The following is a 144,179-nucleotide window of genomic DNA, read 5'->3' as shown; positions in this document are numbered from 1 at the left end:
AGGCAGCAACGATCTCTACTGTCCGTCCTTCATCCTTTTTGCTGTTGGTTGCATAGTGTTATGGTGACATTATGTGAAAAGTCAATAAAAGCAGAATACACAAAGGCTGGAGTGAAGTGCTGAAGGCCATATCGGTGGTGCCATCCTGCATGGGCTGACTCCACGCCGTTAGCCCAGCCTTGTCTCCCTTTGCCTGGAACAAACTTGAATCAAGTGTGGAGCTGAGCGAAAAAGATCAAGCCAGGGGCTTTTGTAGGCAGAAATATGAAGAATCTGTCTAAGAACAGTGAACTAACTTCAGCAAAAATGCATTTGGCGGATATAGCCTTTCTGTTTACAAATATTATGTAAACATTCTTTGATTTTATTTTTTTTTTAACCAACTTTTCATCTTGCTCAGTGAATGGTTAGAGGGAGCATAGCTGAGTCTGGAGGGTACTTGTACATGATTTGAATACTTGTTATTTGCTTTAGCTCCATTGGTTGCTTGCAGTGGTGCTGTATTTTTTTTTTGTACTTTTTTATGTATTTTAATTATATTTTTTGATACCTGCCTTGGGAATTCCCAAACCACAAGAAGCTTTTGCATTAGCTCTGCAAATGCTCTCAATGCAAATAGTTGTGCCAGTCTTTTAGCATATCTTCATTAATGGATATATGTTTGCACAAGAACCTGCAGTGTTATCCATGTTTGTGAACCTTCTTGACGATGGAACTAAATTGCTATGAATGTTTGCAGTAAGCTCATGAAAAGGAACCTTGAACACTGTGAATCTTCAGGGTTTTCTTGAACAAATACCTGTAAATACTTTTCCTTTCCCCTGCTGTACTATTTTCTCCAATATGCTGGGAAAAGCAGTAGCTATACGTTTTAAAAAATGAGCTGCTTCACCTATAATTGGAAGATATGTTTTTGTGAGCTGAGTATAAAATAATTCCTTGAACCCTTGCTGCGGAGTAGAGGGAAATGTGGACCATTAAGCTCAGACACTTGTGGAGAGATGAAGGGTAAAAAGCAGGGTGGATTCTGCCTGTTCCACACCATTGCTTACTGGAAATAAAACCTCTCTGTACTGGTAAAACGGGAGTCTGGAGCATGTGTGATTATCCCGAAGCAGAGTGCGGAGTCGGCGCTGGTCTGGCAGTGAGTCTCCCACCTGTTTGGTTAATGATGGAGACCGCTTGTGAGAGTCATTTGGTTGGGCTGTAGGGGTGGTAGCACTCTCCTGGTAACTGCTTCATGCTTCTGAACAGAGACAGTTCACCCAGGAAGGCCCCCATCCTTATCAGGCATTTTCTGAAATGAGAGCGCTCCAAGTTCCTACGTGCAGCCCTGTTTGTTCATAAAGCCCTTCTGTAAGGATGGCTGGTACAGCGCCCCTTTTGTCTCCATCAAGATAGGAAAATTCAGCATAATCAGTGAAGCTTGTTTGTGTATTAAATATGGTAGTCCCTGAAAATTTGTCTCATCACATATACGACACGCTCTGTCTCTGCTTGAATTATTTGTTTGTTTTGACTAACTCTCATTTACCTGAAAAAAAAAAAATAAATCTTTTTCTAGTTTGGGGAGGGCTATATGTTGGGATTTCTATTTTCTTTTTCACGCCTAGGTATTTTAGAAATTCTTGGGTAGTCTTTGAAGGTGGTTTCATGTTGGAGCAAGTGTAATCCCTTTTTGCAAGAGGGGAGACAGCTTTGACTCCTTTTTTTTTCAGAGGTGTAGAGTTTTCAGAGAGTATATGCATATCTATCAGTCAGTTGCTTTTTAGCTTTTTTTTTTTCTTTGTGTCTTGCTGTTCAAGTCTCGGCAGAAAGGATGTTGTGTTGTCTGCTGTCTCTGTGGTTTTGCCCTGTGTTTGTATAGAGTGTATGTATTTACTATTTTGGTGAAATATATGCCTATCCATTATTATGTTATACAAATGGGCTTTATCTCTTCAGCCCATGTTGTTTGATTCCGAATGCATGATTTGTCCTGAGGAAATAATTTAATTCTGGCAGTGCCTCCTGGTTTTCGTTCTGACAGGCCTTATCAGATAGCATAGACTTTGAACTTTGAATGTCTCTTCCTTTTTGTCTGTTACTTCTACTAGCACAGGTAGAAGTAATATTAAACCCATGTATGGTATGTATGCAACTCTTGTAATACGCTCAAAAAGTTTTTGGGTTGCTATCAATAACTCTTACAATATGTTCTCTTGTGGTTTATGGTCATTTTTACTCAAATGGTTTCACTTCCTTATCTACTCAAGGCAGATAAACAGATCTGCCGTTAGATTAATTGGAACAGGAATATAGAAATACATACTGCGGTTGTGAGGATGGCTCCTTGATGATGCTATTGGTCTTTCCAGAGCAGGTTCAGGATATTTGTGCACAGCTAGCTGCCCCTCACACATGGTCCTATGCATGCAACAACTAAAATAGCATTTTACGGCAAGACTATAGCCTTTACGTATAAAACCGCCAAGTTTCCCAAGGCAGAGAAGACACATCCTGTGTTACTACTGAAAGGACCTATTTAAAATTTGACTACAGGGGGTTATATCTTTTGCTCTTCCTCATCTTTGTTATTCCTATATGGGTTGTTACAGTAAGAGACTATACCAAAAGACTTGTCAAAGCAGAAATTTTGAAATTCTATCATGAATATTTAGCAGTCCTAGTGTTAAAGTGACTTCTTCAACAGCCCACCTCTGAAGTGTACTGGGGTAGGTAGCTTGGTGTTTGAAGAACTGCTACGGTAGCTTTCTGTTGTCTGTGTGACCACTTGGACCACTGAATTATAGGGTAATGTCTAGAGATTTAGAGAATGCTGCTTTCAGGAAAGGTCTGATGACAAAAGACAGTTCCTGCAGAGGAAGTAATAAATGCTGGATGGCTTTGGCTTTTTGCCTATCTCTTGATGCTTAAATGTTGAAATTGCTGTCAGAAATAAGTGGCCTCCTGTGAGTACGTGCAATCAGAAACCTAAGAATACTTACAATACGTACGAGCAAAGAACCCATATTCCAGCAATACACAATAAGAAGGCTGTGATATTGCTCTAAGGATACAAAAAAAAATAGAAAGGGGCAGATGCTGTTGAACTCTTGCTGAGCAATAAATGCCATAGGCTCCAGAAGCATCAGGAGTGGCAGCTTGAAGGAACTCATGTAAACGTTTAGCAACAGTCCAAAAACATTTTCAAACTGCAGAAAATGCAGACAGTATCACATGCAAAAAGTTTTCATCTGCTGTCACTGAAAAGTGCTTGGTTAGTACCAGTGGTACAAAATGGATGATTTGTGTGAACATCAAACCTCAAAAGTCAAACTACGTCTTAGAAATGAGGGCAAAAACGATGTCATTTTGAACAGGGCTGCTCAGAAAGCTAGAAATAAGCCTGTCAAATATGACAGCTATGTTCCAAGATAAGCAAGGTAGCTCACCTCAAACACAGCGTAAGCAGAAAATAACTTTGGTGTGGAAACTCACGCGTAGAAGAAAGCAGGAAAAGAATAACAAATAAGAAAGTTCTGGGGAGAAGAAAATCCTGCTGTATTGAAAAATGCCTCAAGTACAGTGCCACCTGCATCGTTTGTGGCAGACAATATCATTATTGAAAAGTTTGTAAGCATATGTAGACCAAAAAAACCCCCAAAAGAAACACGCTAATGCCTGTACAAGACAGTGCTCCAACTCTAGAATAACAATAATGTGAAATAGTTGCAAACCTCAATCTAACACCAGCACGGGGCAGCTGCATGTAGGCAGGAAACTGTATGCTATGTAGTGGATGTGTTGTCAGTAAAGGCATTGCACTATTAAAGGGAAGAATGTGAAAATGTAATCAAGCACTGCAAATATTAAAATCTTCATAATGGATCATCCTCGTTCTACTATGACAATGTAAAACACAGGGAACACACCAAGAGGAGCTTTACAAGATGAGGGTGCATTTGGTACTGATAATGCCAAAGTTGCTGTTAGTCACCAATACTAGTAAATTCGTAATGCTTGTGACATGCAGAATGGGACAGACAAGGGATTCATATAGTAGAGACACAAGGAACTCTAGAAATCTAGTCTGAGCAGACATATGTTGTGGTATCCCTAGAGCAAAGCTACTGAAAGATTATCAAAATGTTTTTGAAGGTCTGAGATTTCTTCCAGGCACTCTGCACCTGGAAAAAGATTAAAGAATTCAGCTGCTATAGCACTTGCCCCACACCGTAATTGCTGTATGAGGAGGGAAAAATGTAAGCTATAGAGAAATTGAGGCGGGGGGGGAAATAAGGTTGCTGGTTGCAAAGTCTACGCAGGAAATCAGCATATGGTCATTGTGGAAATGCCAGCCAAGCTGTGATTTTGCAAAGCTGAGCACCTTGGAGCTCACTACAAAAGTGAGGAACCATGGCAAAAATGAAAAGCAGCCATCTTTGGCGCTGAGTATTGAGGGTACTGGCAAGTGGATACGGAAAACACCTACCTTACCACATTCTGCGCATCAGCAAGTAAATGGAGATGGTTGAGGATGGCATTTAAGATCAAAGCTAAAATGAAGATTATCAGTTCTGCCAATAGGATATATTAACATATGGGGTCTGTTACTGATAACACTTTTATGGACTGACACGGGCAGAGGAGTGGAAGCTGTGTCAAAACAAAACCTCAAACTCATTAACCTGTTGGAAACAGTCAGGGAAGTAACTCCATAGCAGAATGGAGGTAAGATAAAACTGTGGTTCTCTGCAATACTGTATTTAGGGTGCAGTTTCTGGGTTGCAATGTCCTGACCCCAGTAGTGCCCATTCTGCTGTAGTTATTCACAGTGAATTGGTATTTACCTCCTTGATAAATTTAAGCTCTTGCCGGTTCTTAAATTCTCACTAAGAGTATTTATTCCCAGCTTCTCAGCAGCCACTTGGAGATCTGGATACAAATACGTAGTATAGGATATTTTTCCAGCCGTGTTGCACCTGATACACTTGCCTGTGCCACTCACAGACAGTGGCAGAGTTGTCACTTCTATAAATGTGTTGGTGACCCAGATGTTCTGTCTGGAAATTATAGCAAACATAGCGTCAGTGAGATACTTTTTTTGAGTTATTCTTTAAAAAGGGCAGTTAGTGGCTTTTATGTCACACCATTCTGATTAATGGAGCTAAGAGTCAATCACATTGAGAAGGGATTTTGGTAATTTTTTGGTGAAAGATGTGAGTTATTGGGTTCAGGGATGTCAAACCAGTTGCATTCTGCGGCTTTTAAATCTTCATATGTTTCTATTTGGACAGCTGTCTCTCCGCGCTATAGTACTACATTGGTCTATATTGAGAAGGTCTACGGTAACATGAACGTAATGACTACCAGAAACGTAAGTGCCTGAAGAAATTTTGAAATTAAGCCCTGTGAACTTGAATGATGGAAATGCCCGCTCTGAACTGGGCCGCTTTGTAATTTCTATAAAGAGCTGCTGCAGTGTCTTTACCGGGAAGTATCTGTTTCCTGCCTCCGCCTGGCACTTCCTTGTGAGTGGGAACGTGCTTGAGAAACAGCCCCGTGAGCCCATCTCAACCCTCGGCTGCAGTGTAAGAACGACTCTGGAGACCGTGAGCCTAGCTGCAGATCTGGTTATCTGCCCAGCTGTAGAAAAGGATTGAAGGCATTTGAGAAAAAATAACCATCCGCCACAAGAAAAACGCGTCACTAAAACTTCTGGCAGTAACCCCACAAGTCTTTTAGGGCAGCGTTTCAAATGAAGTGTACAGTACTATAAAAGAGACCGATGAGTATATGATTAACAACCGTATGTAAAAAGAGATTGTAGCAAGAAATTGTGCAACTGAGTAAGATTGCGAGATCCTTGGCCTGATAGAGAAAATAAGCCAAGCCAGATACCGGCCAGTGTGTGGGCAGTGGCTGGGAGGAACTGTGGAACAAGCTGCTAAACGCAGACAGAAGTAAAAGAAGGGACGGACACAGGGGAGATGTTGCACTTATCTCCCAGAGTTGTTGAAATGAGCAAAAAGTCCAAGATAACATCATCTGAAAGCAGCTGGATCAGTGTGTTGAAGGCAGAAAATATTTAAGAAAGATACAGTGAAGCAATGGGTTAAAATGCTAGCGATATCATATTCTTGTCATAACAACCCCGGTTAGCCAATACCTGATGAGCAGTTGTAAAACATGATGCAATGAAGCCAAGGGAAAAAAGATAAAGAAATACACAGCGTTTCTGAACGGCCTTGGGGACCTTTTCACCCGAAGCCATACAAATTGCCTGGTTGTAAATTACTGTTTGGATTTTGAGAAATCAGTTGAATTATTATATGTTGTTATTGGGACCATCGTGGACACAGCAATGATGCTTCCAGGTAACATGGTGTTCCTGACTCTGCAGTTTCCACTGGTGAACTCCACTGGGCTTGTGTTGAGTCTGGGTGATTTACTTGGCAAAGATAAATCCAGTCGTGTTATTGTCATTCCACAACCATTCAAGTGGAGGGACTAAATCGTCATTTTAGGTTCCTAATGTTCCCTTAGGCAAAGCTGCAGCAAGGAAAGAAAATGGATGGAAAGCTGTTCTTGCCTGAAGAAAGCACTCAGAGAAAACATAAGAATGTCCTGCTACAAATTTTGGTGTCAAGTTGTGCTTGGACTTTGGTGCCTATTGCTTCAGCCTGCAACAACTGTCTAAGAATCATGTTTTGGTGCTCTGTAGCGTCTGTTTAGACTTATCTTTCCAGGTTCTTGTATGGGTGGTTCCCTATGAAAAATCATTATTTATTTAGCCTCTGACTCTTGGAAGACTAGCATTTAAGGCCCAAGTTAGCGTTTCGTCCCTTGGGATGCAATATGTACTGGCTTCCAGATGATGAAGTGTAGGGCAGAAACACTTCCCTACCATTCTGCTGATTTCCATTATAAGGCAAGGGATAAAAGAAACTTGAAAAGCGTGATGTGGATTCAGCAGTGAAAGAGAAACAGGCATTTCAGAGGAGACTTTCAAGAACTCTGGGCTTCACAGAGGCATGCGTTTAATGAGCAACCAAAAACCATGGGAGCTTGTCCCTCCATCCTTCAAACTGGAGTGTTGCAGGATTTCTCTTTATACGCTTTTCATACTGCTTTGCTCCCCTAGAGAAGGGGAGTTTTCATCCACTTGCTTATTAAGAGCACACAATGCTCACGTAAGGGCCAGTACTTGCAAGTCTCCCTCCAAGCTGAAATAAGCAGTGCATGAGGCTGAGTTGCCCCAAGTTATTTGTCACTTTCCTCATAAAGCTATTTTGGCCTTTTCTTTCCTTCCCCCCACCCCCTTTCCTATTGTGAATAGAGAGCTGCTTATCTGGTGTTTGCAATTTATTAAAGACCGTGTACTGAAGAGTTGCTGTAAAATTACGTGAGCATGGAAGAAAGGCACACTTGCCACAGTGACAAGTGATGAGGTGCAGATGAGCTACAGTAGTAGACTGGGTTTAGGACAGGGAGGCAGCAAGTCCTGACAACTTTCTCACACTCCTTCCCTCTGAGGCACTGAATAAGTTACTTCCCTACCTCAGTATCTCTATCTGAAAAAAACGTAAGAACAACGTGATGATGATAGTTTGCTTCCCCCAAAGGAGTTTGAGTGGATAAATTAGTTAATATCTTTAAAATGCTTTGAAGATGAAAAGTATAGTGTAGATACAGTCTAGGACCAAACATTCATATTAATGAGAATACTATTCTGGAAGTTCAGCACAACATGCAATATCAAAAAGTGCATTTCTAGTGGTGCAGTTAGTTAATATTCATGGCTTTGTTCTCAGCTCATAAGTTTGCAGTGAGAATGCAAAGATGGGAAAGAGAATAAGGGATTATTGTAGAACAGGGCAGAATGCGTGTTGTGGACTAATATAACAAGTCATTTTGCCACTATAAAACCATCTTCAGACAGCTGCAAGGATTTTCATTTACTGGAGCTGGAACAGGAGAAAAGGAACAGATCTTGGTAGATTTGCTGCTATAATAATAATAATAATCCGTTTTCCCTCCCAGGCAAAGCCACGGGGCTAGACCTTGCTTGTTGTGGTGTTTAGTCACCTTTGCACTTTATCTCACCTGCAAATCTGAGGCTGGGAATCAAATTGCAGCCCTCCTCAGCAGGTTAAATCACTGTGATCCACCTTCTATTGTTAAGGAGTCATTGCTAAACCAAATGCAGGAGGAAAATTACCTGTCCTGGGGTGAAAAGCAGAGAGGTAATGCCATCCCAGGGAACCTGAAGGCCATGAGGCAGGAGAACTCTGAATTTCTAGCTTTGGGAACCAACCTCCTTGCTGCCTTTTTTTTTTTTTTTTTTTTGCTTTCGCAGCAATATTTCTCTGTGTGTCTGATGTATAGTCTGAAACCATTACGACTTCTGTGCTTTCCCTTGAGTTAATATTTAATTCCTTCTTAAATGTTAACCTTGGCTAGAGTTGCTTTTGTAAAAAAGGACTGCTGTGCTAATAACACTAATCATTTCCTTTGAAAAGCATGGGAACAATGTGGAGCACTGTACATGTCTGAAAAGTAAACTGTCTTTTTAATGACATGTTACTGTTTCACAACACAAATATTTATTTATTATTTTTTTTTGCTGTTTCTTCTGATGTTTACAAACTGTTCCTGCCCAAACTGCAATCCGTGAATATTCTGTGGTGAACCCACCTCTTGTGCCTACACCTTTGTTGTGAAGCAAAGCAGTAAGGTGGAGATCAATGTCCTTTTACTCTCACCAGTTCATGTGGTGTTAAGTCAAGTGCAAGTCAAATATAAATATATATATGTAGCTATAACTACCAGATGAATGGCACTTGGCACAAATGTTTCTCAACCACAGACATCAGGAAGAGAATTTTTTTTTTTATTTTTAAAGTTATCAAGCACTAAATACTGCACGGTCAAAAGCATATTAGCCACTTCTGCAGAGGTGCATGCATAGGTATGGTATCCTTGAGGTGGGAGTCCAGCTGGATTAATCTCCCCCAGGGGAAATGGGCATTCAGGGCTGGGACTGTGGGCAGCAGAGGCTAGAAGAAGAGGAGGAGAAGCTGTTTCCAGACACTCAGGACAGGCACAGCTCTGCAGGTGGAAGCAGGTTGCTAGAAGAGGTTTTGGCTGGACTGTGCCCAGTGCCTCCATCGGGACTTGGAAACCCCCAGCTGAGGGGTGTGAGGCAGCCAGTGGTGCAGACCCGAATGTGGAGCATTGCCCCACAGCCGGAAAAGCCCTTCCCCTTTATCTCACATTCAGACTTTATCTAACCTGCTTATCCAAAATATGAGATAAGGCAAATTTTTATCCCTTTTTTTTCCCTCCTTACAGAGGAACGAGGCTCCTCTATAAAAGCAGCATTTTAGCTAATTAATGGACATTAAAAGAATGAAAATCTTCTTCCCTTCAAAAAACGATCTGCATATCAGCACGCTAACTCCTGTGCTATTTTAGGGATCAGTTCTGAAACGGATACCACGAAAGCAAAACCTAGGCAGGGAAGACATTTTATGCTGGTTGTGTTAGGGAGGGATGCAGTGTTGGGGAGGCAAGTGCAGCATGGGGGAACCAGGCTTGGTGCCTGCCCTGTGAAAGTCAAAGTCATCTGAGGAGCTTCAGGACAAAGGAGGAGAGTGGCCGATTTAATGACATTTTGGGTTTATGCTGCTATGAACAGGAGTGGAGGGATTTGAAGCAGCGTCCTTAGGCCCCAGACCCAGTAATGATGGCAGTGTTGAGTGCTGATGGAGCTGGAGGATTGAAATCATCTGTGCTAACATAACCTCCTGCACCATCCTGGGCACCAGTGCTTTGGGCCATGATGGCAGAGCTATGAGAGGTGCCAGAACCAGTGCTTGGTGCTGTCATCTCATCTCCTGTGCACGCTGCTGCCATCAACGCACCTGGCTGAGCAAGGGTGGCAACAGCACGGGACCAGAGAAGACACTGAGGACTGAAGGAGGTGCTGCTAGGGTGGGCAAGGAGAAAGATGAATGTGTGGCGGTGCGACAAAATTTTTTGGTGTAACTGCTCTGTGGGAATTTTTTGTCAAGGAAGGGCTACATGCTGCAGTAACATGTTCCTTGCTGGATGTTGACAAGGGATGCTAAGACTCCAACAGGGCCTCCCATGGGAAGCTATTAAACCCATGTATTCTGGGTTATTTCTTCTCTACTTCTTCTAGTTATTCCTTTTTAACTCTGTGATCGAGAACCTCATCAGTGCTGCAGTCCCAGAGACCTCTTGGCTGCCCATGAATGTGCCTCCCTGCACCTGCACCACCAGGATGGAGAGTGTGTTTCTGGGAGGAAGAGTGGGGCCACTGCCTGGATTTGATCAGGATCTGAGAGAAGAGAGGACCTCTTCTCCTGGAGGAGGCACTGAAGGGGTAGAGGGTGAGGTAGGAAGGGGTATTCTGGGTGGTGGGTAGCAGAAATAGGAGGAGTTCTGCTCTTCTTGCTGACGCTGTGCTGCGTACAGTTAGTGCAGGCTTTCAGCCCTCCGCTGATGCAATTAGCTTCTCCTAGATACATTTTCTGCAGGGCAGGAATTGTCCTAATTATTTTGCGGTTCTGGCAAAATCAATTTTTGTTGCTATTCCCCCTGCATTTGCATAATATGCCACGCTGACCAGTCAGCAGCTCTTCGGAAAGTATCTCAGAAATGCTGCCCCTCCAGTTCTGCCAGCCTGGGTGACTGCCCAGTTTATCTCCTTGGATGTGCTGGCCCCACTGAACTCATGCTCCCCCATGCTCCTCTTCAGCCTTCAGCAGTCCTAGGAACACAAGAGATCTTAGAACAAAGGCCTTATTTTCAGGGGTTTGGTGCATACTGTTTTGCAAGGTAAGTGGGAACAGAAAGCTGGGCCATTATGTATTTCAAAAAAGGAGAAGAAAAGGTTGAAACTTCCTTCTCCAAAAAAGCCCTGAAGCTCAAGCAGTGCTTTGCTCTCTCCTCCTCCTCCTTCTCCCTTGTGAAAATTATACCAGTCCAACAAGCTCCTTTACTCCTCACCCTTTACTTCCTGGAAAACAAAGACACACAGAACTGGAAAGGACCTCCTGGGTTAATGAGTCCAGGCGCTCCTGTCTCAGCCATCACGTTGCACTTGCGCGATCCCTCTCTTAAATTTATGAGGGTTCTTCTTAAAGCCAAGAATGAGGTTTTTTGGGGAGCCAGAACCCTACAGGGAAGCCATCGGACTAGCCTAATGGCTTGCAACTAGTATCTTTCTTACAATTTGTAGCCTAAAAAAAAAAAAAAAAAAAAAAAAAAAACAAAAAAAAACCCCAAAGCGTCTAGTTGACATCAAATGTCAGCTACGTCCTGCAGTTTCTTCCGCCTGGCAGAGGTAACCCTGCTATCTGTCAGGCTCCAGGAGCTGTGTCGCTGCATGCTCAGCCGAACTCGGTGCCCGGGCGCCCCTTGCTCCTTGTGCCAGCCGCCCATCCGGGCTGACTCCCTGCCTGACCCAGTTCCTGTGTCCCTGCCTCTGCTATCGCTGCCTCCGCCGGCTCCCTGCCCCAACAGGCTTCCCCTTGACTCAGCCCTGCCTGGTGCGCAGAGTAACAATGGGTAGGAAGGTGTGGAAAATGTTTTTGATGAGGAGATTGGCATAAGAAAGCGTCACAAAAAGGAGTGGTGCTCGCGGGAGATGGAGGTAGGTAGAAGGTGGGAGGCTGCTTTGCCTATTAGATGGGGCCTCCGCAGGATGCGCACAGCTAAAAAGAGACAAAAATGGTAAAGAAATAGGAAAGCAGGGTGGAAATAAGCAGATGGACCCAAACCTGAGCCTCAGGGAGGAGAGGGCAGGCTGCCGTTTATCAGGAAAGGACAAGCAGAAGGGTGGCACAGTCCAAATCAGTAAGGCAAGGAGAACGATTTTGACAGTTAAACCGATGTGTTCTTGCGTTGACAGATACATGGCTGTCATACAGCAAGCTGTGTTTGTGTTAGGCGGCAGGTATGAGATGACTGTGCGCTGTGCAATGCTAAAATATAAACTTCTCTCTTTCTTTGTATAAAAGCTCCAAGGATATCCCAAACACAAGATCCTGCATTTCAGATTTCTCTGTTTAGTCTGTGTGCTATAATTTAATCTAATATGACAAAATATTTGTAAGCACACATTTGTTTTGTCATGTGTGTGTTTTACTTCTGATCCGCAGCAGAATTAGCATCTCGCTTGTGATGCTCTTTCCTTTAAAAAGAAAGAAAAAAGGCCTCCTCTCCAGCGCCGGCCTGATCTTTTGCTAATCTACCGCGATCAAGTTTTATGACCCGGGGTCACGCTAATCCCCAGTGGTCATGTAGTTACTATAGTTTCACTGATAGAACAAGGTTTGCGCGCTGCAGAGCGATGCAGCCTCTGTTTCTGGCCGGGGTAATTCTGGCCGGCTGCGCGGGCCCCGCTCCGACCTCTCGGCCTCCTTTGTAAATAGATTGGGTGACTCTTTGAACCAAGCAACGCCCCTTTTCCGCTCATTCAGCTCTTTCTTCTTCGCTTGCACACTTCTCGGGGGGGCGGAGGGGTTAGTGGGGTTCTGGACTTCATGCGACTTTGGAGTTTGTAGTTGCATGTTAAAAAAAAAAAAAGAGGGAAAGAAAAAAAAGTTTGCTAAGATTTTTGTCTCCTGCTTCATAAAAATTTGCTATTGACTTGCAGATAAGTAATCTTCTGAGGACAAAGGTTACAGTAAAACTGCAAAACCATGTAACTAGCAAACTTTATGGATTCTGTAGTTGGACTATGGGTGCAGATATCAGTAGTTCAGTACTGTCTTAAAAGCTAAGCTTCTGGGTTTTTTTTTCTTTGCAGTTAAACCTCCACATACCTCAGTTTCGCCATGTGTCAGATAGGGATAATGATAATTTTTACTTACTTTATAAATCACAGGTGATTCCTAGAAGACAGGATAATACCCCATTAATTAGTTTGGGGTAAGGCAAGATAAAGCCTCAGAGATTCCTATCTGCTGAGCTTATCTTCTAACAGATATGCTGTGAGTATGTTTGTTCTATGCTTGTGAAAAGAAAAACTCCATCAAAAAGTGTGATATTGCTTACATAAATGCTGCCGTGACCCTGCTGGTGGCAGACTGTCATTTATTAGAAACCCTTAGAACTCCTAGAGTTGTGTTGATTTCTTGATCAGAACCTTAAATTTAGGTTCACTGATTCACATTCCACCAAGGAAATAAGTATTCTCAATTGGTGGGTAATTTCCTCGCGTACCTCTTGCCCTGACTGGAGGAAAACACAAGCACACGCTTGCTTGGTGTGGAGCAAGGCGGGAGTGATGTGATGCACGACTACTTCACACTAGGGCCCCGCTCAGTGCTGGACAGGATTTTGGCACGTGCACGTTCCCACCTTCCACTTCCACCCTGGAACCTGTGGAGGGGAAAGCTGGTTGATGCCGCCTCCTGTTTTGCCTAGCCTGCAACTGGAGGATGTCGGTCTCCAGAAATGTCAGCCCATGTCAAGCTGCTTTCAGCAGCTCTGAATTTGCTAATGGTGTTAATTTGCTTTAAATGCTTTTCCCCTTTCAGAGTCTCTGCCCTTTGTCAATAGGATGGGCCCGGCCTCCTTTGGAGTTTGAAATGTGGAAACCTTTCTGCTCACTTGCCAGACGAGCTCTACCTTGGATGTAGTAAATGCAGTTTGATATCTCTAGTAGACTGTCTCCTCTCTGTGTATCTTATCCTGTAAACCTTTCTCAACCTGGAGGCAAAAGCTGAAATGTCACAAAGTAGGCAGCTGCTTCTTCCTAAAACACCTGTGAGTCATTTCCCAGTGGGCATGAAGATGAAGATAACCTGGAAGGCTTGCAGGGACAGGCTCCATTCATCACCTTGCAGTTCCTTGCTAGTCTGTTTTAACCCTCCCAGACGCTTTTATCACCAGTCTTACAAAACATTTCAAACTTCGTGTCAGCCAGGAGGGCTGTGTTGACCACTGGGTATAGAAGGAACCTGGGGTCCAGGAACATCTGACCTGAACCTTAAACAAGCATGCATCTAAGGCGTTTGTGAGCTTTGATTTCAGTGAATAATGACAGCTATTCTTATTTCCATTATTGTGAAAGCAGCTACTGACACTGCACGTTGGACACCTGACAGTCCACAAACTGCTATTGTTGTATGTTGTCACTCGGTGATGCAGAGTTACGTTTTGGTAATAATTACACAACACTAACTATGATATAGAGATAATTGCTGAGTGATTTTTTCATATCTTGGGAAAAGCTCCATAATTGTCCTAGATGCAACAGAAGTATGCTGTTTGTCTAAAAGAAGAAAAGACCTTATTCAAAAAGATTCTGCCATCTCTTTGGTTTTTGTTTGTTTGTTTTGTTTGTTTTTTTTTTTAAGAAAAAAAAAGGCATTTTCTATACTCCAGGTAGATGAAGGTGTTGTACTAGTTGGTGGAGAAGAAACTATTGCAAGTTGTAATGTTATATGTTCAACATGAGCTCGTGTGTATCTTTAGAGACAAAAGCCTATTTGCTGAGGATTAATGTAATAATCCCTGCTCTTTTGTTTTAGTGTCTTGTAGCTGAGCCGTCTGCTGGAGAGAGTGAAAAGAATTTAGGCAAAAGAATGAAAAAGGCTGGAGTGCTTAACCATGAAGCGGGGCCAGGCTGATATAGGATGCCACTGCCTGTTGTATCTCCAGGCTGCAGCATCAGGCTGAGGGTGAGGTAAGCTACGCTTTGCTTCGCTTCATGGGGCTTGAGGGGTTCTGGTTTGTAGCTGTGTCCTACTCACAGAAAATTCTCTCCTCTTGCTCTTGTTTCTCATACTTCTTTTCCCTATGCCCTCGTATTGTCAAACTCACCCATATAATTAAATAGCAGAAATAACTCATTTTTTTAATTTGTTTTTGTATATTTGAGGTTGTAGGGATGCACTCTTGCTCATGCTTTTCAATTACTTGCCACAACCACAAAGGCTAGAGATGCATTTGTTTAGAAACAATCCATCCACATGCCCCCTCCTGATTTCTCCAAGCAAAAGCTGAGTTGCTCACCTCATCATCTGGATGGAAGGTTTGAAGAAACTCCTGGAATAACATGGGAATTACTAAAACTGGGTAGTGAATATGAGATTTGCACTCAAGTTCATGACAAAACACCTGTTGTGTGGTGTGAAGGCCCTGACAAGCAATAATGCTAATGGCTTGTAAAGCCTGCAAAATGGTTTAAAAATGGTCTTGCATGAAGTCAGGTAGAAGCAGGAATATTTTTCAAATTTATTTTTCTTTTTTAATCTTGCATTGCATTATTACTCTCTCTGAATAACTACTGTGCACAAAAATTGAACTAAGAGCTTTGTGGTTTGTTGAAATGTTTTCACTTAACTCTTTGTTAAATAGTTATTTGGTATTTAGTTCCACTTGTATTTTGGTATCCTTCGCTAATGCACTCAGGAGGATATGTATCAACAGCACATTGTAAGCCTTTTAATTGTCTCTTTCTAAAGAGGCCTAATCTTTTCTTGATGTGTACTTCTTAAGTAAGAATTACTGTGCTAAACAGAGTAATTGTGAGTAAAAGAAAAATATCCTCAAGAACAAGTAAAATGACAAAAAGTGGACATCATTCCTCTTTAGCTCCTCTGCTTTAGTCATAAACCCAAAGATACATTTAATTTTTAACTTTTCTTAATAGTTTGTTTGTTTAGGGAATGTGTATAGTAAATTGGTTATTCAAATGAATTAGTTAAATGACAGTGGATTTGAGCTCTGCATTCCCTAAAGTTTTTTTCTGTTTAAAAGCTCAATTTCATTTCCTTCAATACTAGTGTCTTTGGAATGCATTGCAATGTGGCCTTAAATATTTTGTGAAATAAGCCATGATTTTAGCTCCTAACATATATAAGCATGCCATTCCATAACTAAATGTACTTATTTGCCACAGGAAGAGTTGCGTTAAAGATTAATATGATCAACATTTTGTGCTAAAGTAAATTACAGATGTTTACTATTTATTTAGATCTGTCTATTTAGTTGCATTATTACTTCAGAAGGGAACATAATAGGATTGTGCCAAAGCTAAGCCATATGTGTCCAGACAGGGAAAAAAGGCATGTTTGTTTGTTTTGTGGGGTGTTCTGTTTTGTTTTGTTCTTAAAGATGGAAGATTTATCGACAAAATAGTAAGTATCGCTCCCCACTACGGAAAGATTTGATATTTCCACCGAGTGGTTTCTGGATTGAAAGACTTGGCAGATATGTTGACTAAAAATATAATTTTAAAATCCAGAAATTATTTGCTGTAGCTAATGTAGCCTCTTTCTGTACATGGGAACTTGGGCCACTTTTGTAGCTCCACTAACAAAGGCCTTCAGGTAGGTTGTAGATTACTACATTTTATGTCAGAATAGTTTGTCCAGTTGACAAAACTATGGTCCTAATCTAATTTGCTGTGGATTTTTCTCTGGAAAACACTCTTAATTTTTTTCAATGATGGGGACTGCTAAAAGGAAGAGAGGGAGACATATTTAAACTCTCATGCATTCTTTCAGAATAAACATGGGCTTGCAAAGAATAGTGAATCTGGTGACACGCGTAAATATTGTCTTTTCCTCTCCCTTTCTCTCCTAAATCAGAGAGGGTCTTGGGGAAGGGCAGTGAGAAGCATGAAACACAGGAAGACGCAACCGAACAATGCCTGAATATAAGTAAACTTCTGATACTGCATGTGTTTTGTATTTTTTTTAAAAGTATCAAATCACACATCAACAAGATATCCATCAAAAGGAGTTATAACAAATAAAAGAACTGTGTGATAAAAGGTAATCACAATTTACAGAGCACCTATTGTGTGGGAGGGTGAAGGAAGGGGATAGAATTTCATTGGAGAGGAGGCTTGCAATTTATTTTGCAAGAATTAATATGGAAGAGTCTTAATCAGTTGCGAAACATAATGAAGTTCATTAAATAATAATTATTGTTAATGAAATATAAATAATCACTTATTATTGCTTTTTTAATCTGTATTACTTGTGAGAGTTTTCTACAAGCGTATAAACTGATCTACAAGATACAGGGATATTTTGCTAATGCGTTACTCAAAGCCACCGCTTGTGGCTCCAAACACGTGGAGCAGTTCTAGAGTGCTGTGCAGTAAAGCATTACTATTGTTAGCATTATCACTTATTTTTTTCATATAGTCTGCTATGGAAACCTTCCTTTATGATATATGAGTCATGGTCGGCTGTTAAGATTGTCCTGAAAATTCACTTTTGTCTGCTGAAAGCATACTGTCTGGGAGCAGCACAGAAAATACTCAACCACAGTCATTGGATTAGATCAAGACCTAGTCTCCTAACGGTAAGGTTTTCTGCGAAAGAAGAGCAGATATTCGCAGGTCAGCAGCTAACCGCTTTCTGCCAGCAACACCTTGCTAACGTGCCGACAGCGTGGCAGTGTGTACTGGAGAGGATGCTGGGGGCTTGAGGCAAATTGGAGGATGGTTAAAGGCTCTTGACCATCTCATCCTTTGCTTGGCTGCCCCCGTGGCTTTAAAATGATGTTATGCAGCAATTACCGAGGACAACCCTGTGAGGGGGTTTCATGTGCTACATATGGCTGCGTCAGCCTGCACGTTCGGCAGCTGCATATACAGGGAGTAGGTCCAGAATGTGGCACAATGAAAGTAATAAATTTAAAAGACGAGACTGGCAGTGGTGGACCTTCATTTTAAAATTGTTGGGTAAAAACCTAATCTGTCGACCTCGGGATATCATCACCTATTAATTGCAGGAATCTTCTACTTCTGGAGAATTGTGTGCCCAAGGAGAGAAAGAGGAGAAACTGAGAGTGGTTGGTGGGTGTCTTGCAGCAAATTGTCCATCCCCAGATTATCAGGGCACTCTTTCCATTTCATTCCAAACTTCCCTCCTCTATGCAACCTCCTGCTGATTTCCTCTAATGACATCAGTCACGGTAGGCTTTCTTGTAAACAATTGTGCTTTTGTGTTTCAACCCACTGTTTCATGTTGAAGTATGCAAAAGCTAATGGAACATATGAAAGAATTACGCAAGACCGTGAGGACAGAGGGGAACTTCCCTCTGAAACTCTGTGAGAATCTGTGAAGTACAGCAGATACATTGCAACCAGGGTTAGGTCGTAAGTTTTTCCTCAACAATTCTCCTATAATTAGACGGTTACCACATGAAAAAGTTCAGGCCTTGCTATGCTTTCAGGCTGCAGACGGTCCTAAATGCATGCTTCTGTCCATCATTCTGCTGTGACTCTTGCAGAAAGGTAGTCAGCATGCGGATGCACGTGCGATGTGTGCTGTACTTGGCTTTGCTGTACAAGCTAGGCTCTGCATCTGCAGTCTGTCTTGCTCCATAATTCAAGTCTGCCATGCTTTCTGCTGAGCCCCTTGGCTCGTTCCTCTTGTTTGTGCCTGCTGCAAAACTATCTAAGGAACTTCTGTGAGATGAGGTTCACGGTGTGGGTTTTGCTCTTCTCCACTCCCACCGCCGGGTGCTCCAGAGGTTCTGATCAAATTCCAAGTTTGCTGCAGCACAGAGACTTTTATCAAGGGGAAAGCATGCTGTATGCAAAGCGTGTTGAAGTGCCCTCTTATGAAATGAGGTTTGACTTTCTGTGATATCAAAAAGAACATTAAACCAGAATTTAATATATCCTGGGAAATCATATTTCACAATCTAATGCCTGGAGCCCTTTTCTTTTTAGTATGGGGATCAGAATTCTGATCTCTCTCATGGTTTGCCTAAACATTTTCTGTTAAATGACAGTAAGTTAATAAGTACAAAGTAGTGGGGGGTTAACTACCGTTTAGCAGACTAACACTTTGTCTAAATGGAAAACTTCTTGGTACAAGATAAGGAGCAAATTTAAAACAGCAAAACTAAATCAGTGTAGCCACATCTTGTAGACACTCCTGTTTTGGTATTAAACTAGATGAGGTTATTTTAACTTACTATTTATGAAGGATTTTAAGCTAAATAGTGAGTCTTATCCTGCCTTATCCTGGAACAAAGGTCTATCTGCGTGAGGGAGTTGTGTTAACGCATCTCTAGCCGCTCAGCCATCTTGCTAGGATTGTTTAAAGCCTTTGAGGCAAGGAGAGCTGCTGGAACTGTTGCCAAGTGACTTAGTGAAAAGAAAAAAGTCGACTTGTGCTAAACGTGCAGTGACTCCTCCGATAACACGTGATAGCGTGGAACAATGGAGTGGGCAAGCTCGATAAGAATTTCCAGTAGCTTTGCACTGAGGGAAAGCAGCTACGATAGCTGCGCAGAAAGTAGTTTGTCACAGCCTGATGAAATGGCAACTTTTGTGAAATGAAAGGAGGGGAGCAGATGCCTTCCTCCCAAGCTAGTAATGGGCTGCTGAAGCCAGGGTGGAATTATCACGCTGAGACACTGTTGCGAAAGCTACTGTGAGTGTTGCCTGCTCCTCCCACAAGAGTAATGGGTAACGATGGTAGTAAGATAATGTCAGACAAGGGTGATGTTAGTATAAATGCTAATATGGCTGTTTCTAAGTGTTTTTTGAAATACTAGTAAAAGCACTCTTGTGAAAGAGTTTATACTATAGTTGCCCTCATGAGGAGAATGTAGTATCTCCTGCGGTCATACAGCATGACTATACATCACCTTTTCTCTATTGTCAGATGGTACTGTATGGGACTGATAATAACTTTGCATACTTTGTTTAGATACAAGCCATGCAATCCTGCTTGTCCTAGCAGTTAGCTACAGTTAAGTCTTTTGAGTTGTTTCCTTAAGGAGAAAAAAAGGGTGGTGAAGTTGGGTATGTCTTGTATTCAGACAGTTTACAAACAATCCCTATAAATCCCTGAATATGTTGTCTATCAGTCAGCAGGTGAAAGTTTCTTGGCTGTTCTCCAGAGGTCTCTGTTAGCTTTTTCTCCAAAGTGTTGCCACAAAGTTACTGTGCTTTGCTGGTCTTCTCTCTCATACATGCAAACAGCATGCAGCCTCCAACTTTGCCCTTTTCCACATGACACACATACGTTTGCATTTAAATCCCATGGAAAGCTCCTCAAGCTGTGCCTGGCTTGATTTCTATTTGTGACTTTTTCATGGAATATTTTGCTGGTGGTTCCTACCACTTAAGTTTCCCATTTCATTAGATTGTTTAATTGCTTTCTCTATGTGTATTGGCATTGCAATCGCTGGCTTCAATGGGCATACCAACTGTGCGCTAGCATGGTGTAACTGATCAGGGTGAAAAGAGGTGAAAAATTTTGACCACGGAAACACTTGAAGGCCTTTCCTCGACTACGCAGAGAAATGTCATGCCTTTAAGTAGGGTCAGGGCAATTGTATGGGAGCTGATCTTTGACAAAGACTACATTGCAACAGTATGCAACCATTTTAAAATTTAGCAGAGCATACCCGTACTGCTCATGGGTATGAAAAATGAAGGGGCATTTGGGAAACTTTCAAATTCTCTGCACTGTATTGTGGGATGGAATAAAAAGGTCCAGGGCAGCTTCATATTTGCTCCTGGGAGAAATTTCACTAGTTCAGTGAGAGTCTGCTCCGAAAGAGAAACCCTGATCCTGCTGCTGTGTATGTATAGATGAATTATCGAAAGACTGTGATATCAGAGTGCTGCAAGGATGAATGCCCATGCCATGGTGCTATGTCTTGGCTGACTCTGCAACTTACATCAGCAGATTAAGAAAAAAATAAAATTGCATTATAAAAAGCAAATGAAAACATTTTCCATACTTTTTTTTTCTTTTCAAACTGCCTCAAGAAGGTCTAAATTATATGAAGTTGGCAGGTTCAAGTGTGACTCAACTCATTGTTTTCATTCTCTCCTTTTGGCAGCCTTCAGCAATTCCAGATGTTATTTCTCTAACCACACGGAAAAATTCTTATTAAAAAAAGGGGTGTGGGTGGGGAAGAGAGAGAGAAACTGTTTTCCTGCATTTGGTATGTTTTTAAAGCAATGATGATATTGCGGAGACAGTGCTCATGTGCAGCAGGCGCTAAAGCTAGCTGGAGGCATGCCCAGGAGGAGACAGCCCCAAGATAAAAGGCTCTGTGTTATAGGGCAGAAATGAGAAGAAAGCCAAAAGCAGTTCGTTAGTTCAATAAAATGGTGTTCTGTCATTCTAGGACTCATTTGCTGGAAATTGTAAGGGCAGGCCAAATGGGGAACTTACCCTGAACCCACTACATTGAGGCAGCTTGGAGAACTATAGTATTATGTCAGAGAATGAATGTTTTTCTTGCACTGTGACCATGGGGGAATATATAGTTAACTTATAAATAATGCCTTGCTCTGAATGGCAGAAGGATTCATGTCTGTTTGGACAGTCTGCTTTTAGAGCACGTGAATCCACTTACTTTGCTTGGCTCACCTAGCATTGCTCAGCTTAGGGAGAAATGGATAAAGCACTTCCTAATTTAATATAGAATATAGGCTTGTGCGTGTTGTGATAGTGCTGCTTTGCAAGGCGAGTTCAGCCTCTCCTGCATTTTTAAAGTCTCCTTCAGGATCTGGGAATTCCATAGGTCTGAACCAAACCACTCCTGTGCTAGAGGGGCTAAAGGGCAAACCCTTTCTGCAGCTCCTAGGCAGAGGTGCAAACAAAAAGTGATGGACTCAATCACATAGTGATAGTGCCTCTTGGCAACATGGGGTAATCCTCGGCTGAGCAAAGCTAAACTCACATCCCACCAGGAGAGAGCCCTCATGGCGTGTTTACAGCCCCCCCCTCTGGAGCCAAACTGCACCTTGTCCCATCATTGGTGGCTTGCCTTTCCAACCTAGCAGGACGCTTGAGAGCATAAGCATGTAAGCTTAGGACCCTTCAAATTTATTAAAATAATAAATAGTACATAGAAGATCACCCACTCTCTCTGAGCTATCATGCAGAATACCAAATCTTGTTAATAAAAGCTGGTCCAGTGAATACACATATAGCAGCAGGCTCAGAACAAAGCGCAGAGGAGGAAAAAGCAACGTGCTTTTGAGAACTGTGAGGTTTCCCTCTTAAATGCAGCTTTTACATAAAGGACTTCATTCACATCTCCTTATAAGACTAAGTTTTGGAGTTTTCTTACTCTTAGGGGAAAAAAGTGAACCCTTTCACCGTGAAAAGAAAGGCCACCCTGCATCTAATTGATTGCCTTGCCATGGTTTACTTTTTTGCTGATGCTGCTTTCTGCCCCCCCCTCCCCCTCACAGTGCACAAGACGCAGCAAAATGGCATGGTGCTAGCAAAAAAGAGAAGGGTTTTCTGTCTGTAGGTGGTTCACTACTGAGAGCCCAGAAAGAAAGGAAAAAAAAAAATGCTCTGTTATGTCGTTTTTGGTAAAAGTGAGAACTGTTACTGGAAAATATTTTGTTTTGAGATTAGTTGGTGGTAAGCCATGACTAATGCTCATTGTGCCAATATGTGCTTGCATTTGGGTTACCAGGTCCCCCTCCTGTCCCCTTGCTTGTTTTATGTAGCTGATGAAGCCTGCTAGAACTTCTACTGTAGTGTTCTCGGTGCAGGGACCACTTCCTCAAGACTGTTTGCACATTGCTTAATGCAGTGGAGGCCCTGGCTCAGGACTAAAGACTTTGGGCATTATGATAGCAAAAATAGTAAATTCAGTGGTGGTTCTCGGTTGCACTGACCTTTGCAGCATCTGGGTCACTTCAGTTTTGGGACTCTGGGGACCCAGGGCTCATGTTGGGTTTCATTCAGGGAGTGGAAGCCAAGTCTCCAGCCATGTTCATTGTGAAGTTTTCAAAATGGAAAACAATTGTTGATCTAAGTCCAAGACGTTTTCTGGCTCTGGTAATCTTGTGTTCAGCATGATCACAATTAAATACATTCAGTATTGGTTTTAGGGGCTTAGTGGGACGTATTGTGTTAGAAGCAAGAGAAAACAATGTGTTTGTTACTGGGTTTTGTTTTATTTTAGGTATTTACTTACTTGGGGTTCTCTGGTTTTGTGGATAACCCTGAGGATCATCTTGCAAAGCTAGCACTGATTGCTTTACTTTTCAGTAAAAATAAAAATGAGAAAGGCGGCCACGCGCAGCTCTTCTCTCCTTCAGGTATTCCAGAAAGAACTTGCCCTACTAAGCTCCATCTGGCAAATTAACAAAAATCTCTGTTCCCCAGATGATCAGTGATAAGACGCTATGCTGGGAAGTGACGTGATGATGCAATTGCTAACAGTTAAGAATTGCTTGTTCTAGCATTGACTCCTGGTGACCTATACTGGACCAGATTCAGACAGGACTGCTACAGTCAACAGCTGCTGCAAAGTTATAACAGCATACGTTTCCCAGAGCATATAACAGTCTGCCGGAAGGATTCACCCAAAACAAAAGGAAACATGCTTGGCAACATTGCCTCTGGCTTGGGTTGTTTCCTTCTGCGTATTGTAGGGAGAGGACACAAGAACTGCGCTGCTTGAAAGGAAGATCTGAAGAAGCAAGTGTCCATGTGGAAAGGATTGATTTTGTTCTGTTCCCAGGGCACTGTTTTAAAGAGGTGTTTGTATATCTTGGTGACATAAGTTAAAATAAACCATTAACCATTCTGAGTTTTCAAACCCCTGTGGTATGAGACAAGATAGGGAGTACACTGAGGAAATCAAATGTGTCTACCAAAATATTGAACCAACCATCCAGGCAAAAGCTGACAATATTGTTGCTGACAGTATTTTTTCCCCACAGGTTCAAATACTCGTAATCTTTAAAAATCTCTATGAATATCTTACACCATGAAGTGTTAGACAAAGGTCCAGCCTTACTGAGTTCCCACCATTTAACAAAATCCTTCCTAGAGGGAAGTTTAAGAAAAAAGACTGAGTCCTGTTGGCTGTCTGACTTCTGTTAAAGAATAAGTGTCTAGCATACTCTAATTCATCCTGGTTCTCTGTACTTGTCTTGCAGATAACTGTTTGTTTCAATAGCAATCCAGAGGAACCACCACTCTGTGATTAAAGAGCAATGCTTTTCTAAAGTAGCTGACCATCATTTTTCTGCTTCTTCTCCAAGTATTAGCAAAGTCTGGTGTCTGTTTCTTGTGTACAAAGCAGCTGTAGGCAGCAGCTCCTCAACTAGACAAATGGTTTGACTGGAGAATGATGTTTTGAAATTTAGAGGATATAGCGAACTTTTTTGAGTCTTTCATTCATGGTATAACGATAAAGAGAATGCTAACACACCACTCATGAAGTGTAAGGGTAAACAGGTGATGTGATATTATTAGTCTTGTTATAAAAACCAATATTGTTTTACTTAAAACCACGAAGTTGCCTCCTAACAGCTGTCTAAGATTTTTCTTAAGAAGGAAGAGCTTAGCATGCTTGGTTGTTCATCCACAGGGGAAGTTGCCATGATTTATAGATGAAGAGGTAGGAGGATCAATAGTGCCAAGCACAAAAAAGATATTAAATTGGGTGGTGTGGAGCTTGGAAGGTCCCTGACATCTGTGGCAAATCAATCCACCCAATGTGACAGGACTCTATTTTGATCCTTCAGGTAGCTCTTATTTCTTGCATATGTGGAATGCTGATGCCCCTCACAAAGGGGAAGGACCATAAGGAAGATGGAGTTATTGAGAAAGTAAACCTTAAGTACGTTTTTGAAAGGAATAAGGCAGAATATTTTGAGTTTATACACAAATGTCTTTGAAAGTCTCTTAAAGGTAAAATTGCAACTCATTACCAGTGTTATCAATTACTGATGAGTATGGAGGATAGATGGACTCTTAAAAATTGCTTTAGTTTCTGCATTCAAGGGGTGACTGCCAGAAGTAAGGCTGTCTGAAAGCAGTGAGGCTATTTCTGGCAATAGTTAGTTTTGAAATACTTGATATTTTCAGTAGTTTTCAGTTGACTCAGGCAGAGAAATCTTAATTATGAAAGCGTGTAACGGTAGTAGGGGAAGCTCCACGCAGCAGTGAAAACCACTCCAGCCTGCAGTGAATATAAAGCAGGACATTTTTAAACAGAAGGAGAAAAGAGCAGCACTAGGAAGCGCCCATGACTGCTGTAAGGCTGAAATGTTACTTTTGTCAGCCTGGGGAGCAGATAAGCCTGGTCAGAGGCAAGTGACTTGAGAATGAGAGCAAGAGTGTGTGAAATGGAAGAAGCAGAATAATTCTCACTGGTCAGACTCTGTGGAGCCAACAGAGATGTTGAGCAGGGGCTCAATGCTGAGACTTGCAAGCCCTAGTGTGGCCGGTGTCTGTCAATTCGCTGCTATTTGTTGGCAGTCCTTTGCAGGGGCAGTGTGTCCAAACTGTGGTTATTGCAGTTGTATCTGCTTTAGCAGAGAGAGGAGGCATATGAAGAATGGCGGAAAGCCGAGCTCTACTTGGAAATCTTTGCCTAATAGAGAATCTAATAATAACAATACAAGAACAGCTCCTGTTGTCCTGCCTCTGACAGTGGTCTGTAATGAGCTAAAAGAACAGGACAGACTTAGCGATGGTTTTTTAGTGTTGTCTCTGAGTTTTCAGTAGTGTGTGTTGCATTCTGGAGCCAGAGGTGGTGTCCTCAAGGTTAGTAGCCCTTGATGGATCTCTCTTACATGGCTGTGTGCAATTGCTTTTTGGACCCCTTTCAACCCTGCTATCTACAGTATCCTGTGGCAGTGTGTTCCACAGCTGGATATTAACTAGCGCAAGAGGCAGTCCTTCCTCTCCTTCCTTCAGAGCAATCTTCTCATAGTTTCATTTGCTGTCCCCTCACTTTTGTATTATTTCTCTCTGCGGTAAAAAATAGTTTGTTTTCAGATATATAAATACCCTGGTATGGGTTTGCCATGTGGCCTCCCAAACAGATTCTGGTATTTTGAAGTATTTGTTAAACAACGCTTCTAGAAGGTCAGTGATGTCCATCTATTGTGTTGGTCATATGGTGGGACGTAGCAACGATGATGGGACTTATCGCTGCTGATACCTGCAGGTCCTTATGAGAGAAAAGTTAGTTACTAGGCCCTTCAGGTCTATCTTCAAAGCAGTTAGGCTGACTGCTTAGGTATCGTTATGTGTAACTGGGAGAGGGAGATGTGGACTTCTAAGAGGCTGTGGTATGACTCAGTTATTGTACTGTGCAGTTAGGATCACAAACTAAATTAAACCAGCATCTCTTAGAAAACGTGGATCTGAGTAGTTAGTGACCAACGCAGTTTATCTAAAATCTGCAAGTATGTCTCATTTGAGTATTTGTAAGAGGAAACAATTCAATCTGACTAAGAACTTTCAAGATCAGACCCATATACTAGTGCTACTAGTAGATGATTTAATCTGTGTACCAGACTTTCATTTCTAGAGAACTACACTGGAATAACTACTTCAGTGATCTCTGCCTGCCTAATACTGTTGCTTTTTATGACAGACAATGTAGGTCTTCCTGTTTACTTTCCCAACCAACAAGTCAGTCAAGTAACCTTTTAGGAAATACTGCAGGTCACTTCTGAAGCATGCCTCACCGCATGGAAACCTTTATTGCTGGGATGAATGATATTCTTAGATATTCATGGGAAATAAACAGCAATAATCCTGACAGGAGGTGTTGGCAGAATGAAGTGTGAACAGGAAGCAATTAAAGATAAAAGGCAATCTCAGGAGTTACCTGTAGCTCGCTGTGTGATTATAGGTGTGGCTGGAACAGGTCACAACACAGTGTAGCACCTGCCGACGACAAAGCAAATGGGGATCCAAAGTTCGCTCCTCTCCCAGGCTGGACCCCTGTTACATAAACAGGTTGACCACACCGAATAAAATACCTGGTGCTTAATACACACTTTTTAGCTTTGATTGTGTTTTGGTGTAGATGGAAACATGCTCCGTGTCTTATAAGTGAAGCCATAATGACTCCTAGATTAAGCTTCCAAGACATTTAGCATTAAAACATTTACCTCCTTCTTTTGTTATAATTATGCAGTGAATGAGGCAGGAGTCTAGGCAAAAATGGTGTGTGATCGTGTAATAAGGGCTGCCTTATAATGACAAGGGAGGCAAAGGATGGTTGCACCATCCACCGTCATTAGTGTATTTCCCAACCACTGTGAGTTTTGTGGGTTGTTTGTGTGTGTGTGTGTGTGTTTTTTGGTAGTGTTGTTTTTTTCTTTTTTTTTTTAACTTCTAATCCCATTGGCCACTTTTCTTATAAATTTACTGTAAGTTTTAAATAATACTATATATACTTTCTAATATAGAAGGTCATGCGTATTACCTATGTGATTATTAAAGTATCATTGGCTGGTATCAATTTTTTGTCTATTTTAATTTGCCATGGGTTCTCATTTACGAATGAGGATATGTGTGACAAATGTGGGCCGTGTATTTTGTGCGTGTTATCTTCTTCCATTTCTATGCATACAAAGCCTGAATCCTTGTGCTTTAGGAAAAGAGACAGAAAAGATGAAATAATGAGTAATACTTCATGTTTTAATGGAGCTCTTTGAAGTTACTCTTCCAGTTTACAACCTGGAATTGGTATTCCTCCACACCACTTACGTAGCTCGCCCTCTGCAGCCTTCACCACCCTGACCTGTCTTCAGAGAAATCTTCCAAGTCAATCCAGAAGAGAGATGTTTTCCTGAGGCGAGCAGGATGTGCAAGTCTTGCATGGGACATGCTGTTCCCGCAAATAGGTAGCCTTTATCTGAGACCTGTCATTTACATTTCAAATGATGTGGTCGAGAGGTGAGTGGACTACCTGGTGTAATTAGAACACGCGTACGTAGCAGGTGAGTTCACAGATCCCAATCTGAACATCCCTAAACCAGTGGTGGTGGTGAGAAGAAGAGGTAGAAGGAGGAAATCTTAGGGCTCGTACTAAAACCCCTCCGTAGTCAGTTCTGTCTCTCTTTCCTGCTCTCAGATGGAAAGCGATTACCACTCTCCCTTATTTATTCCTAACCTTTTCTTTCCCCTTTGTGATTCCTTCGTGCTAGTGTTTGCCTTTGTTGCCAGGTCTCGGCTTGCTCGGGCTTTTCAATTGTTTGCCTAGGTTTAATCTTCTTCGAAAGGTCAGTCTTGTGCTAAAGAAGGATGAGCACTGTGTCAAGCAGTGCAGTTTTGGGCATTCTGCAGTCTGGGAAGTTCACCGTGTGGTACTCCTCGTTAGCTAGAGCAACCAAATTTACCAGGAGCAGAATGCATTACTTATGCAAGTCTTATGTAAGATACTCAGCAGAACAACTTAGACATAATGATTGAGGTAAGAGGGTGGTTCCAGGATGTACCCACTGTTCTTAAACTATGAGCTCAACACATCAGCAGTAGTTAAGCAAAAGGAGCAGACTAGTTAGCTAAGCAGTTTTTTTGTTGATGAGTCTCTCTAAGGCACTGCCCTGCCCGTGATGAAAAAAGACCGATCTCCTGTCTTTCGAACTGCTGCAGAGAAATTTGCTTAGACACCAGAAATGTTGCTGCGTTCCCTCACCTGGAGAGGGAGTAATTGTTTGGGACACACATGATTTGCAGTTCAAATTCCAGCTCCTCCCTGGGTAGGTCTGTTTACTCTAAACTGTTGGCTGGGTTTGGGTCTAAGGGCACTCACACACACGAACAGGTTTGACTTGACTGGGGACTTTGCAGTGGGGAGGTTGGAGGCAAATTGCAGAGCCCTGGCAAATGAAAGACATGAAAAATGAAGCAGCCTGGTTATGTTTAAAAAGTCCTAAGTACCCGGCCTTTTGTTTCCTTTACTCATAGCTTTGAGGGGAAACTGGCTTAAGAGGAAAAGAATGGCTAGGCTGCTCCCGGTAGATGAGTTTCTTCGCCGAGGCTGCTTGGTGCAGTGCTTCCCGGTGGCGTTTCACTCCTGTACTGCGCCAGGAGAAGTGACTTTACCCTGGGAGCTGTCAACTCTGGAAAGGCTTGGGACCACCCGAATAGTGACCAAACTATTTTTTCAAAGTTTCTAGGATTAAATGCTAGTTCTTAGTCATTTTATTGTAGATGTGCACATACGTTCTTTGAAAACACAGAACAGAGTAACCACATGAGGTTTTAATTGCTCATAAAGTTAAAACTTCCTTTGCTAGCACCTTTCAAAACAATTTTTCTGTGTTGTTTTTAATGTTAGGGCAGAATAGTCCTTACAGATGTAAGCCAGACATCTGAATAGATATTGCTTTAGAAGACATCTTTCACCAGCAGGCAGATGGAAATATTTCTGACGTGAAGGGAGGGGAAGGAGTCTGCAGAAAGAGGTGAGCTCTGACTCACATCTTCAGAGCCTGTAAAGGTTGTGTTTGCACTAGCCCTCCCAAGTGTGCACTACTGAAGGCTTTATGCCACTTCAGGTATGTGGGGAAAAGCTAAAATTGTAAAAGTGTAAAATTTCAAATGAATTTTCTTCAGGTGTGTTCAGGGCTCTGTACCAGCCTTCAGTGAATGTTCCTGAGTTTGAAATGTGCTACGTAGAAACTCGTGATGCGTGAATCCACATACAAGTTTTGGAAGTCAAATGTAAATTTTCCTTCCACGACAATTAATATTCCGTGAAAAGAGCTGTGCTAGGTCCAGCACTGTTGCTATAGTTTGTATGTTGGTATTTGGAAAAAATAAATGAATGGGAGAACATGTGTGGACAGTAGGACAGGAAAGTCAACAGCTGAAGTGCTTTTTAGAGACGTTGCTTTGAGAAAAGAGTGATCATGGACTAGGGGAGTGGGAGGGTAAAGATATATCTTGGGGCATGGTGTCGTAAGATAGATTGAGCCAAAACAGAATAGTGATGCTACAAAAAGGGGAGGAACCTGCCTCCACATCAGTGTTTATTCCCAGCTGTTGTGGTAGTGACAGCTCCTTTATTTATTTATTTATTTCCCTTGGCTGGTTGGTGGTGTTTTTTCTGGCTATTATTGACTCTGTGAAAGGAAAAGTGAATGTCAGAGACGGTGCCCTTGGGAGGGGACTGGGCCACATGGCTGGGATGGGATGGAGGGAAGCCCTCACTTTCTGCAGCGCTGAGCTGTGGCGTTGGTGCTGGCCCAAGCTAGAAATCACCAAAAGGAGTGACAGCAGCTGGGGGTTCATCTCTCCTATGTCTGGTTCCAGAAATTGACCTAGAAAATAAGCACTGCAAGCTGGTATTGTAGGCAATTCACAGGTCCCTCTGGGGCCTTCCTATGTACCTTTGCTCTCTGCTGTGTACGTGCTGCCCTGTGCTGTCCTCGTGCTCATTTGTGAGGCATCTACTGAAATTTAGTGACATCACTAATGCTTTTCTTTTAACCCCAGGAAACCTGGGCTGATGTTTTCAGATTTGGAAACTAGTGGCAGCACCAACATCTAAGATGCGTGTAATTTTCTCTAGGGGAAAAAGGAGGAAACGATAATTTATAACTTACGTGAGTCACTGCTGATATTCAAAACCGCATACTGTAAATGTTTCTATTAAAGAAAAATTTGTATCTATTCCCCAGGAACACTGCAGGCCATCCAGCAGTAAAACCAGTATTTCCGCTGAGGAGACGGAGGCTCTTCTCCCGGAGAGGCCTTTCTCTTTTTCTCCTGCAGTATGTATAAAAGACATAGAAAGCCAGCTGGTCAGATGGATTAGAAAGCACTGCACCACGTCAATGGGCACCCTTGTTTGTGTTGTTGCGACGAGATTCTTCGTTAAGAAAGAAAGAAATGCCTCCCCTGTAATCGCCACTAACGAGGAGACCCTAGTGAAGTTTTTGTTTTTTAAAAGGCTTTGGCAAAAGAAGTTTTGGACTCTCGGATTAGTTTATGTTCCCTCCCCCTCCCCACTTGATCCTTAAGGATTTGCCTGAGTCATGGATTTTTACTGGGCTTGTTAACTCTGTTGTTATTTTTTTTCAGCCAAGGGGATAAAGAAATCTTTTAGTGAGAGCCACTCACTGGGGATTAGCTGCGAGTGGACCGAACAAGGCGGTGACTCCCCGGAGGGGGTGACCCCTGGCTCCCGGGTCAGGTGGTGACTCATCTTCTGCCTCCTAGCCCAGGCAAGCTGAGGGCTCCCAACAAGTGTTTTCTCCGTCCTCACTGATCTCCCTTTCTCCCTCCGTGCGGTGACAGGCAGTGCAGAAGATGGGCTCTGTGTTATCACAGCTGCTGTTCTGCAAAACTGGGGAAAATGATAAAGTAGATAGAATATCAAAGGATATGGTAACTGTTATTGGAAGGAAACCGTAACCTCTTTTACCACCTAAAGGGACCTGTCTGCTTTCCTCCTCTATAATTTTCAGAGCTGCAGGGGTTTTCCCTGCACAACAGTGGTGCTTCAACTCATTGCGGAGCTGAAAGGTGGCAAGAGTGGCTTTTGGAAAAGTTTCTGTTATAGATGGTAACTCTACCCAGTCCTGATGGTATCATGGATGCTGTGGTTGCGGCAGAGAAAGGTTTCAAGGGAGCTGCTTGCACAAGCTTTAACTGCTACATGAATTGAACCCACTTAGGTTGGCCGGGAAGTTACAAGCAATGCATTTGGGATGCTAAACACAGTAGGAAGAGAAGCCAGAAATTAAACTGAAACCTTACATGTAACGGAGGCCAGGTTGTGTGTGTATGGCTAATATGTAGATGAGTATCACTGAACAAATGAGTTATGCAGATTAACTCTGCTTTTGAGAAAACAGGCTAAATACTATGATATCCACTGTTTTACAGAGTCTTTGAAATCCTGGCTGTTTTACAAAGCAGTCAACTGCATCCTTTTATCAGGTTATCAAGGGCTTGGATCAATTCATGATGAATAAGCGTCCAACCTACTCTATTGAAAGGTCTGTCAGTCATTGTAGTATGCTGGTAGGTTTTCAAGAAACAGCTGTGGAGAACGAACCTTTCCCTCCTAGCTATTGTTAGAGGAAAAGTAACAAATCGCTTTCATTGTTGGAGGGGAGTGTCAGTTCACACAGAGTCGGGTTCAGTGATGTGTGTTATTTTTTGTGTGAATAAACTGGATGGAATTAAACGATCCTCCAGTGTATTAAAGCATTGCACCTTAAAATGAGATTTCCCAACAAGTCATAGGAAGTAAGCTCCAGTGCAATTTAGTTAAATGCCCTGGCATATAACAAATGGGGGAAGAAGGGAAAGAGTGATATTAAATATACTGTACATATTTAAGTGTATATATATATACATTTGATACATATTCATGTGCAGATGCAAACATATAAGTGTTAGATTTTGCTTCCGGGCCATTAATTAACAGCTGATTTCTCATAAACTTGTATGTCAGAGGAATGCTCTTAGGGGCTTTATAAAATGAACAGGCTGTAGCAGCTGTAGAGGTATTTAAGGAGGGTCTCTGTGAATGAGGAGGCAGGCAAATGGGAAGAAGTTGTGTAAAAAGCTGGCAAGGAGCAGCAATAATCAAGGAGGTGTAAGTGTTGTGTAATAAGCATAGAAAGAGAAAAGACCTTCGGATTAAGAGTATAGCAAACTTTGTGCCTTTCCAGTATCTCCTTTGTCACTCATTCTGGGCAGACCTGTTTTTTTTTCGCCCGAGTTGGTTGCAGGTGATGAAATGCCTAGTCAATACAAGAAGTCTTGAAACTGTTAGCCACTGGGAAACACAGAAAGCTGCAGTGTGCATTTCTCTACCAACGCCAGCTGTCATTGAGTGCATCAAACTTACTTTTTGCCCTGCCTTTCCATAGGTATTAGGTTAGGTCCAAAGTCTCCCTCTTGGTTGTCAGGGTCCTTACTGGCCTGGAGTAAGGGTTTGTGGCAGACTGCTGAGAGCTTGAAGAGGAGACCTGCAGCTGGCGGTTTCACTCCCTGTCTGCAAAGAAAACTTCTTCAGTTAGGGTCAGATTGCTGAAGGTAAAGCAACACGTTACAGCTGATCGTGTCTCTTTTTGTACCGGGGACATCCGGTGCCCCGTCCTCATCTTATTGCTCCTCTCCTCTGCCCCTGGCTGCCTACTCCCCCTGGCTGCCTACTCCCCCTGGCCACCAGCAAGTCTAGTTAGTGCTCATCAGACCCTGGAGTGAAACGGATTCAACTCGCTGGCCTGGAAGAAAACTAACGTGACAAAAAAGCGAATTGTTTGCTCCTGGGTTAATGAACTGAATGAGCTCAGTGAAGGCTCTGATGAACGTTGGTTTGATGCAAGAGAAAGGGTGGGTTAGCATGACTGGGATGGAGAGAAGAAAGGGCAGGGCTGGAGTGCAGGATGTGCTACTTTTGCCTATGATGAACTGTGAGAGTGACTCAACTCTGACATGTAACTTCCCCAGGAGGGTCTTAATGCGGGACTGTGAAACAGGAACTGCTTTTAGCAGAAGCTGCGCCATTGCCTGTCACTGTCATAAACAGCCAGTGGTATGTGTGCACATGCAGGACTCCCAAATTCATTCAGAGGGAGGGCAATACACTGAGTACACTGCTTCAAATCACTGTAAAGGTAAAGTTCTTATCAGAACTTATGGGGTGGGGAATAAGTAATCAAGATGAAGGGAGATTTGTTCCCAATCTCCCAATAACCATCATGAAAGTTACCGTCCTCCCAAAGAAGAAACATTGTGTCTGCAGAATATGATTAAAAAGTGTTAATCATAGATTAATTTCCTTAGACTGGACTTTCAGGGTACTCCAGGTTCTCATTTATTTTCGTTCTGAAAAGCGTTTATCACAGCTTTATTAAGGCTCATGTGACAATCATTTTGGAAGATCTGTTTCATATCAGCTAGACAAGTTACTTTTAGTTGTGTTGTGCTAGAGGTCAGGGCTGAGACCTTTGCCTCACAAGGTGACCCAAGAATTTGGGCAGAGAATTATGTTCTAATTTATTGAAAGTATAAAAGAGAAAGTTTGCATTTCATAGTGTGTTCACAGCTTCAGTGAATTTGAACAATCAGGTCTTTAATGAATATCAGTAGTAAGTAGTATGAGTAGAGGAACGTTTTTCATTTCCTTCAGGAAAGGAAGAAGGTTAGAGATTTTACCCCTAAGCTTTTTGCCCTTATGTCTTTTTCTCTTGTGATTTCATCCCCACCTTGCATGCTTTGCTCTCTTTCATTCAAAACATATAGCTAAAGTTACCATAGAATAAACATTGCTTATTTTGAAGGTTTTCTTTGCTCACAATGTAAGATCAAACCATTTTCGAAGTAGTAAAATTCTGTAGACAGTGAATTGTGGAAGTTCAGATGTGTGTGTGACACTGGGATGCCCCCTTCATCCCTTCCCAGCTTGCACCTGGTGTTATCGACATGCTTTCCAACATCTCTGTGCTTCATTTGCAATTCTGTGTGGTCTTTGGCAGAAGAGGCGCAAGTGCTCCTGCTCTGGGTTGGCTGCATAGAGAGGTGCAGGACTCTCTCTACCCTTCCTTGGAAAGTCTCTGGTACAGTGCGGCATGACTATGATGGGGCAGTCTGTGGGCTGAGATTAGCTCTACTTGCATAAAGCAGGCCTGTTGGTACTAACCTGCCATCTAAGACTGTGAAATGGCAGTCGAGGGCATCACACATTGCAGCGTTACCCTTCAAACAGCTAGCAGCTTTCCTGCTGAAACAGAACATCACTCGAAGGTCTCTCAGCCCAGGGTGTATCAGAGAAGGAATGAACCAGGCATTTTTGCATTGGTCATGCTTGAAGGGATAGCCCTTAAACTTCAAAAAATAAACATACACTTTTCTTCATTTTAATAAACCAGTCCATCTTCAACACTCTTTCAACTTAGTAGTAACATTAATTGGTATAACTGAAACGTCTAGGGTAAAGACATTGGAAAGAGCCAGATACCGTGCAGTTGTCCTTGATACACTCATTTGTAACAACTTAAGGACTTAAGTGTCTCCTCAGATACTGCTGTGGCTTTAGGAAACCTTGGGGTTTGCTGCAGTTTAATCACATTTGAAAAATTTGTCAAGTCCTAGCAAGAGTTGCTGGTCAGTTGCTCTGATCTGAGCTGGCTGTTAGCTTTCACACGTTACTGGTATTAGTGTTGCGATTTCTTCTTTCTTCAAAAGAAGCAATAGCCTTTATTCAAAGGCAGAGGACTTTGTGGAAACAAAGACTCTTATTTCAGGTTTTTCTTCTTTTAGTTATAAATGCCCTTTGAAATAAATCTGCGAATGCAACATATAATTCAGATCAGCTGGAGCAATACATTGAGTAGATCATGCACAGAAAGTTGTAAGTGTTCCTCATATGTCATCCAGATATTTTTTTTAAATGTTCTTGGCTAAAACATGATGCTTTTGTGTGGACAGCAGTACTAACATTCTGTTGACCCCCCTCAACCCACCGCTAACCACCTGGAATTAAGTTATTTTTATAATTGGCAGATTTTCTATAAGCAAAACGGCAGATTTAGCATCTGGATGGAAATGCCTGGCGTGCTTTCTGTGGTCATCCTTGATTGCAGACATTACAGGGTAAGGCAAATGTGCCGCAAACATGTGGTATGTTTGCATCTTTGTGAAGGGATTGATGACTGGCCTAGCTGAGTTATCCAGGCATAGGCCACCTAGTCTCCATATTCAACCCTTCCTAAAAGTTCAGTGTATCTTGAAGCTGGAAATTGGATAAATCTGTGTTGAAGTGGAAGTATACACAAAATCCGAACATAGACCCCAATAGGACTGTTGAGTCTGGCATATTAGCTTAACCAAGGTTTGCTATAAAATGCATGATAGATGCTGATATTCTTTTCCAAGTATCCTTAAGTTTTCCTTCAGCGTTGTTAGAGAGGACTTTAGAGTGACAATCTCGATGGGGACCCTTCAGCGTTTCCTTACACCTCTTTACAGATGCTGAAATTATCTGTTCTCCTTTTCTGCCCTAGATATTTCTTTCCATTTTCTGTTTTGTCCGAGCTCAGGCAAACGAAAGAGCACTTTAGAGTCACCTTCCCCTGGGCCTGTGTGGTTTCTATGACACTGTCTAGGCTATCACCCTTGGATTTCTACGGGAGGGAAGCAAATCATGGCTGACTGAAGCACAAGAAAAAGGAGAAAAATCAGATGTTCCCCTCCCACCTCGCCCCGAGTCCACACAGATTAAGAGAATTTTCTCTGCTTTTCCTGATACAGGAAATTAATTCTTGACGTGAGCAGGACCATGGTGGAGTTAACGGTTCAATATTGATTCTGCTGCCTCTGGAGAAGCTGATCCCGGAGCACCAGGGACTCCCACAGGTCCCGTTGGGGTGAGAGTGCCTGAGCCTGCGAGAGGGCGGCAGGTTGCTCCATCCCAGTGGGCTCTAACCTCCCAGTACTCGACATCGCGGGTATGTCAGTTTGACTTTGCTGCAAGGCCCCCAGTCTCTGACATTTTCACACATTTTCAGCAGCCAGACAGGGTTCAGGTGACATTAAAAGAGACAGTGGGAAGTCAACAACTGCATGTCAACAAGGCCTCAGTTGTCAGCCTTTCCCAGAGTCCCACAACTATTCTGGTGGAGGTGCAGGCCCAGTGTGTAGACCTGACTGTCTCAGTCCCCTGATGTTTTGCTCGATATTATTTGCCCATGGTTTAGGCCAGGGACCAGGAATCTGGGGGAGGGGTGGAGCATAGGCTGAAATAAAGTCTTGATTTCTCTGTATAGAAACAAAACTGCCTGCACGGTCCTATATTTGTGCAAAGCTCCAGCGAGCCTTTGAACACGGGTGCTGTTAATGTGACAGGGCCAGGATTTTACCCCAGGCACTTTTACATCTGCATGTATAATTTGCTCTGAGTAGCTTCAGACAGCGCTGCAATTAAAAATGCCTGAGCAGGTCTCCACAAGCGCTGTCCCGGTGCCGCGTTTCACAGCACCGTACTGGTGTTACACACACGAGGTGGCGGCGGGGAAGGGCCACTTTCAGAGCAAATATTGAGCAGATAGGCCTCAGGGCCGCAGGAATGGAAGCTGCCTTCAAATCACCATTTTAAGTGGTAAAACAGGGCGTTGCTTACTGGCCAACACAACAGCCACTCGCCCGAGGCTCCCAGCACCCGCCTTGAGGCACTGCAGTACTTGTACAAACAGTTTTTCCCTCTAGCTCTCAGCCTTCGCTAGTTCTTTACTCTTCTTCCTTCTGTGCCTTCCTGGTTGCCCCGCATCTTGGTGGTCTCCGTTCTGTTTGGGTGCAATTCCTGGGAGTGCTGTGCTCCTGCGCCCTCCTGTTATGTTGGGAAATGCCTAACCCATTACCTTTTAAAAAATGCACGTGGTAGGAAAGACATTGGTTTCCAAAAAAACACAGTGCGGAGATCCAGGGCCGTTCATTCCTTGAGTTTTAGGTTTGGGGCTCTGCTTTGATCCAGCCCCACAAATGTTAAGTCTGAACTTGTGCCAGTGTCTGATCCGACAATGTTTTGATTTGAAGAAACATGCCAGTGTTTCTTTGATTTTTTTTTTTTCTTTTCCTGTGAGAGAAATTAAACTTGAGTGGTTTGAGGGGAGATATTTTAACTATTTGGAACAGTTTCTGTGACATGAAATGGTATGATCGATAGCTGTTGAAATACAAGTGATGGCCAAACCCTGGGCCTCATGTCCCTGTGCTTAGAAAAGGGCCTGAGCTCCAGACAGTTGTGGAATCCTCCCAGGGTTTACAAACCCCTATGGGTAGGTTCATTAGCAAGTAAAACAAATGTAAATCAGTTTAAATAAGAAGCTAGGTTAAGGTTTAATGAGTGGATAGATAGTTTGAGAGGTGCCCTGGAGAAAGAGGCCTCAGCCATTTTGCTGTTGACCTCGGTTAGTTCCCCATCTTCTGCACGTGTCTGCTGAACCTTGCGCTTTCTCCTGTGAATTAACGGAAACTGCTCGGACAGATTACCTGGAGCAAGGAGATGAGCCTTTTGTCCCGAGAGACTTGTTCCCTTTTGTTCTGATCATGGGGATGCTTTACCAACATTCAGGCAGATTTTTCTAACCTCCTGAGGTGTTACTTTGGCCCAGCTCTGTTTGAAGGAAGAATTCCTTGCGCTGGAGCCTTTCCTTAAATAGCTCCAAGTGTTTTGGCAAATGTAAATCGTAGCCTGGTATTACTTACAGCTTTTCATTGCTATCTACTCTTGACAGCTATTTCTGCTAAGAGGAGCATTTTGAGGACCAAATGAATTTATGTACATCTGAAAAATGAAAAGCTTTTCCAAGCAGAGAAGCCTATTAGTAAAATTATATCCAATTTTCTTTTTGGGAGACTGGTGTGCTAAGGCCACAGGAAGGCTTTGCAGACGAGAGTTGTATTTGGAGCCCGGAGTACACTTGGCAGTAATATGAATTGCCAAAGATGTCTGAGAGAAATCGGTTTCCCTCGGTGCCTTGCTGACCAGTTTGGTATGTAAGGTGAACTTCTGACCAGCACAGCAAGTGCTTCCAGCTGGCTCCTGCCCCCAGGCTCCATGGGCACAGTCCCTCCTGTGAGGGAGCAGCACATGAGATGACAGGGTTGTTGGAGAACGCTTGATTTCATCTGATTTTTTAGGGGTCAAATGTAGTCTCCACTGTTTGATGTTTGGAAGGAGGACGCCTGTGTGTAGCAGTTAATTTCTGGCAGTTGTTGTTGTCTTTGTAAATGCCTGGGGTTGCCACAGTCTGCCAATTGTCTGCCCCCCGTGGGGCACCCTGATCTGCCCATCTCTCCATAGCCTTATGGAGGTTTTTCTGAATTTTTGCAGAGAAGTTCAGGATGACAGTTGCTGAGACTGGGACCATGCAATTCTGTGGCTTAGAAAACCCTAAGGGGTTCATGATGGCCACAGCCTTCTTTTTTCAGTCAAGATTCAGGACATGCTCCAGGGTCAGGTTACGTATCTCATCCTTTCCTTGTCTCCCATCTACAGTAACACATTATCACCCCTTCCTTTGCAGCAGCACCAATGTTCATGCAACTCCTCCTGCACTGTTTCAAGGAGCTGATCCAGCCAAAAAGAACCTGAAAAAGAAATGATGAGCTGTGTGAACCTGCTCTGCAGGAGGTCACGTAAGCGTTAGTGCTGGTCCATGGAAGACAGTGGGAACACGTATCCCAGAATGAGGGAAGAGCTCTAGCTGTGTGTTGAAACAGTTTATACTGCATACAACCTCAGTGATTTGGGTAGGGAATTTATAACTGAGAGCCTTATCTGAGTCACTAATTGTTAATATTACCATGTTTGTCCTGCAGTAATATCAGGAGGCTGCAATCATGACAGTAGCACCTCTGTGCCTGGCACTGTGCACACACCAGAGGAAAACTGCACAGTGTTTGTAGTTTCCATAGATGTGACAGACAAACACAACCAACGACAATACAAACATGCTTTGTTCAGAAGAGCCATGCTGTTTCTGAGGAAAAGTCCCTCTCGCCCCTCTTGCCCTGTATTGTGTCCCACAGGGGCGGTAGCTGTGGAGAGGGTGCAGGGAATATGGCACATATAGTGCTGCTATACACGCTACACCCTCACAGACGCAGGGGAGTGGGACTTCTGGGCTGCAGGTTGCTTCCAGATCATAACAGTTACTAAGGGACTTACACTACAGGAGTCTGTCTGAACTGAAAAAGTCCTGTCTTGAATGCCTCTGCAACAACCCATTGCAGTGGGTTTCTGTCTTATCCAATGTTGTTTTAATTGTGTTCACTCTGGCGAGACCCCACCTTGAGTACTGCATCCGGTACTGGGGCTCCCAACATAAGAAGGCCATGGACCTGTTGGAACGAGAACAGAAGAGGGTCACGAAGAAGATCAGAGGGCTGGATCACCTCTTCTATGAAGACAGACTGAGAGAGTTGGGGTTGTTCAGCCTGGAGAAGAGAAGGCTCCAAGGAGACCTTATTGCAGCCTTACAGTACCTAAAGGGGGCCTACAGGAGAGATGGGGAGGGACTCTTTATTAGGGATGGGAGCAATAGGATGTGGGGAGTAATGGTTTTAAACTGAAAGAGGGGAGATTTAGATTAGATACTAGGAAGACATTCTTTACTGCAGGGTGGTGAGGCACTGGAACAGGTTGCCCAGAGAAGCTGTGGATGCCCCATCCCTCAAAGTGTTGGCCAGGTTGGATGGGGCTTTGAGCAGCCTAGTCTAGTGGGAGGTGTCCCTGCCCGTGGCAGGGGGGTTGGAACTAAATGGTATTGAAGGTCCCTTCCAACTCTAACCATTCTATGATTCTATGAAATATTCACTGGATGTTCCTTATTTCTTGTATCCGAGATAAGGTGAACGGTTGCTGCTCATTTATCTTCTCTGTGGTATTCATAACTTTGTTAACCAGTGTGAGTTGAGCTATATTAAATTTTTCAAGTGAGAGGTAACCCAGCCTTTTATGACCTGGTCTGTTAGTTGAGAAAAACTACAGCTATAGGCGTGGGAACTGCACAGTCTCCTTTACAAATGGGCTGAGCCCTCACCACTCCCATGGTATGATCTGCTCTTAGTACTTCTGGGAGTTGAGGTATGTTTGCAGTTGTATGCTGCAAACTGAAGGAAGTATGCATCTACACATTGCTGTGGGTTTAGTTCTGTGTCTTGATTCAGGGATGTGGTGGATTTGGTTTTTTTTATTATTATTATTTAGCTATTATTGGGAATTTCTTGGTGAAACATTGCTCTGTAGTAGAAGTTTGTAATGAGTGCATGTATCAACTTTTCAGTAACTCCTGCCTAGTGCCTAGCATTTTAACTTAGCCGCCACTTATTTAATGTTATTACCCTGGGCTGTGAGCTGCAGTTGAGGAGCATATATATGTAGACCCCATGACTGGGGAGAAACCCCGCGTGAAGATGGGAAGACCAGCAGGGGCTCGTATCTCTTTTTAACTAGTACTGACAATCCTTTATTGTTGAACCTTTTAAAAGTGAAAGGAGTGAACTACAAGCTTTAAAGGACTGTACTGCTGCCCTCTTTTCATGAGGAACATGGTCACGCGTCAGTGTGTGTCATCTGTTGAGGGGCACACTGTATCAGCTACTGCGGGTGCCTTGGTGTCCTTATTGCTGGACAAAGACAGCGTCGTTTGGGAAAAAATGGGAAACATTTCACGAATTGGCAAGTTTGAGAGAATTTAATCAGCCACTACTGGTTGGCTCCTAGGAATCATTTAAGGAACAATCTCCTTAGTTCAATTCAGAACAGAACTAGAAAGTGAATGCAGTATGTGCAAGTCTTGTTTCTTGTATAAATACAAGCAATATAAAATAACTTACATCAGTTCTTTTCTTAAAAACTAATGATCATTTCCTTCCCCCGTTCTTTGGTAGCTCTAAGGCTGTAATTAGATATTAAATAAGTTGGATTGGACACAAGACAAACTCTAAGAAATCCTGCTTCTCGTGACTGTTCCTGTACTGCAGTTCGTCACTGCTCTGGTTGTGCTGATGCAGCCGTTTGTGGGACTGTGCTGAAATGATCTAGGTTAAGCATCTCCACACGCAAAAGTATCCAGCAGCAAAACCATATTTTTTTTTCTTATGAACTCAGATCTGCAGATCAGTCTGTTTTATTTATACACATCCCTCCACAAAGTTGCACTGATGTAAGTGAGGTGGCACTGGACTGTGGTATGGAGTACAGGTGGGTGGCTTTGCACCCAGGGAGAATGGGTGGCAAAATAGGAGGCCGTTTGAACAGAAGTGTGTAAACCAGTGATACTGGTGATTCCTCATGCACCCTGTGGCCTGAGCCAGCTTCTGCTTTCAGGTCATGTGCACACACAGAGGCTCCAGATGGAAGTGGCCTCAGCTGGTGGACTACCTGCCAGTATGGTAATACTCGCCCAACATGACAATTAGGGGGTCTGCCTCATTCTGATATGGTTTTTATACCTGTTTTATATTTAGCAAGAAAGCACCTGTGGGTCTCTCACAGACTGTTTGAATAGGAGCAACTGTATTATATATATAAAAAAAAAAATCCTCAACACAACTCTTTACAGTGACTGGAAGGAAAATATGAAGTTGAAGAACAAGGTTATTGACTTGAGGTCTATCTCTGTGTGTTTAGTTGCCTAAGTTCTCCATTCATGCCACAGTAGAAGACAATAGATAGAGGCAGCTTCTTCTGAAGATCACTTAGCATTTTTCGCCCCCTTTGTTAACTAGTATAGGAAAGATAGGAAAGCTGGAATGATCGTCAAGGTGTAATGCTTTTTATCCCAGCCTAAGTAGTTCCTGCCTCTAGTACAGTAAGGTTTGGCTGAAGGTGCTGCACAGCGGTCCCAGCTTATGCTCATTTGAGTTCTGGACTGACATCTGATGACCAGAATATCAAGATAAGTTTGGTCTTTTAAAAGCAAGGCTATGAAAAGGCATTACGTGTCAGTGCACTGTTGGAGTGTACCCTGGAGCCTGCTTAGGAGAGACTTTTACTTTTCCTCTAACCTCCATAGAATCGGGTAAATCTGGATAACGACAGATTTTGCCTTCTCTGAGCATACCGGATAGAATTGATATGTAAAACCTTAAACAGTCCGGAGCTCAACCGATTAAGAGAGATAATTACGAACTGGGTTGCAGCGAACTCCCATTCACTTGCAGCATTCTCCAGTTTAAAGTTGCTTCAGAGGAGATGCAGGGATAACACTCCAGGGTGGGAACACTTCCTTTTTAAATTACTAAGCAACATTATTGTCTTAAATGTAAATTAGATAATTAGCGAGGTCAAGAGACCACACAAAAGATTTTATTGGTCTGAATAAAATGCAGCTTGGCATCAACTAGTATAGGAACAACCAGATTTTCTGAGTAAGTATGAATCACCATATTTGATGCAATTTCACCTTGTGTCTTGCTCACACATCTACTGTGTTCCCAATTTATTATAGAGCTGTAATTATTCAAATGCAACTTTGTTTGCAATAGATACAGTATTACCTACTTCATTTCTTCATAAGGGCTTGGCTTAATTTCTATTCAGTCTTAGTTCTATGCTTGATTTTTCTTTGACTTTTCTCTCATTAGTGCTTTGTTTCTTCTTTTCTCGTGGGGGTTTGCGTAGAAGTTATGCAGACTATTTTTTTAAAAAAACTTAAAGGCATGGGTTTAACAGATTGTAAATTATAAAGCTTGAGTTTTCTTTTTGGCTATCACCCATGTGTTTTGGCTTTTACTACCTATTTGGCATGCACTACTTTTTAATCCAGATGTAAGTAGTGCTACTAAAGTGAAAAAGCTGCGGCTGTGTTATAGTAATGTTTTTCACTAAGTTCTTCTTGTGCTAAGGACTGTAGATCCTCCCAGCGAAAGAAATTTGTTAACTTCAGATTATGTTCTGAATAGATATAATAGACAAATGATGAGAGAAAAGATGCCATATCATCTGGATCATGTGCAACAGGAACAGGGGTATTGGGAAGATGCAGTGAGAACATATGTGAAGTTTATAGTAAATTGGAAACTGAATCCAAGTCACGTTGCTCATATTTTAGTGCATTACAAGTAAGAATTATCTCCCTTTCCTCCAGATTCTCCCACCCTAAATTTTGGATTGGCTGGTTGTTACACAGTACTTCAAATAATAGTATGTAAATTTTTACCTGAGGAGAACATGGAAATTTTTTTAAATAGATCCTTATTTTCTGTGCAATGTGGTTAAAAAAGCATTGTCTTGCCTTTATTTACATATGAGAGACAGGGTTCCTGCCAGCCAGCCATGGGAGCAGCGTTTCTCGCAAGTGAAATGCACTGGGAGGTGTTTAAAGCAGTAGAGCTGGAAGAGAAGGGAGGACTGGCTCTGCCAGTTAGGGAGACATGGCTAAATAAATTGAGCGCTTTATGCAGTGGCAGGAGCTGAATCATGTGCCAGACAAAGCAGACATCAGGCGTAAAGCCCAGTTAGCATCCACCAGTTATTAAGAAATACCTGACCACAGACACGAGGGTGAGAGAATTGGATTTTATTTAGTTCTTCACAGGTCTGTGAGGTTGCAACCCCATGCTTTTACCTAGACCATGCCTCTTTCAGGCCAGATGTGCAGCACATGGCTGATGTGAAACCTCAGTTTTGTTGTCATGCCTCTTTGAAGCGATACAGCAGCCAGCTTTAGCAGGTATGCTAGGTGTCCTTCTTACAGTGGGTATTCCATGTACTTGGTGAGATAGGGAAATGTTGTTTCGTTTTATGGACAGTTATGGCAGCACAAAGTAAACAAGGCCCAGACCCTCAAAGGTACTTTGCCTGACTCTAAATGATTTCAAGGGCATTCAGGTCCTGCATATTTCTGAGTCTCAAGGCCGACGTGATTTTGTGCGTTGACACCAGCAGCATGTGCTGTCACAGGCAGGGCTGGCAGAGCCAGGATTTCTAGGTCCCAGGCCAGTGGCTTAATCACTGGACCAGGCTGCCTTTCCTAATCTTTTGTTCAGATCTCTGCCTTAAACCTGCGTGATGAAAACCCCTGTGTATTTTATGCCTCTGAGCTTGTGAAGAACTTCTGCTTCTTTGGGTATGGGAGGTCTGTTTTGTTGAACTTTTGCACTGTGGGAACGAAAAGCCAGAGTTACAGTGCTGGGTGAGCGATACTCGGCACACGCTCGCCCCAGACCTCTTCACTGATTAAATCCTGCACTGTGAGGTCACAGTGGAATAATAGCACAAATAGTCAGAAAATTTGGAGTGTTTAGATTGTGTTTAGCAGGAAAATCTTCAGGAAAAAGTCCACACAGTAAACAAATGGTGAAGTAAAGAGAAAAATGTTTCTACAAACTCTTTGATCATGAATACACACATTACGTGTGTCTGCGTGTGTAAAAACAGAGTTTAATAAAAGCACAGATGAATTCCAGGTAACTAGCAGACTGAATTTTGCCTCGGTTAGAGAATTCTGCTGAAGAAGTGTGCTTTTTTAAAATTAAATTTTCTTCTTGATGCCATGCAACTGACTTTAAAAAGTGAGCAAAGCTACCCTTCACTTGCTTTGAATCTGCTTGTGAGTTAGAGAAGACAACCAGTAGGTAATTTTGATGGGGATTTAGGGAAGGGGGGGAAAAAAGGAAAAGGAAAAAAGAAAAAGCCAACTGGACACTGAGTATCTCTGTTCCCTCCCACTGCAGGGTTTATTGGTGGTGTCTGCAGATTTGTGTTTGCTTTACTGCTGGTAGTTAGAACTGGTGATCAAAGGCTAGTATAGCCGTACCCATGAATAATTGGTTGGACTCTTTGAGTCCTCTGTAACAATACTCGGTTTTGTTGTGTTAGGCAGCGCTCCACAAAGTATAAAACATCGTATGATTGCTGGGGCAGTCGGTCAAATGTTTTCTTCTCGTCTCGATTCCTCTTATACAGGAAACCAATATAGCTCAGAGCCCAGGGATGAAAGCTTTAAACCTGGAGGGTGCCTGGTGCTTCCTGAGAATCTCACGGGGGAAGTGTTCAGTCCCGAAACAGCTTTGCTGACAGACATATTTTTATAGCCTATTATTTTCGCTCCTCGTTCTTTGTTTCATTTGAATATAATAGGCTCTTTATTTTTAAATGCTCATCTGTTCCTGCTGTTTATATCCTCACTCAAAAATCATAATTTTCTGGATTATTTTCTTTTTTTTTTTGACATCACATTTGGTTACTGTTGTACATATGTGCTACAATGCCTGTATAGAAGGGACATTTTTTATTTTTTGAGTAATAAATTTTCCATTTTCCTTTCTGTCTTTTGAAAAAGAATCCCATATTCCAATTTGAACCAAAAGGTTATAGACCTATTTATAGTTTTTGAATTTTGGCAGTGATGTAAGTATGTTGTGTGGTTTTATGACTTCATGAGAGAAAAAGCTGGAGTTGCAGATGAATATAGAAAAATGTTATTTTCCTGCTTTGTTCTTTAATACAGGAAGTGGAGAAAATACTTCTGATGCAGCTCCTCCTGGGTGTAGCTTGTATATTCTGAGGACTGCTCCAGGGTCCAAGCAGACCATGCCTTTATGCTGCTGAGGCAAGTTTCCCAGTGGATTCAAACATGATCAAATTCAATGAAATAAAATCGCTTCATTGCTTGGCAATGTTTAAATGTGGAATACGAGCCCCGTGCTACTAGTGAAGTTTGTTTTTTTTTTTCCTGTACATTCCAAAATTCTCTGTTTTGTTTAGTCATTTGAAAAGAATAGATGCACCACTTTCTGGTGTGATAATTTTTGATTTAGACAAATAAACAGCATAGGGTAGAAACATAAGGTTTTAGGAAACATAACATTGCATGCATCCCATCAGCTACAATTTGCCTGGAGGCGTTACAGAAGAGTGGGCCTCTGAAAAGCAGCACTAAGTCCCAGGGATTTAAAGACTGCAGCAGGCAGAAGACTGTCACAGAAGTCACACAGCTACCTAGGCCACGTTTGTAAGGATATCCCCCTGTGTAAAAGTGTTCGGAAGAGATTTAAAAATCTATGTAAGAGGAAGGCAGCATGCCTGATACTTGCATTCTTCTTATAAAATCCGTTTCATGGCGCTGTCTGTGAGAGCCAGCCTCCCTCTGCCACTGTTCCCATGCAAACCTGCACCCTCCAGCCCCGGGGGCCGAAGCGGCAGCGTTTGCCCAACTGCCCTTTGCACGCAGGTGACTCTGCATGACACTAGGTCAGTGTGACACAAACACACCACCTCTGACACGTTGCAGCAGTCTTCATTGCGAGTTCTTGCCCCTTGAAAGCAAAGCAAGCGGGAGAGCCAGAGGCAGGCTTTGCTCTCCATGCTACCACTGGCTCTGAATGGCTTTTGGGCAAGTTCTTAAGTCTGTCTCTTAGTTGCCTGTCTGTAACTAGCAACTCCAGTGTCTGCTTCGGAGAGTATTTGAGAATAGAACTGGAGGGGAAAAAAGGCTTTTGACCCAGAAAAACCATAGAGATTAAAATGTTATATAAATATATATATGTGTGTACATATGTGTATATTTATGTATATAATTACTTAATATAGAACATAAATGTATACATATATATCAAAATATATAAATTTATTTTCCAATTTAATCATAATGAAACCCCAGATAATGAAAATCTTCATTGCAGTAAAATTTCTTCTTCTCCAGGTTTGTTATAGTTCAGTCATAATGCACCTGATCGAGACAGTCAAATGCTTCGTTGCAGTTTTGCTTTTCTGTGGAAATAAATGGTTTTGCTGAAGTGGGATTTGCTGCTCAAAAGCTGTTTCAGGAACACCTTTCGGTTGCATAACTTAAGGTAGTACCTGGAAATTATTTTAAGCTCCTTGCAAAAGAACAGTCAGTGATCTATTACATTATAATTAATAATTATAATGCAATTAATAATTACTATTATGACTACTTAACCCTTTTAAGTATGCACGTTCTTTTTATGTGCTTTCCTCCTTGCAGATTGATCATCTTAATTATGGTATTTCTGTTTGCATGTACTTAGCACCTATTAAAATGAAACTTAAAATGCATTCTCAAACAAATTAGAAACTGCTTTGTATGTTTGGAGGCCATCTCAGTGGGAACAGACTAGCAGTTTTTCATGTCCTCATGCTAATGGGACTTTGGCTTGGACTTTGCATTATGTCTTTTTCCCAGACCTTTGGCAGAAAATGCTCTCTCTCCCTGTTCTCAGTATTTTGAGCATTATTGGTAATGGTCTAATGATTAACTCTTGGAGCAATGGGGAACCAAGTGTATGACATCATCCCAATATAGTGAATTCTGCCAGCTCCTGGAGGAAGGAAACATCTAGAAGTCTGCAGAATTCACACATTTTGTAATTGGGTAACGTAATTGGCTTTTCATAGTTCAGTCAATATTAAAGATTATAGACTCTTCATCACTGTTCACAAGCCCCTTGGCAATGAGACAATTTAAAAATCCTCAGTGGATAAAGGTCTGTATGCAAGTCTGCACAGGAAATGTCTGCAAGACTGAACAAATTACAGATGCAATTTTAAAGAGACCTAGAAACCTCTCCCTCCCCCCCAGTAAGTAATGACTGACATAACAGGATAAAACCAAGTGCGTAAATGGTCTCCAAAATCTGGTGAGATTAGGTTTAAATTTGGACTTCACTTTGAGGCCCTGCACTGCTTGCAAAGCCCTGTCTACACAAGGAAGATGAGTCGAGCTTTGTGTTTTTTGTTTCTTTTTCTTTCCTGGCTGTGATGGGGTCAGCTGAGGCGGTCACTGCCCTTGCTGACACAAATGAGGGGTGCAGAAGTGGTGTATCTCTGGCTATGTCTGCGCTTGCAGCTGAGTTTGTGTATCTGCAGAAGTGGCTCACGTCTGCTGAGCTGCCCAACCAACATGGATGTGCTGGAAGACTCGAGAGTCTAAAGCATTACGCAGCTCTTCCTCTCCCTCAGATATAAGCCCTTGCTAGCTGTATTTATATTGATATCTCCCGGGCAGCTTTCCCATTCTCCTTGAGCTGCTTCTCTCAGCACAGCCTATTATGGATAGGTCTCAAAACTTTTCCTTTTGCTCTCAGATTCAGATCTCTACATTACTGGGGAAGGACAGCTGGGGCTTCGGGATTCAGGAGATCTGAGTGTTGTGGGATTCTGTTTTTGGGGTTTTTTTTGTTGGTGTTTTTTTTTTTCCCCTTCCTCACTGAAGTAAACCACAAAGAGGAGTGATAATACTTCTCTGCTTCACTGGTTCGTGCAATGGTGTCTACAACGGTTGTTGAGATACTTGCAGGAGAGTGCCCTTAGAAAGTAAAGTGCTGCTGGTGGTGGTGTCATACTGTAACCATGTCTGAATCTTCCATCATTTAAACACAAGCCTTTTAAGTTTTCTGGGCCTCAGCTTTGAATCAGTTATATCATCATCACCACCGGAATGATGATGCCGCTCTGTACAACAGTAACGTACCAGTAATTTGTGTCTTTCGTAGGCTAAAGGACAAGGAAAGCAATGGATGAAGGCTTCTGTTGTGAATCAGAGCTGATATTGACCAGGTATTGCTTTCCTCCCTTCAGTTTGATAAACTTTTCCATTTTCTTCAGCCTGGTTCCTTTTATGCTGCCCTATTTATTGTTATATGGTTGTTGGTTTTTTTATTGCTGATAATAGCTTATTGAGACTTGAGGAACTTTATTTGCTTAACCTTGGATCTCTGGAAGAGAAGCTGGTTACTTTGAACCTTTCAGCCTCCTGCTCTTAAAAGTGTTGAAAGAAGCAACTCCAATTTAGGGCTTTTACTGCAATTTTAAACACCCAAATAGATGCCTTCATTCTTACAATCAACATCAAAAGGCCAGAGAGTCTGGATTATATCAACCGTATATTGGTCATTCACCATTAATCAACTTGCAAATGCCTATCTCACTATCAGGATCTCTTCTCCTTGCAATGTATTCACCCAGCCCCACTGCCGAAGAAATACAAACTCAGGAGGAATCCCAATAGGCCCCAGCTGTTACGTGCTGTAAGAAAGAACAGCTTGGCTTCCTGACATACTTTGGTACAAACATAGTGTTTTGTCACACGGATGAGTCTCGATGCTTGTTTATATGCAATGCCATTACACTTCAGCCACGGAGTTTGGATTTTATGTTTGCACTTCTCATGAAGATTGCTTAAAAGAACAGATCCTAACTGTTGCAGTCCGATTAGTGAATTTTATAACTGAGAAAAATAATAAACTAATAATCATCAAAGCACTTAGGTCCAAAGTCCAAAAATGTTAAGAAAGAATAAATATCTAAATGTTTGACAGTTTGTTTCCAGCCCCTGTGTACATGTATATTTGTGTGTTATGACCCTTCCTTTTCTGTGTTGTACAGTCTGTGCGTCATCACCGCTTAACTCCACTCTGTGTGTTGTGCAATGTGTTTGGGCTTGCATCTTACCAGTCAATATATTGCTTTTTGTTAGGGCTCTGGTTCCATAAAGCAAATTATCTCTTATTATCTCTTTGGATGGGAAATACAGCAGAAGAACAGATATGTTCTTGTTTGTGTGCACAGGTATTACTTAACAGAGGTTGTGTATCCTAGACTGCATGCCTTTTTTTGTTTTAGCTAAAATAAGATTTGACTGCATGTGTAATACACAGAATGAAATTTTAGAAGCATGTTTCTACGTAAAGCAATGGAGTTAAAACATACTTCCTTATTCCTCCCATTCTCATATTTCCTCTCAACCCTACTATTATCACTTTCATGCACTAAAGATAAGCTCACTCACCATATAAATCTAGTGATAGGCAAGCTCTGCCCTGAAAAGCTTATATTAATGTATAAGAATGCTAATATTCTTGCTAGATGAGCTAATTATGCAGAACAGGAAAAGTTATTGCAGGTCACGTGTGATCTAGTCATGCAGGAAGTATGTAAGAAATATAGAAATTAGCCCAGATCTCCCAAATTCTAATCAGACTTAGTTAATCAAAGAGCATCTCTCCTCTGTTTGTTTCCTCTCTCTTGCTCTTCCTCATCTCAGGTATGCACTTTATGGTGATAGTCCCAATAACAATGCATGACATTAACATAATATGGAATATCTGGTGGGGAAATTTAAACTATTTCTTGTGTGTTCCCCCCCTCCCCCCTCTTTTTTCTGCCAGCAGTCTGTACTGTGGCAGAGAGGGCAGAAGCTGCTGGTTGCTGTGTCTCAGGAGCGCAGCTGAGCAGATATACTTGCTCATATTTGAGAAAAGGGGCCCGTCCTTCCCTTTGCCTGCTGCTACCTCTGGTATACATAGGCTGGCACGCTACACTCATTCAGTTCACTGGTGTGGCAGAAGATGGGTCCTGGATAGTTTTTGGTGGGTTACTGAATCAAACTGTTAAGGTAAAGGGGGTCTACAAGTGCCAAGACGAGTTCAAGAAAAGCCTAGGGAATTTCCCTTATTCGAACCTTTCCACTTTTCTGATTCACTGCCTAAATTTGTCTTTGGAAACAACCAAGAACTCTTTGAGAGAAATTATTCCGTGGTGATAAATGGGGCACAACTGTTCTGTAATTTTATTTTTATTCACTAGATACAGATCAGTGTTTTTCTTTTCTCTTAAAGTCTCCTTTATGTTGTGGTATTGTCTAATGACAAGCTCTTCAAAGGAAAGAAACAATATTCTTGCGCACATGGAAGCCTTCCATTGTTTCCCCTGCTGCTCCTTTGGCTCGATTCTGTATTCAAGGAGTAATTGTGGGAAGTCAGTGCTGCTCTTCCTAAACATAAACTAGGTTGAACTGCAGTCTTCCTGTCTGCTATTGTTAGCAAGAGCATTAGAAAATTGCTGTGTACCAAGTCAGTCATGGAAAAGAAAAAGCAGGACCGTTAGCGTTTTTTCACGGCTGAATGCAATGCCTGCCTCTTCACCTGCTGTACATAAAATTGTTTGCATTAGGAACTCTGTCAAATAGTCTTAACGAGAGGGATGACTAAATTCCCTTTAATGAAATTACATGGGGAAATAAAGCAAACAGGTTAAGATTCTGTTTTTTTCCTCAGCAATGGCATTCTCTTTCAGACTAGTGTTAGCTAATGAAGGGGGCAGTTGTATGTGTGTTCAGCAAGCGTGGTAAGAACTTTTTCAAACTTTTATAGGCTCTTTAGCTAGGATCATTATTAAACAATTTGTCCCTGACCTTCTCTGTATTGCCACAAGAGAAGTCAGTGAAATACAATCAAACTTAGAACCATATAATAACTACTTTCTATATTCCGTGGTGCCTTCTTTCTTCACATTGAGATTCCTTGATGGAAGTCAGAGCAAAAGAAAAAAAAAAACCAAAAAACCCCAACAACCAAAACTTAGTATTTCTGGATATATTTATTTGCAGCAAAGAATTGGCATAAAATATGTGTCAGAGAAATGCGTTACACGGTTCATAAAATTTGTTCTTTTCAAGCCTGGATAGTCGGAATAAAGCTCTTCCTGTTGCTAAAACTTTCTTCACTGATATGTCCTGGGGATTTTGTTATTTACAAACTTCTTTACAATGCAAGGAATTTTCAGTGAGGTCAGAAAAAATGTTGTCTTAGGGCAAGTGTGAAATGTCATACGGAAATTCCTAGTATGGAGGAAAGTATCTAATTCTGTGTTTGGAATTAAGTTTGAAGCTTTTGTTTTTGTTGTTTAAAGGATGCTTCAAGAGCAATACTGATTTTCTGAGCAATACATCTAGTTGACAAGTGTTTTGAAGACTGTCAACTTCTAAAATGTTTATCTTGTGCGACAGTAGTGTACTTCCAAGTCTCGGATATGGATGATTTGGGCCCAAGAGATTAGTCAATCTAATTTAACTTTTTTATTCCTTTTGTTCTCACTTCTTATAAGGAAGGAGATTTATAACGCATCCTTATAAGGTGGAGGCATGTATTGTTTAATAACGTGATTCAGAGGAACACTTCATACCTTTGATTAGGGTAAGAAAATTTTCTTTTTTTAAATCACAAAGTGAATGATGATAAGCATGCTGGAAGGATTTTTTAGGTTAATGAGGCATTAATAAGTGTAAGCTTTCCATGAAGAGATGAATAAAGTGATTGTATTTACTGTTGCTGAGCAATGCATTTACGAATACGCAGTACTGCTATTCAAAAATGCTCTTTTAATAACCGTTTTGTGTAGATAACTGTAGGCTCATGTGAATATCAGTCAAAAGTAAGGAGTCCTTTTCTGCATAGAAGTGCCCAGTTTTAGAGCTGTGTTTGAAACGGCAAGTCTCTTCTGCAGAAGAAATGGAAAGACAAGGGTTCATTTTGCAGAAGGGGTTAAAAAGCATATATCTTGAAATGTAAACTAATGGCTTATGCTACAACAAACTTTACTGACCTACATGTTCAGTTGAAAACACTAGTCCAGTTTTAAAGGAATGATTTGAAGTATTCTCATAGCAAAACAATACTACCTTCCTTATCGCTTGTGCACTGGGGTGCCATTTTATCTTTGAGTCTTAGGGCCTAAAATGAATGTTCTGCAGTTCTGTAGGGATAAGGAGTAAAATCCTGGCTCATCTGAACTCAGAGGTTTCATGCTAATTTCACATTAGCATAAAGAGTTGTTAGAGTCTTTCCCAGGTGGTTAAATTGTGTGTAAGCTGAAGAGTATTTGTTGGCATAGGGTGAATGGTTCTGAAGACGTTTGTCCCATCTAAACTTCCTGGCCAAACTGTAAGAAACTTGGAAGAGCAGGGAGAGGGTTGGAACATGCCACTATTAGGAAGCAAATGAGGTGCTTCCTGTGGTGCTAAAGTAACACCACTTTTACAGCTACGGGACACATGGGATTACTTGTGAAATCTTCCCGACATTGGAAGACTTCAACATTATATAGGTCAGATTTGCATGAGAGCATGGTTTATGTATGGGGCCTGTTGTTTTAAAGGGGAGTGTAATGACTTACCCATTGCCTGGCTGAGGCCTCTTTTTTAATGTTAAACACCCATGGAACTACGGTGGAAGCAGCCTCAGTTGGCCACATTTCTGAGAAAAGTGCATCACAATAGCACATTAGTCATCCTTGCTTGATAAAAACAAGAAGGATGAATGAAAAAGCATAGCACAATGTAGAGCTCTCAAGAGCCGCTTATACTGAAAGAGCTGCTTTTTTTTTTTTTTTTTTTTTTTTTTTAAAAAAAGTGTGGGTGTGCGAAGACACTGCTGGTACTTGAAAGTGTCTCAATTTTAGGTTTGAAAAACTACAGGCTCCTTGGGATTGCAGGACCTGTAGTAATGGTTGATTCAGCCCTTTGTCCTTTGGAAGCAGAGAAACAAAATTCTGGCTTCTGCCGTGGCATGGGGCATCTGACGTGTCCTTGAAAACAACGAAGTAGAAAAGGTCTGTCTGCTCTGGGTAAACATCCAAGAGCACATAGCACTTTCTGGGTGAGCTGAGTTATTGTCCTGAGTCACTACATTCTTCTCTCTCCACAACTGTGCAGTTAGTTGCTGCCTTCCAGCGTGATACCCAGTGCAGTTGCATTGCATGTGAACACTGTTTGGAGCACATGAAAAGCCTCTTTAAGTAAGTAATAGTGACCAATTGCACTGTATCGAATAAATGCTCTTAGTCTGTCTTTATTTCAGTGTGCAATAAATGGCAGTTTTCCAGGATTGATTAAATGGTGCAATGCCAGATGTTAGGATCTGTTGGGCTGCATGTAGATCTCAGGGGGGGAAAAAGCAGATTTGATGACTTATGGAAAGACTTTTGCTCATAAAAGAAAAACATAGAGTTTTTTGTTTTGTTTTGTTTTTTTAGTCTCATAACTGTTGGCAGAAAAAAACCAGAAGGAATTCTAGATGCAAAAGAATGAGCACTGGGTATGTTAGCTGGGCCATCAGGGTGAGAGTGATATATTATCTTACAAGGAGAAACAGAATCAGTGAGATGTTAGCCAGCATTGCAGGGAAGTGGCAAAAATGCATCAGTAAAGAGACCCCAGTCCGCCTACCAGGTGATGCTCATCATGCTGAAGGCACCAAGCTCACACCTGTAAATTCAAAGACGTAACACTTGGTCCTTCATTCCCACATTTGTTCATCCAGCCTCTTTGGTTCTGTAGGCGAAATTTTGTGGTGTGAGTCCCTTAAAACTGGTCCATGAATTCACTGGCATACGAGGAGTTCTTTAAGAATATGAAGCATTTTTATATGAAATATGATTTATAAGTTTGCTTTTTTCTGTATGACTAATTTCATTATAATTTCAAGCTGTGATGTTACACAACAGAGAGAATCACCCTCTGCTGTCATAGTCCCTTTTATTCTCTGCCTCTTATTTGGTTTGCCATTGAAACTTTGGGACAAATGCCTCAAGAAATGGTGCAACAGTCTCTCTAAGGCTCTGGAGGCCTGGACAAAGCAATGGAGAGAACATGCAACGTGCAACTTATGCACTAGGGAATCATGAAGAAGACATTCAGTTATTGTTTTTTGTTTTCTGAGTAGAATTACAGTTGTAATTAAATTAAAATGCAGAACTCAGGCTTACGAGGTGTTCAGCGCCCTCTGTTCCTTCTGACGATAGTAGGTCTGGAGAGTGACAGTTCAAATTTTTAATTTTTTTTTCCGTCCCCTCCCATGGCTGTATACCACAGTGACATTTGTTCCAGTCCTAAGATGGCATTTAGATTAAACATTTGGAATCCAAGTCTCTAACACTGCTTAAAAGACTAACTCCAAGGCAGATAATAAGGCTATGAGGATAAACTGCTGCTTCAGATGAGTGGAAATACTGTTTTAAAGACCTGTGTGTGTGTCACGGGAATTCAGGACTGCATGTGGGGCTTTTTTAACCCTCTTTTAAAAATGTTGGGTTATTATTGGGCATGATCTGTGTTTGTTACACTAAAATATAATTTATTATAAACGAGTCTTGACACATTGTGCTTTTTAGGAGATCACTATGCTTTAAAGAAAACCTTCATTCAATGTGTTGCAAGTGATGTGTCCTAACATATAAATTTCCAAATATGGATTAGACTTTATGATTTAAAATAATTTGGTTTATGCCCAAGCAAATGATAAGCTCACTTGTCTGATATTAGGCATTAAAATAGGATTAACCAAATGTGTCTTAAAAAAGAAAGGAAGGAGGAGTCCTTGCCTTCAGAAGGGCAAGGGTTTGTGCTTCGTGTATGCTCCCTATACATTTCACTTTGGATGGACAGTGCGAGAGCAGATTTTGAGAATGTCAAGGGAAAAATGTCAAAATTCCATTCACTTAATTTTGGGAAGACATGAGTTTTAGCTGCGTGTTTTCAGTATGCCAAAGTTAAAATGCAGTTGCCTCTGGAATGAAGTTGACAACAAAGGGAGTGATTAGGCAGTATCAGTGACCAATTATTTATGCATCTCACCTTAAAAGTCCACAAGGACCAAGACAGCCCCACCAAGAGTCTGGGCTGAAGTGCCCACTTGCAAGAAATGTCATCAGTGCAATTTCTGTTTTAGAGGAGTTGCAGTCGATATTAAGCCTGCTGGTAACTGAACAGGTTCCATAGGTGCGTATACTGCTGGTTGCCTCCAGTGTCACTAGACAAATCTTATTGCTGCTTTTTATGCCTCTACCACTGAAAGCGAAAAAGAAGTGAGTGGGGTGGGGGTGTGGGGACGAGGGACAGACGGGACACACATCAAAATGTTTGTCTTCACTATTCTCACTGCTCTTTGTATGATTTTACCTTTCAATCTCGGGGAGCTGCAGAATGGCACTATTGCTAAAAACTGTTTTGTTCTTGGATTCTTCCCTTATGTAGAAACATAGCTTTTTAGATGAAGGAGAAAACAATTATTTCTTCTACTACAATTTAGCAGGCTGGAGTTAGTTGAGGATCCAGGCAAAACTACAGAAGTCTACTTAATGGAACGCATCTGAGTTTCCATGTCCTGTGCAGAAATGAGAAACCAAGGGAAAAAAAAATAAAATAGGTGTCATGCTATAGTGATCTGAATATGGGAGATTCATTTCAGGCAATGATTGACATTTTTTGGGAGTGAAGATTTTTTTAAATCTGAATTAAAATATAAGCACACTTGCAAAGTGAGCGTAAGTCTAACGAAACAAAATGTGGGACCAAAATCTGGTAATCAGCAATAAAAACAAAAATAATTTGTGACACATACGCTTTCTATTAAAAAAAACCTTAACATGGTAGATGGATCTTGTTCTGTTTGAAAATATAGGGTCTTGTAAGTCTCTGCAAAATGCACAAAAATGGGCTCCTAGAATTTCAGTACTTTGACAAAGCCTTAAAAAGAGCTGAAAACAAGGGAGTCCTTACTCTAAACGTCAGCGACTTGGCAAGGCTTTGGACAGTTGGCATTAACATCAATGCTAGTATTCAGCTGACATCCTTGTTCAATGTATCTTTCTTACTGCAACTGGCAAGGGACAAGAGCTATTGTGACTGAAACTTTGAAAGCAATATTTAATTAAGTAAATTGATGTGCTCATTGGGAAACTGCAAATCATTTCTATGTGGCCTTTTTTCTTTATTAAAGGCTCTTGAAGGGACGCTTTTTGCATTCAACAAAGTTGTATCTTTACAATAAGTACTTAGTGGTTTGCATGTTTCAGTTCTCTGTTTGCTTGGTGGGCATCAGTGGTGGAATTTTTCCTTTAAACCTCTGCGTTCTCCACCTACACCTTCAGGAAAAAAATCCAACATTAGATGGTGTTTGACTTGTGCTGAGGGTACAAATCACCCTTCTTGTTAAAGTCTGAAATGTTCAGTTCCGCTTAAGGATCCGAATAATGAAAAAAACCCCCACATTCCAGTGGGTCGCTTCCCCCCTGCTTCCAAAAATGTTTTTACTACGTAGTACTCATGGAAGCGAAAAGGAGAAAAATGCTAACATTTTGGAGGGGAGAACAATCAGCAGCTTGTGCAAGGAGATGTAATTATTACCCTCTGCTCAGGCCTCCCAAAGAAGAGGGAGAAACCAAAATGTGAACACTAAAGGGTTAACCACAGCATTGAGAGCAATTTGTCTATTGTTTCTCTATTAATATCATTCACCAACTTGCCACTCATCACCTTTTCCAAGTAGTCTCCCTATAGCAACAAATGGCGCCATAGACAAACCAGATGCAATCTCGTCTCTGTTTTCTTTTCATAAGCATTTGCAAATTTGTTAAAAAGAAAACTAAGGGAAAGTGGGAGAAAAATGTTTATTTTGTAGAAGCTACACCAAGGAGCATTGAGAACAGGGGACTCTATTTTTGCTGTAACACCCTCTGCTATCTGGTGTGCCTCCACTTTTCTGCAGTATGATTTGATTTCCTTAAGGGAGTTGTTCTGTGTCATTGAAATGACCCTAGGTTCTCTTCACAGCAATCCTGATGATCCTGAGCTTGTATTCCGAATATTTAAAGCATGCTGTCAGAGCCCTAGGTCAAAAATTGGACTCTGTTCCTCCCCACCTTTAGTTTGCAGCTAATTTTCATCTCTCTGTTTAATTCCATAACACAGTATTAGTTTTCCTCAGTGACATATCTGCGCATAATTGTTATGTGCAGGTTTTTCAGCCTGACGCATGATACATAGCATGAATGCATGGACTGTTTTTTCCAGCAATGTTGCTCAAAGTCCTTACATTTAAATCTTTCCTTTACTAGGTAAATCCATTTTTCCTCAAAAAGAAATGTATTGCTTTTCTCCTTTTTTGGTCTCTGAGCTCCTTTCAGTTGGAGCTGACTTTAAAAGATGGAAAGCATTTATCTTTCTTTACATGGAGAACAACCATACAGTATGCTCTATTCGAATGTAGGTTATTTCAGTTTCAAAAAAGACCAAACAAAACCCCTCAAACTCATGAAAACAAAAGTCTCCACAAGAGTAGGTAGTTTGTATCTATTTTCTTGCAGTTGAATCTGAGATTAACATAAAATGCCAGCTGTCCTGACTGTAATAGCAGATTTCTAGGATTTTACAAGCATGAACAATTATTATATTTATAAGAGTTATTTAGTTTCCTTTGATGCATCTTTTTTTATAATTTATGAAATTTTCAATGAGCTGCACAGACTAGGCTGTCATATTGTGGGCGAGTGCTTGTCAGCAGGCTAGGTAGAACTTCTGGAGACTGGTCACATGAAGAAGTCATCCTCCTCCATTCAAACACCAAAGTGCAGCAAAGGCTAGAAAAAATGGATTTAAAACAGTTGCTCTTCTGCAGCAGCAATTGCCGTAGTTTTTACAAGGAAGTTGGATGATCACAAATGGGAGGAAGATCAGTTATGAATCCATTGTGAATCCTTGCTATCAATCGTTTCTCAGTATGGGCCCTTAAATGAATGGGATTAACTTTCATTTCTTTAGAAAATACAATTGAGGCAATATTTTACGCTTGCCACACCAAGATGCAGGAAAACTCATTAGTAAAAAGAAAATCAACATTAGTTTCTTCTTATCAATTGCACAACAATTATATTCAAGTTTTTCGTATCTCATTTGATGATTTGCATATATGTATGTGCATATAGGCTGTGATTGGCCTATTTAAATAGAAATGGCAAGATCTGAAAAGTTTGTTGCCTTATATGTAGGATTTTTTGAGAACTTCTGTCGCCGCTTTCACCAGTGGGGAGCTTTGCCATGTGCCATATGTGGACCAAGATTTTGTGTATGTTGCTAGAACCTAACAGTGGAAATCTGATGAAAAGCCAGTCCAGTTTTCTGGCTGGAGTTGTGTTTGAGGTATCTGTGGCTCTTGGTGTTGAACCAGGGAAAAAAGCCTTATGCCCAAATAGGTTTTCCTGACTTTTGAAGAGCATCTTGTCTCCTTATCTGTTGCAGACGGTGGTGCTGTAAACACTTCTTTAACTACTTCCAGAGCTCGTTTCCACAGGCACAACATTTGGCTATGCCATCTGATTACCACCGAAACAGAGGAAAAACAGTGTTACACGGTCACTTTGTTGCCTGCCTGTTGCCTGCCTTATACTCCATTATCATCCAGCCAGTGTTTACAGGATGCCACAGTTAACGCTGCCCAGATGCTCTATCTGTGGGAAACCTAGAAACCAGGCAGCGCCGACCAACAGTGTTTTCCGAATTCAACCGTCTTATCCGAGGTCTTGCCTATTTGTGCGAGCTGGGGTCACCCCACGGCCTCGGGTGTGCTGTCAGTTAGCCCTGACAGGAGATAGCACTGCTGAAGATGTTGAAATTTGTGTTGTTTAGGCCACTTACGGCTTTTCAGCAAACATTTTAGAACAAAGTGATGTGGTTTCTCTGAAGGCTTGTGGACTGAAGAACGTTATTTTTTTAACATAAGAATACGATAGGAATACTGCCTTTTCTCTAACTACAGGAACATTTTATGCAGCTGCTAGCAAAACACATGGATATTGCAAGAGTTGCGTGATTTCCAGAAGCTAGATTATAAATGGCATTTAGCTGGTATTTTACTTTGGTCACCACTTTTTGTGTTTGGTCGTACGTTTTTTCCATTTTACTATTTCCCACGCGTACTGATGATTACTAAAGTCAGTCATATCAGCTTTTCAAAGTTCAGCCTTCTTAGGGGAGCTTGCTCTCAATGGAACACACAATATTTTTTCTGCGGCAGCTTTTTGTGTTTATCACACTCTTATACCAATTAATACTAAGAACTGAAGAAGTAAAACTATTTTCAGCTGTGCTGAGGGGATATTTTAAGTAAAATATACAATCACACTATGTAGTGTCATAATAGATTCATGCCAACGATATTTTACTGAAAAGAGTTAATATTTTTTGTAAAATGAGCACTTCAGAAATGGTCACATTCCCTGAGGTGCATACCTGGAATGTAAAACAAAAATAATTTGTAGCAACTCTATTAATTTCCTACAAACTGTGTAAAAGGCACAGAAGTATCTTGCCTACATAGATTTTTAAAATTATATTTCTGGTTTTATGCTTGTGTTACTTTCTTTTTAAATATGCATGTAAATTTAATCATCCCTTTTTGAAACTTTTTTAAAATCCAGGTTCTTTAGAGTGGCATATTTTTTTTAAGAAAGTTTTTTTGTTTCCTCAGGAATTCATATTTTGTTGTCTGTGTATTTTGACCTTCTTATACAAGAAGCTTCTGTGCACAACACACAAGCGACCCCATTACCTGAGGTCCTCCTATGCTTTTAACTGCGTGAATAGACGTTTCTTCCTTTAAGGGCTGGAGGTAGGGTTCTTTTAACTGCTTTACATCCACATTCCAAAACCTATTTAAAAACCCGAGTCTAAACTCCAGCTGACAATGAACTCTATTTTCAGCTAAAACTCCCTCCTCCCCCGCTTCGCCACACACTGTTTCTGCTGCTGGTCCACTTGTGATAAAGACCAAAACTGTTGTTTGGCTGACATGCAGAAGGAGTTGTTTATCAAAAGGAGGCTATTCTAGGAGGATATGCTCTTTAAACAGAACAATGGGGATTTTGAAGATAACCAAATCAGTACTACATAGGTGTTAGATCTGTTTTAAATTGTTTCTGTGTTGGAAAGTAGGAGGGGGCCCGGGTATCTGGCTTTGAATCCCTGGCTTGCAAGTGTGAAATGGCTAAATCCAAATTAGCTGCCAACTGTGCTTTGTACTGCAGCTCATGCGAATCTATAGGGCATGAGCACAGCACCTGGGGAGCACAGTGCTGGGGGTGCGGGGAAAGGGGCCTCAGAAAATCCAGTTTCATTTTATGGTCCAGGTGTACCTTGCGTTTCACCCAGGGTTTTTTTGATCCATCCTTGGTGCTGCCTAGTTCAAATGGTAGTTCCTAAATGCAGATCTACAGGCAGAGTCATCTTTTACTAGTTAGATCACGCTACAGACTTGTACCTACTCTACTGATATCAATTAATTGGTTTCTGGATATGCAGAGTAGTATCAGTAGCTGATAAGTGGGAGGAAAACCCAAGGAACCTTATGGGAAACTTAAGCACAGAAAATCAGCAGATGTATGGCATGCATTTTTGTTTGCTCACCCCTTCTGCAGAGGGAGAATCTCACCAACAATAAAGGTGACCTTCAAATGCAAGGGAGAGGAATATTACTTTTTCTGTCAAGCTTTTAGATGGCTGTTTCTCTTCTTTCTGAGCTATGACAATCCCTAATTTCCTCTAATGAAAGCTTTCCTTCAACCATTTTCTCAGATATATGTGTTATTTTGGAACAATACTCTAATACCCTTCACCAGGTCCAACTGAAAATTCCCCTTTCTCACTTACTTGCAGTGGCCTTTTGTGGTACAGCGATCTCATTCAAAAATATCTTTCCAAAACTCGGAAAGTGAGAATTCCCTATAAAGAAAGAAGTATCAACTTTTTTCCCCGCTCCCCCCCCCCCCCCCTTTTTTTTCCCCCTGGCTATAACAGCCAATACTCCTGCCTGTTTTCATATAATGCCTCTATACGTGAAAAGAAAAGGATTAGAAAACCTTCTTCTCTAGTACTGATCGTATGCAAGTGATTTATTTAAGACCACACAGTGAATTGCTTGCAAGCACGGGATCATGCTCTCTGCCAGCCGTCTCATTAAGGCTGAACTTAAATATGGTTGGGTATTTGCAGGTGGTTCAGGAGAACATCTGGAGGTGCCCACTTTTCCTGAAATGGCTGTTTTGATTAGGGAAGGGGAGATGTCTCTTGTGTTCAGCTGGTAGTCATCTCCTGGCCCCAAAATTCAGCAATATTCTCTATTTTCAGCTCTAAGTTTCCTACCTTCTACCTCCTCCAATACAAATGCAAGCTTAACTTCTTTTAAGTGCAGAAAGGGTACCTCAGTGCCTAACATCACTGACATAGTCTGGCACCCTCACCTGAAGCCTGGATTTATTTTCTTAAAGATTCCCTCTAGGTAAACCCCATGGAAAAACTAACTCTTGACAGCTCTTGCTGTTTTGACCATCACCTTTTACAGCCAAGAATGATGATGTGGAGACTAGGAGGGGCAGTCCCCTTGTTTGTGCTAGAGCCAGCCTTGCTGTTTGTTTTTTATTCTGTCCTGAAGTGATGCGTTTTCAGAAGCTGTATCACACAATCAAGAAGAAAAAGTGACTCCGTGGTTATTCAGGTAGATGTAGGGACTTGCTTTGTGCAGCAAGGTAAGCTGTGCAGGCTGATTATTGCAGTAAGAAAGATTTGCAGTAAGTAATTGCATCGCAAGGGGACACAAGTATATCTCAGTCAACAGTGACAGCCCCATGGTTTCCTGTGGTGGGTAGGCCTGGTGGAACTGTGTGCTGTGCTCTGCTGTTAAAAGTTTGCAGGTGGTTTCATAGATATGTTGCCAGGGATTTAACCAAAATAGATCTTATTAAACCAAAATGATCCTCTTTAACTGAAAGAGATTCCAGAAGAGGGATGTGGCTTCATTTAGTGTGTCCCAGTACAGATTTAGGGGCCTATTGTTTGCCCTTATGTTTGAAAATGCTGCCCTTGGCTTCTTTTTTTTTTTTTTTTTTTTAAATCTTATCTAAGTCAAGAAACCATACTTCCATTTGGCTATGTTTTCTGGCTTTGTTATAACAATGCTTGACCTACCCATGTAGATTTAACTGACTGGGAATAAGGGTTGTGCCTAGTTATCGCAATAGCTCATATACATTGACAGAGGTGACGGAAACCAGTTTTTATGACAATGTAAAGGGTAGAAACCCTACTTAAGAGGAAATAGATTCCCAAACTTCAAATACCAGACAATTTAGCGGAGGAAGCAATTATACCTCACGGTGCTGCTGGAGTCCAGTGAGCATTTTGCTGTTTTGTGGGTAGCTGCACGCTGCGTAGGAGCTCAGCGCAGTGATTGCTGCTGCTTGAACTCTGGACTTGCTTTGCTGATTGGGTGTTTGCTTTAACCACAGCGCTGGATGGAGCCTTTGGAGACTATCACAATGTAAATAAATACATGTGTGTTTGTTTCTAGCTTGTTAAAAAAGAAAAAAAAAAGTGTATGCGTCAAAGAAGGGGGAAAAGCTGTTACGGATTCATTTGCATCCCTTTGAGATGCAGGAGGTACAGGAAGCAATGGGTTTGGGGGAGGGCTAGCAAAATCATTCCATGGGGTATAACAATAGGGAAACATGGAGAGTGGTTAGATGCTGTTAGATTAGATTAGTGCAGATTTATTTGGCAAGTGGTGTTTATTTTGCTATTAATCATATAGAGGTACTTAAAGCTTGCAGAAAAAGCCTTATTCCACAAATCAGTGTGAAGAATGGTTGGTGAGTTGTTTGGAGATGTTTTGTTTTATCCATCCATAGGATGAAATTATGGGGTTTTAATTTATTTTTTTTTTTGAGGGTAAAAAGGCTAGACTAGAACTAGAAGATGAAAGATGGCAGTAAGGTAGTTCAGGTGTACTAAATTGATCTCCTGCCATGATTGTCCCTAGACTGGATTTTTGTTCATCTTTTGCATTAGTGATATTTTTATTTGTGCCTTTGACCTTGTTGTTATAATTTTAAATGTGGTGAAATATGCTGACTCGTACCAAGTTTTATGTTTCAGCAAAGGACAGACTGTAAAGAGAAAGAACAAATGAATTCACAGTTGGCTAGAGCTAATTTCATGTAGTTACTAGCTTACATCATAGATTTCTCTGCCAGTTAGCTGCTTGAAAGTAAAATAGGAGGCATGGCATGGCCTGAAACTGAGGGAAAGGTTGGAGTTTCAGAGGGATGGACTCTTCACACCATTGCCAAATCACCTCATTTACTTTGCATTTGTAGACATAAAATAGGGCACAAGTCTGATGGCTGCAAACAGTCCTCCTCGATACTTGCCATTTCCCTTCAAAGGTTTTACTTGCTGCAAACATTTTCACCTTGAAACTTTCTGTGAGGGAGAAAGCTGACATAAGACGTGGCCACGGAGTATCACAGAGTTCAACAAAATGGCCTGTGATGAGGCCTCCCCACCTCTCTGGTGTGTCTACTGCTGCTTATGGTGTCCCCAGAAGAGCCTGGCTCAAAACAGACACCCTGCAAGTAGGTGGTGATGCTCGTAGCCAGCCGGAAACTTTCCCAGTGGTTCCTGGACTAGGCAACCCCTGCTCCAAACTCTCGACCCTCTTCCCCTACTCCTTTCTAAGTACCACTCTTTTATTCTTCTTTTTTCCTGGTTTAGCTACTTTCTCCTCTCTGAGGAGATGCACAATTCCATCTTGTTTACAATCTTTTAATCCAGCTGTGAGAGAAGGCTTCTTCCATTGCTTTGCTCCCTTGTAATGCAACTAAAGTCACCATCAGCCTCATCTAAAGGAGGGAGATGGTTTGTCATTGGAGCTTCTCCTGATCTCCAGCCCCCTTCTGTCCTTACTCTGTCAGGCACCTCTCTTTAACCTGCAGCTTTAGTGAATAAACAGATAACAGGCTCCTGCACTTCTCTGTGCAGGTCTTTCTTGCTGGAAAGGAACCTGTACCATCTTTGGCAAATACGTATGTTTGCCACTATATTATTTTATTAGAATAGCCTTTTCCAGAGTCCCAAAGGCAGTGGCCTATTTATCCACATAGGGTGACTGTTCTGCTTTTTCTCTATTGATTTCTAAACCACATTTGAACTATCTATTAAGTGCTATGAAAACTGTGTGTAGACTAGTGCTTTCTGGCTTAAGTTGAACCGTAGGATGGATTTGTATTTTTCAGCATTTCCTTTGACCCATTTTGCTGAATTAGTTTCCAGTTTCCCTGAAAAAGAATGTCTTGTCTCCTTTCTGGTTTTGCTATTTCCTTTTGTTGGCTGAAACATTTAATAAAAAAGTTGCGGCAAGAAAAAGCCATAGACAAAAGCTGAAACATAAGTGGAGGAAATTTCATTGGCTGAACAATACAGGTCAGATTTGGTGACCTTCATTTTTCAATGTATTTACAGATCTTCCTCAATTCTTAACTGAATACAATTGTCAAGAGTTTGTTTTTTTTCTTTGCTTGATTGAACTACTCACATTAGGCAAGCTGAAGATAAAGCCTTTTCTTATTCGGTTTTTACTTTCTTGATGCTTGTGATGACATCATTGTATTTACTCTTCGGTCATCTACAGAGTGTTTTGTAGTAGACGCGTTGATGGGTAATAAACTGGTGGACTCCCTCTCCTTGTCTTGATTTTTTGAGAGCAGAAACAGCATCTTTCACATCTTCATTGTGCACTCTAAGATACTTTAAAGAAGGAAGAGAGGAAAGCGAGATGAATACTCCCCCTGCTCCTTCATAGTCACGTCTTAAACACGTGGTAGAGCACTTGGAAAGGGTGAGTAATCCTTACCTTCTCAGCTCTGCCAGCCTGGGTCTTTCAGGTGAGAAATGAAGTGTTTTGCTGACGCAGGGCCCTACTTACTCCAGTGGGTTTCTCTTTGAGCCTTTTGAGATGCCAGGAAATCTAGTGCATAGGTCACGCACAGGGAAATTAATTCGGTGCCGTCTCGTTTCAGTTCCTGCTTATCCTTATCATGTGCCTGTGCCCTCCTCTGTGAGCTGGGAGCGGCTCTGCCAAGCAGCCCGTGACGGGAATGGCAGGGAGAGCTGCCCTGGGCTGGAGCGGGGCTGGCTCCCCTGCCTTTCGGGAGCTGGCTGGCTCTGTGCCTGCCCTTGCTACGTGTAGTGTCACACTCCCTCTCTTCCTCTCTTACTCGCGGCGTTTCTGGATCATTTAAGTAAGGTAGTCCTGAAAAAGTAGCATGGCAGTTTTAGAGGCTGACTTTGGGTAGGGTTTACATGTTAGACACCAGATCTTGCTCATCTCTGTACAGATACACCTACTCTGATTTTACTTTAGCTGCAGGGAAGCTCTCACAGTTACAAACATGACTGAGAGGAAAAGGGCTTGCCTGTGTTTTTTGGAAGGGCAGCATGAGAGGGGCGTACAAGGTCGTTGTGTCAGGGTTTGATGTCTTGGGGCTAGGTGGTGCCGTATCAGTGCAAACTGTATGTAGGAGTCTAGGACAAGTGCGGTGAAAGCCACAACAGAAGATCCTCTCATCTTAGCGCAATGCACCTATACCAGGACTTTGTGGTATTGCAGCTACGTAAGTGTGGTTCAAGTGCTGTAAAACAAAACCCTTCCAGATATCGCGAATCATTCTCCTTTTGAAAGTTCTTCATTCCCCTACCTGGCAGCCCCAAGCACCTTAGCATCATACTCTATACTAAGCATAATAAGACTTGCCCTCATTTTTTAATCTTCTCTTGTTGCAGGCACTCCCCGCACTATGGAGACCATGTCACTCTCTTGTACTATTTTCCTGCTTTCAGGGCATACCTACTGTTTAGCACTCTCCTCATTCACACCGTTACTCAAACCTGACGTCTTTCTCTGGTTTGTGTGAATTTGACAGTGTTAAATGTGTGCACTAGAAACTTAACTGTAACCACCTGCTGTTTTCTCTATAGTTACCAGTAAGCAAATCCACTATAAGTATTTGTATCTCCACTTTAGATGCCAAAGAGAAATTGATAGCTTTTGAGCCAATCATCTGTTGGTCTGACATGAAAAATAACCTCACTGGAGTAGCAACGTTGTCCTTCTCTCGTCTTTCTACTGTTTGAGAATTCATATTGTAGCTATGATAGTTGGGATATCGCAACATTGTCAGAGCCATACAGACATACCCAAATTTGTCCTAGTCCCAGGTTTGGAAATAGCTTAATTTCATAGAGTTAGCAGCTATAGCTATTTTTGAAAATGTTTAAACTCTACACATACCTGGATAAACTTTAGAGGACCTTTCTTAACGTGCTGCTAAAATAAGAGCTTCAATGGATATGCTAGTGACCTTTTTCATTACGAGAATTCATGTTAATTCACGGCAAGCCAGAACATTATTATAAACCTCTTGACTGTTCTGGTTTTTAGGGCTTTGAAATGTAATCAAAGGTGGATTTATCTGATACTAAGAGATGAAACAGTTACCAGCCTTAGGTTTCCTCCCTTTTATTTTTCTAGGAGGTTACTGCCAGAGTAAACTGAAATTGGAGGTGGTTTATGTTAATGCTGCAGCCCGTAGACTGCACTTGCTCAGGAGTTTATCCAGGAGGATCAGCTGATCCCACTGCAGGATGGTGACCTCTGGCAGAGACACAGGACAGAGACAGCTGCTTCAGCTCTCCTAGCTAAACCTGCTTAAGGTGGTGAGTGGGAGTTGTTAATACCATTATTTGTTTAATTGCAGGGCTAATAGATTTTTTTTTTTTTTGCGTGTGCGCTTTATTACAATAGAATACATGAAATAGAAGCAGAGGAAAAATTGAGTGTGCTACTTGGGAGCTGGTTCCCAATTATTATTCCTTTTTATTGACAACAGCCTAAAATGAAAAGTAACCAGAAGCATACTTGACTTTAAACTTTACAGTTGTATAAAAAGGCAGTCCACTTCGAAATGTCTGGTGCCATGGGGGTGTGCAGTGCTTTTAGGAATACAGGGCAAGGGTGAATTTTTAATTAGCTTAGTCTTCTTATTTTCCTCCAAATATAGACAGGCACTTCTTAGCTTTCTCAACTTTAGTACTTGAGAATAGACAGCCAAGTGTGCTCTGGGAACTATCTGCTAGGGAAGTCTGTTAGAAACACAGGGATCCAAAAGTTATTTCTATTTTAATAAAGAGAGGATAAAGTTTTTAATGATGATAGCTTTATGGAAGTGCAACCCTCCCCCCACCCCCACTCCCGAATAATTCCCTTTATAAACAGAGATAAATTAGATGCTTGCTTCACAAGCTACTGCAGGGATCACATTGGCATTGTGTGCTGGCTTGTGAAGTGCTGCATCCTTGTTTCAATACGCCCAAGCCCTGAAACTCCTAGGGACAGACATGTGTACTGTGAGAGCTACCTACTACGCTCAGGCCCACTGTGAATCTGCAAGTAATGGTCCTCTCAGGAAAGAAGCTGAGGGCACTTGGCAGTGGAAAGTATCTCGCCCATACTGGAGATAGTGACAGAATTGGCAATGAGGAGGTGACTAGTCATTCTGCAAGGCCTGGTCTGGGGCCAGTTTTCATTTTCATCTTGTTCTCTTTCTGTTTTTCTTTCTCTCTCGCTTTTGTTATTTATACCAATGAGCAAATGTTGTATATTTTTAGCAGCCTTTCCATTTTGCTCAGGCGCTGATCCTAAGTAATGGAATGCCTGTGGCCCTCCCTAGGGCACCGTCTCACCTCTAATAAGAGCAGACAAATGCAAGCTTTGGTGTAAGGAGTTATTGATTTGCTTCCAGGCAAGTAGGTGTGTGCGATACATGTGAAAGGTGCCCATGCATACCATATATTAGCACTCCAACATGTTAGCAAATGACCTTGCATGATCTGCCTTGGGCTGTTGGTGAGAAATTATTTCTTTATGTAGCATAGCTCCATAAAGCAAGCAGCCTTGTTTGAGAGCATATAAAACCAAAGCTAAAAACCCAAACACACCCAAGTACACACACCCATTTCCACAAACAGAGCAAAAGCAAAAGCAAAGTCCTCCCTTGAGTGCAGACAGTCTCAGTTCTGGGAGGAGCAAAGTAAATGGATCAATTCATGGAAACAGATGTAAGAGTTATATATATATATTTCTTCCTTTTCTCTTCTAGATCTGGGTTATTGCAGAGATGCTAAAACAAGGGACAATAGAGTCCTGTAAGGGAAGCAGTTATGGGAGGAGTTCCACTGAGGTGTGGATGTCCAGGGAGCCCCTGCCTCACAGAGTAGCAGCTGGCCAGCAACACTTTCCACTGGAGTGTCCTAGCAGCTTTGTCTACTTTCCTACTTCAGGAGACAGATTTATGACTTTAGACACTGCCCCTCTTCTAAGCCTCTTTAGGCTGGAAATGTAAGGGAGGGTGTATCCAACCTGAGACCACAAAGTTTATCCTTTCCTATCCTTACCTAAAGGCTACCCAAAAGAGCTTCAGAGCCAAGCAGGAGTAGCTACATACTTAAACTGCAAGGTAGGAGATGCAGACTTTTATGTCTTCCCATCCATGCTGGTCCTGCATCTCCCTGAGGTACAAGGGATTTTCTGGGAGAACAAGTGCCCTTGGTCACTGCTGCCTAATTTGCATCAACAGAGCTTTGCTCCTAGATGCTAACGTTTGTATTGCAGTTGGTGAGGTGTTTTCTGGCTTACCCCTATTGCAGTTTCAGCTGGAAGTAAAGCAGGTGAGGAGGCTGTCCCACGCCCTTAGTGTCACTGGGATCCCACCCAGCCTGCAGGCATAGCTATGCAACTGCTTGGTTCTCTCAGTAGCATCTGGCTTAGTTTAAACATTTTCTATAGATTTTTGTCTTCCCTGTTTTCAGGCCTGACTCATTTTGATAGGGTTAGGGACTTACTATGTGCATGCTTATGCTAGCAGAGGAAATGAATTTGCTGCTGATGGAGTAAGACAGGAGGCTGGAGGACATTACCTAGGTGCAGCCAGAACAGCTGATGGCCCAGTGCTTAATTTCCTAATGCCATGTCTGCCCAAGTCTTCTCACTTTTGACACTGCTAGGGAATTACCATTGATTGAAACTGAAACATATTGGAGACAGGAGGAGGAGAATAAACCTTGTTTAGGAAAGAAAGTTATGCTGCCTTTGAGGGGGACCATAGATCTTTGTAATCCTTCCCCCTTTTCCCCGGCTCCAGTTGCTGATGGTTTTATTCTTACTCTGGTGGATCTCTGTGATGAAGTAAGTCTTCTCTGTGCCAACCCCCTGTCTTGTTACTGTCATTCAAGATCCAGCTCTTATTAACTATCCCCAACCCAGTGGAAGGTATCTATTCTGAAGCTGCTCTTTTAAATTCAGCCCTCTTTGTATGCTATGATCTGCGTGCCTCTCTGCCCCCAAATTACTAAAATTGCAGCACAGCTGTCCAAGGCTTATTTTTTAGTAAATGACTCTTATAACTGGCATTCAGATTAACTACCATCTTAGTCTGAAATGCAGCAAGACATTTAACAAGTGTGGGATATGATACCCATCTCAAATAAATACAACACTGCGTCAGTAGATGTTTTCATATTTTCAGGTAAGCAGGCTGGTGTTGGGGAAAAAGGTTAGTCTATTAACACCTCTGCTCAAAGCAAGCCAGCTTCCTTTCTACATGGAATAATTATTTTTTCACATAAGCCCTGTAGTGCCTCTGCTGTGTTTGCACTTGTAAGTCTCAAACATTGCAGTACAGATCACCCTTTATGAGTGGAATCTGAGGTCATGTGTCTGCATTTAAAACTCACTGTGCGCGGGTTATCATGCACTGGCTTGTGAATTCTGTAGGTGTAGGGGCTATGGGCCCATATTTCAGGTGTGAAGAAAGCAGGGCCTTTTTTAGTACTTAAAGCACCCATGTGTGCAACTCAGTTATGAGTACTTTTGGCAAAGCTTTATAAATTCTATTGATTCATAGCTGGCATCTCACCATCTGTATGGGCAGGATTACATATAAATATATATGTCCTGTACATAACAGGATCATTTAGAGCATCCCTACAGCATAAATATAAGGTGAACTTGGATACAAAAGCCATTATATCTCTGTGGAAGACTTGCTGGGGAGAATATTGAAAGGCCTTTTGTCTGCCATAGCCCAGGGCTCACAAGAGATTTTAGGTGGCTGGTGATCCATGCTTCTGTTTATACAGTTCCAGTAAGGATTAAGGATCTTTAACCAAAGACAGTTCAGAAATAGGTGATGGTGGGAGAAGTGATTGTAACCAGCATGCCAAGGAAATATCAGAGATAGGAAAGATTCTGTCCTGGATCATGAATCCTGGGACTTTCATGGATAAAAAGTTGCAGCTGGAGTTGGAGAGAGAGTGCAATGAGACACAAATCTTCGGCTTAATCATCTTCTAAAGTCATGCCCAGGGTTGGCTTACAGAAGATGAAAAAAGCTAATGAACCCTGAGGAGGACTGATCTGCAGCTGTCCTCAATAGCTTTCCTGAAGGAGTTCTTTTTTCATTGCATATATGACTGCTGCACGTTGCTGTTTTGAGCAGCTGTGTCTTGGCTACTCCAATATGCTCATTGCTGGAACTATCTCTTAAAACTGGCCAGCACCTGAAAAAATATTATTATTTCAGATGGCATTAACATCTAGGTTCCAGCCACAATTTTGTGCTGGGCATAAAATAGTTGAAATACAAGAGGCTGTCCGTGCCCTAGAAAGCTTATTTTCTATCTGCAGACATTGAATTTCAAAAGAGGAAATGGGTAAAGGTGATCTAGATTTTTTTCATCCAATATGAGCTGGCTAGACCAGTCTTAACAGGATGAGATTCTTAACAGGTGTGAAATTGCCAGATTGCTCAAATCTTACTGCAGAAAATTTGATTAAAAATGACGGGGGGGGGGTAAGTGCATATAAATTCATTTATGCATATAAATTCAGGAATTGAAGGGATATGTTCACAAAGAAAAAAGGTACATTACCAACATCTGTTAACTAAAATATGATAACTAGCTGGAGGTAGAGGTTAAGGCTGTTCTCTGTACCAACAGGTCAATGTAGGGGAACTGGAGAGCCCTGGGGTGAAAATTGCAAGCTGTCTAAATGCAATGCTCAATACCATGGCTATGTTTTTAAATTGCTCCAAGTAAGGTGCCTTTTTGTCCTAGCAAGGATGAAGTGTTAAATGAGATGTTTTGCAAATGTTTAAATATATGCTTTTGTTAATATGTTATTGGCTAGTTAATATTTTGAATAAAATTAGTCATTGTGAAAGCTTAAAAATTAACTCTTTGCAGCTGATCATTTAATCATAACTAAAGGCAGTGAAGGAAACCAGAAACATTGGGTATTTTCAGCAGTAAAACTGAGGAGGGTATCTTCTGTAATTGTCTAATATTTCTAACATGAAAACCAGATGCTGGGGATTTATCTTAAGGAATTGCTTTTGGAAAAATATCCCTGATAGTCATTTCTTTTTTATTCATGGAATACCTAAAAGAGGGGAAAACTTTAGGAAGAAAAAAAAAAAAAGAAAAGCATTGCAACTCACTGCTAAAGGTGTTAATACGACGCTAACAAACCATAGCCTTTCCAACGCGTAGCTGGCAACATTACCACCCATCTGTGCCGAGTGGGATGTGCAAGCAGAAGTCAGGGCTGAAAACCCTCCACCTGTTTTCGGAAAGTAAGTGCGTGCACACTGAAGTTACTCAGCGTATTTGTTCTGTCTTCGGCAGTCTGGGTGATGTTGTTACTACTACTTTTCTGCTGTCTCATATCTCCCACCGCCATGTGCCAGCTGATAGGGGAGCTGTGACATACCACACCCCCGCGGCTGGGAAGGGGGTCACATGGACTGGTCTCATCCAGAGCACTTTAAAGAAACTGATAAGCTCTATCTCGTTTAACTTGGCCCTTGGAAGACACTTGTGGAAATTTCTGCAAAGGAGGTGACATCAGTTGTTGTCACAGCTGCTGTGTAAGTCTGCAAGGCAGCGTCTGTTCAGTATCTGGCTGGAGTGTGTATGTGTGTGCAAGCAGATATTGTTAATTGATTGCATTTAAATCAAAAACAGTTCATATGAAGCTGGCGAGGAGGTTCGATTGTTCAGAATACGTGCATTATCGTCGAGACTTGAGGCAATGATGGAGTACCTAAACTTAATAAAGCAGAAAGATGACCAGCTTTGGAGGGCCGATGTTACATTTGAAACAAACCTTCTCCCGGGGGAATTCCAAGTGTTAGCATGTGGGACATGCTCCAGCTGCTAGCTGCTTGGACTTAAAATAAACCAGGCAAAACCCCGTATTCAGGCTCTACCAACACAGGCAAGCTGCTATTGCAAACCTTTCATCTCCCTTTTTCTTCCCGTTGGGTCAGAATGACAACAAATATTTTTGAAAGAACATTTAAACCTTAGTATTTCACACAGCTTTCCTTGTGTTTCTCTGAAGTGATGTTTTTCTCAACATAGTTATAAATTTAGCAAAGAATGTGGTTTGTACAGGTTGAAACGCTGTCCTAGGAAGGCTGGAATTAGAAAAGGGTTAGAAGGAATATTTCTACCTTGTGTGACAATGACATTGCTACCAATACTACTGCTTTCCTAATCTAGGTACTTTTGAAATCACAGCATGACTTCATTAACAGAGGACTAGTCTCCTTATTAAGTTGAACTGGGGAGACCCTTTTTCTTAAAGAGAAAACACATGTGACTTTAGGGTGGTTTGCTTTTTGCCTTTTTTTTTTTTTTTACCATATTGAAGAGGAAATAATTTAATGTGCCTGTGGAAGGCACCACAGCAGAATTTCAGGAAAAAAGGCAGCTGGGAGATGCATGGTTGTTTGACAACTAGAATATCATTAACTTTGGGGAGGTCTGAGAATAGACTGCGGTACTGTTTGCTTTGTCTTGTGGTTTGAGATTGACTTCAGGTTTTTGGGTTTTGGATTTTTTTTAAATTTTATTTTAATAACCCTCTGACTATTATTCATTTCTGAGGTACTGAGATGCTTGGGAGGGGTGGGAAACAAGCAACTTAATGCAATCTATGCAAATAATGTCTAAATTTTTTTTCTTTAAACATTGTCCTGTATGAAACTTCATTCTTCAAGACTACTCAGTTTTTCTGTGATAAAACCTGTTGAGCAACATAGTACACAACATTTAGGAATTTAGTGCTCTTATTACTGTCAAAGCGCAGATATCAAGCTATACCAGTCAGCTTGAAAAGTGTATGAGTGACTGACACGACCTACCTTCCTGCTTCTTCTCGTCTTCCTTTAGACACGGACACACAAATTCTTTCTCAAACCAACAGGCTTGTCCAGAATATATTTATAAGGGTGAACTCTGCCAGGCGATGGTTAATCACACACAGTGCTAGGGATATCTTTTGAAGGTATCCTGAACACTGTGACAGAAGTATTTGTCACTCAAACTATTTATAATTCTAAGAGTTTGGAGGGCAGACGGATGCTTATTTTTTTTTATATGAAATGGAAGCTCTTCCTTTGTACAAAAGAAATGGGCTATGTCTATATGGACACGTCAGGCAGATCTGGAGCATGCTGTTTTTGGGAAATGCCACGTTCGCACCCCGGACACACTGCCACTCACACGCTTAGCCTTTCTGTCTCACAGATGACTCTGTAGCCCCATGGCAGTCAGCCTGTTTTCTGTTGGACCTCTCATTTCTGTGGACTGTTGGAAGAGGTCAGTGCAGGGCTAACTCAAGAAATGTGAAGCTGTTGTCCATGTAGCCACCTCCATTAGAAAATTTTTAAGGCTTCCAAATTGAAAACTATGAGCCTCCTCTCTAATGTTAACCACTTTTTTTTTTTTTTAAATCTGGGAGGGGATGGCATGCAAAACTATACTCAGGCCAGTCAACCTTTGAGAAATAAGACTGATAACCTTCATAGTTTTTTCTTATTTTTCTAACCACAACAAGCAATTAGTTTTGAGGATGTTTTGACAAAGTTTACATGCAGGTCATCCTTCCCTCCTATTCCATGATACGTGTCTTGAATTATTCTTAATTCTGTGTTTCTGGGAATCACAGGCAATGTATAGACATAACGCCTTCAGCAGGCACGTGAGGAATGTTATGAGGGTAGCAAGCTTCCCGTTTCCCTGGTCACTCAGAAGATTTATGTGCCAGTATAATGAGAATGAATGATGAGCTGCTGTTCATCGACAGAGACCTTATGGGTCTGTCTATGTACAAGAGGTTTTGGAAGTTGATAACCTTTGTGCTTCAGGTTTTGTTTTGAATAGATAGAAGAGGAGAAAATAGTTATTGGTAGACGTAAAACTGGATAGACAAACGGAAAAGTATTAGCCAAGCTCTGGCAGTAAATCTGAAAATCCGAGCTATTTATACAGTTGGAAGCAGAGATGGGGTATTTTCGTTATTTGGCACCCAGTATCGGCTTTAAAGAGTCAGGAGATGTTCCTGCCTAGAATTTCAGTCTCTTCTATTTTTTAGGTCTGAGATGATGTGGTGTATCGCAGCTTTGGTCTCAGCAGTGGCCAAGTATAAATGGAGGGGCAGATTTCAAACTCTGAAACCGAGAAGTCTCTAGGTCACTCTAAACTTGCCTGGAGACAAGGCATGTTAAAGTATTTTTTTTGCCGTTCAAGAGCAAGATAAAATGTCCATAGACAGAACCACTATTACTACTATATAAGTTATTCACTTCAACACCTTTCTCATATCATATCAAGTTAATGACTATTTTGTGCGTCTGGTATACATCCAGAACCCCTGTTGTAAAGTCAAGGTTGCACGAGATATCCCAGTTTGCATTAGTAAATGCTATAGCACACTATATTATTTTGACAAGTATCATAAAGCTACATAAACAGAAACCATACTTTTAAGATTTTTTTTTTTTTTCCTAAAGGATACAAAGTGAACATTAAATACTGAACTTTGATTTTAAGATATATTACCCCCTTCCCCCTGAAACATCCATATCCTAAACGGTAAATTCTTGGAAGCCTAAAAGATAAGATGAATTTTTTGCTTTTATACACTTAAAATGTAGCCATCTTTAACAGAAGGCTAAGTATTATGTCTACTGAAACCACATTAATTCCAGAAGAAACCTCTGATTTTTCCTGTATTTATAATTTCATAATATCCATTTTTTAAATTTTTGTCTCAAATGTTCCAGTAGCTCCATGTTAGAAGCTCTTGAGGCCAATATAAAATTTCACCGTGCATTTTTTTTGCAGTGTGATAGAGAACTCAAGCCAGGACTTAAGGGCTTAGGTCCTATTCAGGAGTTGCCCATGTGCAAAGCCAGTTTTCTGAATTGTATGGGAAAGAACTGGGTGCTTTTATGCACGTGCCTGGAAGATGATTGGAAATCACTGTGATCTGTTTTTCAAAAACAAGGACAACAAAAAACCAACCTCCTGGAGCGACACGAAGCCTGCACATTTTCTTTTTGAAAGGTATTAACTTAGTGTTTTTATGCGTACCTATGATTTCGTCGTTGGCACTCCTTAACAGTAGTCTCATCACCATCCTCGTATCTGTGCTGGCTGCAGGGGAGACAGACTGTTATTTACCCCTGTGTTGTTGTATAGCAGCCCGTGGAAGTTAGAGGAATAACTGCGGCCGTTGCTTAGCATTGGCAGCCAGGCTGGATAGCAGCAGTGGTGGGGAGAGCCTTATGTACGCTGTGCAGGGCTACGGACAGGGATGCTGTTGAGCCGGGGGTCTCATGGATTGAGGAGGCAGAAGGACTGGACAGAACAGCCCCGTTCTCCCATGTGGTGTAACCAGGGGAGAAGGAAGGGGACAAAACTGCTCTCTCGGGAGCTCCGTCTTTCCTAGGTGTGGGCCTGTGCTTAAATGATTTCATCCAGCCCTGAACATGTAATGGAAAAACCTTTGCATGATTACAACTTAATATACCATAGTCTGTATTTATGGCTGAGTTGGCTTGAGTTAACAGTACCTAACAGAGATACACTGCTTGCAAAACACGCACCACTAGCCAAAGCATGCCTTTTATCAAGATGGGTTAGGAATATCCAGTGCTTCCCTACAGGCATGTCGCTACCTGTAGCTGAATTTAATAATACGAGATTATTGTAGTGTGGTTTATACTGCCTTTTTTCATCATTCTTTTGAATCTATTTATTTAATTTTCCTACCATCGAGAAAAAACCCAACTCCAAATACTTGCAAAAGCAGAGTCAGATGCTGAGACTGGACTGAAAGAAGATGTTTAGGTTCTTAGGATGATGCTTAAAAGAGCCTGTGGGCTCAGCTATGCTACACAGCCAAGTACGCTAGAGATCCCTGAGCTAATGCCATGATCGGAAGCTCTGTTAGCGGTGTTGTGTTCTCCTTGGGCTAATTAATAGGGGTGCCTCTCAGCATACCTAATTAGCTCCATTCCTGCAGCATCTTCAGGGGCAGGGCTAATTAGCGTGCATGCTTTGCTATACAGACACAGCTATATTGCCTCTGGGATCTAGGCTAGCCTCCGTGCATGGCATTGCAATGTACCATGTCGACAAGCCAGTTTCCTCAAAGCTACCTCAGGATCTCTAACAGCCTTTTGCTGTGTAGACTTGCCCGGTGTGTTAATGAGACCCCAAAAGCTTATGCAGGAGAAGGATAGCAACTTGGGATGTGGGCCAGAGGGTAATATTTTGGGAGACAGATGTTTTAGGGTGAGTCCCAGATTCATTTGCACTTACTTTACCTCTGCATCTACTTGTTACCTTTGGATTAAAGACAGTATTAAAAATAAGCACCAGCTACAGTGAGGCAAAACAATAGGCCTATGTTGAGGCGTATGAAGTCTGAAGCTGCTACCTTGCAGCTTGCTGGTTTTTGCTTTTAGGTTCTAAGCTAAACTTAGAGCTACTAAAAGATAGTAATGAACTAATGAACTGAAGCATTTTTAAAGCATATTTCCCCATTGCTGTTGTCAAATAATAATGGTAATGAAGTATCCTTTATGGTTTTACAGACCCTGCTCTCTCTGAAGTGCTTTGCAAGCATGAGTAAGCACAGCTTCACATGAGCCCTGTGATGAGGCAATACAAGGATTCCCATAGCACCAGTGGCAAATCTGAGATACAAAGACCAGCCAAAAGTAACTTGCATTTATTAGAAAGAACATGTCCTCTCTGGTTTAACTTATGCTTCTGCTGTGCTCCTCAGAATTTTCTTGTGCCAACATTTTTCTTATCAGCACTATTTTAACTCACTGATATCAGGTGATTGCAGATTCAGGTTAGCTGAGATGACCTGAAAATGTTGCATTGCACTATGCAAGAGCTGCAGAAAGGTGGCTGCTTATTCACAAAGGGGCTGTACACTGCAGAGAGATGATAAACAAAAGATGCACTGTTCCTGTTTTCTGCTTACAGTATCACTAGCACCAGGCTGCCCTGATACCTTCCCTGATAGTTCAGCCTTGCACACAAAAACAGGGCCATTTGTTGTTGCAAATTCCAGCCTCTGTATGGAGTCCTCACAGGGGCTCCACACCTCCCATGAGCTCAGTGGGAAACTCTTCCTGACAAGTGGAAAAGATCCGTCAGAGACAGCCTAATACACCTCTTAATCTTGCCTCACTTTATTCTCATCATTCTAACAACCTCAAAGATACATAACATACAGCTATCCAATTTTATCTCCTTCCCACAAGGAAAGCCTGTGGCTACACCTGCATCATATCTGAACTGATCTTGGGAGTGGTCTGAAGCCTGCAGTGCTCTTGTTTTCGCTGTGCAGAGTTCAGGTTGCCCAAGTTCTACCTCCTCCAGCAAATGATGGTGATGCCCATTTACGAAAGACCCTTTCTTCACTGGGAGGACAGAGTGGATATATGGAAGCGACCTGGTCAGGCAAGGAGGGGTGGCTGCTGGAGTCTCCCTTTGCAGCCATGTATGCCCTTCAGTGCCTTGACACGCACAGATCAGCCCAGAATGCATACCAGCAGGTAAAATATCTAGACAATCCCTAACTATGTCCTGAAGTTCAACCTCAGGGATGAGCACTACCTAAAATAGAGAGCAGAGGTAGCCTCTGCTTTTTGCAGTGCCAACAAGGAGAAGTACTGTGAGTGATGCTGGGCCTTTCTCTAACGATACAGGTGGGAGAGGGGTTTCTTGCAGCTAGATCACCCTGTGTCTGGTTCCACATCCACCTGCCACAAGCAGCCACCTACCAAACCCTGCTGTGGTGCTACAGGGGCCTGTCTTCCCCACCTCACTGCTTTGATCTGTTGTAGTTAGGTTCAGCAGGTGAGCTTTCAAACAAGAGGTGAGAAAGACCTTCTAGCAAGAGCTCTTTACAATACCCTCTTCATAGAAATGACTTCTGGTTTTAACGTCACGCGCAGTTAGAAAACAGCATTGTCTACATGTATGGATCCCCCTTCATTGAAATCCTGGAAAAGTTCTTGCTTGAATGATGTGCAGAAGAAATCTGGGATTAAAAAAAGGCCTCATGAGCAAAGAGGAACAGGAGACAATAAGGGATGTGTGTCTCAGCAAGACTTCCATAGAGGAGCCTCAACATGTGTGCAAGGTGAAAAAGAATAACAGGATGACTTCAGTGTTGGCTTGTGATGGGCAAGGGAGGGCCCTTTTCATCACAGTCTGGCAGAGAAATGTATAGCTTCAGAAGAGGGAGGAAGTACAGATCCTTTCTTCAGAAATATAAATCCTTTTTTAATAAGTGAGTGAAACCAAAGGAGTTCCTAAAGAAAGTCAGCTTTCCTGATCCTCATATCTTTAACTCTTTCTCTGTCTGATGGAATGCTGCTATTGCTTTCACTTTCCTCCTTTGCTCAATCTGCTGTGTGTTTTTGGGAGAGAGAGAGAGTGGGAGCAGTGTTACCTTACACAAAGAGGTCTCCAAAAGGTCAAAAATCAACACCAAGACCTGCACCAGAAATAGCTGGAAGCCAGGGGAGTTCCAGAGCTCCCGGTGGCCGCATGATCCCAGTCTGAGACATCAGTTAGGGTAGGGCTACTGCTTTTAAAGGAAAAGGCACCCACATTCTTACTGGACGTGATTTTTTTTTTTCTTTTCTTTTCTCGAGGCTTAGGTTCCAGTAACAGATTCATTTTGCCTATCTTGAGCAATGCATCAAGTTGCTTAAGCTCTGTTTATAGTCAGCGAGGCTAAATAAGCATGTCTGGAGGGCAATTCATCCCACCTGTGTTAATGTGGGGAGGTGGGGGTGGTGATGGGGGAAATAAGTGCCCCTGGGAAGGGCCTGCCTACTCCATCTGACCACACAGGGAGCCCAGGCAACTTTCCGGGGCTGTTTTTTGTCCATGGCAAAAGCCTGAGTAATGCAGTACTGCCTATGTTTTTTGATTTGGCTGAAGCAAGGAAGTACTGGAAGGAGCTGTCACCTTGTTGTTCTCGGGCTGAAGCTCTGAACCTTAACCAGACACCACAAAAGTGTAAGTAAGGGTCCACAGCTTTGAACAGAGGATGCAGATAAGAAAAACACTCAATTTAAATATGCTTGTACTTGAACAATTGCTAGCAGGATCTGAACAGAAGACATGAAGTCAGTATTTGCATGCTGGTTTTGGTCTGTTACTGTTGAAGTTGTGATCAGGTTTAGAAGCTATAATAATTTACAGAGAGTATGATACCCTTGAAAATGATTTTGCAGCACAGATAAAACATAATGAATCACCTCGTGTCACACTGCAAAATTTTCCATTCCCCTCCTTATGTTCTATTCTGATATCTGCAATCCACCAGTTTAAACAAAACAAACGGTTTTTGATTTATTTTGTGCAACAAAAGTCAAGGCTAATTTTCATAGAAATACTTGATTTTAGTATTGAGATAAGAGTGACCAACCCAGATTCTGACAGACAATTTTATCGGTGCAGTCTAACGTATAACTCTTGCAACGACACTCGCCCTGAATAAAAAGCAGGTATGCTAGCAGAGATGAGAGATTTCCCAGCCTAATGCATCCCAGATGATTCCAGTCTGGGCATATTGCATATCTGTGCAATCTGAGTGAGGCTGGCAACTGTGTCTTGCTCTCTGCTGCTTTTGTTGGAGCCAGCAGCTTGCCAAGCTGCTCAGCACCCAGCAAGGCTGAGTCCGCTGGGCTCCAGGATGGTGCAGAAGTCTGATGAGAAGGGAAAGACTCATGAGAGCATCTTGATTCTGTGCTTCTCCATACGTGGATTGCTTTGCTGATTTTTAGCAAAACTGTCCTTAGCATGTGTGTGTGGGAGCGCAGACAGTTCTTTTTTAGATGACCTTACTTTGTGTAAATCCAAATCCAGAGCAGTGATTTCTCTCTCCCTTCCTTCTTTTCAAACTTCTGTAGTCCTACTGAGGAAAAGATAAATACTTAAAGAAATCTGGTGTTTATGTGAAGGAGCAAATTTAAATTGGAAGCAAGTTAGCAGAAAGTTTCTTGCTGAAACTTGAAACTATACTGAAACATTAGGTCTAATGTCCCAGAGCTGTTTTCCTGCTGTTCTCTTCATGACCTGATTTACGAATTTACGTGTGCCTAACAGGTATAACCCTGGCATAGGACATATATTTTGGTTCAGGCTGCACATCCTTCCTGTGCCCTCTCCCTGCTTCTCCTGCTCCCCATGGCAGCAGAAAAATTAGGACATGTTTGTAAAGGTGCTGTTTTCTTCCTTGGCCCCTCATGCTGGCTGGATGACTCATAAACCAAACATTGATAATATCAGCTGGCAGTTATTTAAACCTGAGGTTTCAGGTTAAGGAGTAACAATGAATGCAAATCTAGCTGGTGAGAGACTGTTTGCAATGCACACGCGGGTGTTAGAGCTTGAAAATTTATAAGGACTGTTACCACAAAGCCCTATAACACAAAATTATAAGACGCTACATAGGGAGTCCATTCTAGGGTGCCTGTCCGTTTTGATCACGTGGAGGTGTACCTGCTTCTCAGGTACCCCCAAAAAAGCTGCAACTTGTCCCTGGGCTCAACAGAGAAGACACCTATCATTTTCTTTGTAAACACCACTTGTTACTAACAGAGGGTTGCTGGTCATTTGTGACTGCCTTCTGAAAGAGAAAGGTATTGTATGGTAGTTTAAAAAGACATTAGTGTTGCATAAGTACCAGTAATTAGTTAAGCTGTGCCTGGGAATGTTCCCAATGCCTGGCACATGGTCATCTCTGCCTGTGACCCATTAGAGCATTCCCTGGAGACAGGGCATCCCAGAGACCATCCCAATAGGCAGGTTGCACACAGCCACCCACTTCCACAGATTAAGAGAGGTTGCTAACATAGATGTGGGCCATTTGCAGGACAGTTGGCCACAATTCTCAGCAATGTCCACAGACAGGTTTCATGGTCTCATTTTTCCAACGCAGCATTATCAATTACGATGCTGTCAGAAATGTTTCAGTTTAGAATATTTTTTTTTTTTTTTCCACTATGGATGGACAGATGGCTTGACATTTTCTGACATTCTGGAAAAGAAAGAGATTCTTTTCTGTAGTTTCTCTCCTGCACTGCTGAAAGAACTGCGTTGCTGCTGCTGATTTACCTTGTGGTGTTGCTGGTAATAACTTATACAGACTCCTGGGTGAGAAAGCTCTCACTGAGCCCTAGGCTGAAGCAGGGAAACACCCGTGAATATCCAAAGTAAGCCAGCAGCAGAAAGGAATAGTCTTAATTCTTGTCTTTTCCTATATTGGTGACAGGAAATGGAAAAAGCCTCTGGGATACACCCTTACTCTTCCTCTTTTTACCTTTAGGGTAAAGTCTGTTTCTATTTCCAACAGTTGTCCAACCCTCCACCTCTTCCTTGCCCCCAGGAGTTTAGATATGCATATTTTTTCCAGGGAAACCTGAGAGAATATAGCCTAGATTATATTAATATAGGTACCGAGACTGCTTACTTTAAATATTGAAATACTTTTGATGTTTACTTTCTAGTTTGTGTAGAAAAATCAATCCATAATACTTAACGTTAATAATGCTACTGTGGACAAGAAAAAAAGCAGGGACTTCATATGAAGTGAGATTCTGCTTAGACAGTTTGGTAGGCGTGTTAATGACAGATGGATAAGTGCATTCATGTCATCCTCTTATTTTGACTCATTTTTATTTGGTTTTGGGTAAAAGGGGGATTAGGAATTTATTTTTTATTTTTTTTTTTAGTTTTGAAAGTTCTAGTCAGAAGTGTGGGATGATATTGAGAAGAATGGCTGGGTCTTCTACCTGTAGACCACCTGGGTTTGTGATTTCTTGGCCTATATTGCTTGACAGAACTGATTTCATTGTGTTAGTTATATTGCACTGAGTTGTATATTCATTCAGGAAGAGAGAGACTTTGATCACATCAACATGTATTACCTTTAGGCTTAGTTTTTACTGGGGATATTAAATTAAACCACTTAAAATCCTGGAAACATTTGTGAACAAGGCATATAAACACGTTAAAACATCCTAGAACAATTTACAAATAGTTTAATTATTGTTTAGAGTAGCTTACCTTTAGCACATTTAATGGACAATTCAGCATTTGAAACCAAGATAGTTAAGTGCCAGACTGGACACAGGAATTAATTTCAATCACCTAATTTCCTATTATATGTTCACGGTTCATCAGAGGCCTCATGAAAGATTCACTATTCCCAGGAATAGGGAATTTTTAGAAAAAGCTGCACATGAATATTGGAAATTATAGGACAAAATTTAAACTTCAGCAGGTCTTGTTTATACAAGTCCAGTTCAGCTGATTCAATTACAAACCATTTGTTCCTGTTGTGTAAGCATGACCCAAATGAGATATGAAAGTGGAGTTATTTTTCTGAAACCCCATCCCACTGTACCTCACAGCTGTGTCTTTTATCTTCCAGTGTGGTTTTGGACAACCATAAATAGAAACCATACAGACCTCCATCTCTAGTTGCTAGTTGTAACCTAGCGAAGTCTGTAAAGTGGTGCAGAATTCTGTGTGCAGCTGAATCTCCTGAGTTCCTCCATGTTAACTACTTCATATTATGTATTCACAGCGTTTTCAGGTGTTTTTCCAGAAACTAATCTTACTAGTGTCACCTTGCAGAAAAAAAAGCCACAATACTTGAAAGCAGACAAAATCTCTCAAGAAAGTTCACTGCGCCTGCTTTGAAAACAAAATACTTCGTCTGTTTTTAAAACTTGTGAGGAAAACCCCTTTCCAAGAACTTCATAAAACTTTGCAGTCCTTAGTCTGCATAATGGTAGATAGAAAGGGGAAGCGCTTTAATGACCCAGAGGTTGTTGAAGTTACATATCCAAATAAAGATCAATTGGCTGAGTTCTGTTACATGGAATAAGGGATAACAATATGGTGTTCCAGGTGCTGTGAACAAGTTTAATTATGCCTTCTTCCCCCTGCAGCATCAAATAGTTATGCTGTAACTGTTGCTTCCTCTTCCAAAGCATTTTGTTCTGGTTTCATGTACTGTGCAATTGGTAGGGCATTCTTTCTCAGTGGTGGGAAAGAAATTTTTTGTGTAACCCATGTTTACTTCACAGGAGTTAAGGTTGTCTACAAGGCTAGTTTCAGACTGTGCTGTGAGACAGTGGCAGCAGCATAAAGTATCAGTAGTGTATTCATACTTTTAGCAATGCTGTGTGAATGCGTCCAGATAAGAAAAGGATTTCCCCAAACCAGGAGACATTTTTTCCCAAGATTTGTAAAAATGTAGTAATAGTTTTGTATTCATGTACAGCCTAGCATTCAAATACAGGAAAAGAGGAGGAGCAGTGAGAGACTTCGGTGGTTATGTCTGGCTTGACAGATACTACGTGTTCTTGTAAGCCTAATTTCTAAACCAAAGTAAACTGCAGACATTTGGATAAACAACTGATGATATCTAAAGTTTCATTAACCTTGTTCATTAATCTCTGTTTCTGTACCTCTATTGCAACTACCTTTGCATGCTCTTCTAAAACGTGTCTACTGCCTCCTTTTCAAGAGCTCCTTCTAACAGAAATGCCCTTAAGAAATGAGTCAGTAAAATATTTACCAAAACACCCCTAAATACCCACTGTTTCATGGTCTGTAAATACTATTGCTCAGTGTTCATGCAATGTTACTGATGATAACTTGCTTTATTTCATTATTTCAAACCTTTTTCTTGGCCTTTTGTTGCAATTCCTTGGGAATCAGATTATAAAACCTTTCTACCAAGCTCCTCATGTGAGTTCCCTGTGCAATCAATAACGAATGGTAATGGTATCTGAAGCAAAGCTTTTAGGTTCTTTAGTGTTTTCTAATCATATTTAATACTGAATTTTTCAGTTGTTTTTTTCCTGCAAGTAAGATGCTATCACTTCTTGTATTTACTGCCACGTCAGGAACTGCACAGAGCTTGGATCCGTTCACTAGCAAATAATATTGCCACAAGGGCTGCTCTTTTTCGTTATTCCAGTTCTTGGATGGGAAGAGTCTTTCTCTGTGGCTTTAAGCCTCTTAAGTCACTTTTGTTTTCTTCGTTGAAGGCTACTCCTTCAGTACTGTATACTCCATCTGCAAATGCTGAAGTTTGCTCCTAAAGGTTCCTCTAGACTGTGAAATGATTTATTAAGATATGATCCATATCAGAGAGATTACAGATCAGAAGTAGTCTGATTAAAATATTTGGCAGGCCATGTTTGCTTGAAGATACGAGACTAAAAGAATGATCTAGAAAAAAAGAAGTTCCCGTAATGAGTAAAATATTTTTCTTCTTAAGTGTTTCTAAGAACTTTTTCTAAATTATCCATTTAATCTCTTCAAAGATTTAAGAAATTACATAAACTCCTAGATATTTTTCCTTACAGCAAATCCTACAGTACTGCCAAACTAATTAGAAATAAATCCTTCCTGGTTTTCTGTATTTCCTTGTGTATCAAGGTGATAGCTAGCACGCAATGATCCAGATCATTGCTTCAACCAGATTGCTCTCTGGCTAGCTTACCTCCAAGACACATGCTGGCATGAAATGGAAACTGTAACATAGATACTAAATATTGGTCTTTGAAAAATTATGAAAGTTGCTAGTAAATTATTCTGTATCATTTTTCAGGTCTCACTAACCTACCTAAATTTAGGTGGCATAAAGGCCACCTAAATTTATAAAGGGCTCTGAGTTATCTCAAGGTATGTACACAAGTGCAGCTAAACTTGTGTTGCCTAGATTCAATGCAACAAACCTTGGAGCGTGTGGTCACAATTTAAGACTTCTGCAGTTCATCAAGAAGCCAAGGCTTTGGCCATGTGTCTTCAGGTGACTGATTAGGTAATATTTGTACACCTCTACAAAAATATAACAGGTTTGTATAGAGAACTATGTAAATATTAGGTATTATAGTTATGAATTGTGTTTTCGCGACTGAGGTAATCTGTTAAAGTCACTGTTGAATGTATTTAGCAGGCAATCCTGACTTGTGGGGTCCCCTCTTCCGTCTGAGGACCTCACATTTCTTTAAAAGATCCTGTGAAGCAGGAACACGGTACTGTCCTCATTTAATGGGAAGAACTGAGACTCAGTGCTGCGCCGAGACTTAACTCTTCACCCCACACGAGCGAGGGTGCGTGCTGACCCTGTTGCTGCACCATGCTGTGCTATGGCCTGGAGGACTGTGCCCCACCATGCAGGGTGGCCACCGTGCAGCATGGCTGGGTGGTAGACAAACTGCTCATGGTCGCATGAGAGGCAATGGGTTTTCTAATACTTGTGGGGAAGCTTTGGCCCACCCGTCTTCTCTCCTACAGTGCTGCGTGGAGTGAACCCAGAATTAACCTGTGCACCCACCACACCCGGGGGAGTCTGCCACGTCATGCAAGGCTCACAAAAATTGTGTTTCATTCAGGCTTGTAGCAAGGTTGGGACAGTGCAGGCTTTGTGGGCTGCCTGCCCCCATGGGCTGAGATGGGCAGGGGGCTCTGCTGGCTGACTTGCCTCCTGCCCCAGTGGAGTGCCGCTCCTGCTGGTGACACTCGCCTACCCTCACCTTGCCCCCTGGACTGGCTTCTGCAGCCATCGCGCCTGCCTCCTGAAATGAGGCCTTTCTCCTCCATCTCAACAGACCTTGGTTTTATTTGGGTGGCGACTGTTTACAGATTATACCCTCTACTTAATAATGTCTCTGTGGCAGCTGTTTTATCCAGCTATCATCATGATGTAAATGTTTTCACCCAAAGATCCTTGGATACCTACTAATATGGTACACTTTCTCATGTGTTTGCAAAATTGCTATTTACTTGCCCGAGAAACTTCCCAAATTCATAACGTCTATTTTTTCCACTCGACTTTTGTTTCAGGGTAATGTTTAATCCACTACTCGAAACAGCTTTTTCATTCTCTTCACTATAATAAATTACCAAACTGAAAGAAATGGAACTAAGCTCCTTTAGCTTAAATTCGCCCAGCTTTTGTTTTGAGGTTGAACAGTGAATCTTAGAAAGCTTGTTTTTCATTTGTCCTGAAACCTTGCCCCTCCTGCCTCCCCCTTTTCATGCCAATAAAAGGTAACCAGAGACAGCTGGGGGCTCTCTTTCTACCTCCCTTGAATGGGAGCGTCTTCTGAAAGCCTCTTTCATGTACCTGCAAAGACCCCGCTCTGCTAACCGCTAGGTCGAGCTTCTCAAAGGTTGAATAGGTTTTCATTGCCTGCATTTCTGGTCTGAAGCAGACTGAGAGAAATGAGTGTTAAGTAAACGCAGTGGCAGCCCTGCCAGCGTCAGCATTCCAGCCCACAGCGTCGCTCCAGACCGGGACACCGCCGGCACAGGCTTCTGCACATCCAGCTGTCAGGGGGTTGTTTTACTTGTTAGCAGTTGAAAAGAAGAAGGATGCGAGGCAAAGCAAAGAGTGGCGAGCCTAGTTTTTATGAGGCTGTTTATTCTTTCTATAACAAGTGTGCGGTGCCTTATTGATGTTGAATGGGAATTTAATACAGTGGTAAAGTAAAACTGTAAACTTACCAAGTCTGTTTTCAGCTGTCTTTGTTCTGTACCTCTAAGCATCTGCAGAAAACGTGTTCAACAGTACTCAAACACTTCTGTGAAATATGTGTTCTTATTCAGCACCTTCTGCAGAGAACTGATCACCCCGCTCCAGCTGATTGAAGTCAATAGAAAATTAAGGTGTCTGTCTGTCTTTCCATACCAGGCCTTTTGCATGTGAAGTCAGTGTTTGCAGGCTTTTAAGTGAAAAGAGAGTTTTATTTTCAGTTTCCTATCATGAGCATTTTATAAATATTCTGTTATGGTTTAAAGATCAAGATTTAGGAAACACGGTTACCTGATAATAGAGGTTTTTGAATTTGGTGTTTTTATTAGGGCGATCTCCAAACACCCTAATGCCCAGCTTACAGTGGAAGCTTACACATGGAAGGATTGTGCATTCATAATGTGCTAATAACAGCGTCAGAGTATTGTCTGTTGCAGCAGGCGAAAGAACCTGAACTGCATGAATTAGGGCTTTGTTTCCACAAACACCTAGGCATTGTGTAGACAGGAAAGTTTCCCCCTTCTACCAAAATAACCCTATTCCTTACCACACGTAGGCACTCTTCTACCAATTCAAGACCTTCCCAAGTAAAGACAGTTTTATTCAGGAATGAACACGTGCGCTCAAGAAGTTATCTTGCTGTAAAGGTTTAGCATGGGTTATGCAGATCCTTCCATCTTGCTTTCTTCCAGTTGCTGCACCGTAAGCTAGAAGGGTTACTCCTGTCCCAGTTGCTTGTTCAAGATCTTTTGCTGGGTGATACCATTCTCTTAGTTCTGCCATGTTGCTGACTTGGATGATACTCCCCATCCTGTTTCACTCCCACTGAGATGGTGGCTGTAGCTCCACTGAGGGCATCTTGAGACATGTCAGCATTATCTAGTTAAGGTACCTAATGCAGATGTACTAATGACGGCCAGAGTAGTGCTGTGGTGGTGTTAGTATTGACTTCTCAGTCTAGTATGTGTGCTGTTAGGAAGAAAACGACAAGTAAATAGGCTTGTGGCTGCATCATCAGCGCAGATGTAACCGTACAAATGGGAGATGGGAAGAGTTACTAACATAATGCATATTTTATTCTGCAGCTGTCCTGTGCCACCCACGACCTGGGGCAGACACAACGGCAGACACTGCAGAAAGGTCCTGCGGGGGAGGTGGGCAGGAGGGCCGGCTGAGCAGAGAGCCATCCTGTGGGCTGCAAACAGCCTCATCAAACGCCACCAGTCCATCTCTGTTATGCCCTCCGGCACTACTGCTTCTGGGACCCAGCGTCCAGCCACATGCCAGTGGGCTTCTGGATGCTCAAAAACTAGAGTAACTCACCCTAATAATTTTCCACTGTGAGTTCCCACAGCATCTGAAGTCGTGTTTACAAAAATGTGTGTATAGAGCAGCTAGTCTTCAACTGTTGGTCCCAGAGGAGAATTCGTGTGTTGACTTAAGAGTGACTACTGATGAAGAATGCTTCAACTTCCTGGAAAGTGGATGTAAAACATCTTCAGAAAGGTCTTTTTTCTGTATGCTCAGAACCAGGCCCGATGCACCTTAGATTAAAAGTAATGAGTCACAAGTCCTTGAAAATGAAGACCCTTTCCCTCTCTTTTCCCTCTTTTATTGTTGCAAGTACTTGTTACCACGTCATTAGGATTTTTTTTTTACTCCTAATTGATGGTGCTGTGTTATTTGAATAGTAATTATTTTCAGTTTTGTACGTAGCTGTTTGTCAGTTTATTGAAATGAACTGCCATTCCCGCACCCTGATCAAAGCAAAGAGCATGAAATCCCACGTGTTGCACTTTTGAGAGCATCAACAATGAAGCTAACCTTTCACCCTTGACTTTCTTTTAACCCTAGTTTTGAAAGACAGTAGCAAACAATTTAGCTAACTTCTTAAGTGAAAGAATATTCAAACTAGCTCGATTGTAATGCAGTGTCCTTTTCAAGTGAATGGGAGATCTCAGAGTAATGCATACAAATACAGAGGCTGGGTAAGTTCATTACTTTGGAGTTTCTGGTGTGGCAATAGCAGTGAAATGGTTAAAAGGTTGGCTTTAAAGTGGTCACAATTAGGCTTCAAAGTTAACACCCCACCCCACTGAGATGAATGGGAGCAGTTGACATTTCTTAGTGCTATTGTTCCAGTCTGGCTTGCTATAGCTTCTAAAATAAGACAACAGTACATCTGTTTACATTCTGCTTCCGCAAACCCAGATGGGCTAGAAACTTCATTGTTTTTTAAGTGGAAGCTTAGATTCTGGAGAATACAGCAATATCCACAGGGTATCTGTAGGAAGAAGAGCTGAAAGCCGCCTTAATCACAGACATCTCCCCCTTCCCTGTAAACTTCTATTGTCCCAGGACAAATCTGTAAATCACTGGGGTGAAAAATAAAGTCATGTATATTTGAAGTACTTTTTACTTACTACACGACATACACACAATAACTTCTCAACAAGTCCCTAGTGTACAAATTGTCATAAATGGATAAGGAGTTTTGAACTTTTTTTTTTTTTAGTAAGTAGCATGTGCTGTAAAATAAGGTAAAGATCCGGCTTTTACTGAACGTTGTAGCTTCTCTTAACCTCTCCTAACAGAAGAACTTCTCGTTTCTCTAGAGAGGCCAGAGTTTCACCCAGAAGCGTTTGAGACCAGGTGTTACTTTCTGTATTCACATCAGTAGAATCCTTTAATTTATCTCTAGGAGCAATATGAGAAGAAATAAGATTCTTGAGAGGTATGTCTTGCATTTTTTCTGATGCTTTAATAGGGCAGCTACATTAACTGCAGTAAGCTCTTAGGAGCTGGAATGGTTTAATAAAGGTGCAAGTAAGGCCAGAATTTGTAGCAGATGGTCTCTATTACCCCGTGCCTCAGTTCGTGTAGGGAGTACACAGTGTCCTCTCTGACTTTTGTTGAGGGGTCTGCACAGTGGCAAACTGCCCTCAGTAGCAGCCAGAACCCTATGAGAGCTTCTCTGATAAAGGCGGCCCATTAGATATGCTTAGGCTGTAGATTGAAACCAGCTGTGAATCTGTCGGAAAGATTTTCCTCATTGTGCTTTCATCAGGGTGGAAAGTTTGTTGCTCGTTCTGCATATATGTATGTATTTTGGGCTTCCTTGCTCTGACTTTGCGAGTCCTAGAGTCTGCCAGTGATGAGGGCTCTCATGCATACAGGCTCCTTTTGTACGCTGGTGCCCAGAGACCCTGCCTGCCTTTTGCCCATGGACATCACAGCTTGGGCTTCGGAAGTGACATCGCGGGCTCTTCCAAATGGCAGCTCCCAGATTTCAACCCCTGGTGAATCGTATGGTGAAGGCGAGCGTGCCATCTGTGGTTTGGGCTCGTGAAGCTTGTTTCCTGCCCAGCTTCAAGCAGCATTTTCACCCAAGTATAAAATAAAGCTGCCTCCAGGTTGTCCAAGACAACCGTGGGCATTTCAAGAGTGTGAGCTTTCTCCTCTCTTGTCCTTCTCTTCTGTTCCTGTGTTAATTGAGTGGGTGCAGCAATGTGGTCTGTATGAAGAAAATACCTGAGAAAACCCAAGAGGAATATTGATTTTGAAAGCTTCTCTCATGAGTTTGTTTTATCTGTTTTAAAAAAAATTGCTTTAAGAATAAAATAATGTTAAATCATGCTGGAGAGAAGCAATTCCAGTGCGACAGAACTACAGTGTGCAGCAAGAACCACTCAATACAGCTACAGGAGGAAGGGCATGTTATTTAATCAAACAGAGGGTTAGAGAACAGTATCAAATATGCATTTGTTCTATTTCTTTCCACTTTCTGTTTCCCCAGTCCATTTCTGACTGTGGATCCTCTATAGTATTGTGTAGACATGAGTTATATCTTACACATCTTGTGGAAGAAAAGAGATATCTATTAGATCTTTCAAATATAGTCAAAATTACTTCTGCAAGGCTACGGTAGGTCAGTGGCAGAGCTTGGTAAAGAAATGAGGAGGCGTGTTGGCCAGTTCTGTATATTTTAACTAACAAACTGACCTGCTTCCCTGTGTTAGAATAGCATTGTGATACCTACGTGTTCAGAAGCCTAACCTTTGCATTCTCCCCTAACACACAGAGTTTCCTTAATAGACCTGAAGAAAATATTACTATAGCTTCTCTACCACTTGTGCCCTAACCTGCTTTTTGCCTCACACTGAAAGGTGATTTTGATAACAGAATTATCTTTTAGGGAATATGAAATACCAGGGGTTCAGAGGGACAAATCCAGACAGGGCAGGAATCAGCTATCATGATAACATTATAATACAACTTCTGAAAAATTAATGTGTTATGAGAAAAAAAGCAAAACTTTTAATTTTTGAACTTTGTCCTGTTTTATTTTTCTTTCAGAAAAGAAAATGGAGCCTTCCATTTTGAAACTATTTAGTTTTGAGTAAATTCTGCATTTCCCTTTTGCAGTGTATTTCTTTTTAATCAATTTATAGTTTGCATGCGTACTGCTCCCAGTCCCCTTGCTGGTCTGAGCTTGCTTGCCAACTGGTATTTGCCACTATGCAGCAGAATACTAGTTCTCTTTGAGCAGCTTGGTACATTATGGCAGTCACTATCCCATAGAAGAGGATGAAGGATGCAGAAGGTCCGTCCTGTAGCTCTCATGAGAAATGTAATAGGAAAAGAGTCCAGCAAACTGAAACAAAACTGACTACTAAAAATAGGAGTTTCTTCCCAAAATAACCCCAAAGTTTTATTTCTTATTGGAAATTCTTTTTCCAAACCCTAAATAATTAAAAAAAAAGATATTTACTTACTCATCCCAGTTTAGGAAAAAAATGTTTAATACCAAAATATCTATAGGATTAAATTCCCATCTTTTTTTCAGCTCTAATTACGATAATGATGTGCAAAGATTTTTTTTTTTCCCCTTTCTTTCTCTCCTTCCTTTTTCCACCCTAGACAATGAAAATAATTTAATCTAACAGCTTTTACATTGTGGTCTGTGGACCAGAGCTGGCTTGTAAAACTTTTTCTTTCAGTGGTTTTATTGTTCAAGAACTGATGCTTCCTGTTACTTCTGGCCATGCGTTTTGATTTTGTGAACGAGTATGCTTAGACAAAAGAAGAAGAGTACTTATCAAGTATATACCTTTTGTACAGCTTTACGTTCTCATTGAATTAAAAATGACATCAGAACTGCAGAGGTAACAACTCCTCTGAAAGACGGAGTAAACTGAAAAAAGGCAGAAACGGCAGCAGTCAGTAAGAGAAATCTGGGACTTCATGTCAGGCATTCAGTAAGGAAGAGGAAACAGCACAGGTAAAACATAACAGTATTGGCTCCGACTGCATCTCTGTCAAATTTCATGGCATAAGATCTGGGTTTTGGGTTGCTTTTAAAGGAACAGAAAGTCAATGGGGTTCTGGTTCATGGCGGGGACTAACAAACCAAGTAGTGATCAATTATGATTTAAATAGTTAAGTGAGAGCTACGTGATCTTAGCTGCTCCATAATACTGAGTTTTTTGTTCCCATATTGCTTGTTGTGGTATTACTGTTCTAATGCTTAATTTTTGTGTAGTTTGAAGGTTGTTGTGTATGTGACTAGATTCGCTCCCTTCTGGGATATAGGCCAAGATTTTCAAAGTGATTGTTTATTTTGAGCACCTCCATTTTTTCTTAAGCGTTCAAAAGTGAGAAATTTTAGAGAAGGGTGGCTTTAAGGGAGTACAGAGCATGCATCTTCTAAAATTTGGATGCGTCGATGTGGCATGGAAAAATGAGAGAATTAAAAAAGGATGCAGTCAAAATCCTTATTCACTCTTCATCGTTTCAGTGTCTGATCTTTGGTTTGCTGAACTGAGGCAAGCAGATTTGGGTACTGCTGTGCTGGAACCTAGAACGCGTACCCTGATGTGGTCCAGGCTAAAGGAAGCAAAACTGAGCGGTGTGACAGCACCCTGACTCTGCACTTCTCTTCCGTAACCTCCTGATTGCTCTAGGGCTTTATCTACGATTTAGATGTGGTCTTCTGCAAAGATGGTGGTGAGATCAGTGCTGACTGTACCGTATGGGGGATATATGTAATAGCTATAGAATAGATATTACAACACATATATAATCAATGTATTCTATCTTTCTGTCCATTGCGTGGATGAATCTAGCCAATGCAGGGGTAGCAAGAGGACAGGCTTTTTAAAAGGACAGTATAAGCATGAGTGCTGTCAAGATAGTTGGCTTAGAGTTAACTTTTCCCTGAAATTCTTTCTTGCTAATACAGAGCAGTAGTCCTATTTCTATAGGTTTTAGTTTTTTGAATGCCTATTTTTAGGACTAGATGTCAGCTGACACAGCTCCTTTAAAAATGCACTTTGGATTCAAGGAAAGAAAATAACGAAGTCTAAGCTGTGAAGTCTTAATTGTTAAAAGTGCAACAATAGCTTAAGAACAGGCTGCAAAGCCTGCTCTCACAGCTGGAGGAAGGCATACTTTATTAATAGTTGCAAGGAACGGGTGGATAGGGCCTGAAAGAGGCAGCAGGAGATATAAAAAGAAGCCTTGTAACATGAAACCATTGCCAAACCCCCTTACTGAACAATTTATGAAAGAGCCTGCATTGCATAAGTATCAAGATAATACATGATGAACGCGACAGAACAGCCTCTGACTGGTATGCCTCACTGAAAGTTACGGTGCACCAGTGCTGCGCTCCAGCTCTGCTGTGGTAGACAGTTTGGTGGGCTGGAGATGAGCCCCGGTGGCTCACTAGTCAACAGCCTCTGTTTTCATGACTCGAAGTTTCTGGCTGGTAAGCCATAAATGATGGTTGTGGTGACTGGAGAGGGCACTTGCTGAATACTGATCACGCTTCAGTATTTTATAATCTAAAGAGTCCCCCAAATGTCCTCGTAAGTGATAGCCAAGCTGGTCTGCTAGTGTGATCTGGGACAAATAACTCTTTAAACACCTGTTTCCTCGGGGAGGTGATAAGGGAAGATCCCTCTCTATGGAGATTTCATGTAACTGCAATTCCCCCAGATTAAATCCCCAGTTTAAGCACAGCTGCCTGTTCTGTGGCCAGGAGCTGTCTGCACAGGAGATAGTGGGGACTGCAAAATCCCCCTCATCGCCCCAGCCCCAGCTGCAGGACCTCTGTGCTCCCAGACTGCCTGGGTGCCCAGCAGTGCAGCGTCCAACATTAGGCTGTGACTGGTTATTTATGACAGATGCAGACTATTGCAATTTCCTAGTTATTCCTTAAAATAAGTCCTTAGGTAACTGCCAATAACCCCCAGAAGTTGGGAAAGCCTTGGGATCAGAAGGGCTGCAGTGCTAGGGAAGTTTTGATTTCATTTGAAAGCATATATCCATAAAATTGCTTTAGTGCAGACTCCCCGTCTCATGCCACGCTGACTCTGTGTGAGATCTGACATTGTTCTCCACTCTTTAATCACGACAGCTGTCGGGGGCAAGGGAGAGGAAATATAAGCAAAAATCTGAGCCTGATTTTTACCATCATACAGATTTAATCCAAGTTGCCTGTGCCAATTGTAATCCCTCCTTTCAGGTTTGTCGTTTCCATGTGGGTCAATGGCAACTCAATGCCTGATACGTCAAATCCGGAAACTTGCTGAGACTGTCAGTATCCCTGGCAGCATCACACAGTGCAGATAACACTTATTTTGACTGTGGTACATGGCAAACATATTCTCAGTGCTGGTCTTTGCTGTGGGCATGGTATCAGTGTGGCTTCCCTGCTTTGCTACTGCTTCCCTCTGTTGTAGGTGTCTTGCATTGATAGGAAGTGTTGTTTGTTTTCACCTTAGTTTTAACCATCTTATCAGGTTTGTTTGTTTGTTGTTTTGCCTTTCCTAAGGAGGATGTTTTTCTTTTTCACCAGTGACCTCAGCCAGCTTCACTGGAGTTGATGGGAATCTCTGCTCCTGCTACTCTGCATCAGATGTCCTTTCTAAGATATTTGGGTTTCTTTCTGCATGCTGTACAAAGCAGGTGTACCCTTTAACAGCTACTGTTTGTATGCAAGGGGAATTGGCAAGGCAGGTATTTCCTTGCAGCTTTTCCTGCACAACGTTTTTTCTCCATCCTTATTGTCCTCTCTGGGTAGTGCCAGTAATGGGAGCAGCAGAGGAAGTGTGGGGACAGATGAGCTGCCATGTTGTTCAGATTTGCTTTGGGCGATACAAGCAGTTAGCTAGTTAGAAGACCAGCCCTGCATTCAAGTTGGTGTTTCTGTGATTATAAGTGAAGTAAAAACGCGAAGGTAGATATTGCTTGTGGCAATGCTGAAGAGAATTGGTGTTGCTAAGTGGGAGAGGAATTGCATTCCCATGAAATGTTTGGGATTTCGTCTGCTGGATTCTTTACTTTTCCTATACCGTGCAAGAGAAATGTTTAAGGGGCTACCCTTTTATATGTCCAGCCTAGTGATAAAAAGGGGGGTGACTGCAACTGCATTCATTAATAACTTCCAAGTTGTCAATCTGTTATGGTAGACTTTGTAGAATGTGATTAGAGGAAAAGGCAAAGGCAAAGGCAAATGCTTTTTGTTGCAGCTGTGGTTTTCTTATCAAACCTATGCTGGCACGTGACAGAAAGAGGGAGAAAACCACTCCTCATCCTGTCCAAAGGGGTATATATTTATTATTTCTATTGGCGTGGCCTGAAGTCTGATCGGATTGTCTCCTTCTGCTCAGGTATGCTTTTGGTGAGAAAGGGCTTCCTTTCTTTCATACATCCTACCCATGAATGCTAAATCGTGGTTTGAGTCCATTTTTTAGCTGCCTCATACTGAAATACGTCCATCACAATTTCCAGTTTGGTCCCAGGGAGGCCTTCCTTACAGTTTTCTAAATGATGAAAAGTTGATGTTAGAAATGCTGATTGCCATGCATCTGATCTACAGAAAATATCACTTATATTAAAGGAAATATTTAAACCTCCTTTGTTCTTTGTACTCAGTTTGGGTTTAAAGTGTGTTGAGCATCCTTGCTATATCAGAACACGTTAATTGCTGCTGTATATTATTACTGTTATATTCCAGGTGAAGCATATCCTTTCAGCACCTACTCTTTATTTATTAGATTAGAAAAAAATAATATAAAAGACGTCACATGAGGCTGAAACTGTAGTCCATCTGTTGGGAGGCTTCTTGCTGATATAGGAGAGGCACGGTCATGCCGTGCTTCTTGAAACAGCAAGACTACTACTTCCAGTGACTGAGGTATGTTCCCAGTGTGTGGGGACCCACACCCTAATTTTTCTGAGGTAGGCAGCTCTGAAAGTAAGGTTATTTCCCTGCCTTTCCTTTACTGGCCTTTTTTACTACTTTTAGGCACCAGTTGCCTTCATGGGTCTTTTTTATGATGACAGTTACTAAAAAATCAGCTGGTTTGGGTTCCCCACCTAAATAGCTTGACTGAAAACCTATGATACTTGCCTTTCTCCCTCTTCTTCAAAGCTAGACTATGATTACTGAAAACTTGCAAGGGCTTTGTTTAATACGCTATTTACTTTTTTTTTTTGAGTTTTTTTTCTCTTCTCTCTGTCAGCATTGCAACCCATGCAGCTTTCTTGTACTTTGTTTCTTTAAACGTTATTCAGAGTCCAAAATAAATTTGCCCCTTACTTGGACTTTGAACCCTTTGAAATGAAATCAAGTGAGTTTGGCTGTATTCAGCTTGTTAGAATCTTAAGAACTTCTACTGTTTTTCTGTGTAGGAAGTCCCATGGCAGGTTAAAATAGATTTGATCTTTTGTCTAATCATCTGGATCAGCAGGTTAGTTTGTGATTTTTCATCTACAGCAGTATCACAAAGTTGTAAGGTATCACTGCAGTCTGACACTTCCCATTGGAAAAACTCCACTGGGTTTAGCCAGGCTTTGTAAACCATAGTGATTCGTATAAAATATATCTGAAGTTAGAGCCTATGAGCGCAGTTAGGCTATTGACTCACCTCAATTCTACAGAAACGGAGAAGACAGAAAAATACAAAGTACCAATGATTCCATCGCTGTCTCCAAACCAGGACTAACCATAATGACATAAACACAAATATATATATGACTATATACACATATATATAAAATAGATATATGTATATATGCAATTCTGTATGTGTTCTCTATCAGCTCTGGCCTCAATTCATTAAGTTACTAATATGTATGCCTTATACTACATATCCATATGTGTGATAAACATATGATAAAAATTAGACCAGGCAAAAATGCCGTGCAGAATTTGTGGTCCAAACGACAAGATTTATCCCATATGAATGCCTACAGTGTGGTAATTTAAGTTCATTCCTCTGCTGTCCTAGTAAGTGGTAGCTGCTCTAGAAAGCCCTCTAAGCTTTCCGTAACCAGACGTGCCACTAGTAATCTTTCCAAAATGTGATGTCAATGGAGCTGCAGCTGTTTAAAGGGCTATGCAGGGCAAAAAGTGGTATTAGTGGCTAATAAAGGCTAATTCTTTTGCAAGCAAAATTAGCTCGCTTCACTAGCTTGTTATGACTTGAAGTGTCTGGCCATTGAACTATGCATCTGGCTCATTTGTTGCTCTCAAAGAGTTTGCACCCTGACTGACAGCTGTACTGGACTGGAAGAAAGTAGCCCAAATGAGTAAGAACAAGAGGACATCAGTTTGTGTGACTTTAGGACAGTAGCGATCCATGCAAACAGCCTCAATAAGCAAAAGAGATGAAGCCAACAAAGAATGTGTGTGATATAGACCCTGGCTGAGGGCACTAATTTTCTCTAAATAAGTCGTTCCTAATTCAGAACTTTGTTGCCCACAGATGCTGCCTCCCACTCACATTTTATGTGACTGTCTAAAAGACACAATTGTCCAGTAACTGGTTGCAGCAACCCTAAGTACTCTCTAGAAGCCTAATTTCCAGCAAGTCCCCGATCTTCTTGTGGTGCTCTAAAGTGGTTTAAGCTGCACTAGAATAGCCTAAGCTCTGTGGATGTGTATTTATTTTTACTCACTGGTGTTTTGGGGTAAATGCCACATCAGAGTGTTTTTATTATCAAGTTCCTGTTCCTGCACAATGCAGCTGTACCTATTCTAAACTCCTTCATCAAAGGGGACCATTTCCTTTTTTCTTTATCTCAGATCAGTTTACCGACAGCAGTTGTCCCTGGCTTCCTTAAGCTTGCCCTGCATAAAAGCTTTTTAAAGTCCTCCCTGCATCCTTTCTTTCCTTAGCACATACTTAGAAATGCGCGTGTATACATATAAATGTGCGCACACACACGTGCCTATGCATATTTTAATCTGTTTCTGCTTCAGTCCTGCAGCCTTGTGCATGGTCAGACTGGCAAAGAACTCATGGAAAAGGTTACTGCCAGAAAGCAGTGAAGCACACGCTTCCTTGTGCGCTTCAGGTGCTTCCAAATGGTTTTAATGCCGTCTTTATTTTATAAAATGGTTCAAATTTCTGAACTCTGTGATAATACCATGCAGACAAATGTGCACAAAGGTCAGGACTGATTACTTTTTCACTGTGGTATTGTTTTTGCAGGTGATTTGAGACTCAGTGTTAATACAGGTCATCAAGAGTGAGAGGTTGGTGATGTTGCCTTTTGTGCAATTAAACCCTTGAATGTTGTTCCTGGATTGAGAGTTTATAGAAACCACATGGAAATACTGTTTTTTGTTGTTAAGTAAATTCTGGGTCGCAAACTTTTTTTCATTATCAAACATTATTTGAGTTAAAAGGAGACCTTGAACTAATGAATGAGTTTGGCTTCTCTAACATGCCTGTGACATTGCTTTCTTTGCACCACAGACCCCTGTGAAGTGCCACCATCACCATTTTTGTAGAGGCTGGAACATGATAGAGAGGACCCATAGGTCCAACTCATCACCTCCAAAATGACAAAGGAGAGAATTACTAGCTTATATAGAAATATGATGCTTGAAATAGGGCTTTTGCATCTGTATTGTTTTGTTCCTTGTGAAATTTTTTCATATTAGCTATGGTTGGGCACAGCCTAGATGCCCAGCCCTGTGAGATGCTGAGAGATGGTGAGAGACAGTAGTACAGAAGTTCTTTGCTTACTGAGGATGTCAGGAAATCATGCAAGATGAAACTCACAGTATTTTCTTTTTGCTCCAAAAGGGAGCGAAAGTGATCTTTGATCCAGCGGTAGGCATAAAGATATACTTAAGTATTGGGTAGAGGGGAGTCTAACTTATGATGTTTAGTAAACGATAACTTTGCATATTGAAAAGATAACGAGAAATTACAGTAGAGAGATCTGGCAACAACCAGGGTGGTAGAGAAGCAGAATTGGAGCTAACTTTAGATCCAGAACAAAACTAGCCAACCAGAAAAGCATTTGCAGAGATAAGTTGCTTACCAGGGTTCAAGAGAGATTGGTGCTGAAAAGTCCCCCTCTGTTTAGATGCCGCCACAGTTAGAATGGCAGAAATACATCAATGCTGCTGACCATGCTCAGACTGCGGGTGACAGACACTTCTCTGAATCTCAAGTATAGAAGTATTAGTACCACGTATTACCAGCAATGACTGGTAGAAAACTTCTAAACCTATCTTGGCTTCACTGAAAAGTCAGAACAGTCTGTTTCCTGCTGGATCAGACAGTTTCTCTGTAAGGAAGCAAAGAAGTACTGAAATAATGTAGGACATGACATCTTCCTGCTCCCATTAGCATTTACCGTTGTCCTTACTCTCAATTTGTGTCCCCTAGTAGAATAAATCTCATTTTGGAGTCCAATACAGGGAGGGAGTGGTAGGATGTGATCCTTTTAATCTTTTTCTCATTATGGGCTAACTGTGGCCAGTGTTGTTACCTTTTCCTCTCCTTTGCCTGCTGAAGAAATTCAGTTCTGTATGAATATTCTTGATTGTGTCCTGCTGTTATTGCTGTACCTCCACGGTTTCAGTTATTCTCTGTTCCTTTTTATCAAAGGCAAAAGTGCTACTCAAACCTTTTTTGCTTCTACAGTCTCCCTGGTTTCTCCTGCTGTAACTCTACATCTGAAGGTTTTCTCCCCGCTTTTCTGTCTCTAGTCTGTGAAGCTGGTTTTGTGCAAAAAATAACACCGTGCTACAGCAACAGCCAGCAATAGTGCAGTTGCCCCAGTGCCAAACTGATAATGCGGTCAGTGCTGAAGTATTTCTACTTTTGTGCTTCGAACTCATTCTTGGAGCTGGTTTCCTGAGCTGTCTCTTTAGCACTGATTTGCTTTGTACTCTGAGTGCAATTGCTCTGTTGGTAAGAGTTTATAGCAACTAGATCTCCATTTTTCCCTAGCACAGGCAAGGCAGCAGTGACGACTGCCTCTCCCTGGTTTTTCCTTGGCAAACTTCCCAGAAAGATGTGTACTTAATTGTAATTCGCTCTCTGTGGTCAGCAGCAGTATCTCAGCTTTTAGTATCTCAACAGTGTCTCTATATTTAACTCTGTATGTGTATAAGGCCTCACCTGCTCTCATGCGGACTAACTCTATTACAATTAAGTTGAATAAACGCAGCAGAAACGATCACATTTATTGTATATATGGCTAATTCCCCTTTCATTTGCTGCTTCATCTACTTGTTGTGATTTCAAATAAAACGAACAAAAAACCCCACACTACTTCCTTTTGGAAAAATAATATCACTTTATGGGGAAGGCTTCCTCGGCGCATCTAGGATATTATACTAAAGCTGTTATTGAGTTTTAGGCAGAGAAGCAATTGTCTGTCAAAATGCTTCAAAAGAAACCAAGAAATGAGCAGGCCATAAACCCAGGAGCAACACAAGAGTGGGAATATGAGACCTGCAATATGTAACGCGAGTCTTTTAGTCTAACCTCCCCCATTTCCACCCTGGTGCTAAATATACTGCTGACGTCCATGCAAGAAAACAAATGCACTGAGCTTGGACATCAGTGTTTTTGGAAGGGCAATCGGCACTGTTAGTTTAGGGTTATTTTAATTTCTGTAAATTGCCTAGATGATACATGAAAAAGAGGCCAAATTCTTGTAATTGTATTTGTGACTGTGGTAGTGAAGTTTGCCAAATATCAGGTCATCTTAATCAAATGTTTAATTTTAAATCTAGCTTTTCATTTTTAAATTATATTTTTTAATATAAATAAAACTGACAGCTTTCAATCCAGGTACATACCATGCTCTCCAGGAACTCCTACACTGGATTTAGAAAAGTGAAATTTGCATTCCAAGTGCATTAATAACTGTTGCAAGGGAAGAAGGTCATTTTATAACATTTAGCTTGCCTGCAGTATTTGTATCAGATAAGTCAGCAGTATGTTGCTAGCCACTGTTGTATTGTATTTTATGCAGCAGGCAGATAACCATCCCTGTGTGTCCTGGAATGAGCCTTTCCCTACTGTTGGTCAGGTGGTATTTTGTTTTTTCTTACCTCTAACTGCAGGGAAACCCAAACAGATTCAGGTTAACTTGAAATGAAATAAAAAATGCAAGTTTTTTTTTTTTTTTTTTTTTTTTTTTGTGTGTATGTGTAAAAATAGTATGTCGATTTTGAAACATAATTATCCAGCTTTTCCAGATTTCATGTCTTTCACCCATCACCATCTTTTCTGTCCAGTTTTATAATCATGCTTGGTCATCCCCAAGCTGAATTTTTGGGGAAATATGTGATTTCCCACTTTGTGCTCTTAGACTGTTGATGGAGAACAGAAAGCCCATCCAGTCTTGTAAATGACACCCCTTCAGGATTTCTTCTGAAATAGAAGACAGTGACTTTTGTTTTGAACTTTTATACGTAACTCTGCTTTGTTTTATAATAGCTAACTAGGAATGGGTTCTCTTAAAAATGTTAATACAGCTTTGCAGCAAGCTTTTCAAAATCTCTCTCAGAGTCTCTTTCTGTGACCATCCAATAAATAGTTCAAGTCTTTTTATAGCTTTTTTCCTCAGAATTTTCTAGGTACTCCATTGTTAAATTAAGTGTTTAATCGGTTTTAAAATATTAAATATTGGATACAAGTTGCTTATGAAATCAGGTAGGTTTTGTTAATGTGATTTATTTCAATGTGTTTTGTATAAACAGTAAATTTCACTAAATAATTGTGAGTGTCTCACAGATGAGTAATACGTTTTATAGTTTGTTTTTTTTTAATAAGACTTAATGTGCTGCCCCAATGCATGTGGATTCTTAATGCCTGAATCTGATCACAGGGGTAAGGACTGGTATGTGCCACGTCAGACACGGTGGGTCATGGCTTGGTTTGTGGGAGCACCTCCATCAGGTTGTGCCTCTCTGTGCCCCCTTCTCTCCAGGGGCACAGTCTCAAGTGGCAATGGAAGAACTGGGGCATCAGCTTTCCAGTGGAGCATCGCACTCCCTGTCCTCTCTGGGGGACAGTCACCGCTGTTCAGGGATCTCCCCAGAGGCTGTCACCTCTGAGGGGATTACAGAGCTGTGTACTAGCGGTGTCCGGCGTGTTGGGATCCCAGCTTCAGAGGGAGGAAGCAATGCTGCCCTGGAGATACACGAGAGCAGCATTGCTGCTGTGCAGATTAGGAGGTGGCGATTAGAAGTATAAGTTTCTTGTGTGTCATACCAGATAGGCTCTATAAAGTCTGGGAAGTGCTGCTTTTTTTGCTGATTTTTCCATTCTAGGCCCTACAGCAAGCTGGCTGACTTCAGAGAATCACCTCATGATTCTGAGTTGCAGTTTCTCCATCTACAAAATCAAGGGTTAGGATCAAAGTATCTTGAGACAGTGTGATGAAAAGAACCATGATTATTCTGATATTAACAGCGAGCAGTATAATCATAAAGGGAGATTCTATGGTCTTACATTCGGAAAGAATCAAATGCTGTGAAACTAGTGGAATTGTAACAATAGCATAAGGAATGCTGGTAAAATACCAGCATGACATGGCTTGAGTTAGAAATATTATATTTTTTGCCACATGTTAGGAACCACTAACCCTGGTGGCTACTGTAACTGATTAAGAATTGTATGGGAGTCTGTTTTCAATATCTGTGATTTAAAAATACCTTGGAATGTAAAACTGGGAAAGAAAATATATTTCCTGAAATCCGCCTCAATGCTGTTTTGTCACTGTCTAATTTCTGGGTTCTTCTGTGTTTTTCTTTTATATTTTATTTAAAAAATTACTATTTTATACACTATTTCTTCCTTTTCCAGAAAAACTCACATTTATCAGAGGTCACAGGCTGAAAATCGACTGTGTATATACATGATTTGTGTTTTTCAGAGGCAATGTTAAGCATTTCAGGGAGAAGAATGTATTAGTCTTCCTGATTTCTGTAAAATAAAATAGTAAGGAAACTTGAAATGTTTTCTGGATGCCTCTGTCATACCTATTGATTTAAAAAAAAAAAAATTTCCTTAAATATTTGACCATTATAGCTGAAAGGATCTGATGAAACACACCAGATTTTTTACAGTTCCTATGGTCTCTACTTAGAGTGCATTAAGCACTTAAACTCTGACTAAGCTCAATTGGATGTTTAAAAATAAGCATTATCTTCCATTTTATAATAAGGAAATGAAAACTGTAGAGCTACAAGTATCGTCATGGCCACTTTTCATCATAAACAACTCAAACAGCTTTAACTCACTGATAGTATCATTTCTGCCCCATGGACCTGAAAGCTCAATGAGAAGACTTTCCCATGCTACAGAGAAGAACAGGGTATCAACAGTTCTGAGTCCAATTTCTAGCTCTGACACAGATTTCTTTTGTGGCTTAGAACAAATTATTTCTTCCTCATGTGTTTTAGCTTGCTCACCAGCTATATAAAACCTCTGAGGTGTATATGCTTGCAAAATGCTTTAAAGCAGTGAGGTGAAAGTTTAAAAATTCTTTAAGAAGTTTCTGTGAGGCCTCAGCCTGCTTCTGCAGTTGTCAGTGGAAGTTTTACCACAGACTTAATGGTCAGAATTAGGTTTAGACTAAGTTCTGTTAAAACCCCAGCTACAAATAGCTTTGTAAATAAAGTATTGTTGTCAGCAATTGCTTTCATTTAAATTAGTGACTTTATGTGGGTATTCATATTATAACAAGGTTTCTAGTCTCCCTGACACTTCATTCAGATTAGAACTCGAGTCTCCTGAGCTGTGCTAGGAAGGATTCAGGCAATTAATTTAGTTGGCCCAATTATTCTCCTTTCACCCACCTAAAATCATAACTTCCGTCATCTGCAAAGGCATATCAAAAAAGCAGCTTGTGCCTGAAATGTCACCATATTTAACTGGTTTGACCTGGAGGTGGCAAGGTCCAGTGTCCCTGAACCTCAAAAAGCACTGACAGTAGTCCCTTTGGTTAATAAGGGATTCATGCTTTGAAGCCCTCACTGCCCTTAAATATGATATGGAAGTAGGAGCAAGTGCTGTTCAGATACCAGACCATAGGCTATAAGTGACTCAGAGGACTGGCTATCCCAGCTCCAGAGCACTGTAAGCCTCCCAGCAAGGTGTCCTGGTCAGGGAGCAAGGAACAGCATGGTGTACTAGCACCCATGTCTGCTGCTGAAATTGATACTACTAGGTTGTCCCAGGACAGGTTCAGCATCTACATATCTGTCTATGGACTGGTGGTGAGCTGATTGTCTCCTCCTGCTAATTGATCCTTGATCTTCCATGTATCTGTTGGCTTCCTAAGGTGTGTAGTAGGGACCTTGCTGCTTTGGAAGGCTCAGGTGGGTAGTTCATATGGCCACATATAAGAGGGTTGGCAACAGCTGTGCAGATAGTCCCCAGTTGCTTCCTCAAGGTCGCTGTGCTCAACTTCTGTTTTCGTTGAACTCTAGTGAGCCTGCTCTGGAGTGTGTTTCAGTGCTTTGGTACTAGCTGAAAGAGATAGTACCTGAATGACAACATGCATCAGCAGCAGCCCACGAGCCTGAGGTCTTCTGCTGCCTTGCTAACGGTCCTAATGGCCATGCAAACATTTTATGCAGCAATTATTTCAAAGTGGCATACCTCTAGACTGCATGTCAATGAGAACAGTTCCACCAGAGAGCAGGCCTGTGCGTCTGCTTCTATCAAAGACTGCAGTTGCAGGCTCCAGATAGTGAACAAGGTATGTGGCGTCCTACAGCAAGGCAGTGGAAGATGCAAATCTAAATGCAAAAACAGGAATTCCAGCAAGGCAGAACTTTTCTCAATCTCTGACTGAACCTAGTGGCTCTTCAAGCTGGAATGGTTTGTATAGAGTAGTAATGCTTAGCAGCAGATAGATGGAGGCACAACAAATTCTTACAGTTTCAAGAAAACTTTCAAGTGCAGTATTCTGATTTAGGGAATTTTGACCTCAGTGTCAGGAAATTCCCTCATATGGACTTGGTTGCTTAAAAGCTGTATGATTTTAATAATTTTCTTTTGGACATCAGAACTTCAAAAGCTGAAATGATGTAAGGTGTTGGAATAAATGTGTATGCAGAGTTTGGTCTTCGTGGCTTTACAGAATTACTCAGACTTCCTTTATTTAACAAAGGAACCACATTTCCCACGTCCTAAAAGCGACTGTGCTATAGTGAAAAGAAGAATTTGGTAATTCTCAGCTTGATGATAGGGGTCAGTGAGATGCAGAAAAAAGTGCTCCTTGAACACACTGACCCAGATGCACAAGCAAGGGTTAAAGGGTTCACAGCTCAGAGGAAAATGGTATAGTGACTAAAAGCTACCTGTCAAACAAGGTCACCTCTGAGGCTATTGAGAGTTTTCTATTCAGTGGCCATAACATTCCTACTCTAAAACAACTTACTCAATTGTCACTACAAGTGATTAATGCCCAGATGAACCAGTTCTTTTATATTTGGAATTGGCTGAGTTACTTTTCATGGTTGGAACTGAACTAGAGAAGTGGTCAAAAATATTTGAATGGTCTTGGCACATTTGGTACTGTGTAGCTACTGACAAAAATGTAAATGATTACATGGTAACTAGAAAGATGCATGCCAGGTTAGTAGCGTAAGAATGTCTTGGCAAATTAGATTAATGACTGCATGGGAGACACTCTGGTAAAGCTCCCGTTAGTCATATGAGCGTGTTTGATGAGAATGTCCGGAAGCTTGAGCAAACACAGTCTGAACCAAGTGCTCATCCTGTTAATAGAAGAGACTCCCAGAGTCATACCATCGTGATCCGTCTTTCCGTGTGTGTTCACACATCCTGTTGTCTGATCCATGAAGCTGCAATGACCAATTGGGGCACTTGCAGTCAGTTATTCAAAGACACTTAGGGCAAAGAGGTGTTTAGTGGAATTGCCAGAAGCTACCAGATACTTACTACTTTTGATTTAATGATGATTTTGTGAAAAATCCAACCCAGGGCTAGGTCCACCAAAGAACTTCTGCGTTCTAATGCACTTACGGAATTTATCCAGAAAAGATGTGCTGTACTGTGTCGAGGAGCATGCCTGGGTACCTTGGGAGGGAATGCACAAAACTCTGCACATACCAATGAAGAAACAGCTAGCAGGTAGGAATTGTTTGGAAGAAAGATAGGACTCAGCTTACTTCACTTTTCTCTGCATGCAGGATGCAGTTCAGCCTCCTTCCTCCCAGGTTCCTCAGCCATAAACTCTTGTTGAGTGACGCAACTTGGCACTGCATGGCCAACATAATCTTCTGTAGCTTCCTAATGTACAAACAGGCCCCCAAAACTCTTCAGACAGTTTTAGGCCCTTCTTCAGCTCCTAAAAGAGTCTCCTTTTCAGCAGCTTTTCAAAGTGCTAATTCGTAGCCCACTGCTCCTTTTCTCACATTGTCTTTACTCCCTCTAAAATAAATCTCTCCTCCCCTGACCCTACTTAACTGTCTTGTAGTGGCTACAGAAACATCAGCCTCCCAATTCAGTGGGATTAACACTGATACTGATCTACTGTTTCATTTCTTTGCTGATTAGAATTAGTCTCTACAACTGTTGTCTCAACGATCGGCATCATTCTTTTTGCAGCACTGATATTTTTCAGCTCTACAAACTCTTACATTTTGTAGCCTGATGAAAGGTCCGTGGAAATATACATAATGAGATGGGAAAACTTCAGTCTTATTGATGGTCATTTATGGTCATATGCTGAAGTACTGTAACTGGTTTTAGATATTTTGTTTAAAAAAAGTTGGCTAAATCTTGAGCTATGTAAGAAGAGTGATGGTAGGTTTGCAAAATAAGACCCACGGTATGATGTAGAGAGAATTAATCATGTTAATTCCAGAAAACTTAAAGTGACCTCTCTTATTGTCCACAATAGAAAAGAAAAGGAAAAGAGATGATATTTGATTACTCTCATTAGTTAACAAGAAAGAAAGAAAAAATATGGTCCTCAGCATCGTGAGGGGAAAATTGGGATTATATATCAGGGAAAAGTTTATAAACATAAGGACTCATAGCCAAGGAAACCAGCTGCCAAATGAAGTTTTGGAATCAGCACCACTGAAGATATTCAGGGCTCAGCTAGATGTCCATCTATCAAAAAAGGATAAAGAAATCAGTCCAGCCACAATGTAGGGATAATCCAACACAGTTCCCTGCCAAATTTCTACCCCAAATAGTGTATTATTTAGTTGGAATGGAAAAGGAAAGCACTTTGGCTTGCTAGATCTTTCACTGATATAATCTTAAAAGCACAAATTCTTCTGTCTTTTAAAAAAATTCTTGCTAGTAACCTTTTTTAAAAAAAAATATTTATTGTAACTGGAGTGCCTAGGCTTTGATGTAGTTTCAGACAGAGTGATGGTAGCTTAGACTGTTGTTGCATTTTCTTGAAATAAAAAAAAATCCATTTAGAATAAAAAAATAGCTCTTAGAATGAAAAATTGTTTCACAACATCTTTTCATAGCAATTTTCTGGACATTGTCAGATCCCTCATACCAAGCCTGAGGAAAGATTATCAGGAGGATATTTATTCTCTGCATGCTCAATTAGAGGTATGAAGGATGGTAAGGGTGGTTATAATGGCATGGTTAGCTTTTTACCTCTATGTCATGACTTCAAATACAGACCAAGAGGGATATTTCTCATTCATTTCTTCTGAGTTACTGTTCAGGTGGGTGGTAATGTTCTAGTGGGTAGGTAGGTAGCGCTCATACAGTACAGTGTTCAAGACTGAATTTAGCTGGCAGGCTAAGACTACTGGTCAACAAGAACTGGGGTTCAGATTTTTAAGGGTATCTAGGCCTTTGAAAGAGTATCTAGGAGTTTGAAAGCATTCACCTTGAGCTGAAGTAAATGGAGTTAAGGTACATAGGCTCTTTACAGGAAGCTAAATACACATTTATCTGGAACAATGAACACCTTTAGAATTACAGCCTAGTGCCCTTAACAAACTTTCAATGAAACTCTGTAGCTTTTCAATGCAGCTTCAATAAGCCTCTGATTTCCCCATTGTTTATACCAGCACATACTGTAAAAGAGAAGATGGATGACAGTTCATTAGCGTTCAAGTACACTGCTGCAAGCGTAGTCTCCTTTCACAGCAATGTCTTCCAAAGCCTCAGTCATATGAGAGATAGCAGGCTAGCACAGAGATGAAGCAGATAATACGGTTTTGAAGAGGCAGTTTCAGAAACAGAATTAGCCTTAAATAACAAATGAATCTTCAGACTAATTTAGTGAGTACTGATTTTCTGCAGAAACGTAACACATGGAATTTAATATTTGCAAGCACATTACTGTCCATACCTAGCATTCTCTAATTTAAACTGTAAAAATTAGTGCTAGTTTCTAAGAAATGCTGTAGAGTAGATCAAGGCTAATTCTTTGCAAAAGTTAAGTCTGCCACGTTGTCACTGTGCATTATGAAAATGTGTCACATGATGGAAGGGAAGTATGAATATCTGCTATCTGATATATACAATTGAAAAGGGAAAACACAGAGTGAAATCATCAAGCCACATTAGCCAAAGTGAACAGATAAGAAAGGGTATAACACTGGAATTGTAAACAATCAATCAGAGATTACACCTCTGTGTGGAACTGTGCATGCTTTTTAGGCATGAAAACTGAAATGTTGGTAGTAGAAAATAAAAAAAAAAAATCTAGCACTGTTTATCACAGAAAATATTCAAAATACTGTATGGATAGGGCAATAATCATTATGTGTATAAAAATTGCTATTTTTTGTCCCTTGAAACTGGTCTGCAAATGACGCAACTTAAAAGCGAAGAAACTAACTGCCACTGGACTCCAGTCGGGCTCACGTACACATGTGCATTCTGTGCCCCCACACCCAGCTTCTTGCCACAGCTCTGACGGTGTCACTGACTGTGTGCCACAGCTCTTGCTGCTGCCCCACCAGCCTGGCCTGGCATCCAGCGCACCCTTCTCAACCACCACAGGAAACAGGTCATGCATGTGCTGCTCATCGCCCGCCTCTGTCTTCCCTTCTGAACGTTTCTGTGAAACCACATGTGCTCCAGTTTGTAAATATGGACATCAGATAAAGCACAAGAAAGCCTCACCACCAGAAGATCTTGCCTTTGAATGTGGCAGAGTCTCCATTTCCCGTGCTCCTTCCCCCTCCACCATTGAGAGAGAAACCACAGTGACAGGAAGAGCACACCATTTCCTCTCGAAGAGACTCATTACTGCTGTCAGTAGCTCACATTTACCCAGATTTTTCTCTTTCAGTGTTGACGCGCTTTCAGCTGCACAAAATATGACACTTAGCTGTACATTTTTAAGTCTCTTAAATAGGACATTTTGGTAGAGGAAACAGTCAAATCAGGTTGCCTCATAACGGGAGCTTTTATAGTTGACCATTCAGGCAGTGCTGCCGACTGCTGAGCTAGCTTGTAGTAAGAATGTGTGAGTTGTGCTATTTTTACTTGCTACTTGTCTAGCACTGGGCTTGTTTGTAATAATTCAGTTATTCTTGCATATACAGGTATATATCTAGCAACAAGAATTTAGAAGAATTTTCTGAGGCTAATAGTAGTCTCACAAGACTTTCATTGAGGAGGGGGAGAGAAAACCTTACTGAAAGAAGCTTTGAATGAACTTCAGAAAAAATGTCCAAAACCACTTGACATTCCTCTCAAAATACTCACGTGTTTGCCTGTGGCGAGCACACTTCATTACCCTTATCATGCCACTTCATAACTTCTTGTTAACTTTTTATATTTTACCCACTCGTCTAGTTCACTGGGTTTTATTCCCTGGTTTTCAGCCACTACCCTTTTCCAGTTTTCACTCTTTCCAGCTTGCACACAGACACCATCTGGCTTTACCCCCGGGGTTTCCTAGACAGGGGCAATCTAGTTAGCCTTGTGAAATCCAAACCCCAGGCAAAACAAAAACTGTACAAAACCTCCCCAAGACAGACTTTCTCACTTCTGTGTGAGGGTCATCTACATTACCCATAGCAACTGTCAGAACAGAAATCACATCTTGAGCAGTAAGTTATCTTCTCAACCAACCTAAACTTTCCCCCAAACTTTTCCTTTCAATTTACTGGAGTTACTACAAGCCTGTTCCAGTCAAGAGAAAGTTTGACCAGTGTGTGTGTAATTACAGAGCTTCAGAGTAGAACATCATGTAAGAAACCGTCTATAAAAATGCCTGGAATAAAGTAGATTGAAAGCAGATTTACTAAAGAAATTAGGAAGTCATTCCAGTGTTCTTTTCTGTTCTAAATAACATAGTGCAAATAAATCTCTGAGGCAAGATTCTGGACAAAGACATTCCTTTGAAAAGAGACCACAAGATTCCTGGTCTTCTTAATGGAGAAAACAGAAAGAATTGGTCTCAGTCTGGGACACTCAAAGTGCTGATCCTTTTGAACAATGTGGACAAGTACAGAATATTGTCCAATGTATTCATCCTTGAGCAGAAATAAACCAAATTTCTCTGTGCTCTGACTGTCTCATAGGAGCTGAAAAAAAATGCCAACACCACCAAACCCTCCCTTTCTTTTTTTATGTTTGCTAGTTTCCAAAGTTTCTGAAGGAATCTATGATTTTCCCTGAGAAATTATGATCTAGTTGCACAGTTCAGTGGTTTGGAGCTGTATATTCTTTTATTTCAGGCTTTGGGAATCAAAAGTCAGTAGGGAACTGCATATCTACAGAGGTGCAATTCCCTAGTCCTGGTCACAGAGTGAGGACTGAGGTGAGCTCTCCACAAGAACGCAGCCTTCCCAACTTCAAAACTATAAAGACTTCCATTTTTATTTGTCATTGTTTGTTGTATTTTATTGTCTCTCCTGACTTAACAGTTACTCCTGTGTGTCTTCACAGGAAGAATGCATATCGCGGTCCTGCTCTGACAGCATAGGCTCAGTGAAATGAAGATGAGGAGCGAGTTTTCTACTGTTGTACATCATAGAAGGGTAAAAATATAATCAGTCACTTTCTCTGCTTGGCAGTTACAAGATTGGAAAGAAGGGGTGTATGTAATGGTAGTTGGGGACCAATAATACAGATAATATGAGTTCAACCTCGTTAAATGCCCTGTGAAAAGCAGTATATGTTGCTGTCTGCTCTCAATATGACAGAGATGGTATGACATCTGAATGATAAAAGACGGTCAAGTAAGAGGTAGGTGACACATTAGATGTTCTATCTTTGCTTTATAATGTTCCCCAGTGAAAACCACAATTTCACTTTGGTTTAATAAGCATGCCCTGATGACATTGGTAGGTTTCCATTTTGACGTGAGCATAAGAGTAGAAGTAGACTGGCTAACGTTGGCAGGGAGCAGTGTCTGATATTAATTAGGTAGTTAGAATTTTGCATTTTAGAACTGGGTTTTTGTTGCTCTTTGAGCTTTCTTCTAAAACGGTGGTCTCTTCAGTTAACACTGTACAGAGAAAAATCTTGCTGGTTGAAATTCTTGTGTCAGTTAACAAACTCAGTTATTTAGCAACAGTCTTAGAAGGGTGACTTTTAAAGGATATGAGATGTAAATCAGCAATCTCTGTTTTTAATCACAGTGGATGCACAGGTTCCCTTTGAGTCTTAATGAAAGAGTTTGGAGCTGGAGACCACAACATGTTTGAATTAATTTTGGTGTTCATTTTGCAGATTTCCAAGGTATGTAAGATGTGGCTAATAATAATAGCAGGTGTTGTCTGTTTCTCTCAGCATGTGGGATGAAAGTAGTGTGGTCACACAGCTATGCATTATTTACATGGTGTCAACACGTCAGCAAGTGGGATGGCAGAGAGCCAGATTAAATCGCTTCTGATTTTACATACAGGACACTGAATAATAACGCTGTGTCACACTTGAGGACACTGGAATCTGGCAAATCAGCAGTAGCTTAATGTGCCAAGCTCATTTGAATGGCTTTACCCAGCCCTGAATGATGAAGGAATCAAAATCATGGGTCAAGGAAACTGTATAGTTGGTGTTCTTTTTTTGGTGGGGATTTTTCCCTTTTCTTTTTTTCTTGAAGCGGAAGATGGTATCCAGTAGAGAGATGCTTTTTTTGATCGCTTAGTATAAAGATGCATGGGTCTCTGCCCTCATGCAAGAGTGTCTCTTCCTGAGAATGGGCAACCACCCTGTGGTACCTCTGTTTGCCATTAGTCTTTGTTGTCTCTGGTAAATCTTTTGGTACAATTGCTTTCTTTTATTAGTTTTTTGCAGAAGCTAGTGCAACAGGTCCACAATCTCAAATGGTAAGTGAATTTGTAAGAGGCAATTACATTATTTAGAATGGGTGTTTTAAGGGTTTGAGGTGTCCCAAGAAAATCTAGGAGTGCTGTTCTCAGCCATTGCTGCTTCTGCACCAGCTCTGACTTCTGTATCACCGCTAGACCTGGTAGAAAACTAACTCAGCAAAATAAAAATCTGAATAGTTTTTTCTTGGTTTTGTAATCCAGTTGGGTTCACTGAGGAGCCACGTGAAAACTAGAGAAAGTGGAAGGGAAGGAATGGGTCTGGGTACCAGGGGAGGAAGGATGCACGGAGAAGTGGAGGAGGCAGGACTGTTAGATGAGCAGTTCCCTGCACATAGCAACTGTCTACAACAGTTGAAGGAAAAAAATGTATAATAGAAGTACTGTAAATAGAAGCCTCTGTCATGGGATGTAATTTCAAATATTTTACCCAGTAAAACTGAATGTCGCTGTCCTCATCTTATACATAGGATGTGATGCAACTTGTTCGTGGTGGCACACTAAAGGTGGGACTAAAGCAGAAGTGGCCTTAACTCCTAATTGAGGACATCGCTTGCTGGCCCTCTGTAATGAGTATCCCTAGGACAGTGAAATCAGACAGCTCCTGAAGTGAGATTTGTTTCATGGGGAAGGTGAGACCCCAGCAGTGCACTCTCCTAGCTAGTGCTCAATGGCATCTTGGCAGTATTGTCTTGTTTCCTGCCATCAGCTCCGACAGGGAATCTTCTTTGCAGATCCTATCCTCAACAGCTTTCTTTATGTGCTTTGCATAGAGCTGAACTCTGTCCTGGATGGGAGCTGAACATTTAGGACAAGAGGAAATGTCCTCAAGTTGTGCCAGGGAAGGTTTAGATTGGATATTAGAAAAAAAATTCTTCACTGAAAGGGTTATCAAGCCTTGGCTGCCCAGGGAAATGGTTGAGTCACCATCCATGGAGGTATTTAAAAGATGTGTAGATGTGGCACTTGGGGACATGGTTTAATGGTGGACTTGGCAGTGTTAGGTTAATGGTTGGACTCAACGATCTTAAAGGTTTTTTGCAATCTAAATGATTCTATGAATTCAGCCATACTGCAAAACCTCACCCCAGAATGGTTAGTGCACAGGGAGGGAGCTGTTAGAAGGTTAAAAGAAGCATCCAAAATACTGGGATTCATTTTACCTTGTTAACATAATACCCTTTTTATGAAACTGGAGCTATGTATGCTCATAAAAACCTTTTGCTTTTTTTATTTTAAAGGATAATGCAACCATTGGAGCCTGTGCACAGTTCTTTCAAGTTAAATGTTTAGTTCAACATTCCACTTCCATTTCCTGGTAGAAAATGTTTTATATGAAAGCAACTTTAACCTTTCAGAAGGGTTCATTTACTGTTACGTTTGGTATCAGCTTTCCAAAAAATGCAGTCTGTATTTGCTGTATTACAGGTTCTGGTTTTAATATTGGTTTAGAAAAAAAGAGTCATATGCCGTAAGTCAGAAATAAAATATTGCGCCAGAATTCTCTCTATACGTGAATTCACCCCGTGAGCGAGTGGCTTAAAGTAAGTCTGCTCACTTAAAGTCAAGACTTGGGCTCAATCTATCCATGAACCAGCTGGTAACAAATAACACATTCAACTCTCGGTCACAGGAAACTGTTAGGTTGCTTTTTTATAGACAACTACAGCCCTACAGCTCCTGAAGCACAAGGGAATATCATAAGGACTTGGAAAGTGTTGAACACCTACCATATGCACATAAAGAAGGGTAATAAAGATGAAAGGCCTGAACTGAGCTTTAATTCCTATTTTTCTGCTTTTGATTTATCAGCTGCTTCTGCATTGCTGCAATTTTCTGTGGCCTAAAATTAGGTAGAAGATGCTTGAATTGCTTAGTTTCATCAAATCAATCAAATGTAGGCTTTCCTCTCTGTCAGTGTAACAGATGATAAATGTAAAACTTTAAAGTACTTTCTTTCTTTTCAGCATTATTGTGCGTTTGTTTCTGAAGTGCGGACTGCTATAACAACCCAATGCAGTGGGCAGTTCCCAGCCATGTGTCACTGTTATGGAGGTGCTGCGGTCATGGTGAGATGGGCACTGAACTGGTAGAGCTGTATCAAGGTAACACTGAACTAGAGCTAGGGCTAACTTGGTTGGGTGCGGGGGCATAAAAACATGGCTGAGCTGCTTTTGGGACCTTAGCAGCTTCTCTGCTTAGTGCTGCAGTATGCTGTAGGGCTATCTCAGCTGTCAGGTTTGCTCAGGAGTCTCTGCACTGTGGTCCACTGCCATGTATGGATGTATTCTGGGAATTACCCTCCCCGGGACTTCTGCCATCAATAAGCACCTCTTACAGAAAAAAGGGCCTTCAGACAGGCCTGGCCATGAGTGAGACAATAAAGGCTAATCCTCTGTGCTGCTGAGCCTCAGCTTCTAATAAAGGACTCAGAACTTGTAAGGGTAAAGCTTCAAAGTAAGTACAGATTTACAGAGGGAGGGCAGATAAGAGGGTTGTAGCCCACCCATTAAGACCACCTGGTCTTAATATATGGTAGCAGTCAGCCTTTGTGCGACACACTCTTTCCATATCCTAACCCTGTTCTAGGGAGTGAGATTTCCAGGAACTTTGCTGGTGATGTACTTGTCAAAGTTGGGTGCACTACAGAGGCTAACTCTCTCATACCTACATAATAGTTTTATTGCCCCTTGAACTCCAGCAGCTAAATCTGACACTGATGGTGAAGCAGAACCTTAGTAAAATAACATTTATGACATTTAATATCGCTAATCTTTTCTGATGATGAATGCACGTCCAATGCTTTGAAGATGGAAAGGTCTGCAAAAATGCAAACTATTATTTTATCTGGAAATGTGTTTTGTGGCATCCCAAAGAGCATTCACATTTCTTATTCCTTTTTTGTGCATGTGCAGGAGTTCTCATGAATTTTCAGCAATGAGACCATATGGGAATAATTTCATTGTGAGAAGAAGGCTTCCATTCTATCAGGAAAAAAGGCTGCGTGGAAATCACAGAAAGCTACAGAAGAAAGTATCAGTCATTGTTTGAAAGCAATGTGGCCTATGGAGATGGAAACCAGAACGTGGATTTGCCTCCAAATTTTATAAGCTTCTAGAAACCCCAATGATGAGAAACAAATGCGAAAAGTTCACAAAAGCAGTGGTCGCTTAAGAAAAAAAATATTCTTAAAGCCCTGTTGCTTTTATGATGAACAGACCTGGTGTGAAGGATATTAATTATCTCAAATACCATCATTTAAACAGGTAGAGCTATTCCCAGTGTTTTTTGGTTGCCACATAGATTAGTGTTACACTCCTCAGTTGCTAACAATGAACTTATCAGTCACTGGAACCAATTATTAAGTGGAACAGTGAGCTTACCATTTCTCGAAGTCTTCAAACTAAGAGTGGATGGTATGCTTTAGCAAACAATGGAGACACAGATGGGTGAAATTATATGGTTTTACTAAAGAGAAGGCAACATGAGATATTCTATGCGGTCCCTTCTAGCCTTAAGAGCTATAGGTCTTTAATTTCACAAATACCATTACAAATACTCCTTAGAAGTAGTGATTACCATAGCACCAATCTGAATCCATCTCCTGATTTGGGGTAGGTTATTCCAAAGTATTTAAAAATATTACAGGCTCTAGTACTGTTTCTACATGTTTCTGTCACTACAAGTCATATTACTAGCATAATTTTACAATATTGGAAATCCCTTTTGGAGGTCTAAAGAGACACTTCCTCTTCCTCAAAGAGCTCAAGGTACTTCAGTTCATGAAAGTGTGTAAACACAAGTAACCATGCATGCTGCTGCTCTTCTACCTGATGTATTTCAGTTATTAAAATCTGAAATAATTAAAATAAGTAAGCTAGATTGACTCAGTGAAATAAAAGACAATCCATGAAGGAAATTATAAGATACTTATAATTATTGTAGACCATTTATAAGCTAAACTTTCATTTTCTCCTCCTTGTAGGGTGATCTGGCTCACTGCTTAGAAGAGAACCTTAAAAGAAGATTCCCTGCCCCCCTCCTGCCATCAGTCCTCCAGTTGAGAACAACTAAACCATTATTTTCCCCACATTTCCAGTGTTTTGGGGCATTGGGCAATGCAGAAACTTAAATTGAGCAGGACAGTTGGAAGTTTGTGAAAGCTGTACCTGACTGAACAGCTAGACATGAAAAGAAATAGTTCTTCAATGTTGAAATGTATTTTTCTTGCTATAAAGAAAGAAGGAATTATGTGACCACGTGCTTGGAAGAAAGACCTTGCCATTTCATGATGGTTCTCAAACATCATCTTTGCAACTCCATTGAGCTGTTTGTCTGATAAAAAACCAGTAGCCTACACTACAAAGGGCTTTGAGTATAGCATATGCTGTTATCAGCAATCACCACAATGGTCACAAAAGGTATTCCTTCAGTATGGTTAAACTGTCTCTAATTATAAGACAAAATGACTCCTGTGCCCATATGTCTTCCATGCAGAGAGGCGGGTTTGGCAGCATAGCTATATCGGTATAGCTGGGATGTCCCAACTAACACTAGAAAATCTGAAAAAAACCGTCATGGTAAAGCTTTTCAACTATTTCAGGGAAAGCTGATGATTTTGTGTCCAGAATGGATATGCAGAATTCCAGAGGCAGATTTTTAGTTACAGAATAGTAGGGTTGGAAGGGGCCACTGGAGATCATCTAGTCCAACCCCCCTGCCAGAGCAGGGTCACCTGGAGCAGGTTGCACAGGAACGCGTCCAGGCGGGTTTTGAATGTCTCCAGAGATGGAGACTCCATCACCTCTCTGGACAGCCTGTTCCAGTGCTCTGCCACCCTCAAAGTAAAGAAGTTCCTCCTCATGTTTAGGTAGAGCTTCCTCTGCTCATGTTTGTGCCCATTACCTCTTGTCCTGTCGCTGGGCACCACTGAAAAGAGCCTGGCCCCATCCTCCTGACACCCACCCTTTAGGTATTTATAAGTGTTGATAAGGTCCCCCCTCAGCCGTCTTTTTTCTGGACTGAAGAGACCCAAATCCCTCAGCCTTTCTTCATGAGAGAGGTGTTCCAGTCCCCTAATCATCTTGGTAGCCCTTTGCTGTACCCTCTCCAGCAGTTCCCTGTCCTTCTTGAACCAGCAAGCCCAGAACTGGACACAGTACTCCAGGTGCGGCCTCACCAAGGCAGAGTAGAGGGGGAGGATGACCTCCCTCGACCTGGTGGCCACACTCTTCTTGATGCACCCCAGGATGCCATTGGCCTTCTTGGCCACGAGGGCACATTGCTGGCTCATGGTCATCCTGTTGTCCACCAGGACTCCCAGGTCTCTTTCCACCGAGCTGCTCTCCAGCAGGTCAGCCCCAACCTGTACTGGTGCATGGGGTTATTCCTCCCCAGGTGCAGCACCCTACACTTGCCCTTGTTGAATTTCATAAGGTTCCTCTTTGCCCAACTCTCTGACCTGTCCAGGTCTCTCTGTATGGCGGCACAGCCTTCCGGTGTGTCAGCCACCCCCCCCAGCTTTGTGTCATCGGCAAACTTGCTGAGGGTGCGCTCTATCCCCTCATCCAGGTCATTGATGAATATATTGAACAGCACTGGACCCAGCTGGTTACCCTTGTTTCTGCAAGTGTCTAAAATTCTCTTCATGGCTTACTTCTTCTGTATATGTATGTTGTGCCTAACGAAATATCTCCACTGTCCCTCAGCTGGAGGGCTGTCCGCAAGACACGCTTTACCCAAACCCAGTGTGCCACTCAGATACAACGAAGGGAGCACGATATGAGAGTCTGGAGGAAATTTGATAGCTTGTCGTACACAGGCATTCAGATTGCTTTATTAAGCAGCCTTTTCTGGTTTTAAGTTATAACTTGTGCTGATTCAAATAAGTCCAACTTTCTCTTGCTACTGTGTTTTGTGCTCTTGAGAAAAGATGATTGGAAAAGCTGGATGCTGAAAAAGAGGAGTGGCCTTTGACCACTCTTAAGCTTTTCAAATATATAATTCTTTAAAAAACCAACAACCCAGTTTGTCATAGCAGTTCCAGCATTGACAGTGACTAATCTATTTACCATATAAAGGCCGTAGTAAAATATAGATGTGTATGTTTAATACTTTGATTTCATGAATCTACAAGAACAATTTTGGGTTGATTTGGTTGAAGGAACGCCTTGGTTTTAGTCCCCTAAAAACTATCTGTGTAGCTCTCTTCTAAAATGTATAATAATAAAAATAAAAAAAAGGGGGAGGGGAGTAAGAAGCTGCTAAATATTTGAAAGGTTGGAGGTCCAGACTATGATTCCATTTATCAAGGTGGTTCTCAAAAGTAATTTTTGAGCCACACTGCAAGGAAACTGGGAAGAGCTTGAGCTGCTAATCTTCCCTTTGTTATGTAGATATACAGAAAACAGTTTTCTTATCCCGCAAGGATTCTGTTGATTTTGAAATTTTAGGCCTGGCATGGGGCTCAGTGAATATATGAGTGACTTAAGAAACAAGCAAACATATTTCATTTTAATGCTGACCTTTTTTTTTTCTTTTTTAACCTTTTAATATAAACTAAATTAAGTTTCAACAGGAGAAGATGTTTTTACCGCAAAACCAAGACCTTTTGTTTTAAAAATGTTGAAATGGCACATTTCTAGAATTTCAAAACCTGTTTTTCCATTTTTTTTTGAGGACAGGAAGCTCTTCTGGGAATAATTTCAGATTTGATGAATTGTCAGTTGTGACCATCTATCTTCTCTATGAAAGCTCTGTTCTCACTCTCAACTCTAAACCCAGGCTTCCAATACTTTCTAAAAGTCTACGGTATGATTGCCTTAGTTAGCTTACTGATGCATTAGAGCGAGACATAGATTTTGGGCAACTATTTTTAACCACTGGTGGGATAAGACAACAGTTGAGAGTGTTGTGATGGTCTTAATTGGGTTCTTCTTCCTCTGCAAGTACTTGAGATTGTAACAGTTCTGTGTTTTGTGTTTCTGCATTTCACATGCAGTTTGATGTCAATTATTGGTTCACAATTTGTAAGCAAGTAGATATGAGTTCCATGTATGCTAGAAATTAATTTCATTAACACACTGAGTGGTTTTTTTTTCATTACATCTGTCAAGAGGGAATATTTTCCTATAACTGAAGACCATGGTTGTGCTGATGGGACAAAATCTGATGCCTTTAGTGAAGGATTATTAATGAACCCTGCTTTAAGAAGATTGTTATACCGGGAAACAAACACTGCATTTTTTTCACTTTTGATGGCAATATTTGTATATATTTGCATACCCTAGAAATAAATTCCTTTCATGATTTGACTGAATGGACCATCTGTTCTGCTAGGAAGAAACTAAGGCACAAATTGCCCTGTAACCAGAGGACCCCCTGGCTCTGCTGGCTGGAGATGGAGGAGAATGCCCCACTGGTGGAATGGAAGCACCAAGGGCTGGGTAAGGTCTGCACAAACACTGCCAAATTATTCCAGTAAAAGTCTTTATGTTTCTCTCCTGCATGAGAAGAGAAATACAAGTTGAGGTGTTCAGAGCTCTGAAAAGAGGGGTTTGTTCACTGGGATTGAATAAGGAAGTTATCCAATAAGTGAGAAGGGTTTTCTTCCTTTCTGAACCCAAACAGGTCTTGCACTCAGCAGGCTCTTCCCTTCCCTCCTCCAACCGAGAACTACTGTGTAATGTCTACCGGTTAGTAAATGTATGTTACCTTACATATGAACAAAGTACTGGCATTTTAATAGCTTTAATAGCTCATAATCCTGCTGTTTGGTAATATTTTAAATGTATTTTATTCATAAAATGGTATAATTTACTCCGATATACTTCCATAGGCATCGTTAATGAGTACAGCTTTAGAGTGTCAGGGCCCAGGGGACACCAACAGGCCCCAGTGTCCCTGCTTGGCCCCCAGGGCTCCCCCAGCCTGCCCAGGACCCCATGTCAGCCCCTGGGGCCATCAGACCCTGCCCCAGCGAGGCCGCAGCAGGGATGGTCTCCAGCTCCTTGCCTCCCTGCCCTGCCCAGCCCTGGGCCCTGCTGAGCCGGGCTCACCCGCAGGCCCACAACCCGGCCTGGCCTCGGCCTGTCCCTGTCCCCAGGGAGGTGCCCGATGCCCGGGGCTGGAGCTGCCCCAGTGCCCCCCAGCTGCAGGCTCCTGGCTGGGGCGGTGGGATAGGCCCTGGCTGGTGAGGCCCTGCCCTGATGGACCCCTGGAGAGCCCCCCACCGCTACCAGTACCCCTGCTCCAGGGAGACGCCATCCTGCATGGCACCCTGACAGAGAGTTTGTGGTGAGCCCTTGCTACCCACAGTGCGTAGAAATACCTTCATTGTGTCTAGATACAGCAGACGCAGCCTTTTCTAACAATATGTTCCTGTGAAGCAGCATGGGCCTACAGAAGGAAAAGGCTCCTCATGTCAGAAGTGCTGTCCTTCATTCTCAGGAATGAACCACACTTCTGATGAAAGCAGGTATTGGAATCTGCCTTTCATCTTACCTTTGTTGTAGTGTATTCCCTTGAAGTACATGACTTTGGCGTGCTGTATGACAATAACGCATCTGGCGCAAAAGTGAAATTTTAAATCATCAGCTTTCTGAAATTAAGTACAGGTTTACACCTTTTCAGACATGAAAACAGCTCTACTGTCTTGTTTCAGGCTTAGCTGAGAAAGAGCTGAGATTTTGTAATGCAGATTTTATCTTTACATAATAGCTTATATCACAAGTTTTTCACCAGAAATGGTGAAGGCCTTGCGGGGGGAAGCCTGGCTTCAGTGGGGCTGCCAGTGCATTTTTCATTCACAGGAAGTTCCAGTGCAACCCATTCTGAAGCTCAGATGGCATTAAGGGATGGCTTTAAGATATATATGCATTGTCAGGGCTCTCTTTACTCTTTCTTTTCTTTTTTTTTTTTAAAGCAAAGTTTTGAAATTGTAACAAATAATCTAAGGTCCATCCGGAGACTGATTAACACTGTCTCTGGGATCAAGATGTCCTCATTGCTTGACAGCTGAAGGGAAATGCATTTTTGAGTTTGTCAGTATATCCTGCATATTATCAGGGGCACTCTTCTGAGCTGGAGGAATTAGCAGTGGTCTCTGCAAAGCATCAGTACTTCTCTGTAATCCCAGAGCGGGATGGTGCTTCACGATGCATCTTTTTCCAAGAACTAGTTTTGAAAGATGCATCCCATTATCCTTCCAACCTCGGAAACCAGAGGTCTTTTCTATTTTCTGTGCCAAGACCTCCTTCCACCCTTATTGCAAACTGGCAACACACAAAGAGCAGCTAGTGGAATATCCCGTTAGCCAAATGCATTACTAAAATTAAACGCCCTACTTGTGTTGTATTAGCCTTCATGTAAAAGAGCACTCTGACTTTCCTCCCTTGCTGTCTGTGCTAATCAGTAGCACTCTTCTGCTATCCAGTTCATTTTGTATTGTTTCAAATCCTAAATTTGAAGCATAACACCAGTGTTATTTTTGGACTGACAGAGCACCAATGCATTGTAGAAGATCAATGGAGACATTCTGGCAGTGGAGTAGGGAGCAACAGGGGCTTGTGGTGCTGCCCTTTGCGCTTGGAGTCAAGGCAGGAGTGGAGGCTTGTGACCGGCGGCAGGACTGCATGCTGCTTTCTGTCAGGCACAAGCAGTTTGCAGTGGAAGGCAGAGGAGACTTGGGTTTTGTGTAACTCTTGAGCACCGTGAAAGTGACTAACTGCTCTTTCATTTTGAAACTGAAAAGGAAGCACATCAGCTTGTGGTTCTGCTGCTAAAATCGTTTGTTTCAAGGGCAGTTCTTGCTTCTGAATCTTGATGATCATTTGATTTTGCTGATTGTGAGTTTGGAGCATCTGCAGACTCAGGAAAATTTCAGCAGCTTCTATGTGACATCAGTTTCAATGTCTTTCTTCATGACTATGGGATAAGTACTCTATAAAAAGAAGAACAATGCTTCTTGTGTACAATTATATGGTAATTAAAAAAAAAGGCAATTATTTGGAGGTTAATGGTACTGGCATTTAACTGCATTATCTACTTTGCCTGCTTACAGCTGATTCACGGCAGTGCCCTGAACCTACAGCTGCATAAAATGAGTTGTAGGCACTGTAGTGCATAGAAACCTTTTTGTAAATAATATTGCCTCTGAAAAATCAAATGACTTCTCAGGAGTCTAGTCATAGTACTAAATTTTTACTCTTATAATATTTATGTCTTGAATTCTCACTGTCTGTTGGTTCAGAAGTAGGTTTGGTTGTTGCATCCTCATCCTGTCATTGCATTACTTAAATAGTATATTAAATATGATATAAATACTTATGCATGGGTGTTGTCAATAGGTAATATGCATCCTCAAAATTGAGAATACAATTAAATGACTTTATAGATCAGGAAGGCATATAACATTTTGTAATGTTGATTTAAGTACCAGCTAGAAGAGGGAGCAGTGCTGATAAATACTGTGAATAATTAGGTTTAATGCTTTGCTAGGATAAAACAGAAGCACTGGATTCCAAATAACTTTATATTGGCTGCATTCACTAAGAAATGATGCTCCTGACTATTTCAGGCAATTGAGCAAGCTTACGTATATATACTATAAGCTGAATACAAGCCCTTTCTGTTGTTAGGAAACCATATACTTAATACTTGAAGAAAGACCCAGTCTTTACGTTGGGACTTTTTTTTATTTCCCACCTTTGGCAGTGCATCTTCTGTACTCCCACACTCAGCTCAGAATAATATTTGCAACTGTTGTTATCCGGACAAAGGTACCTACTGTCATAGATTGGTCCTGACCTGACTTCATTATACCTCAGCTCCTGCCTTCAGCTTAAATTCTTGCAGGAGCAGCTTAGGACTTTGAAGGAACCTGTTGTTTGTAATACAGCTATGAAGTGCAGCATTTCATACTGACTCGCAAGAAGAGAAGATTTATTCTGGACTTAGGAGATGGTACTTTTAGGCATATTTTGGAAAACTGAAGGGAAATAAGTAGCCTTCTACCCCCTTTCCCCTGAAGCAAAGAAATTCGACAGCTGTGAATGGAACAGGCTGAAGCCATTTTGGAGATGGATGTTTAAGTTGTACAGCATGGATGGGAGTCTTTAATAAGTATTCTCTCTTTTTCTTTCATTACATGAGGTTTTGCTTTTCTTGGATCACACAGATTCTTGTAAAAATGTAACAAGCTACTATTCTGAATATGCCAAATAAGAAACAGATGGATCTCTTTAAAGAATAGTCTATCAGTAATATTAAAGGGATCTCATGTTTAGGGACCAGGCACCTCCCTTTCCTCATGCCAGCTTTCTTGGCCAGAACAAAGAGGCTCTTCTAGCAATGACTTGCATATGGCAAAGGAGAAAAAGGAGGTTTTGGTAACTACAAAATAAAGCATGGCATTTTTTCCCTTTTCACAATGTATTTTTAATGTGCTATAAGCTTGGCTATTATGTGCAAGGTTCTCTGTGGTGGACTGATTTAAACACAAGGCTTGACCCTATTGTCAATGTCTCTTTCCCAACACAATTCAACTGGTGTAACTCCATTGCCTCAGTGGAGTTCCTCTGACTTGAACGTGTTCCTCCCTGATTAATACCGTGTAGAGCTACATTCATGTGACTAAGCAAGAGTCTTCTGAATGAAGAAAATTCCAGTTGGTATAGCGTACAATAGGATGTACATAATACTCCTCAGACACCAACTTATGCATTTTAGATTAGAGCTTTACCTCAGGTTCTGTATTATCTTTTTGCTTTAGCCGAAGTGGCCCTGCACTCTCCTGTTCTCTTGCCTTGTGACACCTTTCTCAATAAAGAAAGCTTAGCAGTATCAATGACTAAGTACCGTGTGGATGGCTATCCTCTCCTTCTTCATGAACAACAGCTTCATATCAGACATAACATATATTTCTGTTATATACTATCAAAACCTGACTTGCGTCCTGTGCTAAAAGTAAACCAGAATAGCAGCTTCAGAAATGGCTGGAGTATGCCCTTTTGAGCTTATTAGACTTCATGTGAGTATACTTGGTGTGTTAAGCCTTGGATTGCCTGTGAGACAGCCAAATGGGTGAAGGCAAGTATGAGACAGATTCTGTGATACTGGTAGTCACCCTAACTTCTCCCAGTGGTGCTGTGGGCAAAGCATGTGAGTTGCATAAAAGATGCACTTCAGAAAAATCAAATAATAAAGCTGAGATGTTCTTTACTGCTGTTATTTTCTTTTGTTTGGGATACTTCCAAAATTGGGCGGGTGGGATGTACAGTACTGGTTTGTTGATGAAATGATAACTTAACCTAGATAAAGCACATACATACTGTTTTTTTAATAAAATAAATAAGGCTCACGTTTAAAAGGGAAATATAATACAGTAAACATCCTTTTGTACTGGCCTAGTTATTTTTCTAAACTTGTGTGAGGCTGAGGCATTTGCCTTCCAAAATAGAATTTTTGCAAGAGTCTGCAAGTTCTGTAATACCTTTTCCAGTATTTGTTGAGTGAGCCAAAGGTCTGTGGTCAAGTGGGCATCTCAGTTACAACTCTTTATTGAGCATCTAATGCATTAGGCTTTAAGTCCCACAGACCTTTCTCTTCCTGAGCAAAGCTGTTGAGCACTTAATTTTCAACTTCGTCCTAGTTCCAAGGAAAACACCAGAAAATGAATCCAGTCTTCAACTGGTGATGTCCCTGAGTCTTGGATGTTCATGATGTTTTTGTTTAAACTACTCAAAGTGATCAGGAAGATTTTCTTTTTTTAAACTTAATTTTAAAACAACCTGAAAACACAGGGAAAGAACTTATATTTTCAAATTTTAACCGTATATCCCCTAGAGCACTGGCTTTTTTCAGTAGTTATTGAAGTCTTGTAAGGATATCCTATTCAGATTTTCTCACCTTTTTCTGCATCTCACTTTTAATGCATTTTAGAATGATTTTTAAATAAATATTTGATATGTCCAGTCTTGTTCTGTAGATGTTATTGCCACTCCTCTCAAATTGTAGTAAGATTACCTGGTGTAAATAAGGTAAAGATCAGAATGGAGGTAGACGTGAGTGCCGCTGCCCACAGTACTGGGGGGAATTATGCCAAGTTACTGGCCTGGGATCTCCCACTCAGTGACAGCTCTCATCAGTGCACCTGGTTTATTGTAGAATTTCAGCGTTAAAATGAGTATGTTCCCCTATTACCTTGTGACCTGTCAGAGGACTCCAGATGGAAACACCCTTCTTGGAGAGGAGAGATTAGATTAGGGAGTGAGAACTGGTGTGAAACTAAGTCATATGGCCTTCATAAACAGGTTTGTGTTAAGGATCAGTCCGATGTGAGGCTACAGCAACATGATGCCACCATTTGTGCTCAGGCCTGCTACAACAGCAACCGTTACAGCCTACTCCAGGCCTTCTGCACTTCTGTCTCCAGCATCCCTGGGACACTCTGATGCTCAGCGATGATAATGGTGGGCTGAGTATGCCCCAGAATGAAGTTATGGTGTCAGTATAGTGGAGAGAGGTAGAAGCATTTGCCATATCTTGAAGGGAAGAGAAGGGTGCACATGGAAAATTGCCCGAGGCTTTTGTATTTGGTATTCTCTTCCCATAACACCAAGTGTTCTGGTAGCATAAGCTAACGTGCATTTAGAAATCTTCCTAGAAATCTTCAAAATGGTTTGTCTTTACGGTAGATGAAGCTTGCTTAAAAAACTGAGTTCCTGCCTGGTGGGATGTTTGAGGTTTTAAAATATATCTAGTTTATTTTTGTCTTGAATTAGAACAGAGAGTCAAAAGTGTTTGCAGAAAAAAAATTTGAAATGTTTCTCTTTGATACTATCGGATCAAATATTAGAAAACAAAAATCCTCTCCTTTCAGAGAAGAAATGCTGGATATTTGATGATGACAATATTAATGACCTTTGAAAATGCATTATAAATCCAGGGCAATGTCAACATTGGTATTAGTGGTGGATAAGTTTGTTTAAATAGCATTTAAAGCAGCTTATTCATGAAACACAATCTTTTGAATGTTTAGAAATGTCTTATTATATTATTATGCTTAGAGCTTATAGTTATTATACTTAGAGCTGACCTGTGGCTCATTTAGCTGGAACTGAAATGTTGTTCTTGCAGTCTGTCATATTTGCGGGGAAGGAAGGAAGGCCAGCAAAAAGCAGCATTACTGATAACTTTGTTTCCAGTGAGGAGGCACCAATAATGTTCAGATAAACATCGAGAGCATCAGGCCTTCTCCATCAGAATGGTGTTATGTACTAACATGTTCCGCTGTCTATTGTAGCCAGAAGAATCCTAGTTTAGTCTCTCTGAACAATGCTGGTACATTTTTTTTCTGCAAAGAACAATGCTGGCCACACTTATCCATGAGATAGTCATTAGTAGTTTGATTAGCATTGTTCTGAAATATGGTTTTCCAGCCAAAACCTAACAACCTTCCCCTCAATCCCCCTCTGTGAAAACTATGCTAAAACTCTGCAAGGAACAATGAAGTTTTACAATCATTTAGTGAGCACACTTTTGTTCTTCATTTGTGTCTGTACAATAAGGGGAAATCTGCAAAGTGATGAACATCCTCATCCCCTACTAAGTTCAAGAAGCACCAGAGTTTAATTAGTCTTTAATATCTCTTTCTAAGAACTTCCCATTCAGAATTATCAAGATGACCATATCAAAATGCTCTCTTTCAGCAATGAGGGAGTGTGTTATATTTTAAACAAAAGACACTATGCCATGCCGATTTGCAAAAGCCCGGGTGATTCCATGGCTCTGAGAAATCTGCTGTATGTAAGAACCTATGTACAGTTTGATGGGCATTTTTGGTATTAAAAGCAAGACATAGGTCCAGCTTCTGTACTGAAGAGGCTTGGTGCTGCAGCAAGGGCTTACTACTGAGACGTGTCTGAATATGAGCTTCATTAGTTCTAGGTGGAAGAAGTGTTCCTTTGCTTTATGAGTTTGGGGTTGATTAGTGTGAATAATTGCCTCTGCAGCCCAATTTTCTATTTCTAAGGTCAGCACAAGAGAAAAACCAGGAAGAGACAAGACTAATGCCTTCTGCAGATTATGCAGTACTTTAGGATTGAGACTTCCCTGCTTTAAGTCTGCGTTACAGAAATACTAAACCATCCTCAACTCAGGAGTATATCTGAGAATTATAAGATCCTTCTTACTATTTCTGTAACTCTTATTTGTCTCTCCACATCTGCAGAAAATGAAGCTTTCTGACAATGGTGGACAAAACCATAGGTATGGATCTATTATACTCTGAATTTTTAACCATGTCAGGTGAAGATGAATGGGGAAGATATAAAGAAAAATTAGCTATTAAAGTTTGCTTCTGTGTTTCAAGGCTGGAATAATTACTGAGGATACTGAAAGATGTGCATGACACCCTACTCTGTGTCTGCTATGGTGGTAAGCCCTATGTTCATGGCATTGACCGCGCAGTTGTCACTCAACAACAGAAGCTAGCAACTCCTGACTTTTAACTGTCTATGGACAAGACTTGATATGAGGTCAAGGGTTGGAGCCCATTGAGAGGTATGGGAAACTGTAAAAGATAGTTGCCTAAGCCATCAGCAAAACAGTGATATGTTAAGGCCAGGAGCGGCCTGTCTGTCTTACCCCATCTGTTTCAGGGGAACTGAAAGTATGCACGTCTCTACTCTCTCTATTGTTGACCTGGTGAGGTCTTCTATTAATAGGAGAATGTTTTTCTCCATCAATCTGTGAGCCACCACAAAACAGTTCTGCTCTTTCTGTATCCTTCAGTGATGGCAGATAGGGTAAAATGCAGCATGTCTGAGATTCATTAACTTGTTTGTAGCTATGTAAAGTTGCGTAGAGGAGATATCCCTTCTGGCTGGCCTTGCAGAGATCACAGAAATGAGTGGACTACATCTTTCTCCTTGATGACCTTGCCTACTCTTTTCTCTGTATCCCTGGTGCAGCTACAGCCTGTACGATTATGGTAGAGTGTGCGTTTTGTTGGCAAAAATCAATATGTCAACTTATAGTCGTGGCACTTGCTATGGCACTGTATTTCATCCCCAGGATTTTTGTTATGTGTTGCTATCAGTCTGGTATTGGCTGAAGACTGAGAACACAAGACATCAAAGATCACCTCTGTGTTCTCACAAAACTGCCGTTTGTGTTTTCTCTGACACAGCCTTGGGACACCTCCTGCCAGCATCCCTGGCATCACTTCTTGCATTTAATCCTGTAGTATGGCTAAGGGCTGTGCCATAGTGATGCCTTATAACGACATATTTCAGCAGATGAAGAATGTGGTTGTCCTAGCATACCTCAGAGATTCAAGGCCTGATCCTTTTCTGACATGCAGTCCTCACAAGTATTTTTAAGGCTTGGGAAGATCTACAGATAAGAAAAATACTTTTTTCTCTCAATTTGGAAAACTTCAGCATTAAGGATCAGGACTTGGACTGTTCTCCTGGACTCACGGCAATGCCACACATCTAAGACTGAGGGCTGCAAGGAGGTGCTAGGATTTTGATGTAGGCCAAATGATGGCGTTGGACATGACCTTCTTAGAAACAGTTTCAAAGATAATCAAGAGGGAGCAGAAAGTCTAGCTATGATTAGCTAAAGTTGTCAGTGACTAGAGAATGGGAAATGGGGAAGTGAAAGAGAGAGGCAGTGGACACTTATCTCTACGTTTTTTGATTGTATTCAGGCAGCACTGCTGTAATGATATACATAACATATTGTGTAAGGCTGAAAGGCTATCTCTTCGTCATGAAGTTAAAAAGGCTTGTTTCTGCAGAAATCCTGCAGAGGTGGAAAATGATGGCTGCCTTTCATGCTGCTGAGAAAAGCTTGCAAACCCTGATAACTGATCTTGCAGTACTCACTTCAGTGCCAGTGTCTTACTCATGTGTCCTGTGTTGGCAGTCACAGACAATTATTTCAACTGGAAAGCTAGGACAGCACACATGAGGTGTCTGTTTTTGTGCTTAGAACCTGGGTTTTGGCTTGTTGCAATGTTAAATTATGTGTATTAGTGATCTTTTGAATCGCTAAACTGAAAACTTAACCAGCTAAGATCTGGGAGTGAAAGACCACGTGCTGCAAAGGTTTCACTGTGGTGCTGTATGGAGCAGGCAAAACAGGGAGTTTGCAACATGTTGTTAGACTGGTTGCAGGGTAGGGGGGAAGTCACAACTATTTCTGGACCGTCACTAGGCTTGAGGAGCTTCCATGACTAAAAGACAACATTACATAAGAGGGATATACACCCTCACAACCCTGTAAATATGTCCCCTTTCCTGTTTCTGCCTGGACAGATTGCTCTGTTTTATCTAGATTGTAATGAATGCTCATCTGCCTTTGTATCTGAGTTGCACTTGGTCTCTCTAGAGACACGTAGGTCATAGATATTGGACCTGTGGCTCTCCATGCTCTGGGCATCTGTCCTATTCTTGTCTGAAAACTATATCTGTCCCTGGATATCTGCCATGCCAGCCTGCTTCCTGCAGGTGCCCGTAAATCTTGAGATTTATATGACCATGTTCCTGGATTATGCATGACCAAACTCTAAATTCTTTAAGGCATGGCATTGTTTTGTCTTGCTATCTTGCATGTAACCTTCAGTGCTTGTGGTGTGGTCCAATAATGGCCCAAAATCCTGATGGTACACATAGCACATCCTGCACATAAATGGCCCATATAGCCATGCTGCTCTGATACGAATCCTTGATCCAGAGGAGAAGGAGGTTCCACTGGGATCACTCTCACAGCGACACAGATCAGACTTTGTACATTGCAGCTGTGGCCTTAATAGTGGTCACAGTGATGAAGGCATAAATGTGGCCATAAATAGGTTAAAAGCTAGAAGAGTAGTGTAGAGTTTGTTGTCTGTTTTGCAGAAGAGCTGCGCTCTGTAGGTAGTTGAAGGTGGTAGCGGCAGTACTCAGTGAAAAACAACATTTCTTTCTCCACATGGAGTAGTAGAAAAGGGGCCTTGAACTCACTTACAAAGGAAGCGGCACATCCAGAAACATAATTTCCAAATCTTTCATGACTGGAGAAGGGGAAGCTCCAGCTGGGTGCAAAGGCAATTCAGGGCACAGTGAAGTATGCAGATGATCACAAATTTTTCCAGAAGAAATGGGTGTTCTGACTTCATCTGAGATTTAGGCTGAGTTAAGTCTGAGCTGCCAAAGCCAGTCTTTGGTCTGTATTATGGATCAGTGACCACTTTTACGCAATTTTACTCAGGTTTCTATCAATTTATGAATCAGACAGTATGATGTTATCCATTTATGAACATTTCCCTCGCACAAATCTTTTCAGCAGCCCATGAGCTTGTCAATCTGGGCAGAGGTAACTGTTGTGATGTCAAAAAGGCACAGCTTTATTAGGCTCTGTTAAAATGGGAAGGGATTTTTTTTTCAGCCAATTAGTTATGAAGAAAAAAAGCAAACCCCATGTCTTCCTCAAACACAGCACACCATGTACTTCTTATTAAGGACAATACGTGTGCTGAGTGTCACATTTCAAACTTCAGCTGTTTTTGCTGTTGCCCTATTCAAAAACAAGTATGGTTAGAATTTCATTACAATGGGAAAAGTGTGTGTGTATATTTGTTTCCCACTGTTCCATAGCACAAAAGCTGTTGGGAATATGCTCCCATTTTAGCAAGATGTACTGGTGTTGTGTTTTGTTTTGTTTTTACCCTAAAGCATAAAAAAAAAAATAGCTTCAAAAGTGGATAAATGTGTGAAACCAAGAGGCTAAGGAAGAAATTATTTTCCAACTTTAACTAGTATTGGTGCTATTCCTGTGATGGTTGGCTGAATTCTTCAGTTAGGATCTCAAAGTACATAAAATTAAAGATATAATTAGTGTTTCTGGAGGTTCAGCTGAGATCAGGCTGTTATGTGATGTAGTATGTTACTTCTGTAAGTAGCCTTGTGGCTTCTGTGTTTCACTGCAGGAATCTTTTTGTGGCTGGATATGAGGCTTTTAGGGCTCTCTTACATTATTCCAACCACATTATGTAGGGTGAAAGGGTTAGTGTACATGTCTAATTTGACAAGATAGATGAAGTGAAGGAACCAGTCTTTATTGTTGAGATAGGGAAATGAGGTGAAGGAGATATATGCCAAAGATCAGATAGATTAAGGCTAGGAACTGAGGCCATGTCTTACAATTCCCTTAATGATAAGAGAAAGTATTTCTGTTTGGTTATGGCAAAGTAACACAGGTAGTGTGCTATACTGAAGTGATGTCTGTTAAGGTTTTTTGGAATTCCCCTCTCTCCTCCCCTGCCTATTCACAGCAAAATGTATTTTCACTAACAATGATTCTGCAGTGCTTTTGTATTATATGTACAGGAAGCTGAATGAGTGTCTGGGGACTTTTTAACGGGATCTATAAAAAGTCTGTGTCAATAAAATCCTGTCAAATCTATCCTTCAGTACTGTGATTACAGAAGAGGAAAAAGAAAGGCATTGCTCAATGTGACTGTAATATTCCAGCGCGTAATCTTCTCCCATGTGGTCATGTTTCCTCAGATAAGAAAAATTGCTGCTCTGGTGTCAGTGGGGATGGGGTCACTGAATGGGAACAGGAGCGTTTTCATTTTTTTCACAATGGACAGTTGTTTTGTGTGTTTTCCTGACTGGATAAACTATGTCCATGGTTACTGAGCAAAGTTTATTTCTGTAGGAAATAGGTAACCATGTTTGTGCAGTGGGGGTATCAGAACACAGAGGATTTGAAAGGAAGGGTCCAGAGGTCATCAGCAGAGGGGATATGATGAGGAAATGCAATGAGATATATCGTGTGGATTCTGGCATATACTTCATGGGATGCTTCCTTTTAAGCGGTGGTGAGCAAGAGAGGGGAATAGAAGCTCTTTGATAACACAGCAGCAGGGTAAATTCATTTCAGGGCCAGCTCTTCACCTTGTATAAAATAGTGCAACTGATTTATGCCCACAGAGGATTTGGCTTGAAGCTTTAATTGCTTTCTTGGCTAAGTTCTCTTTTCCTTATGTGTGCTTAGACTATCAAAAGAGTGTTAAATGTTCTATTTCACCAAAACCTGTTGCTCCTGCCACCTTATTTGTTCATTATGTTGTCTTGAAGTATTGCTGCAGAGCAAGTTTATTTCATAGCTCCAATAAAAAATGTGTCCAGAACTACAAATGGCTTTGTGAATGCCAACAGCATTCTTAAATTGTCCTTTCTTCTTAAGTGACCAGTGGAATGCTGACAGACTATAAACGTAGAGTTAATCTTACCAGATAATTTATGCCATTGCTAGAGTGTTTGTATCCTGTGTTTCCACATTCATCTTCAGGTTTCCACATTGCTTCAGGTATAACGTGTGCTGTGACCTTGTGTAACGTTATTGCCTAGGGCACCAATTGAACGGTGACTCCAGCTCATGTAGGTACGAGTGTAAAGCTGAGCATTGTGGAGAGTGAGAAGTGTTGTTCAGAGCAGATTAAAGACCCTGCCCAAAAACCAGGATGGAAACTCAGGCAGTTGGTTTCTGCTGAGTGCTTTGGAGTTATCCTCCCTAAATTTAGGACCTAGGCCCCTTCCAAATCAACATCTACTTGAACTGGATTTACTCTCGAATACTGTGTAACTCTTACAAGGAGAAAGCGATGGTACTTTCCCTAGAGGGTTGACAGTATAAAAGAACAATGGCAAAAAATAGTGGACAGCAAGATGGATATTTTAACATCACTCTTGTTGGTAAGAATAAAATGCATAGAGAGACTGAATGATTTACGTAGGATCATGTTAAAAAATGTGAAATGTGGAGTTAAACTGAAATTTCAGTTTAACTGAAACTGGCCAGCGCCTTAATGTCAGAAGGGAAACTACTTTTGTTTCACTGTTACTTTGTGCTTACGTGCATGAATGTATCCTTATTTTGGTTATACTTAAATCATAGTCAAATATTCAAGGTAGAAAAAATGGCGGTGGCAAATTCAGATGTGACTGTATCCCTGGCTGCTTGTTACTGTATTTCTGAAACAGGGTGCAACAAAGTGCCTCGTCTGCCTCTGTGCAGAAGCCATCTGTGTCTGGTTTAGCAGGGAGCTGGTTACGTAAGGGTGGCTGGCTGATGTTGTGGTGGACCAAGTCAAAAAGCATTCATGGAGACCATTCCCATTATAATATACGCTATGATCTTGTACAATAGGACAGAAAAAACTGTACTCATTAGAAAACTCATCATTCCTTTCCTCATATCCTCCAAAGGATCTCAAAGTTTTTAGATCTTTGAGGTCTCTCTAGAGGTGGTTAGAAAGGTGTGAAATTGTGCATTACACTACACTCATAGTAAAAGATCATTTTTGCATGGGTAACATACCTGTCTGAACTGGAGCAGGCTTTTCATGTTACCTTTTCTCTCATCGGGTGCATATTCTTGGTATTGGGAAGCTGTAATGCAATCTCATACTCGACAGTTTGTGATGTACAATCAATTCACTACTCTTGTAGCTGTAATAATACCTCGTAGTTGCAGCATGTTTTTATGCAGCACAAGAGAGTCATTGGTCCTCACAGCATGCCTGAGGTGCTGCTGGAGGCTGCAATGAAAGAAAGTGAAATTAGGAATTAGACTAATTTTTTGGTTCATGCTGTCCATCTGAGGGAATCAGACAGATTGGACCACCTGTCAGTGGTAAACCTTTTCCTTGATTGACACTCTTAGGGACAATGTCAGCTGAAGCTCTGTGTGGGCTGAATGCAGGAGGATTTATCATGATTTGTATTACAGATCATGGATTTGCTGCAAATAAATAATGGGTGTTCAGCCCAGGGCCGAGGCAGCTTCAAGGGTGGACTAACAGCAGCCCCCCATGCCTGTGGGAAGGTTATCGAGAGGGTAGTGCCAGGCTGTGCACAGCAGCACACAGTGAGAAGATAAGACCCAACAGACATTTATTGAAACAAGAGAGGAGCAAACTGTGCACAGGGAGGAACCTTTTCTCCACAAGGGCAGTCAGGCAGTGGAGCAAGTGCCCAGAGGGGTTGTGCGGTCTCTGTCCTTGGAGGTTTTCAAGACCCAGTTGATCACAGCCCTGAGCGTTCCGGTCTGACCTCATGGCTGAGCCTGTTTTGAGCAGGAGGTTGGACTAGAGACATCCTGAGGTCCCTTACAACCTAAAGTATCCTCTGATCCCATTACAACTTACACCACAGAACTTTACCATGTAATTTATTAAGGAAGATGATACATTTTGTTTTAGTGGAATCATACATCTCTTAGAAATTATTTCAGCTTTGATTAAAGAATTCTATCCTGTTATAACTATTTTGTTAATTATGCTTGTTGTTTACAAAATGGATGACAGCTTGGCTCAAAACTCTTCATAGCAAAACTCATAGTAAAACCAAACACCTCCTACCCCTTCTGTGCTTTTCTTCTCTTCGTCATTCATCTCCAGAAACAGGACCCAAATACAATTAAAAAATCCCCTGATTTTTAAGTGAAATATCAATATGGAAGACAATATTTATTGGTCCAATCTTTGGTTTTATGTCAGTGCTTTTAGTTTGTGTCCTTAAATTAAAGATGATATATTTTGTTCTTATTCAAAGAAGGTTCTGCTTGGGGAAATAAGAATGAATTAGGGGTCATGCAGGGCACATTATTTTTCAGACATACATTGGACTGGCAACCGGAAGTTCCCGTAATTTCATTTTAGGGGTTAATACTCCAGAATAACCATTTTTTTTGTGTGTCTGCAAAAGTCAAAGTGGAAAATACTTATATTCTTAGAAATGCTATATTATATTGCAGAAATGAAGTTGCAGGAGAATAAATAGCATGACATTGTTCCAAGATATCTATTAGGAATTCTCTGACTTAAATCTGTGCTAGAAATTCGAACGTGTTTTTTGTTTGTATCTTGAAATGATCTAATGCACATGGCTCAGTTTTTATTCACCATGTACAAGGTTGGGTATATATTCAAGTTATGAGTGAAAGGATAAGATTTTGAAATCTTTGGCTTGTTTTTGGCATTTAACTGGAAGAAGAACACGATAGGAATCACATTCACATGGTATTTGAAAAAAGAATAGGTTTATGTCCTGCTGTCAAGTCTGCCAGTTTTATTTACCTAACTCTTCAGCTAGTACCACTGATATCTCAAGAGGGCTATTGATTTGATAAAGGAGGATTTAGGCAAATAACGATGGCAGAAGTAACTTAAATTCAACTTGTTTGTCCCTACACCATGAAATAAATTCCTTTTTAAAAAAGACCCACCTCCTGCCTCTTTTTCTCATTCTCAATGGTATTGTACTCCAACTGTAGTAAGGTACTTAGCAGCAAAACACAAACGCCAGTAAGAAATGAATTAATCTCATGTCGTTTAGTTGTCTAAAAGTTGCACCTATCTGAAGAAGTTGCTTTGGCTACTTCCAAAATTGAGGCAGAACAATAGGTGTTCTATCAAAGCTGTTCATCCCATTGCAGGAATATCTAGTTGACTAACTTAAAGTTTATTTGCGTTTTAGTTAGTTAATGCTAAACGAGATGAGCCCTGCTATAAGCACGGTATAATTTAATCTTCTGTTTGCAGAAGTGGTCATGTTTTTATATATTGACCTTTCTAGGTGGAGCTGAAGTAAATTAAGAATGGTATTCTAGTATTCAAAAATAGCCTGTGAGTCATTACAGTATATTACGTATTCTAAGAAACCTACATTCTCCCAGCTATTAAAAATAATATTTTTATTGTGTAAAGTGGCAATCATCTGTTGCAATTTGTATATTATGTAGCAGATTCATTCCTGCTCAACGGCTTTCTGAGCAGTCATTTACTTTACTGTGCCACAAAGTGGGATGCAAGCCAGCAACATGAACAATATAAAATAACGACAGTGTGTATAAACCTATCAGTAGCACACCTTCAGTTCAAATATTCACTGTATGTAATGTTTTGGTCCGGCAGTGCACAAAGAAACTTTTGTCCGGAAAGCCAATAGAAATCATGGAGAATCACTTTATATTTTCTGCAGAAGGCACTGAGATTAGCCAGAGCAGAAAAATACCAAAGCGTCAGTCTTGATTATGCAAACATTAATTCAGAACAAAGATTTTGCTTTTATAGCTGTATTTTTTTTTAAACAAGTACACTGTTTGTCAGAAATAAGAGAAGATCCCAAACCCAGTCACAGTCTTAAACATGCTTCTGCACCAATTTCCCCAGTCTCTTGGCTGCATATTAAGGTGAGCTTGTTAGCCAGGGATTACTGAGCCCAGCAAAGACAAAGTGATGTTAAGGGTGGTAGAGCTACGCAGTCAGAATTGCATCTGCAGAATTAATACACCTGATGTGTTCTCTGTTCTAAGATCTGAAAGGGTTTGTTATAAAATGGGTTTGTTGTTAGTTATAAAATGCGTTAGGAAGGGCTAGTTATAAAATCTTGCAGTGCTGACTATGATGAATATGCTGCTTCAGTGACACTAGCATGGAGGGAAGTATTTTTTTCACCAGATGTCTATTCTCAGTGGGAAATATCTGGACCTTGGTCATGGTCAAGTGGATGAGAGGCACAAATAACTTTCCTTACATGAAGTAGACTAGTTCTATTAATTTACTTTTCTAAACATCTCTCCAGCCCACTTTGTTCTTGGAACAAGGCGAGGTCCCCTCTTCTATAGGCCCCCTGTATCTGACAGATGAGGTAACCTCAGGATTCCTCAGCACTGCATTACTTGTGTTTGACTTATTTGCAGAACTTCTGTCCCCTGCTTTATATTGTCTGTAGATCCAGCTTTCAGCAGACTGTGCTGGCTCTTCAGATGTTTTAAATGGAACAATGCATTATTCATATGCCATAACATGAATTCATGGCCCTTCCGCAAAGGAAATTACTTCTACCTACTTCTAAGACTTCTCCCATTCAAGAAAATTAAACGAAGCACTCAGAGATGTTTTTAATTGCTTACGACTCAGTTGAGAAACTTCTAAGAATGAGTTTCTTTTTGTAATGTAACTTGAGAGCTCATTCATTGAATGTAATTATGCTGTATGATGGATTGGGAAGTATAAGTGGAGAGCTAAATAAGATGGAGATGACAAAATAATGATAATAAAAATAATAGTGCTTGGGTTACGTGATACTTCCTGACAGTGTACATCACCACACTGTCACTGTCTTTGAATCCTAATGTCCTCTTGTGGCTTCTTCCTGTAGCATATATTTAGCAAACGGCATACGTTGTCTCTCTTTGGAACTTTAATGTACAAATGGCTTGGCTGCAGGCTTTGGAGCTCTTTGGAGAGGTGGGAATGAGAAGGCATTTCGTCCTTTCTGTGGAGTGACTGCAGACCCGTGTCCTTGGGGTCAACGTGCTGCCCCTCTCATCTGTGAGATGGGGTGGTAACTTTCACAGTTACGGAGACTAGCCATGCCTCTGCTCTTTCCCTGCCTGGGGGCTCAGCTGGAGCCCAAGACGAAGCCTCCAAAGAGCTGTAAAGGCCACTGGGCGCAGACTCGTATGTAACACCATAGTGACCCAGGTAAGGCACTGAAGTTGTTTACCAGTAATGAAACCTCCATGACTTTTTCAATAGCAGCATTACAAAAGGCTTTTATAGATTCTTTAACACAAAGCAAACACATTTTATCAGTCACATGAATGAATGTGTTTGCCTGTCTAAATTGCTGTATGGTACCAGGGCTGTTCCTGTTAATCTGTAACTAGGAGGCTGGCTGGAGAAGAATCACTTTGCCACCTCAGTTAAGCGTTCACTGAGGCCTGCAGAGGAGAGTAGCCCACACATTCATGGAAAGTAACTAATGGAGGTGGCTGAGGTATAGCTTCAAAGAGAGAACAGGAGCACTTCTGAACATGAGATACGTGGGGAGGAAGGGCTTCTTGCTAAACATTTTCTTTTCCGTGTGCTAACTTTCGCTGTAACTTAAGAAACCAGACTACATGTGCTTTCCAGACTCCCTGGTTTTGTCTAGTGAGACGAATCCAGCCTTTCCCACTCTTCTGTTTCTCTTTTCCCACCCTATTCCAGATGTGCAGGCCTGCATAAACCAGCAGGATTCCAATTATAATGATACTTTCCCATTCACTATTCATCCAGTTTTTTCTTGATGTGAAAATGAAATGTGACCCAAAATAACCCAGTTTGGGGGACACACATGGATGGAGTCTATCATTACGTACATGCGATTTATTTTTCCAGAGAGTTTTTTTTAAATTTTATCTTTCTTTTTCTTTTTTTCAAGTACTAAAACAAAACAAAACCCCACAAACAGGAAGAACAAAAAATTGGATGTATGCAGGAGACTCCTATTCGAACCAATGGCATCTGAGGACAGGAATTATCTCCTAGATGGAACAAATGAGCAAGACCCTCAGACATAATGATTACTAACTAATAAAAACAATATCAAGACCCATAGTGATGAGACTCAGAAAAATGACTTCTGCAAACAATACCAGAATTCTTGCTAGGAGGATACAGATGAATAATAAGAAATATAAAGAGCAAAACCTCTGACACTAAGTCCTGGAGTAAAATTTCAATTTACTACAATATCAGTTTTTCCAGAATCACAGAAATATGGAATAGTTTAGAATAACTGAAAAGTAAATGTTATAGTATTTACCCCACTTTTAATACTGACTAGGGGATTGTAATGCTGTTCTATTTTTCGTTTCCTGGTAAGTTCTGAGAGCAAAAAGAATGCTTTTTGTTGTGCAGTTTGTACATGAATACTGGGATGTGTGGTATTTTACAGGCTAAAAAAACAATATCCAGAGGCAAGCTGAAGTATAAGTCAGGAGTGTAAGTTTCTCCCAGCTCCTGTGCACTTTCCAGAAAAAAAGAGTAGTTTTTGAAGAGTGAGACACGGTATTTTTAGTCTGGGAGGAGGCTGTGTGAGGACTTTGAAAGAAAGGCCAGAAAAGACTTGAGACAAGAGAGTAAAGAGCCTGATACAGCCAGTGGTCATGTATCTCCAGAAAAATTGAATCGATCATTAAACATCAATTTGAAGAAGGCATGGCTGGCTTTCTTGGGCTTTCTTTTACTTTTATCTGAAAAGCTCTCAACAGTGCTTTCCTAAAACAACTTTTTGGGTTTTGCTAGAGACAAAACCTATATGAAGCTTGTTATAAAAGAGTCAGTGGGGAAGTTGATTTGATTTTTATTGCTAAACAATGCAAGGTTAGAAGAGTTTTAACTCAGTTACTGCTCTGACAATTAAACTCACCAGGATAAATAAGAATGTGCTGAACTATTCTGAAGAAATGGTTTTTGAAATCAGCTGTTTCCAATGACTTCGTCTCTCAGGTGTGGATAGTGCCTGTCCTGTACCAGAGCTAATTGCTAGTCTTAAGGTCAATGCAAAGGTTTCAGGAGATCCAGAGGAGAAAATAGTGTCCTGATGTAAAGCCCAATGGATCCAACCAGCCTCTCAAAACAAGGTCCTCCAGGCAAAGTTCTCAATCTGATTACCCCATTGCTGCTATTCAGGAGGTCCTGGCCCTTAAACAAGATTAAAAGTCTGTTCAACAAAACTGTCGCATATCCATTAGGTTCAAAAATTTGTTGCCATTAACCATTTTATACAATTTGGTCTCATTCCTCTTTCCATCCCCATCAGCTGCTGAGGTTTTTAATGATTGCAGCTGGTCTCAGTAAGGGTTATTTAGTACCTCTGAAAAACTGAGTCCCTAATTACTGTATCCTTCCAGGAACGTGCATGGTGTAACTCTGCAACAGTGGTGGAAGGTGAGGATACTTTTTCCTCTTTTTTTTTTTTTCTCTCTTGACATTTGCTTAGTCACATACTTATTACTTGCAAACCCTATTTTACAATGGGGGAACCATGTAGTTTGCTGCAGACCTACAGACCTGTTCACAAGTTACCAAATGTTTTAATAAGAGTGCCATGCTTTGTCATAATTCTGAATACTGGACTGTAGGTTCCAAATGACTTCATCTTTTAAAAGTTTTATGGTATAATTGACATCTTTTCCTAGAATATTTTCTTTGTAAAATACTGGAGTATAGTTGGACTTTTTAAAAATGCATCTCTGCTCAGCTAGTATCATTGTCCAAATTAATTATAATCTGTGCCTTCAGGAATTTAAATGGTTGGATTTTTGCAGAACTTGATGTTCTGACCAGAGCAGAGACATGGCCCATCATACACTTTCTCATGGGCATATCATTTTAATAGATTTGTTTGAAATGTAGTTCTTTACCATTAACAGAAAAAATGGACTCAGAAGTTGCTATTCATGTGAAAATTCTTGTTTATACCAAAGGAGATTTCCTAGCACAGTGCTAATCCATAAACCTAGAAATACCTGTGATTTGCCTCACAGCACTTATTCAAGGAACTAAATAGCAAAATATGCCTTCCGAATTCTCAGCGGGCAGAAGAGTTGCCTGTTGATATCACTTCTCACTCCTTCTCAATGGAACCCGATATTCTAATTTTTCTTATTTTTGTAGATTAGGAAATTAATATAAAGGTGGCATAGGTGAGAACAGAAAGTTACAAAGGAAGTCGGATGGATCTTTGTGACTGCAGCCTCCACCTCCTGATACATAGCTTTTTCCTGTGCTGGCTGAGAGTACCAGCCCAGGGGTTCTTCCTTTCACAATGGTGCTGAGGTCCCTTGTGGAATGAAAATAACATACGTTCTCTCTTTCATTCATCCCACTGAAAACTTTCTTCCAAAATTAAATGATGGAAATTCTTCCATGCTGGTTTTGAACTAGTGAAACGCTACTGAGTTCAGGAGTTCTTAATGGCTGACAACTGGCGGGGTAGGAGAAAAATCAGGCTCACAAATTCTGCTTTAGAAGCCTGGTTAAAACAAAAAAGTCACATTTTAAAAGGCTGAGCACTTGCCTGTGCACTTGACAAGATTTTAAACAATTAGGCAACCAGCAATGGCTTCTGATCCCATGGAAACGGCTGTAGAAAAAAAAAAGGCCTTCCTCCATTGAAAAGTGATTAGTTTAAAGCATTCTGTCCCATTTTTGGCAGTTTGATGGCAGTTTCCATGGGGATGGCAGTAGAGGATTGCTGAAGTGTTATGACACAGATGGAGGTTAAAAATGTAAATTATATTTCAACAGCACCTGTAAATGTATTAATTTTGGGAGAGGGAGAAGGAGAAGACAACAAAATGTTTTTTCCTTTTCTCCATCTGCAATACATCTCTGATGAATGATGCAGAATAAATAGGCAGAATAAAATAAAATTATCTTTTTGGCCTCTCATTCATAGTTCTGCAATGTAGTAATATTTACCACTTGGAGAACAGGATGACTGGGGTGTCAAATTTCTTCAAAAGCAGATATTTTTACGCCCATTTTAGAAATTGGAGAGCTGAGTCAGAAAAAAAGGTTAAGTGGCCAAAAGACCAGGGATCGGGGATATTGCTGAAAAAAACAGTCTGCTTGTTTCTAAAGCCCTGGCTAGGTGACTGTACAGCTCAAATAACGCCATTCTCTCCCGGGATTCCCATCTCAGGGCCCAGGGGGCACCAACAGGCCCCAGTGTCCCCGCCTGGCCCCCGGGGGCTCCCCCAGCCTGCCCAGGGCCGAGGACCCCATGTCAGCCCCCGGGGCCATCAGACCCTGCCCCAGTGAAGCCACAGCAGGGACAGTCTCCAGCTCCCCTCGTCCCAGTGAGCCCAGGCAGGGGCTGATGGCCCTGGGCTGGGCTGACGTCAGGTCCTGGGCCACAGGCAGGATGGGGGAGGCCGGGAAAGGTCAGGCAGAGCTGCGGGTGCCCTGAGGGCCTGGCCTCCCGGTGACAACCAGCAACAAGCACAAGAGTTTGCTTGGGAGTTGATCTTTGAAGCTTTTCAACTCTGGCAGTCCTGAAACGGAAAGGTAAATTTTGTAGCTTCTGAAAATGATCTCAAATCGTGTGCTGCACCATGGCATCTCGCCTGTCTGTGATGTGGGGAAATGATGGCGCTTGAACCCAGCGCTCTCTCTGTTTCAGCTGACGGTTGGGCCTGAAACCCGAAGGGTGTGAATTACTTGTGCTTTGATTTTTTTTGCACTCAGTCAAACAGATACCTAAAGGGATTTTTTTGGAGAGGAGGAGGGAGGGGAGATTTGGGAGGGGAGGAAGAGGGTACAGGATTCTCACAGACCCAAGCTGCAAAAAGATCTTCTCACCACCCTTCTTTGTTTGTCTAGTTGGTAACATTGAGGACATAGTTTGTGACTGTGAATTGTGGAGTATCTGCATGGAGATTAAAATCTCTTCAATAGATTAATGACGTGAAAAAAAATTACTATGTGGATGGCTCATGGAAAATCTAATTTTAAACAGTGTTGCTTAGCTGTGATTTGTTGGAGAGCTGCACGGCATCGTTCCTCTGGTCTGATGTGATGAACAATGAGGTGCTACTACGTATTCCGTACTAGCTCATAATTTCCTATGAAGGACATAGGATGCACTGAAGAATAGATATACTGGCCTTTGTTTAGTGTTGTCTCAGTACTGCATTATGCAAATACAATGGGTTTTTTTCTTATGAGTATTTGTGACAAATACATAATTAAACTATTATTAGTTGCAGTTTCTTTAAAAAAAAAAATGCCAATTTTAATACATGTCAGTTTATCTTTACTCTTTTAACTTGTGCTGTGGAACTCTTTACAGTTACAGCTAAATTTCATTTTAATTTCAAGCTGACTCCTAACCTAAACAACATTCAGCGCATTTCTGTAGTCTGCCTAAATCTATTTAAATGAGGAAAATATTCTTTCCACTGTCCTATTTGGATAGGAAAAGACATCAATCATTTCACAAGTGGTAAGAAACTGAGAGAACAAAGGTTTAAAGGTGAACACTACATAATAACTTAGTGCACGACTCTTGATGCGAGTGATTTGT

Source organism: Chroicocephalus ridibundus, chromosome 3 (assembly GCF_963924245.1).
Source record: "Chroicocephalus ridibundus chromosome 3, bChrRid1.1, whole genome shotgun sequence".
NCBI lineage: Eukaryota > Metazoa > Chordata > Aves > Charadriiformes > Laridae > Chroicocephalus > Chroicocephalus ridibundus.
The sequence above is the reverse complement of the archived record's forward strand: the minus strand, read 5'-3'. Positions refer to the sequence as shown.